This window comes from Bubalus bubalis, chromosome 15 (assembly GCF_019923935.1).
Source record: "Bubalus bubalis isolate 160015118507 breed Murrah chromosome 15, NDDB_SH_1, whole genome shotgun sequence".
In the NCBI taxonomy this organism is placed as follows: domain Eukaryota; kingdom Metazoa; phylum Chordata; class Mammalia; order Artiodactyla; family Bovidae; genus Bubalus; species Bubalus bubalis.
The window spans coordinates 60,947,555-61,069,060 of NC_059171.1; the positions used below are offsets into that span (position 1 = coordinate 60,947,555).

Below are 121,506 nucleotides of genomic sequence, written 5' to 3' on the forward strand. Positions count from 1 at the left end.
AAATCCTAAGTGTGCATGAATACACACACACACACACACATATATATATATACATACATATATGGACATAGGAACACACGCATATAGACACATATATATCTATATATCCCACAATGACCTAGACATTTTAAGTGAAAGCGTAGTTTTCAAGTAATTTTTTTTGAAAGCTCAATTTTCTGATTCACTTTTCATGTACAGATAAATCTATGTTTCATGTCTCTCTTTTTCTACCCTCAAATTTATTTTTCCCGAATGTGTCTCTTAGAAAGTCTTTTTACCAGGGAAGGACGTTGTAAACTTTTGAGTCCCATCTCATCCCCACGGGGTCATTGTTACAACGCTGAGGAACCAGGAAGACAAAGCTTTCTGTTGAAGCTGTGAAGTTTGCCTCTTTCCAGGACTTGGTGTTTTCCACCTTCTGGTGGTGAAGCCAGTGGCCTGAGCAGAAAAGAAGACTTGACCAAGTAGCATCTTATTTGTAAGAACATTTGTAGCATGGAAACACATGAAAATGAAGGGATTTTTTTTTTAAGCCTTTGGAAATCTTTGCACAACAAACACCCCCGTATGTAAATAGAACTGTCACTAGCTGTTTGTCCAACAGCGAGGCCTCCAGATGAACCAGGGCTGTGCGCTGACAGGGACAGCTGACTCATTAGCAGAGAGCAGTGAAAGGTAATTAACCCTGGGAAAAGTACAGCTGCCGTGCGGGCTGTTCCTTTCTGTAGGATCTGATTAGAAATTAGTGTTAAACCACTGACTCTTTTTTTTTTTTTTTTAAAGACTGTCATTGATAATTCACTTTCACTCTCAGGTGTGTGCCCAGAAAAGGTTCTCAAATGTACTTGTGGACAAAGGAACTCAAATCTAAGAAGCATTTTCTGATCACAGTAGACACCTGTTTTTCTTGTTGAGGGGAGTTCTTTCAAATGAATATTGTTGGACTGCTGACGATTGGTTAGTGCCTTGGTCCATTCTCTCATAGTCAGTATGTAAATTACTTGAAAAGATTGTTTCATACAGTTAATAAGCTGTAGATAATTACTGTTTAATTAAGTTTCTCTTTTTCTTTCCATTTTCCCTCTGATGACACTTCTTGTCCATAGCAATGGAAAGTCTCCAGTTCAGAGCCAGTGGATGTTAGGGAAGGTGAGTAAAGATTATTTAGAAATAAATTTCCCCCTCCAGAGAGAAGTACCCCTAACTTTCCAAAGGCCTCCAAAAACTTGAAAATTTAAGGTATTTGTTTTTTGAGGGCAACTAAAGATGCCTGATTTTGTTAATGTTGGTCTCTTCCTGGTCATTTGAGTTACAATTATGTATTTTTTTGAGAATTGTGTACACCAGGCCTTCTTGGTTGATGATGTCACTTGTCTCATATGAGGAGCATTAATACTTAAACACAATCAGGATTTACATACGTAGCTGAAGAATGTAGTGGCAGCATTATCACCCTGCCTCCACAAACTGTCTTTTTTTTTAGAATAAATGGGGAAAAAAAATCTTTAACATCTGAAAGAACTTAAGTCAGAGGAAAAAAAATATAACAAAAGATAAGACGAATAGAAAACAAATGGAAACATGGCACGTTGAACCCAAATATTAACAGTGATATTAAATGCCTATGTCTTAATTCCTGAAACCTGTGAATACATTATCTTACATACAAAAGGAGTGTGAATAAATTAAGAGTCTGGAGATGGGAGAGTTGCTTGGATTATCCAGGTGGGCTCAACTTATCCCAGGGACCGTAAGAGAAAGGCAGGTGGATGAGTCATGGAGAAGTGACCCGAGAAGGACCCACAATTGGAAGAGGGAAGAAGGAGCCATGGGCCATGGAATGCAGTGGCCTCGAGACACTAAGAATGGCCACTGAAAAAACAACGATCTCAGACCTACAATACAAGGAACTGGGGTATGCCCCCAGTCAGTCCTCGTGAATTCCCCATACAGCCTCTGGAAAGGAGCACAGCCTGACTTGATCTTAGCCTGGTGCAACTGTCCCAGACTTCACACCTCCAGAGCTGTAAGGTAATGTATTTGTGTGAAGCCATGAAGTTTGTGGACTTTTTACAGCAACAACAGAAAACTAATATGGAGGATAAGTCAACCGATAGATGGGACCTATTTTACAGCTGACAGTATAAATCCTCTAAAGAATTTCTTGTGTTTGAATGAAGAGAAGAAAGATTTATTGAGCACCCAAGACTGAGAACTCAGTTTTAGGAAATGGAATTTGTAAATCATGATGATGGTTATCATGAATTCTGAGATTTCCATTTTTGCATTGCAGCACCCCTCCTCACACCAAGAATGTTCTCCACGTGGTATTTTTGTAAGCATAATGCCTATATCATCAGAGGTACAGATGAATACCAGCTTTACTGGGATAGTTAGTATGTTTGTGTTTCACTGAGCTTGAGCAAGAGGAATAGAATGTCCATGGGAAAGACGAGGTCCATGATGCAGAGAGAAAACTGATCTGACTATTACAGGGTTCATGGGGCCTGGCACCTAGATTCCCAGGGCTGTCATGCAGAAGCTGGTGTTAGCATGGAAGGTTTTCTTCATTGTGAAATGGTGACAACTCCCCGTAGGCATGGGATGATGACAGGAAAAGAGTGCACTGTGGTGCTCGTGAGAGTGCCTTTCTCAGGGAAAGAGTTCAGTCAAGGTGTTATTTAGTCGCTGAGTTGTGTCTGACTCTTGCGACTTCATGGACTGTATAGCCCGCCGGGCTCCTCTGTCCATGGAATTTTCCAGGCAAGAATACTGGAGTGAATAGCCATTTCCTTCTCCATGGGATCTTCTTGACCCAGAAAATGTCATACCATTTTACTTTCATGGTAAAAGTAATGGGTTAGTTTTGTCTTTCCCTGTGGTTCCATTTTTATCTCCAGTACAAAGCTCATCCATTTGAAGGACATGGACATATGCTGTTTAAAATAAAATGTAAGTGTGTCTTTAAGTCAGGACAGTGGACATACTGACAAATTCTGAGTAAGAAAAGTGAGGTACAGAAACTGGAAACTGGATATAGTTTAAATGAGTTGAAGATCTTTCTAAATGGTTTTCTTGCCAAATTTGGAAAAATAAGACTAATATGTCCATGTTACCTTTGGCTTTTATTCCCGTGAAAGGACTGATTTAAATCACGTACTGTTAGTTTTCATGTAAATCAGATAAAAGTAGACGTTGGGGAAGAAACTGACTGTGAAATCTATTACGCTCTATGCTTGCTCTCCTTTGGTTTTGGGAGCTGACTTTTATACATAAGGAAAGAGGACATTGAAGACAAAATTGTAAATTCTTAACTGGCATAGCAATCAGACAAAATCTATAAGCTCCAGATGTTGTCCTGGGATGTTATGTATTGAATACAATTAATAGGATAGTATCTCAGGCATCCAAGGAATATTATTTTAGGCTTATTTTAATTCAATTCAGTAGTAACTGAATTCAATTCAATTCAGTATTGAGTACCCAATCTGGCCACATTGTGTTTCAGTGAAAGGTCAACATGACACATCCCCTCAAGTCCATAAGCTTTACTGGCACCGGGAGGATAAAGTGACCTTGACTCTGTGATGTCAGGGAGCTCAAGGAATCAGGTTGGAGGTGCCATCAAAATAGGACTGGCACTTACAACCATGCCATTCAGTCGCTTCACCATGGCATGGGTGATACTGCTTCTCACCAGACACATTTTGCAGCTCTGATACCAATGGGAAGAGTTCCTTTGAGAGTAGCAAATAAAATAAACACATCCTAAACATTTCATTTTAGCTCTTTACCCTGACCAGCTAGTCTCCTTTGACACTTGTCTAGCTATACAAAACTGTGGCTTAAATACATTGCTTAACCAAGCCAAGTACAACTTTGACTGTGGTTTTTCATTTGGTCTTTGGGGACATTTATTTATTTTAGCCAAAGTCTCTGAATCTCCGAAGATGCGTTCTTCATGATTCATCATTTCTGGAAGCATTTCCAGGCTGGTCTCAGCCCGTGCTCCCATTGCTTGTTCTGCCTCCTCCCTTATCATATTTCCACATCCTATTGGAATCCTCAGTTTGCTGATTTGTACCATGAGGATAAGAGCTGTGCTTTCTGTATCTTTAAATGCCCAAGACTGGCATGGAGTTTCCTAGATCAGTTCTCAATAAATGTGTATTGAACCAATAATAAGTAAAGTGTTTAGCAGAAAGGGACTTATGTTAACAAAATCTGCATTAAATTAACTGTAATGAGGACAAAATCCAAAAACCCTTCTGCAAAAATCCAATGCCCACTGGCCTCAACATTTGAGAATCAAGTCATTTCTTTGACAGTTTCATTAGTTTCTCCCATTCCATATTGCCTGGTCAGACAATAAAGATAAATGATTCTATTCTTTTATCTTAATCCAATTGTACAGAATATGGTGAGGATTTTAATGCAAAACAAACAGTTCCTGCTGGGTGAAACAGCACACTTTTTGGAAAAAATTCTAAGAAAACCTCTTAGAAACGGACAAGGAAAATATAAAATGTCTTAGGATATCAAGCATATTGTGTAACAATCTATATAATAAAACAGCTTAAATAGAGAAAATTCCCTTTACATAATAAAAAGCCTCCTTTTTGAATCAACAAGTGCTCTTTGAACTTTATTAAAAATGTTTTGACATTATAGGGTTGTTTAGTATAGATTTACTCAAAATAGCACATTTAGTTGCAACACAAGCCTTGAAGTTAAGTGGTTAGTTTAATAAAACAGAGTTTCCATAGTTACCACAGGAGAACAGAAGATAACTTTTATTTCTTTGGAAGCCAGAAAGGGGCTTTAGAGAAAAGATTAAGCAAACAGACCCAGGCAGGTTCATTATGCAGGGCTTTGCACCTGATTGGCTTGTTTAAAAGTAGAAACTTGATATTACAGGAAATTAAAATTTTCCCCCTAAAATCTATAGCAGCACACTAAGAACTATGCACATTCCATATCCCTGGGCATTCCCAACTAGCATCTGAGTCAGAGAGAAAGCTGGTTTAATGAGATCAATTTTTGCTCACAGTGTTTTGTTAAGAACCATTTCATAAACAAGTGGTTAAAAACCCATGCAGGAGACAGCACAGCCCTGCTCTCCGTCTCAGGTCTAACTTGGTTATTCCTGATCACCATTCTGTCGGAAGGCCTGATGGAAGGAAACCAAAGTCCTCCTCATGCCGGTTCGCTGAGATGCGCTCTGAGTGCTAGAGATGGCTACTGTCGCCGTGCCCTCTGCTGTGTGAACCCAAGGAGCTCTTCACCGTTGACTGTTGAGAAGCCGAGTGACGTGGTTCCCACTGTCTCACCTTCAGCCTGTGAGCCTTTAAGGCGGCAGTGATTAACAGGACTTTCCCAAAGTTTCTATGTAGTTACAAGGACAGTTTCAATCTTCTGTCATTTTTTTGCATTAGCTCTGATTATGCTTTTACCAGAAAAATGCATTTGTTTTAAAGGTAACAATACCGACTAGGAGAATAGCTTATGTTTCATCTATATTTATCAGCACTCACTGTACATTTGTGTCTTCATTACCAGGAAATATTAAGGGACATTGTGCCATCGATTCCTGTTTACAGTTTATTATGCAGAGATAGGAAACACTTAGCATGTAAAATGAATGTAGAAATTATTCCTGGATAGAAACATGGACATTTCCCACTCGTTGGCTCTTTCTCCTCCATCACCGGATCAGAGTGTAATTGTCAGTAATCAGGCCTGCTTGCTGCTGATAAAACCACTCTGAATGCTAGCGGCCTTCTTTGTGTGATGACTCAATTATTCCAGAAGTGCCTCATCAAATCTACCCCATCAGCTGGGCTAATAAATAAGGAGAAGAAACTGGCCCCCCAAAGCAAATTATAAATCCATTTGCATTAACCATTTCGCTGGTCCATGATCTAGGCAGAAATAAGCATGGCAGCTTGTGTTAAGCTTATTTGAATATGTTTATAATGTTTACAGCATGCAACTTTTTTTTTTCCCACAAGGTGTTGGAATTATCAGTCATGAATGGCATCTGAATGCATTTATGTTAATTGCAGCAAGGCTTTAAGGATCTTTGAGGGCTATTTTGTGACTTAAATCAGGTGGAAGTTAAAACCTCTTGCAGGGAGAAGTATGGGTCTCGCACGAGTTATTGGCATTGCCTCAGAGTTTCAGAAGAAGGGGCTTGTGCTTTATTTTTACAGGTGGTAGAAGGACACATATGAATAATAAAATGCCTGCTAGTACAAGTACAATGACTTCATATTGATCACAGTGGAAACCAGAAGTTATTCTGATGTTCTGTATGACTGCAGCAATTTGCAGAGCAAAAAAAAACAAAAAAAAAACAAAAACAAAAAACATTTTCTAGAGAAGATCAGAGTTGCCATAGCATTCTTTGTACTTCAGATTCCTTGAAAGACTCCATAAGGCAGAGAGCTCAAAAAGCCAGGCAAACCAGTAAAAATCAATTAAGTCCATCAATGGAAATTTTGTACATTGACAAATCATGTTTATGTTCTTCTTGTAAAATAACAAACTCTACTGCATAAGTTTTGTTTGTAGTTGAACTTCAGTGATCACTGGGGAAGCAAAAAAATTCAGAATGTATCATGAAGAGCAGTTTGGTTGCTGATATCAAATAATTAGTCTTGCTGAATATGCTGTGATTTAAAACCTAAGGCATTCCCCCTATGAGGAAGCAATGCCACTGCCCCATTTTGCAGTGGGGGCTGTTTCAGTTTTGATGAAGTTCTTTCTACTCCTACTGTGACAAGTAGAGCTTATAGCCAATAAACAGTATTTTTATTTGCCTAAAACAACTTAAAAGGAACCTGCTGCTGCTGCTGCTAAGTCACTTCAGTCGTGTGAAGTGTGACCCCATAGACGGCAGCCCACCAGGCTCCCCCGTCCCTGGGATTCTCCAGGCAAGAACACTGGATTGGGTTGTCATTTCCTTCTCCAATGCATAAAAGTGAAAAGTGAAAGTGAAGTCGCTCAGTCGTGTCCGACTCCTAGCGACCCCATGGACTGCAGCCTAGCAGGCTCCTCCGTCCATGGGATTTTCCAGGCAAGAGTACTGGAGTGGGGTGCCATCGCCTTCTCTGAAAAGGAACCCACTACTTCTCTTCATTTGCTCCTGTCTATGAAGCAAGTCCTCCTTGTATCAATCTGGAAGGCTAAGAAGAAGGAAGCCGTGTTTGACAGCATAAATATAATGTGATAGTAGGCCAACGTCATTTTTGTACATCAGTTGCTAAATATATACTCTCTTGCTATGATGAGAAATCTCATTGATGAAAAAATTCAAAATAAGAGGTTTAAATTTTCATTAGAAATTTAATGATGAAACATGGCAAGTGGAAAGCTGAAGGATTCGATCGTCTGTCCAAATTTATACGAAATTTGACTCTCACTTAAATTATCATGGTGATTAATATAAAAATAAACCTAGAGAGGTGGGATGGGAGGTGGGAGGGAAGCCCCAGAGGGAGGGGATATATGTGTACATATGGCTGATTCACTTCATTGTACACAGAAACTAACACATTTTAAAGCAATTATACTCCAATTAAAAAATAAATATAACAAATAAAACTAGACAGAAGTGACTTAGACAGAACTATAAAGGACTTGCTTTCCCATTAAAAAAAAAAAAAAAAAAAGAGCAAGGAAAAATCTCCCCCTTTCACCATTCCAACTAATGAACAATTGGTGAAGATCCCAAAGTTAGTGACTGAGAGGTTAAAAGTGTTGGGAGGTTGGGAGACAGGGCCTCATGGGTCAGCAGTGCTGAGGTTGTATGTGTGTGTTAGTCGCTCAGTCGTGTCCAACTCTTTGTGACCCCATGGACTGTAACCCACCAGACTCCTCTGTCCATGGAATTCTCCAGGCAAGAATACTGAGTGGGTTGCCATTCCCTTCTCCAGAGGATCTTCCCGACCCAGGGCTCGAACCTGGGTCTCCCACATTACAGGCAGATTCTTCACCTTCTGAGCCAGCAGAGAAGCCCAGTGCTGAGGTTACCATGCTGAATTCTCCCATTTCATTTTACTTGGCAGGAAACTAGACCTGAGGGTGATGTTTGGAGTTTGAATTAACACCCAACTTCTGAGAGGAGGCTGCCGGGCATTGCATCGGACCAGTCCCACTGGTAAGTGAACTCCAAACGTAGCAGTTGTCTCACAGGGCTTCCAGCACTATGACATTTCATATTCGATTTCCTTGCCTTTTCATCAAAGTTTTCACTTTGAGTTTAGTCTGGAGGATTTTTTTTTAATATAGAATTTGTTTCTGAATCATAAGTAAATCTATGGTTCTCTGCTTTAAGGACACAATTGACAGTTGCCTCTTATCACTTTAGGTCACCTCACCACCACCACCACCAATAAAATATAATCTGATATATCTTTAAAAAAGTAACATCTCAGATTCATTACATCATGTCATCAGGTTTAAAAACTGTCTTTCATATACATACTGCTGCTGCTGCTGCTGCTAAGTCACTTCAGTCGTGTCCAACTCTGTGCGACCCCATAGACGGCAGCCCACCAGGCTCCCCTGTCCCTGGGATTCTCCAGGCAAGAACACTGGATTGGGTTGCCATTTCCTTCTCCAGTGCATGAAAGTGAAAAGTGAAAGTGAAGTCACTCAGTCATGTCTGACTCCTAGAGACCCTATGGACTGCAGCCCACCAGGCTCCTCCGTCCATGGGATTTTCCAGGCAAGAGTACTGGAGTGGGGTGTCATTGCCTTCTCCGCATATACATATTACCATCTGTAAAATAGCTGGTGGGACACTGCTGAACAGCATAGGGAGCTCAGCTCGGTGCTCTGTGATGACCTAGGGGGTGGGGTGGGGGCAGGAGGGAAGCTCAAGAGGGAAGGGGTGTATGTATACTTATGGCTGATTCACTTAGTTGTTATATAGCAGAAACCAGCACAACATTGTAAAGCAATTATGCTCCAATTAAAAATAAAAAACACTAATACTGTAGTGCATATTTGAAAGTTGCTAAAAAATAAAAAAGAACTGTCCTTTTCTGAAGCAAATACTTATCCTTGAAGTGTCTGTAAATTTAGCACTCCATCCATGATTATTGGCATAAAGCAGAGCACACAAATGGGGTCTTCTGTGATGACTCCATTTAGCAAGTGAAGCCACGTCTTAATTATAGCACACGCCGAAAGACCGTGCAGCCCACTAGGCTCCCAGCACCTTGGTTTGTCATGTAGTTTCACCTTCTAAGATTTCGGTTTCATGAAAAGATGAACTTCAATGGAAAAGTGTCCGTCCTGGTAGGCAGGGGAGAGAACTAACTCAGTTACAAGTTGGAGGAGCTTGGTCAAGATTCCAAATCTTAGGTTAATTGTCTTCCAAAATGTGTATCTCCTAAGAATATTTTAGTAAGTCCTTAAATTTTACAGCATGGTTTAAGATCAGCAAAGAGATTAAAAGTATGGCAATTATTGCCATTTGCAGCATCATGAACGGACCTAGGGATTGTCATACTGAGTGAAGTCAGTCAGTCAGAGAAAGGAAAATATCGTGTGACATCCCTTATAGGTGGAATCTAAAAAGAAATGATACAAATGAACTTATTTACAAAACAGACTCATAGACTTAGAAAAAGAACCTATGATTGCCAAGGGGAAGGATGAGGGGAAGGGATAGTTGGGAGTTTGGGGTGGACATGTACACACTGCTATATTTAAAATGGATAACCAACAAGGTCCTGCTGTACAGCACAGGGAACTCCGCTCCATGTTATGTAGTAGCCTGGATGGAAGGGGAGTTCGGAGGAGAATGGATACATGTGTATGTATGACTGAGTCCCTTTGCTATCTACCTGCAAATATCACAACATTGTTAATCAGCTATACTCCAGTACGAAATAAAAAGTTAAGAAAGTGTATGGCGACTATCGAAAATGGGTTTTTAAAGGTCCCTCTTTGATACAGTAATAGGATACATGCAGGGAGTGAAGGGAACCCATTGCAGCGGGAGATTCCTCTTGGTATCAGCCAGTGTGTTTCCACAAGGCCGTGGGCGGAGCTGTGAACGATGGATGCTTGGAACAGCGAGCCTCTGCAGCTCCTCTTTCCCACCCGTATTCCGGTGCACTTGGACTTCCCAGGCCTTTTGTGTCACATCACATTTCTGAACTTATATTTTGCCGGCATCCTCTGTGCAGGGCTCCACGTGGATCTCAGCTGTGCTGCCTTTGCTCTGCTCCCTGGGGAGGGGAGAGACAGCAGATGGGGTTAGGGCAGAGGGCTGACGCATCTGACAGCAAACGGCCGGGTTGTTGCGGGGAAGCCGCAAGCGTCAGGAAGCTCCTTTTCCCCTGAGAACCAACTAACCACTGAAGAAAGTTGAAAATGAGCCCTCTGAGAAATGCTATTAAAAGTAGTAAAAAATCACGATTGTGCAGATGAGGTGCTGCTGTGTGCTTATTCGGATGCTAATGAGTTTGACATTAGGGAACTCGGAGGGTTTAGAGCTACTCCCTTCTGTGATTCGGTTCTTTATTGGCAATCTTTGAGAAAATAAATGGAAAATGTATTGCTAATAAACACACACCACGATTGGGTGTAGACAAAAAGCCATTACTTTCAGGGTTTAGAAAAGCGCTCTGCCCACCAGTGTTTTCCAGATCTTTTGTCTTAGGTTAGAGTGTGACAAACAAAGGGGACAGGCAGGTGGACCGACCGAGGGCGAGGGAGGGTAAGCCAAACACAGTTGTAGAGAAAGCTGGGTTTTGTTTTTGCTTTTTTGTAGTTGCAGTCAAGCAAACTAAGAACTCCCGAGTCCTATGGGACTTTTCAGTCCTTCCATCCTGTGTCTTGAGACTTTTGCTGTGTGAGACATCCTGTCTTGAGACATCTGTGTCTTAAGACATCTGCTCTGTCTTAAGGGTTTTATCCCCGTTTTTCACCAGGATCTACAGTTACTGATTTGAGTTGAAGAAGCATCTGCTTAATGTCTGGTCAGAACTTTCAAGTGACGCAGAAATCCATGGTTAAAAAGCCGGACCCTCCAACTTACTGCAAGGGGTAAACACGGACCCTAGAAATCATCTGCCAGGAAGGTTGGTGACTTGTGTTCTAGAATGCCAGAATGGATGGACAAACCGCAGCAAGTGTGTGTTAAGATAGGTACTATATATATATATAGTGTTCATGTCAGTAGCCACTCACTGTCAGGCTGAGTGTGTTAACACTGAATTTCGGAGTTTTCTTTCAAGGGCCAAACAGCCTGAAGACAGATTCAGTTCCATCCCTGGGACCAGGTAAAGGAGATGCAGGCTTGTGTGTTATGTCTGGAAGCAAGGAAACCACACGCAGATTGTTCCCATGGAAAGCAGGATGAAACGTTGGCAAAAAGTGCTAGTAGTCTTTCGGGACACCTCATTCAAGAGCGGCCTAAATCCACACGCCTTGGGATCTTGTCTCTCGTGACTTCTTGAGGATAGCACATGCCAAACCTTGACTGATCTTTTTCTTCTGGTGGTTAAAAATAAAACTGAGAATAATGACATTGAGAAGCCCTATTATACAATTTTCCTAAGTAAAGGGCAGGCATTTTATCTATATCTATATCTATGTGCATGCTTAGTCGCTCAGTCGTGTCCAGCTCTTCGTGACCCCATGGACTGCAGCCTGTCAGGCTCCTCTGTCCATGGGGATTCTCCAGACAAGAATATTGGAGTGGGTTGCCATGCCCTTCTTTATCTATATCTTATCTATATATCTAGTTTGGTAAGAAAAACAAAAATTGATTTGGCTTACCTTAATAAAGGTAAAGGGGGTAAAGAATCTGCCTGCAATACAGGGGACCTGGGTTCGATCCCTGGGTCAGAAAGATCCCCTGGAGAAGGGACTGGCAACCTACTCCAGTGTTCTTGCCTGGAGAATCCATGGACAGAGGAGCCTGGTGGGCTACAGTCCATGGGGTCACAAAGAGTCAGACATGACTGAGCAACTAACACAGACAGCCAGGATAAAAGTAAACATCTTTTCCCCATTGATATACTATTAAATAGTATGACATTTTCATTCTGTTTATAGCATAGTCCATCAGAATTATAGGTAATTGTTTACTGTTCACATCACTGGTTATTTTCGCTTTTCTGTTTTTTTGTCCACCTTACATACCTTCTCTCTTTTATTTTTTATCTTAATAGAATGAATTGCAGGATTTCTCAGTAAAACAAACACAGGTATTCATTCATTCTGACGGAGGGGGGCTCACTGAGTCAGCGTACAAGTTACCTGGAGAAAGAGGTAAGGCAACATTTTTATTAAAAAGCAGAATATGTTGAAATAAAATGGATCCGATTGAAGCATTTTATAAAGATTCTCCCCTATGACATTGCTTTATCTCTGTAGATTTACTTTCACAAAAATATATTGTTAAGGCCCAATTTAGGATTGTGATTTTTTTGTCAGAAACGTGATCACTTTACTGTTTTAAAATATTAAACAGGTGAAGTTCTCTGAGCCTACAAGTCCTTTTGCATATTGATTAGTATGTGTTATTTGTTTGCACATGTTTGCCCTTAGAGAGAGACTCAGCATTAAAATTGTTTTAAAATTCCAATTTGAATTCATTTGTATTAGAAATTAGTTTATTTAAGGATCAGGAGTAAATAAGTGAGATTTTTAAAAGCATGTTTTTAAAAGCATTGTAGCTGATTTCTGCAGTTAATTCCTACAAACAGTGAAAAGTAAGGAACTGGGACATCCTTGGGAAAAATCTGTTTAAAATGGCTTACCCCTCTATGAAGAAGCTTGTTTTCTAACATTTATGCATTTTTCAACACATGCATCTCAAAATACCAGCAAGAAAAAAAATTTTTAGACGGTTTCAGGGTGTTAACTTTCACTGAGTTCTCTTTAATCAGAGCATATTAAAAATATTTTTAAGTCTATGAAAACACAAAGCTGGTGATTGCCCCCTTAGGTCACAAAACTGTGACTCGGAGGCCGCGGTACAGAGACTAATAGAAATCCTTGGCACCCGGCGTCCACCTAAGGGAATGATAGAACTATTTGCTGGAGTCGTTTGGCAAAAGGACACAGACATATGGCTTTGGTTCATGGTCACATTGCCAGTTGTGCAAAGTTAGAGGGTTAGTCGGTACAGAGGAGCGGCAGCAACTCAGACATCAAAAGTGAGACTCCAAACACAGCAGCCTCCTCTTAAAGCCACCCAAGCTTTCACAGGCCTGAGGTTTCTTCCATTTGACTCTAGAAATTCCCTTTCAAAGGCAGCTTTTCTGTGAGGGTGTGCATGCCCTCAGCCTCAGGAAGAGCTCTCCCCAGACAGCTGTCCTTGGTCTGAGAGAAGGCTGAACCTGCTTCCCCATCAGGGGTGAAATGACATGAGATGGGTCACCAATGTGCAGGATGCCATCGTTCGGTTCATCAGCTTTTTATGCAGAATACAAAGCAGTACAGATAGAGCTGGACAGGAACAGAGATTTGAAATCAGGGATCCTGTGCCCTAAATAAAAGATTTGGAAATTTTTTCATTTCATTTAGGAGAAAGGATTCAAAAAAGTTTCAGAAAATTAATAATATGTCATCAAGGATGCTGTCAAACTTCCTGATTTTATTCATTTAGATGTTTTTAAGTTTGCTTTCTTTTTTAAAAAACAAATTATTATTATGTTTGGCTGCACCGCATGGCATATGGAACTTTCCTGACCAGGGGCTGAACGTTCGCCCACAGCATTGGAGGCATGGAGTCTTAACCACAGGACCACCAGGGAAGTCCTTACATTTATTTTCTGAATTACTCTCCCTGAGAAATAAGTAAATGTATGAAAAGAGAACCAGGAAAATAAAAGGAGGATAAGAACAGAGGAAAAATATACTTGATCATTCAATCTTGGTTTCCTTCTCAACGAGTCAACTGTGCTTTTAGGATCATAGCTCATTTCCCCCATCTTTTCCTTGTACAACAGGGAAGCGTCTTCTGCTGCCATTTTCCGTCGATTCAAAGCTCTGTTGAAAACAAAATGATGCCAGAATCATCAAAAGGAAGGGCACTCAGTGTAGGGTTCTTTGTTCTTCGATCTGGCCAAGTTCTGTCCCAAGGTACAGACATCATTTAGCTGTTCCATTTTCTGAGGTTAGCCTTTTCCAACTTCCTCAGTTTCTTTTTGTCATTAAAAAAAAGCTGACTTTTGTAAAGGAAGCATCCACTGAGGATGGGGAGCTCCTGGTGGGGAGGACCCCCGGACCTCCTCTCGGCAGGCACGGAACTAACTTCCTCTCGCCATCACTGTGAGCTTCTCAGGAATGGAAGAGTCACATGACACAACAGACAGCCTGCATTGTCGGTTTACAACTCCCAGGGGAGGAACACTATGAAATCTTTAAAGTGGGACTTATTGTAAGTCAAATGTAGTGAAAGACTTCTCAAATTAAAAGTAGCTACTGGTGTGAAATTATATGTAACTAGACAGGGCTTCCCTGGTGGCTTAGATGGTAAAAAATCTGCATGCCATGCAGAAGACCTAGGTTTGATCCCTTGGTCGGGAAGATCCCCTGGAGGAGGGCATGGCAACCCGTTCCAGCATTCTTGCCTGGAGAATGCCATGGACAGAGGAGCCTGAGGGGCTATAGTCCATGGGGTCACAAAGAGTTGGACACGATTATGCGACTAACACTTTCACTTTCAGACAAGATTACAATTAATTGTATAAAGATTTTGAGAGTGTCCTCAAAATGTTATGATCACCATGGCTTTTCTACTAATATTAAGAAATTCGAGACTACTTATAAATCTATATCAAGGATGACAGTGGATAGAATTCTGTTGAAAGGAGAAATAAAACTTAAAGATTACCAAGAGATTTGTTTTACCCAAATCTTAAGAAGTGATTAAATGTTTACTTGGAGGTTGTTTTTGTGGACAAACAATTTTGTTTAACCATTGATCAAAATAGAGTTTTAAGTGAAAAATAAAATCAAAGGGAACTAAATCTCCTCACATACCAGTCATCTGCATGTGTGATGGAAGCAAAACTGAGTTTATCAATCTGGTGTCCTGCTTCTTGAATCTCTCCCTTCCACAAATCAGCAATTCCAGGGGTCCCTGGTGGCTCAGATGGTAAAGACTCTGCCTGCAATGCAGGAGACCCAGATTCGATTCCTGGGTCAGGAAGCTCCTCTGGAGGAGGGCATGGCAACCCACTCCAGTATTCTTGTCTGGAGAATCCCATGGACAGAGGAGCCTGGTGGGCTACAGTCCATGAGGTTGCAAAGAGTTGGACACAACTGAACCCCAAAGAAGGCACCTAGTTGGTGCCATGGAGTGATGCAGAAGGAAGATCCTCTGATAGCCCCTGATGTATCTAAGTGTCAGGAGGAGAAGGTGGTCAAGTTCATGTCACTAGGGGCACCTGCACATAGCTTTGTAAATCCCTTGAAGATGTTACATGAGTTTTCCAAATTCAAGTAAATAATAAAAATGTATTTTATAGTCATCTTTCTTCTTCACCGCCTCTTTGCTTATCTCCATTGTTGGTTGGCATAGCCTTCCTCTAAGTTTGCTTCTTTGCCTCCTTTATTTTATAAGTTTCTTTCCCTCTTGCCATTTATCCTTGTATTAATTAATCTCCCCCAGAGAATTGGGGGAGAAGCTCCTTAAATTATTTTTTCATGACTTCATTATGAAATAGATACCAAGCAGGAACCCCTTTTTTTCCCTTCAACATAAATATTATATGTAACATATCCATAGTTACAGGTTAATAGAACTTTTCCCGTAGCTTCATGAAAAGTAAGAGTGGCAAAATTTGCCCTTACTGTTTTATCTCGATTGAATAGATTGATATAGCCAGGAGGAAATGGTAAGAGTCTCAGAAAATGTCTTATTCCCATCCATAAACAATGGGATGCAGATAAAGGCCCTAAGAAATGGGAAGAAGGACAGCTGTTTGGAAAATCAAAGCTCTGTTTTGAGGAAAGAAATGCTTCATTAAGTTTTACAAAGTCAATTGCAGGCTTGTCCATAGCATTTGGGGTGTAGGCAGTAAGGCTGATCAAGCCTCCTTTTCCAAGAGAAAAAAAAAATAATGTTCTCCATAAGAAGTGGAGTTTTTAGGATGCAGCCCATGTGGGTTACGGTGGTGGCTGCTTCTGTAACCAGGAGAACTTGACCGGGTAGCTGGTCCCTTCCCCCATGCACACCCCTCATGTCTGAGCACCAGCAATGAGGTAGGACCTCCTTCCCATGAAGGAACCATCCCTGGAATGTGGTGCCCACTGAATCCAAGGTTCCATTTTACAAAAATTAAGTCTACCCATCAGCAGTTTATTGAAGTCCATGAACATAATCCATAGGAAGAATGCTTAGAGGTTTCTGCTCCCAGGTGTAAGGTTTTTGTGAACAAAGGCTTTTTTCCAAGCTGAGGTCTCCCAGGAGATCAAGCTTTCTCATGAATGTTAAAACTTCTTGCCCCAAAAGAAAGGCCCAAGGTGTCTTATATCCTTATCCCCAAGTTGTTGCAAGACGTAACTAAACCCAGGACTTAGGAACTGTCCTTCAGGTGTGAAAGGAGGGAGAGCTGAAATGCGTGAATTGTATGTGGGGGCCTTGATCCCTCCCATGCCCATCACTTGGCCCACATGTTATGTTGAATGCTGAGCTTCGTGGATGCGTTACCAGTTCTTACAAAGCTTGGATGGGATGTATGTGCTCCAGTATGACGCTATTGTCCAGCCAGAGGACAATAGCATCAGAAAATGCCGTCCTGAGGCTGGCACTCCAGGCACCCTCAAACCAGGGTCCATGAATATTTATTTATGCCTCGCTTCCCGGGACTGTGACAGGGAGGCGGCTGCTCAGGGGGAAGGCAGAGCCGTCAGGTGCTCAGACAGCTGGATTGCGAAAGAGCATCCGTCTCGAAGCTGTTAGAGAGAAGGTTAAAGCAGGTTTCTGAAACTTTTCTGTGCGCTGCTGGCACTCCTCTTCACACAGCGTTGCAGTTTTCGTAAAGAAATCCGTGGAGTCCAGCCTTCACTTGTGTTTGAGTGGAGGATGTTCAGAGTGGTTGGAAGCTAAGAGCGCCTATGTGCAGGATAACCTTAAGACTCACGTTGAGGAGATTCTCACCACCCACCCCTCCACCCCCCGCCCCGCGCCCCCCCATGAGCAGCAGAAGCAAAATGGGTGGTTGTCACCATTTTAACCCTTAAGCTGCTGATCTCCCTTATTATAATCAAGCGACTCAATTAGCAGGCAGGGAGAGGGGTTCGCACGAGTCGATCCACTTTATATGCAGCAGGGACACTCACAGAGGAGGATTTCACAACACAGGGCTCACCATCCTGTGTAAACCAAGCCACTGTAATCCCAGACAGCGTCACATCTGTCATAAATCCGCGTGGTTTTAAAAGAAGGGACATCTACAGGAGAAAAAAAAAAAAAACCTCTGTTTTCTTGTCTTCTCTTATCATGTAGTTTTAAAATAGTCGTAACAATAGACTGTTTTTATGTAGGCGAAAGCCATGGCTGCTTGAAAAAGCAGCGGACACTTTTTGTTGGCTAATTTGCAAAACAGTTCAGTGATTGGTGTGGTGTTTATTATAAAATGATGACAAAAGGGTGCTGGTGGTTTTAATAGTTTTAGCTTACGAGGGCTGTCGTTAATTTTGTCTGTAGTGTTGCAGGTGAAAAAATGCACAATGGATAAATAGTCTATATTGGTTTAACTGAACATAATATATAGTGTGTTCTGGAGTTGTTTGTCTCAATAGACTATAGTAATCAAAAGTAATGAACCTATTATGTGCAGGACCTTGGAGAGCATCGAATGGCAGTAAAAGTGTGGCACATAAAAGGTTTATTAAAGGAAATTAAAGTCCATCATTGCCACACCTGCTCCCCTATTATAAGTCTATGGCAGGTCAGCGCTTTCCATCACAACTCAGCCTCGGAGAGCAGAGATGCGTCTCCCATCCTCATTGCAGGCACACCGCATCCCTGCCTGTGTCAGGATTTAAGGATGGTAGCCATGGAGAGCACCTTCTGCCTGCCTCTGATTTCCAACCAGCGAAACAACTTCTTTCTATTTCAGAATTCTTCTGGTAAAGTGCAAATGTAATTAAACTGAGATGCTTAACAGATCCTAGTGAAATGGTTGGAGGTAGTCAGGTCAGAATCTATCTCCATGTGGACTAAAATAGCAGACTTTTTAAGTCTTGGCATCCATTTGATAATTCACTTGGTTATATTTAAGATCATTAGTAATGATGGTTTAGGGAATTGATGCTGACGGAAACAACACTCAAAGTTTTCTCTCCTTATAGATGTGGATGATTATAACTCACCTCTATTCTGGAATTACCAGAGTAAATGTCATCATCATTTCCAGTGGTATTTTACAATAGGGGCATTTTGAGGTTTTGTGTTACATTGGTTTTTTACACTGGGAATTTTTTTTTCTAACTTAGAAACAGGCCCGTATCTGAAGCTGGTCATGCATGTGTGTTCAGTTGTGTCCAACTCTGTGTGATCCTATGGGCTGTAGCCTGCCAGTCTCCTCTGTCCATAGGATTTTTCAGGCAAGAAATACTGGAGTGGGTGGCCATTCCCTCCTCCAGGGGATCTGCCTGACCTAGGGGTAGAACCCACATCTCTTGTGTCTCCTGCATTGGCAGGCGGGTTCTTTAAAAAAAAGGCCTGTATCCATAGGCCTGTATCTAGAAATACAAGGGAATCTGGTTGAGTAACAGTCTGGAACATTTGGGTTTGGTATCTGAGGTTTTGTCTCTTTCACAACCACTGTTAGTCAGACCATTCTTCTTTCCATCTTCATGATGCTGAAAGTGTCTGAGTCGCTAGTGAACACTTGCAGACAAGAACATCTGCCTTCTTGTCCATTTCCTCTGGTTTCAGCATCTACAGAAGTATTTCCAGAGCTTGCGGGCTGTAAGAGCAGTCACGGTTCTGTCTCCGCAGAGTCAGATGCTGTTCAGGAATGGGAAGGCTCCTCCGCTCTTCATAATGACCTAAAGAACTTCTAGTGGCCTGTGTTTGTATTTTAGTCAATGTCAAAGGAATGACCCAGGACTTTGTGTTCACATTACAGATGGATGCAGAGGCTGAAGATAAAGCGCTTCGTACCCGTGCAAAAGGAACCAAGGGTGAGTTAGCATGCAGATTCCGTGACCCTGTGCCCAGCACACCATGAAATGTGGGCATCCCATGCTTGGTCCCTGATGGGTAGTCAGGAGGATCACAACTTCCTTAGGGTTCCCGTTTTTAAATCAAGCCAGGACGCTGCATCATGGCACTCTGAGGCTAAAGAATATGAACCAGGAATTGAAGGACCCGGAAAAGGCCAAATAATGTAGGATGCTAATGTTTATGAAATGCAACCATGAGTAGATTTAAACATCCTGCAAAACAGTGTAAGGGTCAGCAAGGGAAGAAGGCTTTGTGGAGACCTCAAATTATCGACGTGACCTTTAACATTCAAGGGAAAAGTCCAAACCGTTCATTTATTGCCAAAGTGGGTTTTGATTTTTATGTTATCTGGTTTAGTGGCTCCCAATCTAAACTTCACGCGAATAAAATGACGATGTTTGGTTTTAGACTGTCCCCGCCAGGGATTCCGGCAGCTCTGCAAAGTCATGTCTGAAAGGTTTAACTTGCCGGTTACCCTCTCTTTTTGTAACCAACAGATGGTAATGTAATATTGAAATATAAACAGGCCCTTGATGATCGAAACATCTGGAAAACAGGATTGACTGGCAATAATACCCCTTAAGGAAAATAACTTTTATTATAATTAGCTATATTTGTGTGACCCTCTATTCTAAATGGAAGGTTCGGCCTGGCCTCTGGAGGGAGCCAGATAGCTGTTCCTGGCCTGAGCCACCTCAGGTTGGCCTTCTGATGGAGGAAGGGTTGGGCTGGGGAGTGATCACACAGTCGTTTGGAAGCATTTTGAGATTTACAGTTGAAAGCATCTAATCAAATTCGATGCTTTTGTTAGCTGTGTTTATGTTGTGTAGTCAAGGTACATAATCCCCATTTCAGTGAATTATGGAATCACCCATTTTTTAAAATTCCAGGATGATTTTTTTCTTTCGGTTAAAATAGAACCCTGACTATCATTAGGCATGATAACCAAAATGCTGAATCATGCATTTGCATTTGGTCCAAAATATGGACATTTTCTGTACCCAAACTGAAGTTGTGCAATATTCTTTCCTAGGTTTAGTTAAAGTTACTTTAAAAGTAATTGCATCATGTATCCTATTATTTGGAGCAGCTTCCCTGATGGCTCAGTGGAAAAGAATCTGCCTGTAAGGCAGGACATACAGGTTTGATCCCTGGCTCAGGAAGATCTCCTGTAGAGGGAAATGGCAACCCACTCCAGTATTCTTGCCTGGGAAATCCCATGGACAGAGGAGCCTGGTGGGCTACAGTCCCTAATATTTGGAATGCAATTTTGGAAACATCAAAGTTTTAGGCAGCAAAGTTCTCCATGGAATAAGAGTTTAGTGATAATATCCTAGCACTATTTAGGATAGGCTCACGTCTGCCATAAATATCAGTATTCTAGGAACTGTATTTGGATTGTTCGAATCTCTTATTCTGGCTTCTGAAAGCACACGACTCTCTCCTACTTCAAATGCATTTTAATTTGCCATTCTTTTTGGACTTTGAATCCTTTTGGCACATACATAAGCACTCTTAAACAGAGCCAAAATGTTGTTGGAGAAATGAAACAACTGTTTCTCATGTAGCGTGAGTCATCTTTAAAACCACCTGTTGTCTCTCTCAATATGCTGCTTATTCTGTGGTAGGCAGGTATTTATAAACATGAACTTCTTTAGTTCCCATCATTTCTTTTTTTTTCTCTAACTGCTTTCTTTTGCAAATTTATTTATTTTTTAATTGAAGGATAATTGCTTTACATAATTTTGTTGTTTTCTGTCAAACATCAACATGAATCAGCCATAGGTGTACATATATCTCCTCCTCTTTCACCTTCCTCCCATCTGCCTCCCTGTCCCACCCCTCAAGGTTGATACAGAGCCCCTGTTTGAGTTCCCTGAGACATACAGCATTCCCATTGGCTATCTGTTTTACATTTGGTAATGTAAGTTTCCATGTTACTCTCTCCATACATCTTACCGTCTCCTCCCCTCTCCGCATGTCCATAAGTCTTTGGAAAAATCAAAGCTCTTCTTTCTATAAGTGTCTTATTTTTAATTGGAGGTTGAAATTAACATGACTCAAACTTCTCCTCTTTCTCCAGGAATAAAATTTATGGAACAGAATCTTAGGACATTTATTAATAAAATGTTGTCCATTTTATTTAAATGCTTGTTTAATATAAATAAAATGCAAACAAGATTCTTTTGAAAATTTTCATAGAGACAACAAAATTGATTTAAAAAGTAGTTCAGGGACTTCCCTCGCAGTCCAATGGTTAAGACTTCACCTTCTAATGCAGAGGTGTGGGTTCAATACATGGTCGGGGAGCTAAGATCTCACATACCTTGCAGCCAAAAAACCAAACATAAAGCAGAAACAATAGTGTAACAAATCCAATAGACTTTAAAAAATGGTCCACATTAAAAAAAAAAAACCTTAAAATAAAAAGTAATTTGTCCTCTGTGCTCCTGTACGTTTTCGGTGAGATTTTAGAGACAGGTATTTGGAAGTTGATCCATGACTGCAAAGTCCCAGGGTCACTGGAGGCCTGATCCAGAACTATCTGTTCTGGGCCCTGGTCACCTGTCTTCTTGTGTCCAAAGAACCAGAACCGGAAAGATGAATCAGCACAAAGGGAAACTGTTGGGTCTGCACTAACTAGGGCTTCCCAAGTGGTGCTAGAACACACCTACCAATGCAGGAGATGTAGGAGACTTGGGTTTTTGATCCCTGGGTCGGAGGAGGGCCTGGTAACCCACTCCAATATTCCTGTCTAGAGAATCCCATGCACAGAGGAACCTGGTGAGCTATAGTCCATGAGGTTGAAAAGAGTCAGACAATACTACAGTGACTTAGCACGCATGTAATGCACTAACCATGCCCTGGCCGTTATCCCAAGGAGGTGAAAGGTTGCTCTCATGCAGTTTACAAAATTATGCACTGATTTTCCTTTTCTGTCTTTCTTTTTGTCAGTAGCACCAATGGATTCTCTAATCCAGGAGCTCAGGTAAGAGTTGCCCTACTTTACTTTTTCTAAGATTGATTGGCTTTAATTATTAGAATGTTTTGTACTTTTCAAGCCTCAGATCCTCATTTGACGGTGAGCACTAAGCCAGTGGGCCTATCTTGTGTGCCTCCGTCTCTGCACCAGAGACAAAGAAGGGGAGAAGCTACGGACTGTCCATCTAAAGCAATCCAAGCTAATATTCTGATAACAAGACACCGTTTTTCTGTAACGTGAGCAGTTTCCCACTTTCTCCTCACAGGGTGTGCTGCCTCTGTGTGCACACCCCGCATGTGGTTTGTTTTCCCGCTGATGGAAACAGAGAACTGAGGTCATCTGAGAACCCGACTGAGGAATAAGCCCAGTTCAGAATGCTGCATGGTTCTCCTTAATAATCAGATAATTGTTTTTTAGATTCCACATGTAAATGATATCACATGATATGTCTTTGTCAGGCTTGTTTTACTTAGTTTGATAATCCCTGGGTCCACCAGTGTTGCTACAAGTATATTACTTCATTCCTTTTAAAGGCTGAGGAATATTCCTTTGTACATATGTACCACATCTTCTTTACCCATTCATCTGTTGATGAACACTTAGGTTGCTTCCATGTCTTGGCTAATACAAATGAACTTATTTACAAAACAGAAGTAGACTCACAGACATAGCAAACAAAGTTATCCTTACAAAAAGGAAGAGGAGGATAAATTAGGAGTTTGGGATTAACATAGACACATTATTATATATAAAATCAATAAATAAGATCCTACTGTATAGCACAGGGAGCTATACTCAATATTTTATAATAACCTCTAATGGAAAAGAATATGAAAAATAAATTATATATAATATATATGTAGCTGAATCACCGTGCTGTGTACCAAAAATTAACACAACCTTGTGAATCAACATACTTCAATTTAAAAAATTTTTAAAAATTACCAGATAATCATGTGAATTTTTGACTGTAGGTATTTGAATGTGACATGGAAATCGGGGTGAATCTAAGCACTTCAGACTGAGAGACTGTGATATGGGCCTCAGGCAATGCTCTGGAAATTCCAGTTGACTAGTTTTTGCAGAGTAAACTCCAATACATAGGTTTTCTTTCATGGGGTCTTTGCAAGGTCTGGCTTTGTTTTGTTTTGAAGTGCATATTTAAAAAGAAACGCATGTTGCTGATACGTTTTCTGTCCTGGTGCTATTTTTTAACAAGATTTGTCAAGCAAGAGGAACCCCTTATCTCTTCTCTAGGTGTGCAAACCCAGAAAGTCCCAAACTCAGGGTCTAATCCATCTTTCTGGAAGCAGCGATAGTATGCATGTTCCTAGGGGGAAGTGTGTGAAAACTGGAGTACGGGCAACAGTGTCTGGACCTGCACTGGTGTGTGAACCTGTAACAGTGTCTGGTACACCTGGAAATTTACAGTGTGTGCATTGACAGTTTACATCGTCATTTTTCCAGGCAGCTGTGCCCTGTGGCTCCCTAAAGGAGTACCTTCGGTCCATTCATCAATTGAATGGGACGAGATCTGTCAGAATTGGGTACAAGCCTTCATGCTGGTGCTTTTCTCTGTGGAAATGTATTTGTAGGAAAGCCATGGCCCCTTCTTCATGGATGTTGTCATTGAGAATTTTACATTTTAAACTGCTTTTATAAGAGTAGAGCCCAGAATACACCCACACATAGGGACAGGATTAAATGGCTGAAGTATCTGGCTCCCTTAAATTCTTGCTTTTGCATCTCTTCTTGTTGACAATTCCTGTTTGTTTGGAGATGACGTCTCTGAGGAGTAGAGGAGAGAAGTGGACAATGCTCAAGGATTCAGGGGTCTGTGATACGTGCCCTCCCAGGGGGGATTCTTGGGGGTCTCACTGCTGAAGAACTAAGTGTGTTTTCCAGTAGGGTTCTTTGTAGGGAGTTAAACTACTCAGAGGCAGGGAAGGCCTTCTGAGTAATGTGTCTTGAAGAATAATGTGAAAAACAAAGGAAAATTTTGGAGAAATGAATATATTTTGTGTTTGACCTAAATTCATAGAGAAAAAAAGAGGACTTTAGCAGAGAGAAACAGCTTTGTGAGAGAAGCAGCATTGTTTAAATAACCTCATTGGAAAAGACCCTGATGCTGGGAAACACTGAAGGCAGGAGAGGGGGACAACAGAGGATGAGATGGTTGGATGGCATCACTGACTTGATGGATGTGAGTTGGAGCAAGCTCTGGGAGTTGGTGATAGACAGGGAAGCCTGGTGTGCTGCAGTCCATGGGGTCACAAAGAGTTGGACACAACTGAGTGACTGAACTGAACTTAACTAATGGAGAAATAGAGATTACTATCTAAGTGATAATTAAATATGTTAATATTTATTAACATCAATAATTACAGTCAAACTAATATTTATTGAGAGCCAGAGAGTCCTGAGTGTCCTGGAGCAGTTTATTTCATCAATTCTCCAAGAACCTTACAAGGTAGAAACTATTATTTTTCCAGTTTTTGGATGAAGAAAGAGAAAATAAATAGTTTACATAAATAGCCTAAGATTAAACAACTAGTAAGGAATTCAGACTTCTAACTCAGGCCAGCTCCTCACCCTGGCTGCGTGCTCTCTCCTGCGCAGTTAATGCTGATTATCCAGCATATGAATCAAAAAGAAAGTCTGCCATCCATGTCCTCAGAATCTGGATTGTTACAATTTTGTAGTGTAACCCTTATGGTTTATTTTTCAAAGCCTGTTGGTGTTCAGTTGCTCAGTTGTGTCCACCTCTTTGTGATCCCATGGACTGTAGCTTGCCAGGATCCTCTGTCCATGGGATTTTCCAGGCAGGAATATTGGAGTGGGTTGTCATTCCCTTCTCCAGGGGATCTTCTCGACCCAGGGATCAAACTTGCATTTCAAAGCCTAGTTTTCTGAAATTCAAAAAAGAATACACTTCAATTAAAAATAACATTTCCTAGTCTCCTAATTTTCTAAATAAATGTTTGTTAGATATTCAATTTTACCTAACTTGTCATTAAATTAATCAATTCAGAAAGCTTGTGATAATTGCTGGAAAATTCATAAGCAAAATGAATTCACCTATTTTTTTCTTTACTGAGAATGATTTTATAAAAATTACTGATTATTGTTAATTTGATAATTACTTATTTTCAACAGCCTGATCATGCTCAGGCTAAATAGGTCTCAAGCTGTTTCTTAAATGGCTCAAGTTGATCCAGGTATGAACCCTAATTGCCGTTCTATATAAACCTTGAAAAAAAGTCCGATTTGTATGGAAAATTATAGTCTTGGTCTCTTTTTAATTTTGTCCAACTTTATCCATTTGCTACAGTTTTTCCTCTGACTGATTCTGTAGCTTTGCTCTAGTCCAGAACCCAGAATTTGTTGCTCCTGAATTCTGAGTATCTAAGGAAATGTGGCTGATTTTCCCCAGTGTAAAACTTGTGGCTCTTTTACAGAGAACCTTGGCAACTTTATTTAGTTCTTTCTTTTAGAATGTATTGAACATGTTATTGCTTCTACAGCTACTACTTACAAAAACACTAATACAAATGAAGCTGATTTAAATATACTGCATATTGTTCCTGACACTAATAAAAATTGATACTGACATTCTCATCTTCTTATGATCCTCTATGTCAGCTACTATCCTCACCATTAAAAAAGCAATTTATAACCCCAGACCCACCTTTAATCATGTGTCTTATTAGCATTTCCAGCTTTTCCTCCAGCACAATTCAGGTTACATGTGGTGCTGAGGGGGCTCTCATGCGTCCGTCTAAATCATGACCGTTGGATTTTCTGTGCTCTTTTCTTTTATTACTGTTATCCTTAATCTGATCCTCCTGCAATTGCATCTGCTAATATTGGTAATTGTGTTGTGCGTCGGTAAAGTGTTTTACACCAGTCCAGCCCCTCTCCTCTCATTAGGAAAATATATTCCAGCCTCTGAAATGGCTTTTCGATGTGACTCTTTAGAGGCACAAGTGAATTCAAGGCTCTTAATTATATTAGAGGTAAATCCCACTGTCCTTTCATGGTCTTATTGCTGCCTCCTAGTTAGCTGAAGTTTTGTAATAAAATTTTAATTTAGTTGTCTCTTTACTTTGTTCGGTCACTAAATCATGTCTGACTCTTTGTGACCCCATGGACTGCAGCAAGTCAGGCATCCCTGTCCTTCACAATCTCCTGGAGTTTGCTCAAATACATGTCCATTGAGTGATGCTATCCAACCATCTCATCCTCTGCCACCTCCTTCTCCTTTTGTCTTCAATCTTTCCCAGCATCAGGGTCTTTTCTAATGAGTTGGCTCTTAACATCAGGTGGCCAAAGGATTGGAGCTTCACCTTCAGCACCATTCCTTCCAATGAATATTCAGTGTTGATTTCAAGTGACATTGTCTAGGTTTAATGGACAAGCTGGGTTGGGGGAAGTTAGTGCTTTATTCCCGCAAGGGTCTTTGACTGAAAGAGACTGGACCAGAGTCAGAACTGTGGGCCTGTCTGTGGTCCAGAGTGTACTCCATTTCTCACTGGACACAGTGTAGTCACTGTATTGCCCCGATACTGCAGACCCTAGCATTCCTTTGTTCCCCCAATAGTCTTTACTTTTTAGAGCAGTTTTAGAGTCACAGCAAAACTGAGCAGAAGGTGCAGAACTCCACACAGACCCCCCACAGCCTCCCCCACCGTCAGCACCCCTACCGGGTGGTATCTTTGTTACAGCTGATGAACCTGCACTGCCATGTTGAGATTCCATCTTAGGATCCACATTTGGGGGAATAATTACTTACACCTCACCAATGGATGAATAAATCAAGGTGGACTGTATCAGACCTACAAACCAAGCCCAGCGCGTTTTCTTGATTCACAGCACTCTCTGCTGATTAGAGATCACTGTCCTTCCTTCCGGATTTTTGTATTCCATGAATGGGTTATGTGATTTTAAGTCTGTGTTAAAATACCTGGAGTACGTACAAATTTCTGTTCATTCTAGTTGTTTTCCTTTCAAAACGCTGTCTCCCAGGCGATGAACTGGCGTGGGCCTTGTCCTTCCAAGATGGATTTTACAGATCATGAGGTGTGTGTTGTTTTTGCCGTTGGCCTGAGGTCAAGGACGGGTCTTTAGAACGGGGCCAACACAGCAGGCGGAACTGAGAGACTGAAGAGCAGTGCTCTCCCGTTTGCATCTATAAGGTGACGGCTGCGTGGGGTGGGTGCTCCCCAGCTTAGCTATGTATGTTCTACTTTCCAGCATAAAGCCTGAATTTTGGGAAAAACAGCATGGGGCTTATACATAATTATTCCAAGTAAAGTTTCTCAGAAAAAAATAAGAACAAGCAAACATGCTTTCTTTTCTCTACCTTTTCTTTCCATGTTCCAATATTATCACAAGGATATGGGTGGTACAGGTCAGCCAATGGTTCTAGGACATATGGCGCTAACATCTCCAGAAACCAGACCTTTTCTAAAACTGTGATGCAGGCCACCCTTGTGGGCCACACATGAAGATGCACCCACCGAGGCTTTCGGCTTGCAGAACTCAACCACACAGATCACTGTTTATCCACTCAGCTCTTCTTTCTCTGGTGCTTGCTCGCTTCAGTTGTGTCTGACTGTACGACCCCATGGACTGTAGCCCGCCAGGCTCCTCTGTCCATGGGATTCTCCAGGCAAGAATACTGGAGTAGGTTGCCATTTCCTTCTCCAGGAGATCTCAACCCAGGGAGTGAATCTGCATCTCTTGCCTCTCCTGCCTTGGCAGGCAGTTTCTTTACCACTAGCGCCACCTGGATACACAAACCTTTTTACACAGCACAATTTGCTACTCTTGATTGAGGAAAGAATATTTCCTTCCGTGGTGTTTGTTCAGCACTTACTCTGCACCAGTGTTGCCCCAGTTAGCACATTGGTATAATAAACCAGGGGATTATATGATAACATCCCTGTGGGTGACATTGTAGAGGGAGAGGTCCCCTCCTACTCGGGGACCAGGTGTCACCCAGAGCCTACCTGCTCGGAGCACCCCTGGGTGCTTATAGAAGTGCAGGTTCCCAGGCTAACTCCAGACTGAGTGAACCTGCATTCTTATGAGGTCTCTGAGGGCATGGCAACCACTCCAGTATGCTTGCCTGGGAAATCCCATGGACAGAGGAGCCTGCGGGCCACAGTCTGTTGGGTTGCAAGGAGTGAGACACGATTGAGTGACTAACACTTTCACTTTTCACAGGCATCTACAATGTATTCTCAGAGGATTTGGTTATGTCTCAGACAAAATCCAGAGTCTCTTTCAGCTTCCATGGATCACGTGACTGCCTTGTCACCTTGATGTGTAGGTAGCCAATGCACTGAGGTTCCTCTCAACCTGCCCAGGCACATCAGAGTTCAGATGCAGTCACTGTCTTCTCACCCAGTTGTTCTGTGGAGCATCTCTAACCCAATGTAGAAGTATTTCATTCCATCTCTTATTTCTCCTTCATCTTCTGAGAAGGAAGGATTGACTTGAATCACTGGCAGGTTCTTCATCTCTGCTGTTATCTCTCAAGCAAGCTATTAATGCACCCACTGGAAGTCTCCTCTCAATTATAGTATGTGTTTGTAAACAAGAGTTCTGACTCTTTGTTGTGTTTTTCCCGCTGGAAGTGTGAACCCAGATAAACGTGTCCCACCTGCTGACATGTCAACTCCCTACCCCTAAAGCGTGTGTGTGCTTTAGTTGCAGTGTTTCCTCTCTGTGTGCGACTTCCTGGAACTCTTAACGCAGACGGGGACTTTGTCAGGGGAGTGTGTTGGGGAGAAACTGGGTGAACCGCCACCCTGGATCCAGGGGACCTAGTGGTGGGTCAGACCCTCTGTGGGACCTCGGAGCCAAGTTCAAATGTCACATCCCTCTGCCTCCTTGACTAAGGCTGCTCCATGCAGCATTTTCAGTCTCAGCCTCTGGGTCCCGCGAACTGTCCCCCACCTCCAAGCAGAGCTAAACTGGCCTCCAGCTTTATGCAGACGTGCCTTCTGACTTGTCTTCGCCTTTGAAGCTCTCTGCTGCCTTTTCACTTCGTTTTTTCCCTTGTGTGATCATTCTCCTTGTTTATTTCATCCTCCTTGAAACAGAAAGTGCTTTTTTCGTATCACATCCACTTTCAAATGTTCTTCTTCCAGTCTCATCACCAGACTGTTTTCTGCAGGAAACCCCAAGCCTAAAACTCCTTCTTATTTTATTTTATTTTATGTTATATCGTTCTCTTTCCATCTCAGTTCTATTACATCTGTTCCTGGCAGCATTCTCTCCTTTATCTTTTCCCCTGCGGGATTTGTAGGCACTCTTTAAGGCTAATGACTAATGTCATCTCCACCGTGAGTTGTCCCCGTGACCTCCCAGGCTGACTAATACTTTCTTCCATTGTGTCCCCAAAGCACTTCTTTTCCTGTCTGTTTTAAAGCACTTATTACTTTGAATTATAGCTATTTTATTATTCATTCATCCATCTGTCCACCCATCCAGAAGAAAGCAGATCCCCTGCCTTCAAGTTTAGAATTTAGCTGGTGAGACATCAAAAAAAGAGCAAACTATTGAACAAAACTTTAATGAATCATACATAATTCTTTTTGATATACTGTTAACTTTTTGGAAACAAGAAATCTATTTTATTTACTATTGTATCTTTAGTACATGATCTCACTTGAGGTGTTTTTTTTTCCTTATTGTCTACCAATGTTCATTTAGAGAATAAGTAATGCAATTAGTGGTAGGTGGTACAGTGGTAAAGAATCCACCTGCCATTGCAGAAGACACAGGAGACGGGAGTTCAATCCCTGGGTCAGGAAGACCTGGAGACCTGGCAGAGAGATTATTGGCAACTCAGTCCAGTATTCTAGCCTGGGAAATCCCATGGACAGAGAAGCCTGGTAGGCTATAGTCCATGAGGTTGCAAAGAGTCAGACATGACTGAGCAAGCACCTTTACGTTGATGTAATTAGTGACTCATATGAAGGAATTTTTATTTAATATGTTGATTCTCTTTTATATAGTGCCTATAACCTCTCTGCTTTCAAATTCTCCAATTCTTTCCCTACTTCTGTCCCTTCAAAGTCAAGGCTATTTAAAAGGGTTGAGACCCCATAGTAATAAAATATTAAAAAGTGCCAAAAAAGTAACAAAAATAAATAAAATCAAGACTGTTTAGTTGGCAAAGCTTCCACCAGCCCCTTGACTACAAACCAGGCCACTCTCACTGTAATAGTCATTTCTCATTTATTTTCTCCCATCAATACATGTTTTCCTCTACAGTCTATTTCATCCAACATAAAAACAAGGTGCTCTTAATTCTATTACTTTCGCCCTTCGTTTCCTTTGGTCATTTTCAGTCAGGAAGAGAAATCATAGCCAGAATATAAGTGCCTACTGCCTGTTTCTGAGATGCTTTTGTAAGGAGTCTGCTAGTGAGTGTGTGGACAGGAGGCCTGGGGTCCCAGGGCAGCAGGTGGAACCGCTGCTACTGGATGCATGGACTCTTGCAGGAAGGTGAGCACTGGAGCGTCTGATTCGTGAAGGTGCTCATGTGGTCCCCACCTGAGGTCAGGGGTATGCCTCCACTCCATGGCATGCTGCTCATGGGGCAGGATGTTCTCCAGGCCAGGACAGCCACACTTGTAGGGAAACGATCTCATATGCCCGGGGTGACCATGGAGTCAGCTCTGCTCTTCCTGGTACCCCGTGAAAGCTGAGGGAGTTCAAACCCCCTCAGCCCTCTGAGGGCCTGTGTCCTTGAAGGTAGAGGCAGACACAGAGCCCATCGTCTGTCTTGGGGTCAGGGGCTCCAAGTTCCTTGCAGGAAGGAAGAACTGGCAGGCCCACTCACCTTCCTGACCTCCCCTGCCTCTCTGATTCTATCTTAGCTCTTAGCTCTGGTTCTCCCTCAGCTCCCCAGTCTCTAAACGCTGGAGCCCCACCCCAGGTGTGTCCCTGACCCTCTTTGCTGGTGACTTCTTGGTGAACTCTTCCAGGCTTTCAATCCACTTGCATGTCAAATCTGCTCTTTCCTGAACTTCAGACTCACTCTGATGGGAAGTGACTTGTGGACTTGCAGGCTCAATCTTTAGCTGAGAGCTTCTAAATCAGGGACAGCCTCTAAAAACAAGTTATTTCAGATTCAGTGGAATACTTGGCTGCCAAAGCACTGCACAGATTTGTGTGTGCATATATATACTTGCACATACACATATATAGTGAGATGACACATACATTTACATACACCCATTTTTAATAATACATTGGAGGAGATGATCCCTGCTAATTCAGCACTCACTTGATTATTTTAATGCTTGATCCTCCTTTTAAATATTTCTCCTGCACGGCAGCAAGTTCTGTGAAATGATTCATGATATGTTTTGGTGAAGTGGAGAAGGATAAATGTAAGCCATCCAAATGTCAGACAACTCTTGTTCATACCGATGGCCTTGTGTGTATCTGTAAGTTTCTAGTTTTTTTTTTAGTTCAGGGAACTAAGAAAGGAAACTAGATTTATGGACCAAATATCTGCATTCAGGTAAATGTCAAGAAATAAAATCGGCATTTACGATGATAGTCATAAAAGAGCCACATGCTCTAAAAGTGTCTTTTGTCACAGTCATGTTAAAAGCCAGACATCACTGTGTTAGTTGAGGGAATTGTGTTGCTGTGTTTGTGTGTGTCCCTGGTCTGTTTTGTTTCCATCAGTGGGTGAGCCTCTCCCTCCTGGTGGTCGCTCTTGGTGTCTATTTCTGCTGGTCTTTGACATTGTGCCCTCGGCACACCCACACACAAATGCACACACACATGGACACATACACAGTGCACACACACAGGTACACACACACACATATGGGAACATACACAGCGCACACACACAGGTGCACACGCACACACACATGGGCACATACACAGTGCTCACACACACAGGTACACACACATATGGGCACATACACAGCACACACACACAGGTGCACACGCACACACACATGGGCACATACACAGTGCACACACACAGGTACACACACATGGGCACATACACAGCACACACACACAGGTGCACACGCACACACACATGGGCACATACACAGTGCACACAGGTACACACGTGCACACACATGGTCACATACACAGTGCACAAACACACAGGTACACATGCTCACACACATGGGCACATACACAGTGCACACACACACACAGGTGCACACGCACACACACATGGGCACACACACAGGTGCACACTCAGGCATGGGTACACACAGTTTCCTCCCAGCCTCCCTTTCCTGATGTTTCCACCTCACATTCTCTCCCTCTCTCCCCCTTTCCTTCTCTTCACATTACCTTTTCTTCTTTTGCAAGTGTCTACTTTCAATGTTCTACTAGACCCACCCCTCTTGAACCTGAGAAAATCATTCTTTTGAACACTGAGAAATATCTATAGTAGAAACCACACCAGGAATAACCAGGGAAAGAAATCAGCAAATAATGAAAAAGGGCAACATTGATAAAATCCATTCTAGATGACAAAAATGATGTGACTCTCCTTCTTACTACACAATAATCAAATATAAAGACTGCCTGACAGAAGTATGTGTATATAAATGTCATCTGAAGAAGCGAATTCATTATATTTTAAAGAGCATGAAGCCACTATGTTAGTTGCTAATATGCCAAATATGGTTATGATTATCTTTTGAATGTAAAAACATTGCATTCTTTTTTAATATTTTTATTTTTTAATTAATTAACTAATTTGTCTGTACCAGGTCTTAGTTGTGGCACATGGGATCTTTGCTCTTCACTGCAGTGTGGGGGATTTTTAGTTCCAGCCTGTAAAGTCTTAGTTTTGATATGTGGGATCTAGTTCCCTGACCAGGAATTAAACCTGGGCCCCCTGCATTGGGAGAGTGGAGTCTTAGCCACTCGACCACCAGGGAAGCACCCAAAACATTTCATTCTTAAATCAAATTTTTAAACAAATTAAGCCTTACTCTCTGTCATTCTCAATATTCAGAGCCATTCAGAGCCTGCTCTTTAGAAAGAGTTCAAGTCTGCATATCTTGGGATAAGAAAAAGTCAGTAAATGTTCACAGGAGAGAACAGAGGACACCTGTGTTCTAGTCATTCAGTACTAAAATAGGTGGTACTTTATGCTTCCTGATCTTCATTTAAAGCCACCAAATGTAGGGTTTACTTGTATGGTCCTGATGTGTTTCCGGGAGTGACGGCCCCATGATCACAAAGAGGCTGCAAACCCATCCCTAGCTCATGGTTTTACTTTGTGAATAAATAAAGTAGGATTTACTGACTCACCTGCTCCTGTTAACCCCACCCACCACCATCTCTCTTTTGGCTTTCCTCGGTGGAGAGGGCAACTAGGAGCAAAAGCCCATGTGGATCAACGACCTGTTGTTCCAAGGAGAATGGGCAGCCACATCATCTGAACAGTCACTGGGTAGGTTTTGATGCCTCTCCTGGGGAAAGGCAATTCCTGCTTGCATGAAGTCATCTTCATACACTTACATCTAGATGGACTTCAGCTTCAGGCCACATTTATAAAGTGTGATACCAAGACCCAGGCTCATAGATGCATTGGTGCTGGTGCATGCATGCTCAAGTCATGTCCGACTGTTTGCAACCCACGGACTGTAGCCCTCCAGGCTCCTCTGTCCATGGAATTTTCCATGGAGTGAAAATACTGGAGTGGGTTGCCATTTTCTCCTCCAGGGCATCTTCCCGACCCAGGGATCAAACCCTTGTCTCCTGCATCTCCTGCATTGACAGGCGGGTTCTTTACCACTGCGCCACCTGGGATGTCTATAGATGTACAGGAGATAAGAAATGAACAAGAAGCACTCTGTTCCCTTTAAGACAGTTCCAGGTTACTGGGAGAGACAACGGCAATTAGGAAGTTAAGTTTTACAGTCATGGAAACTTCCAGACCCCCATGGTGGCACAAAAGGAGTGTGTTCTGACAGTGTTGCCAGAATGATATCATTGGGAAGAGTGTGTCCACCAGCATGGTGGGGCGAGGGGAGCAGGAGGGTTCAGAGAGTCTTCTTAGCTTCTTCCACTGTTACTCAGGATTCAGAGTAAGTTTTTATTATTGTTGTTGTTGTTATCATTATTATTATTACAGTGTGGCTTTTAATGGCTTGACCATTTTATGAAAAAACTGTTGTGGACATTATGCAAGTAATTGATCATTCATAAAACTTAATCCCAATTAAATAAGGAAAAAACATCTATTAGCTCTGGCCTTATGGGAAAACAACTCTCACTCTTATAAACCTGATATTATCAAATAACCTTGCCGATGGAATCAGTGTTCCATGACAGCAAACCAACCATCGATAAATAGCAACGACATGGCTGCTGAATTGATGACATGAGTCACAGGAGAAGCTTAAATTATAGGTTTTCTGTGGGTGCTGTGCTTCACACAGCTCTGTGCTTCACACAGCGTGGGCACGCATGTCCACCATGTGGCTGAGCAAGCTGGGCGTGGACTCGGGGATTGTCCTCCATGAAAGAAAAGTGACCCCCAGGCTCATCTGTGTAAAAGTAAACTTGTGTTTGCGGTAGCCTGTGACTTGGAATCAGGAGGCCCATTTCAAGTGAACACAGACTTAACTTTCCCACAGGCGCCTGTCTCCTGATTCTGTAGAAGCTGGTCGAGTAGCCGGGCGAGACTTGCTGCCAAAGTCTCGCCATTCCTCCCGGGTGCTCAGCTGTGGGGGCTGCTCCCAGCGTTGGTCCCTCTCGTTGCCTACATACCCCTCCATCCACGTCCTCCTTCTTGCCTAGCATCCCTGCTTGCCTAGATGGCTTACCTGGTAACCTTCATCCCTAAGGGACCTGAGCCCTGGTCACCACGACCTTCAAGTTCTCTGGCTGCTGCCCAGCTGATTGGCTGTCAAGTCTGGCCAGAAAGAACTAGGAGAGGCCAAGAGGGTCACTAAATGTGTTCTTCTCTGTTCCCCAAATTTAATGACAGCCTTGCTGTTCCCGACAGCCAGGATCCATACTCCTGCCAGGACGGCAATCCTCTCCTGCCTGCTGGACTCCCCGCCCAAGAAATCCACATGACTGAGAGGCAGGCAGAGCTGGAACTTTGATCGGACTCTCAGGTGTCCCCCAGTGGAAGCCCTCTTTTAAGGGACCAGGATCTTCAGACCCTCAGAGGATAGATTTAGGGGGAGTAATGTACAGATCCTTCAAGTTAGTCATTAGGAATCATAGTAAACTGAGTCATTCCTAACGCCACCTGTTTGTTAGTTCTTGGGCCCAAATATCCAAACCATGGAGGGCAGGACACTATAACGGTCATCATGTGTGCATACTGGCCCCAAAGAAGGCACGCCCTCTCAGCAGGGTAGCACCTTCAAGCCAGCATCTCAGCTTTGCCTTTGAGAGGTTATTCTGCCACTCCATCAGGCCAGGATATGCTATAAGTCATACCAGTGGTATATCCAGTTATTTTCTTTGTCTTCCTAGCTGGGTCTCTTAGAGATGCATGAGAATGCTTGTTGGCAGAATGTTCAGATAGCAGTGCTGTCTGAAGCGCTGAAGATGGGCCAGGCGAATCCATACTCAAGTACATGTGTGTGTTAGCCGCTCAGTTGTGTCCTATTCTTTGTGACCCCAGAGACTGTAGCCCGCCAGGCTCCTCTATCCATGGGATTCTCCCAGGCAGGAATACTGGAGTGGGTTGCCGTTTCCTTCTTCAGGGGATCTTCTGGACCTAGGGCTCAAACCCATGTCTCCTGCACTGGCAGGAGGACTCTCTACTGCTGAGCCAGTGGGGGGATGCCAACAGTCCTGGTTCCCCTCGCTGATGGAAAGTATGTATCTGCCACATCAGTGACTGCAAAACACTCATAGTTGCATCTATGTTAATCTGTAAAGCAAATATCCTTTATTTTGGTCTAACAGTTGCAATTAGAACTATTATTTGAGTTTGTGGTTGCCCACTGTTAACCCCGAGGATCAGTATTACTAAGAGTCTGCACTTTAACTTTTTATTTTATTTTGGAATATAGCCGATTAACAGTGTTGTGATAGTTTCAGGTGCATGGCAGAGCGGCTCAGCTATACATCCACATGGATCCATTCTCCCCCAAACTCCCCTCTCACCCAGACTGCCGCGTGACACTGAGCAGACTTCCCTGTGTTGTACAGCAGGTCTTTGTTGGTTATGCATGTTAAATACAACAGTGTGTGCATGCCCATCCCAAACTCCCTAACTCTCCCTTCCCCCCATCCTTTCCCCTAGGCAGCCACAAGTTTCTTCTTGAAGTCTTGTGAGTCCCTTTCTGTTTTGTGGATAAGCTATTTTGATTCACTTCTTTTTAGATCCCATGGATAAAGGATGTCATATGCTATTTCTCTAACTTCCTTCACTCACACTGTTAAATTTAATGAAGAGAAAGAACATAGGGCCCACCAGCCGTGCATCCTCTAAGTTTTAAGTGACACTAACCACTGTCATTTCTTCTAGAACATGATGTTTGGGGGTTACTATTTTGATGCTGGGACGGAGAAGTTTTAGAGGATTCCACTTACAGTTCCCACTTCACTTGCCAAGAAGCCAGTTATGTTTTTGTGTTTACCTGGAGAGGAAAGAGCCTGAGTGCCTCTTCAATTGCATGTCAGTTTTTCTGCCATGTTTTTGCCCACTTTTAAGTTATTTGTCATTTTCCTGTTTATTTGAAAGAATTCTTTGTCTTGGCCTTTTATTGTTTTGAAGAGTGTAATATATCTACAGAAGATGTACTTATCATGATAAGAGGAGAGCTCAATGAATTTTCACGACCTAAACAAGTTTGTGTAAATAGATTAAAAACCAGAATATTGACAGGAAGTTCTCCTTATTGGCTGGTATCTCTTGATGAATAAAGGTTCTTAAGTTTAAGAGGTTCTAATTTACCAGTGTTTTCCTTTAAATCATTATGTTTTGTAAACTGCTTAGGAAGTTTTTGCCAAGGTCATGAAAGAACTTTCTCACTTTTTTTTTTCTGGAAGTTTTATTGCTTCATAGTACATGGTTTAAACCCATAACCTGTCATGAATAGTTTGTTGTATGCACCATCAATTAGAGTCAAGACTTTTTTTTTCAGATAAATATTCAGTTGACCCAGTGCCAGCCACTGAAGAGACAACTCTTTCCCCAGTGACACCTTTGCCATAAATTGCCTGTATTTGTGTGAGTCTATTTCTGGATCCAGTAGACAGGCTGTATACTCTGTTCTTTTCCTCTATTTGTTTATGTTTGCACCAGAAATACCTGTCTCAGGTACTAAAGGTTTATGATTAACTCTGACATCCAGGTCTGTAAGTGTTTCAACTTCCTCACTGTTCTTCTTCAAGACCATTTTTGCTGTTCTTGGTTCTTTTCATTTCCATCCAAATTTTAGAGTTAACTTGTCAATTGCTAAAAAAAAAAAATATATATATATATATATATATATATTCTTCTTGGGATTTTGTTTGGGGTTGCATTAAAATTAGTAGGGAAAATTTGAGAAGAATTGAAATCTCTCAGTACTGAATCTTTTATTCCATGAACATTTTCTATTTCTTCCTTTATGAAGATTGTCTTTAATTTTCACAAAATGTTATTTGCTTTGTATAGGTTTTACATGTCTTGTATTAATTTATTCCTCAGTGTTTCATACTTCCATGCATCATAAATGGTTTTATTTTAATTTTTTCTCATTTTTTATCACTGGTTTATAGAAGTTCAAATCATTTTAAACAGTGACTTCATTAAATTTGCTTCCTTATTTTAATACTTTATCTGTAGGGTCTTTGGGGGTTTCCTCAAATAATATCATGTCTCTGAAAATATAGTATAAGTTTTTTCTTTTTCAAACATCATACCTGCATTTTTTTTCCTGCCAGTCATTTTTCAAATTCATTCTTCTGGGTCCCTTCCTATGAGTCTGTGCTTTTCTTTCTAACCAGAAGAAAACAACAGAAATACCCAATATGAATTTTCTCTGGAAATATTGGAGCACGTAAATAATTTCTTGGACTCAGGGATTTATAACTTCCATTTGTTTTCCTGTTCTATTCTTTTGGTGGGATGTACTCAAAATATAGCTATTGTTGAACCTACATTTTAAAATTAATTTTTATAGGAGAATAATTGATGTACCATACTGTGTTAGTTTCAGGTATATAGCAAAGTGAGTTGGTTATATATATATACATATATCCACTCTTTTTTAGATTCTATTCCCATATATGTGGGAAATAGATGTCCCAATATATGTCTGTGCTGAGTCACTTAAGTCATGTCCAACTCTTTGCGACCCTAAGGACTGTAGCCCGCCAAGCTCCTCTGTCCATGGAGATTCTCCAGGCAAGAATGCTGGAGTGGGGTTCCATGCTCTCCTCCAGGGGATCTTCCCAATCCAGGGATCAAACCTGCGTCTCTTACATAGGCATTGGCAGGCAGGATTCTTTACCACTAGTGCCACCTGGGAAGCCCATTCCCATATATGAACCTGTGTTTTTAAATGTGTTACATATCTCCTGTTAACTTGCATTGAGGATTTATTACTGTGTAAAATAAGCTGGAAAATTATTCTAGAAACCAGTGTTCATTGCACAGATTTGAGGGACTCACAGTTTCCTAAACCTGAAAGGTCAGTGAATTTGACGTCAAACAGACCTCCAACAATGAATCTATCATCAGTGTTATCTGATTGCTATTGTCCTCCATCATTTTTGAATAAAATTTCAGCTATATGTTGTCATCAAAGGGAGCACCATTTCAAGTTAGAATTCAGGTTACCAAATGGAAGCATTTTCTGAAAATGTAACCAAATTTTTCAGGTAAAAATACAGATCTTCTAAAGATATTTTAATAAAATCAAAACCACAGATATGAAATATGGCATTGAAAGGCAGTCGGTGCATCGGTAACGCTCCCTGGAGGACTCTGCATGTTTAAAGCAACAGTTTGATTGAATAGAACAATAAATGCAGGGCTGAGTGTATTTTTTCTCTTTCTTTCTCATCTACTAGAAAAATATAGATAATAGAGCTCATTTATTTCCTTAACATTTCAGAGCTCCGCAGATGGGAAAACACAACCCAGTGGAAATGATTTCTGGCAACCTTGAGAAGATATGTTAGCATTTTGTGGCATTTCTTTCAGTGGCATGTAAAGCCTGGCTTTCCCTCACTGCAGTGCCACAGTGAAGTGTCACACTAAAGCCAAAACAGTGTGCCCTCGGGGAAAACGAGGGAGGGGGCCCATTCTCCATGCACACACAAAGGGCAATATTTATTATAAAGGCTTTCATTTCAGCTCCAAATGCTGCCTGGGCCACAGCTACTTTGCAGTGGAGAAATGCACAGAATGTGAGATTTAAAGCAAATGTTGTATATAAATCTAATGTAATTTATGTAAATACAAATACGATGTCAAAAAGTAGAACACATTTACAGACACAGAAGCTTGCGTCAGTCTGTGCAGGGCACCCGGTGGGGGAGAGTTTGGAGTTGCTGGGTGGAGCCTTCAGCCGAGTTTTGGTGGAGTCCAAGGCACAGAGAGTCAGAACCGGGGGTCAGAACCGCCTTGCCCTGACCTGCTTTTGTCACCAGCAGCACGAATAGCACCTTCTTTGCCCACAACATGTGATATGGGAATTGTTATCCCTCTTCGTTGGATGAGGAATTTAGCATCCCAGAAGATTCAATTACTCGTTGCAGATGACACAGCTAATATTATATAAGGAGCTTCATGCACTGTTAATATCAAATGCATTAATTTATTTGAAACTATATTTGTATTTTTTAATAGAACCATAATATCCTTTTCATCCTTCCACAAGTTATTGTTTGGACCCAAATGCTGAACTTGATCTTTATTATTATTAATGTCTCCTCATTATGTTCATTCCACTGCTCTGCACTATGGACATTGTGGGGGGACCCTGTGTCTTAACCACATTTTGCAGCATTTTTCTTTGCTTTGACTGAGTGTCATCTCCTCATTTAATGAGACCTGAATCATTGGGATCAGCCCTGTGGCAGGTGGCTTCCTTCGGTTAGAGTGGTGACTGGTTTAACAGGGCCTGCTTCACCTAGTTGTCAAAGGCAGATGGAAATTACCCAGGTTCCTTGTTCTGATTTGGCGACACACAGGGAGAACATGAACTTTGGGGACCAGCAGGCCAGATTCAAATATCAGCCCCACAAGTTACAGGTCATGTGATTTTGAGAAGTTCCTTGTCTTCCTAAATAAACTCGGATAAAAACATTAACAAGATAAGAATATTAACAGGGCTGCCCTGGTGGCTCAGTGGTAAAGAATCTGCCTGCCAACGCAGGAGACATGGGTCTGATCCTTGATGTAAGATGATCCCACATGCCGTGGAGCAATGACGCTCATGTGTGGCAACTACTGAGCCTGTGCTCTAGAGACCATGCACTGCCCGTGTGCCCTAGAGCCCGTGCCCTGCAACAAGAGAAGCCACAGCAACGAGGAGCCTGCACACTGCAAGTCGAGAGTAGACCCCCCTTGCTGCAACTGGAGTAAAGCCCATGTAGTAGTGAAGACCCAGCATGGTCAAAAATAAATAAATAAAATTATATTAAAAAAAAAGAAAATGAGAACAAATTATGTAGCTCCAGGAGATAATTTATTTTCAAAAATATATACTGACAAGGCAAAATCTGTAAGAATCCCACCGGAACTAGATGTTCCACTTCATCCATCACCTCAACCATCAGAAAGTAATGGTATTTGTTGGACTGGCCAAGGCCTCCAGCCAGGTGTCTGTGACCAGTGTTTGTCCTGGTGCTGATGAAGCTTTGTTTGAATAAACCTTCCCAGCCTCTTTTCCAAAGCCCATGCTCTGCTTACATTGGTGTTTAGAGTCCACTTTCCTTCCCCATTTTAGTATCTGAATGTCATTTGCTGGAAGCCTCTTTCATCTTCCATAAATCTTCTTGGTTCTGGATAGTGGTTAAGTGGTCTTACTTGTGTGTTTTGTGAGCATCTTGATGGAAACTCTCTTGGTTTAGGAGACTTGGTTTAGGGGGCTTCTTGAACCCTCTTCACATTCCTGGGAGCTTTCTTCTCTTGTCCCTCCCCTTTCACAGGTTGTCCTCCTGGCCAGAGAAGGCATGGGCCCCGGGAGGTCTGCTTATCTGTCTGCGTTTGCTCCCGTGACATAGGACACATGTGTTATGGACTGTGCTGCTTGACTGGCCAGGCTCGGGCCATGCAGTCTCCTCCTGAAGGCCCCTGTCTGCTCTCCTGCTCATTTGCTTAGATTCTATTCTACCCCATTGTCTGTACATGGTCACTTTAAATTTGGACTCATCAGAGAAATGTTGCCAAAGCACATTAGTTTGTCTCAGAAACTTGCTCTTCTCTTCCACATCAGGATAATCTTCAATTCTCAATTTTTAATCTTTTTTTTTCTGAGGGATTTCTATCCCTCTTGAATTATCCCTCCTTCTAGAATCTTTTATTTCCCAGAAAGAATAGCACTTATTTTCTTCTGAAATTTTAAAGGCTACCCTTCTAAATTCAAGAATTCATGTGTATGTGCCTGTGCTCAGTCATGTCGCACTCTTTGTGATGCCATGGACTGTAGCTCTCCAGGTTTCTCTGTCCATGGAACTCTCCAGGCAAGAATACTGGAGCGGGTTGCCATTCCCTTCTCCAGGGGATCTTCCCAACCCAGGGATAGAATCTGAGTCTCTTGAGTTTCCTGCCTAGGCAGACGGGTTCTTTACCACTGCACCACCTGTGAAGCCCAAGAATTCATGTATGATGATGATCAGATAATTTTCACAAACAGGCCACCATGGGTATTTCTCCGTATTGATGTTTTTAAGAGAACAGTTTAAGGCCTTGTCTTAATATTACTGAATATTCGACCTTCTTTTAGAGATGGAATGAATAACATCTCATTACTCTGTGACTAGGGTTCTCTCCTCTGGATCTTTTCATCTTAAGCCCTCGCATTTTTCTCCAAAGAGCATTTAATAAATATATGTCAGAGACTCAGTGTTGGCTGAACCCTCTGGTCTTCCTAGATCTCACCAAGAGAATGTTTGCTTTAACTTTAGCACAGAGTGAGCTGCACTGACGCCAAGCGAGCTATATGTAGGAAATGTGTTTTCAAAGGGCCATCCTCAGGAGGACTTCCAAATAAAACGCTATGAGAGTAGGAGTAAGGATAAACTGTGGTCCATTTTTGTGAAATCCAGTCTCCTTTCTCCTCCTTTTATTTGTTTGTTCTGTGTGCCAAATGGGTGAGACTCAAACGGCAGAGTGCCATGAGCATCCTTCCACTTTTTTCTGTGCCTGGAGATGGGCTGATCAAATGTTCACAGCCTACCCACCGCCCCCCCCCCCACACACACTTAATGCCCCATCTTTCAAGTCAAAGCCCAGGATATGGCATCTCAAGTTTGACATGCAACTGTGGCGGAGATAAGCAGTTTCAGTAGCAAACAACTATCCAAAAAACCTTGTGATTTATCCATACTGGACACATTTCTCGTAGCTGGTGGTATATTTTTCACATTAGCTCTTTCTTGGGATTAACAAACCAGTGCAAATCTTGTTTCATCCGTCCCTGGGTATTTAGTCTAGTGCCAGGCAAAGCTCAGATTAACATATGCTTACTCAGGATTAAGGATGATTTTTTTTTTAACTCTTCTGATCAGCAGTAAAATAGAATCTACACAGTTCAATGGATTCAACTCCCCGGCTGTTTTTGTCAGTGCCGACAACTAATCCCAAACTGGGCTACAACTTCCTTTGGGTTTACTTGGTGATGGTCAAGGGTCAGGGAGCTGTGAACTCTTTTGCCGTGTTCTTAACCTGTGTCTGTTACTGCAGTGCTGCACACGATTGCACCACGGCCAAGAAGAGAAGAGCCGGGGAGCAGGCTTTGGGGGTCCCGGTGAACAAGAGAAAGTCCCTGCTCATGAAGCCCCGACACTACAGCCCCAGCGTGGACTGCGAGGAGGGACGTGCAGACCAGGCGGAGGCAGAGGGGCAGGACGGCCGCCTAGAGACCAACCATCACCCCAGCACAGGTAGCACGGGGCCTGGCCCCAGCTTTACTTCACTTCCTCCCCAGTACACAGACCCAGGCCCACCTTAGGGGGAACATGCCGCATGTCCAACGTGGGATCAAAACCAGACACTGGTTTCCCTCAGCATCTGCTAGCAAGGACCGGCTTTCCTCTGTTACAGCAGGGAGGTCAAACACAAGCCACAGAGCATCCTTGCCCCTGGGCCGTTTGCAGGAGCACAAGCTTGGACTGTGCCTCTTTCTGCAGAAGGTAAAAGCTGCTCAGCCTTGCAATTGAAAAAGACCTTGACTCAGCAATGGGGCGGATGTCCAATCCCTAAAAGAGAAAACCTCAAAATGAGCTTTACAACATTTCCAAATGACATATGAGATGCAGTCTCCATTTTGAAATTTTACTTTGTTAATTTTTTACTGACGTTTATAATTGATTCACAATATTATGTTTTGGGTGTACAGCATAGTGTTCAGTATTTTTTCTGTATACCATAAACAGTTATAATTCCCTGTGCTGTGTGATACACCCTGTTGCTTATCTATTTTACACATAGTAGTTTGCATCTCTTAATCCCCCATCCCAAATTTTATTTTGAAATTTTTAGGATGTGCTTCTCCCCAGTTCACGGTCACACCCACTAGACCCGGTTCTCACGGTACCTCCAGGAGCTAGACCATCACAGACCACTTTGTGCATGAGGCTGACATTGAAGGACATGCCAAGTATCTCAAAAGTTTGTTTTTAAAAATACATGGAGATCTAAACCTTGACTTAATTAGAAAGTGAAATTAAATGTACGTATCTGCTATTAGACCTAAGTATGGGCTTCCCTGGTAGTTCAGGCAGTCAAGAATCTGCCTGCAATGTGAGAGACCCGGGTTTGATCTCTGAGTTGGGAAGATACTCTGGAGAAGGATATGCCAAACTACTCCAGTTTTCCTTTCTGGAGAATTCCATGGACAAAGGAGCCTGGCAGGCTACAGTACGTGGGTTGCAAAGAGTTGGACACAACTGAGCGAGTAACACTTTTCACTTTCATGTGCTATTACATACACATCTTTTTTAATGTGTTTTTAGGTAATCAAAATATACCAAATAAATTGTCGTTTGGAAAGAAATATACTTTATACAAGCCTAAGGCAATGAGATTCTTAGGTCATAAAAAGCTATTGCATATAAAATGGTAGTAATTGCAATAGGAGTTAACAGAAAAAGTGTCAAAGTGTATTGACTGAGTGGATGCAAATCTTGGAGCACAATCATCGGTCTCCAGTAATCTCCACTTGCAAGTAGTGTGAGATTCTGTAGTTAAAACAATTGTATTCTTATTTATTAGCGTTGGAGTAAATTTCCTGGCTTTTCTGTATTTAACATACGTCTTCAAGCCTCATGGCTCATCTGTAAATTATCATCCTTGACTTTTTTGTTTGTTTGTTTCCTTGGGCTGGTCAGTTTCTTGTTGATTCCTGAAAATTGCAGGTTGAATCTAGTGTCAGGGAAAATCCTTGATTTAGTATGGTTAGACTTGAGGTATAAGGAGATGCAAGAGACACGGGTTTGATCGCTGGGTAAGAAAGATCCCCTGGAGTAGGAAATGGCAACCCACTCCAGTATTCTTGCCTGGGAAATCCCATGGACAGAGGAACCTGGCGGGCTACAGTCCATGGGGTCACAAAGAGTCGGACATGACTGAGCACAGCATATACACACACAATAATTAATACCATTGACATTAATTTACCAAGTATTCAAGAAAATGGGCATCTTTTACACCAACACATTTTGTAGGTGCCATGAAGACCAGGTCTGTACCTGCCCACTGGCTTCCCACCTTCTGTTGTCGCTGAATGATCATTGTAGGTGCTTGATATTGATCAGGAAAATATACTGTCAAATGTTCTCAGTTAAATATTCACTTATAAGCACTGATGGACATCTCTCTGCAGCTTCAGAAAGGTTCACTCTTTTTATATTCAATTTTAGAACCACCACTACTAATAATGAATATGCTAAACTTACACTGTGGTGGCCATTACTTTTGATTCTTACTATATCTTGAACACATAAATCATATCACTTAACCCACCCAACAGTGACATGACTGTGTAATTGTGACCACAGGTGTGCAGATGAGACCACTGAGGACAAACGAGTTAATGCTGAAGGTGATGCAGCTTGTAGCTGTTGGAAAGAAGATAATTAAGAGACAGTCAAAGGACAAGCAAGATTCTGATCTCTCAGCTAACCATGCTCCATAATCCAGTCCTCATGCTCTTAGTATCTTTAGAAGGCAGATTGGGCAAAGTTCCCCCCATGTCAAGTCACGAAGTCACATGTCCAGAAATGACCAGTCCCAGGTGCTCCCTTCCCTGGCTGAGAGAGGAAAACTCTAAGTGGTCTTTAGCCTGCTAAGCAAGTCCCCCAAAGAGAAAGAGAGCTGGGTTTTCATCCAAGCCCAGCCTAAGGGCTTTTATCTACCATCCAGGTGCCCCAAGGTATTCACCTGACCAGGTGTGTGCCTGACTGTGTCTTCAGTGGGCAGTTTAGGTGATGAGAGAGGATACAAGCTCATGAAAGCTAAGGTCATGAACTTGAGTCCCTTTAATGGCAAAATTGTGCCTCGTGCACCTTCTGCCAGTTATCTTTCCAAGAGCTGCCCGTGGGCAATAAGAATCATAGAAGAAGGACTTGCCTGGTGGTCCAGTGACAAAGATTCTGAGCTCCCAATGCAGGGGGCCTGGGTGTAATCCCTGGTCAGGGAACTAGATCCCACATGCTGCAACTAAAGATCCTGTATGCTGCGACAAAAGCCCAGTGCCACAGAAGAAACATTTTTAGGAAAAGAGCGATAGATAGAAGAGAATTTAGACAAAACAATGCAGATGCACCGTTTCCACTGGGGCAAACGGAAGGTGAGCTCAAAGCACCATCAGGAGGCAGGTTGAGCTCACACATTCCCAGTGCAGATGAAGGAAAGAAGTAGGGTGAACCACTGTCTGGAGTCCTTCCCAGGCTGTGAGCACTAGCTCGTGGATCTGAGAAACTCCTCACACTCGTGGGAGCTCTGAGGGCTGGGGTGACATTTTGAATGTATTATCTCTCAAGAAACAGCAAGTAAGGGATAAGCCACTCCCACTTAAAAACTCTGAGAGACGAATTCATTTCTTAGGGCTTTTATTCTCAGCAAAACTGACATAACTCAGGAGGCCTGGAAAACTAATTTGCCTGTAAAAATCATTTAGCTAGAAACAGAACTAAAATCCGAAACTTAGTTATACTAAAGGAATCAAACTCAAAACGTGTTGTGACATTCGGAGGCTTGCTTTCTTTTAATATTTATTTTTATTTTTGGCTGCATGGGGTCTTAGTTGCAGCGCACACTTTCTCTAGTTGCAGAGCACAGGCTTAGTTGCCCCACAGCATGTGGGATCTTAGTTCCCCAACGTGGACTTGAACCTGTGTCCTCTGCATTGGAAGGCAGATTCTTAACCACTGGACCACCAGGAGGATTTCTTTTGTTTAAACCGTTTTGATGCAGAACAGCTGACATGCATGGGTGATCACTGCTCTGTACATTCAGGATTACCAGACCCCTCAGAGAAGAGACTTTGATGTAAAGTAAATCAACAAATGTGAGCTTTTACATATCAGGGCCCCCCCCCAAAGAACAGTTTATTTATTTTTTGCTCTACGAGGAAAGTGTTGCCCCTCTCCAAGCCCAGGAGTGCACCAGAGGAATTTTCCCTCACGTGTTGTGAGATGCACTGTGTTAGTTTTTGCTCTGTTGTTGTGTTTGTTTTTTGTATTTTTATTTATACATTAGGTTGTGTTGTTTTTCATCACCAGTTAGCTGACAGGTGTATTTTAGTATTTGCCTATAATTCAGTCTTGAAAGTATCCAGATTTGGGCAAACAGTAGGCACCTGGCTTCAGAGTTGACTCTTAGCCCCCCACTGGCTGGCCATGTGAACTGGGCAAGCCCTTAGCTCTCTAGAACCCTGGTTTCCCTTTGGTAGAAGAGATTCAAAAGTACCTTTCTTGGAGTTATAGTGAAGATTAAATGAAATAAGTAACTGGACACTATATCAAGGACATACCAGTTTATTGTCAGGATATCTTATTATTGGCTTGTTGGTCACTGGGATATCGGATCATCGTTTTTTAGAAAAATTTTGACTGTGCTGAGTCTTTGTTGTGGCTCAAGGGCTTTCTTAGTTGCAGCACGAGGGGACTTCTCTGGTTGCAGAGCACAGGTTCTAGAGCCCGTGGGCTCCACAGTTGGCAGCACCGGGCTCAGTAGCTGCAGTGCACAAGCTTCATTGCTCCGAGTCATGTGGGATCTTAGTTCCCCAACCAGGGATCGAACCTGGGTCCTCTACATTGAAAGGTGGATTCTCAACCACTGGACTACCAGGGGAGCACCTTATCATTGCTTTAAAGATGAGGACCCAGGACTCCAAGGACAGTGGCCTGCCTGAGATCGCACAGGTCATGACCCCCAGTCTCTGGACTTCAAACCTGGGGAGGAGTCTCCCTCCACACTGTGCACGTGAGGAGGGGGACTCCTCACGTCCCCCAGGCAGCTGGTGATCATAGCGTGTGTGATGTAGACAATGGCAACCAGGGCTGAGTCCTCTTCAGATGCAAGACTGGGCCCTTCCATGGCCAGCAGGTCACTACTCACTCTGAATGAAGACAGGCCCCACCTTGTCCAGATGGAGGCTCCTATGTCTCCTCTGCCATCGCTTGTTCTGCTGCAGCGTCAGGAAAGGGACAGTGTCCATCCTTTATGGATGACCCGTAGGGTGTCACCTGCTCTCCCATGAGGCTGAGGAGCCATCGCAGTTGACACAGACACATGCCAGGCCCAGACTCAAATGAGGTCCCCAACACAGGTCTCTTGGGTTATTTCAGGGGCAGAAGCACAAAATAGATGACTGAGCCACCCCGGAAAATAAAATTGCATGAGCATAGAGCATATAGGGAGCCTGGGCACCCCATCACAGATCTGTCAGGCTCGAAGTGAACTCAGGGTCTCTCTGTGACAGCGACAGCAGCGGGTGGGCGCGGGGCAGGTTGGTTGGCAGGTTTGCTGAGCATGCCTGGAAGCCCCCGGACACCGCTCGCCGGCACCTCTCCCGGCAGGGCTCCTCTCTTTCTGAAGAATAATTAATAAATATTTTCTTTTAGCATATAACCAACAGTTGAACCAAACAATTATGGAAACTGGAAGTGACCCAAAACGCTCGCATTGGCAGCGGCTCGGTGACACGCATTGTCGGGCGCACGTGCACGGCTGTCACCCCGCCTCTCCGACGATCTGCACTTAATAGGAATATTTTAAACTATGTAGCTAAGCAACAGAGGTAATTGTTGCTTTCCAGAGCTTTTGTTAGCACTCTCACACAGCCCAAATATGCATAATTAGGTATAATGTCTATAAATCATTATTGTACACATGTGGGTACTTAAGTGGAGTTGAGAGAATAGTTCAATGAATTGAGCATATTCACGGAAAACGCTTTTTATTTGTTTTCTGTAGTTCATAATACTCTAAAATTATCATAACCCTTTACACTTTCTCTTAATAGCCAGCCGTGATATTGAGAAAAACTTCATTTGCATTTTAGACTATGTTTAATACATTATTTAAACCTGGAGTTCCTCTGATATGAATTCAGGAGAGGATAGACCATCCTCTCAAATATTATGGGCTGGGTTTTGCCAGCCTCTTTTCTAGGAAGTAAAATGTTAAATTTTTCAGTTTATGTTGAATAGATCCCAACAAAGGACTGCACCCTATAATCAGTGGTATTTAAAGGGGCTAGTGTTGTGACTCAATTCTTCTCTTCATCCAAAAATGCTTTTAGTTACTATGGCAATATTTACTTGATCCTGGCAGTCCAGTGTTGATTTAGGGAGATAATTACCAGAAAGGAAGATGATGGAGATGTATTTTTGAGTGTCCTTGTCAGAGACAATGTTTATAAAAAATTAAATGGGACCCAAAAAAAGGCATATTGTCTTCTGCACAGACACCCTCTCCCGCAGCCCTTCCGCGGGACGTCTGTGCTTTTCTTTCCTCCCGAGATGTGCATTAACGCAGAATGCCCTGCACTTGGTGTCTTTAACAGTCTTTAAGGAGGCTTATTATTTTGTCTTCCCATCCCCCACTCTGCCTGTAGAGACACAGCAATGGTCCTGCTTTATTTTTTTTGTCTTTATGAATGCCAGGGACCACTGCTGGGTTGTCTGGTGTATTTCATAGGCTGGCAAGCGCTGAGCTCCCTGGGCAACCCCTCCCCAGGTGCCAGGCTGGGGCTGGGGCACCCACGGACCTGCACCTCAGCTAGTGTGTTTGCACGGGGACAGTGTATATAAATAAACACACAGTCTGTCACCCCGACTAGGCCACTGCCAAGAGGGAAGGGGGCGACACCGATGGCTGCTCTGCATGTGGATACAACAAGGACACACGGGTATGGGCGCCTGTCCTCAGTCCCAGGCCTTCTTGACCATCAGGACGGGGAACAACTAGCTGACATTCAGCATCCTCTAACTATCCCTACCTCTCTTTTCACATAAGTGTACATGGGTACCAGGCCAGAAACTGTGCTCCTGGTCAAGGCATTATTCTGTCTTACTCTTTTTCCATTTACTTGTGTTTCCTTTGGTGTGGAATTTTCATGTTACAAGTATGAAAGTGATCAGGGCTTCTTTTAGTTACCATCTCTGTGTAGATGAGTTGTGTATTTTAGCTAACACTCCATAAAATCTGAAAGTTTGTTTGGGACACTACAGAAGTAGAGAAAATTGACTGAATAAGCTTTGAAAATATATTGCCAGCGAGCAGAGAAAACCAATGAATACTTCCTTTAAAATGTGTAATAGGACATATATTTGATTTTCTTCCAGTTGGCTGAGACTTGCAAATATAAGACGTACAGTAATGTGAATTTCACATTCAGAACTCTGATGGTTGAGCATTTATTTCAGTAACTAAACACACTTAGCTCTGACATGTTGAAAATTCAAATAGCTCATTTCTTTAAAAGTAATTCTTAAGAACATTAAGGTCTGAATTTTACTTTGTTTTGTCGAGAGTGTATATTTTTCTACCCAATGTTTATAAAACTGATGGAGTCCACATATTCACATATTGCATCTATTATATATGTATGTGTGTGTGCTAAGTCACTTCAGTCGCGTCTGACCCCTTGCAACCCTATGGACTGTAGACTTCCAGGTTCCTCTGTCCATGGAATTCTCCAGGCAGGAATACTGGAGTGGGTTGCCATGCCCTCCTCCAGGGAATTTTCTTGACCCAGGGTTCGAACCTGTGTCTCCTGCACTGCAGGCGGATTCTTTACCGCTGAGCCACCAGGGAAGCCCATTGTATATGTATCTATTTATTTATTGGTCATTGTAATTTCCTTAAAATATTTTTATTCTTGTTTTTCAAATAATGGCTTTCTTTTTCCCCTTGAAGAAATCATGATAAAACCCATGGATGAGAAGTTTCATTCAACCGCACAAGAAAACTCAGATGGGAAGGAAGACAGATATGGCTGTTATCAGGAACTCATGGTCAAATCTCTAATGCACTTGGGGACACTGGAAAAAAGTGCATCTGCTCAGACCATAAGTGAAAACTTAAACGACAGTGGCATCCAGTCTCTAAAAGCAGAGGGGGACGAAGTGGACGAGTGCTTTATGGTTCCTTCCGACGATGGAAAAGATAAGACCGACATCTCCCAGCTGCGGTTCTCACCCTCCTCCGACAGCGACAGTAACTCTGAAAGTGCGGAGAATGGTTGGGACAGTGGCTCCAGCTTCTCAGAAGAAGCCAAACCTCCGAGGGTCCCAAAGTATGTTTTAGTGGATGATAGGAAAGACCTACTGGAAGTTCCCGAAATAAAAACTGAAGGCAACAAGTTTATCTCCTGCAAAAATGTGTGTGATTCAGAAACAGAAAGGAAAGACCCTCAGAACACTCCGTTGGACCCATCCGATGGCCCAGCCCAGCCCTCCTTCCCAAGGAGTGAGGACCGCGGTCACGGCCGTGGGTGTCCGGCCGCGGGGACGGAGGAGGCCACTGCCCTGGAGAAAGCCAAGGGGAACCTGAGTCTGCTGGAGCAGGCGATTGCCCTGCAGGCTGAGCGAGGCTGCGTCTTCCACAACACCTACAAAGAGCTGGACCGCTTTCTGCTGGAGCATCTCTCCGGGGAGAGGAGGCAAACCAAAGTCATCGACATGGGTGGAAGACAAGTCTTTCCCAATAAACGTAAGACCCAGTTTTGCTTTTATTTCATTTAACATTGCTTTAGAGTTGGGGGTGGAGAACGAGTGAGATTTGATTGCTTCTGCCAGATAGCTTTTTGACAGTTTAACACAGTTTAAAAATCCAATTTGTACTATAAAATTACCAAATTTTTCTCCTATTCTCTAGCTTGTTCTCAGATCAAGCTTGGTTGGTTTTACTTGGTTTTCACACACAAGAAAAATTATTGACTGTATTTCTCTTAATATGACTTTTTAAAAAATATATGGTACTTTTTTAAAAAAGTGGTATGTTGGATACGTTAGAAGTACATTAGTACTTACTGAATTTTAACTGTTCCTTCCCACCCTCTTTCTGGGATCATCTCACTAGCTTGGAGTTTCATCAACGTCAGGCTACTTGCAAAGCCAGGCAAGATGTTCTCATCATTCTTGGGAGGAGACTGGGAGCTAATTCCTTTATAAGCCTATGCTTTAAACAAGCTTTCTGACTCTGGGTCTGGAAACATCTGGACCAAACTTGAAAGAGAAAGTCAATGTGCTTGGAGGAGACCTTAAAATCGATCCTCAGACTTTGGGAAGTTGCATCTCCCATGAAGATGTACCCCACCACCACCAAGTCCTGCACTGTGTGGGCCTGGTGATGAGTCCTTCAGTTAAGTGGGGTGTCCCAAGGGGTGGTCCTTAAGGGCAACCTACTCCAGAGTCCTGGATCCTCCTCCAGGGGATCTTCCCTACGCAGGGATCAAGCCTGTGTCTTCTGCATCTCCTGCATTGTAGGTGGAGTCTTCGTCACTTTACCACCTGGGAAGCCCTAAGTCATACATATACATATATCTATTCTTTTTCAGATTCTTTTCCCATGTAGGTCATCATAGAATATTCAGTATAATTCCCTGTGCTATACAGTAGGTCCTTGTTAGTTATCTATTTTACATGTAGTAGTGTGTATACATCATTCCCCAATTCCTAATTTATCTCTCCCACCCCACGCTTCCCCACTGGTAACCTTAAGTTCATTTTCTATGTCTGTGAGTCTGTTTCATGGATAGGTACCATTATTTTAGATTCCACATATAAGCAACATCATATGATGTTTGTCTTTCTCTGTCTGACTTACTTCACTTAGTATGATACTCTCTGGGTCCATCCATGTTGCTGCAAATGGTATTATTTTATTTTATTTTTTTTTATGGCTGAGTAATAGTCCATTGTATGTGTGTACTACCTCTTCTTTATCCATTCTTCTGTCAGTGGACATTTAGGTTCATCCATGTCTTGGCCATTGTGAATAGTGCAGCGATGAACACTAGGGTGTATATGTCCTTTTGAACCAAACCACATTTTCCTCCAGATATGTGCCCAGGTGTGGGGTGGCTGGATCATATGGTAAGTCTATTTTTAGTTTTCTGAGGAACCTCCTTGCTGTGCTCAATAGTGGTTGTACCAGTTTACATTCCCACCAGTGGCGCAGGAGGGTTCCTTTTCCCCATACCCTCTCTAGCATTTTTTGTTTATAGACGTTTTAATGATGGTCATTCTGACTGGCATGAAGGGGTACCTCACTGTAGTTTTGATTTGCATGTCTCTAATAATTAGCAATGTTGAGCATCTTTTCATGTGCATATCTTGCTTTTTTAAAGCAAGTTCCTGAGGTGACTCTTGGACACCATAAAATCTGAGAATCACAGAATTAGGGGAGGAATATCCTAGAGAAGGTCAAGTTTGGGGACTTACAGGGTTGATGAGAATAATGTGCTATCTGGCTAGATGTTTTGATCACTGAAATTTATCGAGAAATCAGGTGGGTATTTTAAATCCATTTTAGTACTCACCTGCAATCTTGTCTAATACTGTGTTGCAGCTCATTTCTGAGGAAAAAAAGAATAAAATAATGTCATTTGGTGAGGGATAAGACAAGTAGTTCTTTGGGTACATACTGTAAGGGCTGAATATTAAGGACCAGCATGTAGTCTGGGGCAGGATGCTGTATAAGCAGCCCTGAGCACTCCATTCACACTCAGCTTGGAAACTTACCTGTGTGTGTGTGCATGTGTATGTGTTTTAATGAGCAACAAAATCAGAAAAAAAGATGAGATTTACTTCCTATTCCCAAACCCCATCATTTCCAAAGCACTCTATTTCCTCCTTCTAAGACACACAGTTTTCCCATTTTAGCATCTCTGTAAAATTAGAAGGGTGTGCCATTATTCAGTTTTCAATTGTTTTTCCTTTCTCACTGGCACACAGGATAATATTTCCTCTTGCAACTGATGGCATCTTCAGCCACTGATATCTCGACTTCGGAGACACTTTGTTTGTTCCACAGTTTAAAACACATGATAATACTTTGGTCTCTTCTATAGAACTTTCAAAACGTTTTTTGTTTACAAAAATTAGCAAGGCAATAGAATGTGAGTTAGGGAATACAGGTCATGGTGGAGCCTTAGAGAATCGCTGATGGGACTAGATGAATCCACGGTGTAGCCTGTGTGTGTGTGTGTGTGTGTGTGTGTGTGTGTGTGTAGGGGGTGAGGTCATGCCTTGGGATGTCAAGTCCCTGCAGGGAACTTCATTCCAGACAGGAAGAAACAGGCAGAACAGTGAAGCCGACTGCAGGGGCTTCAGGCTTCTCTCAGAGAATGTCCAGGTTCATACTCTTCCTCTCATCCCTGGTGTGGGATCATAAGAGGAGCTGTTTTTTTTTTTTTTTTTCTCTTGAGAGTATATTCCATGCATCTAAGTTAACATCAGGTTTCCCAGGCATCTCAGTGGTAAAGAATCCACGTGCCAAAACAAGAGATGCGGGTTCAATCCCTAAGTCAGGAAGGTCCCCTGGAGGAGGAAATGGCTACCCACTCCAGTATTCTTGCCTGAGAAATCCCATGGACAGAGGAGCCTGGTGGGCTACAGTCCATAGGGTCCCAAACAGTTGGACACAACTGAGTGATTAAACAACGACAAGTTAGCACTAATTTCCCATGCGCCTCGGGCATGGGACTTTGCTCTCCAGGAATACTAGGATTTTAAAGTATCATTTCACCCAGGTCTTAAGTTACCAGGTTTGGCTGTCCTGCTGCCACCAGCCACAGGGAGATTTTGGGTCGCAGGGTAAGTAGAGTCACCGTATAATTTATTCTGCGGCCTGTGACATTTTCAGGGTGAAGGGGAGCCATGGGAACAAGCCCACGAGTCCATCAGGATGTCAGGTCACCAGAGTACAAGGTCATTTTCATTAAGCAGCATCCAGGAAAGAAAATGAAGAAAGAAAAGCCAGGCCAGAGAGCCCTTCCACCCCCAGAGCTGCTGCTGTGCTTGGTTCAGGCACGGGGCTGGCCCTAGAGAGCACTGTGGGCATATTTGTTCCCACGAAGAGGGGCTGGCAGACACAGCCCCCACCTGGGCAGGGGCCAGCCTCCCTTATCTCCCACACCCCCTCTGGCTTCCGGCAGGCAGATAGCGTGGCCAGACCTCTCACTCTGGTTTGGAAATGCAGCCTCACCTGGCCAAGATCCGAGGGAGGGAGGCCATCAGAATTCAGGTTGCTTCTTCTTTCCAATGCGTTCGCTTAGGGTGTTAGCACCCCCCATCCTGATTTCATGTTAATCAAACGTCGAGGGTTTTGACTAGCTTTTTGCAGACATTCTGTACCCAAACGAACTTGAAATTTGGCAGCATTTTCAGACTCAGTGAAAAATAGCCCCACAAAATCATGCAACATGTCAGAACTCTTCATACGTCCCTTTGTCTCTCACAGAAAACAGTGTAGTCTCCACATCCTGGCATTAAATCCTGTCTCCGAAAACACACACAGTGGCTATTCCAGTGTCCCTTCCCACCAACTGCATCCTTTCCCTGCCGATCCCTGGCCCCCCACCCCAGGCAGCACTTCTAACTCCAAGGGTCCTTGGCTCTTCCCACTTTGTTAAAACTAGCACCCCCTCCCCGCCACCCCCAATAATTGCATTACACACAACCTGCTGTGCCCATCTGCCCAGGACCGTTTACCCTCTGAAAATTGGGGTGGCATGGTCACACTGAGGCACGTCTGCGCTCCACAATATTCATCGGGCAGCGCTGCCTGGTGCTCTGTGCCACCTCTGGAGCCGGAGCATATGGCCCTCTGCGTCCTAGCAGCTGAGACCGTGCCCGCACCCCTCGCCCATGGCTTCCCTGCGGCAGGACCTCGTGGACTGTTGACTTTCACTCTCAGCACTGTGCGTTCCCCGATTCCTGACGATGGAGTTCTGCTGATCCGCAGTCTCTGCACCATGCTGGTCCTTTCTATGAGGCCCTCTCTGCCCATTCTGGTCCTGGTTCTCTAGAAGCCCCAGTGTGAGGAATGTGAGGGGCAGACCTGTCCTAAGCTGACATTGTCACTTCACTCACTAGTTAAGAGTGCAATTTCACCTCTGAGAATGCATTTCGCTTTTAAGCTTATCTACCCTCAGTCATGAGTATAAACATATTCATGTTAGTCCTCACTTATTTTATGTATTGATGTAATCCTTGATCTAACCCTCAGGCTTCCCCGGTTGTTAAGGGGTAAAGAACTCACCTCTAATGAAGGAGATGCAGGAGACACAGGTCCAATCCCTGGGTCGGGAAGATCCCCTGGAGAAGGAAATGGCAACCCACTCCAGTATTGTTGCCTGGAGAATCCCATGGACAGAGGAGCCTGGTGGGCTACAGTTTATGGGATCGCAAAGAGTCGGACATGATGGCACACACATGCACACACAGACACACATACTCACACATATTGTCTAACCCCCAGCCTCAGGTGTGCTGCGAAATGAGGACCCTGAGCTGTCTTCCACCCACGCCCTCTAGGCCGCCTGACTGTGTGCGTTACTAGGTGTCCCTTTCCTCTACAGCTGCGCATATGGTCTACCCCCGCCCCCCACCATGTTCTGACAGCGCCCTGTGAACCACTCCAGGCCGCTCCACTCTCTGTGCTCCCACACTTTGCAGGTCTCCCCCAAGGATGCGTCCTTGCCAGGCCTCTGTCTTCAGTTTCTGCACCAGGAGTGAAACCATAGCCCCTTCTCCTCCTTGGCTGCTGCAAGTTGATCCAGGGCTGTCGACCACGGGGGTCTGGGCCTCCCAGGCCCCTACGGCCCTGTCCACCGGCCGGGACTGGCAAGAGGTGGCCTCTTGTCAGGTCAGAATCCCAATGTGGCTGGAACCCAGAGCCCTGGGGCCACTGCACCTGCCACCAGGACCCGTTGGGCTGGCCAGGCAGTCCCTCCTCAAATAGGACAGCTTCTTCATCGTGTGATGGCTGAGCCTGGCTTTTCTAGATTCCCTCAATAAGAGACAAATGGGTTTAAATAAATTCCTTCTCTTGCTTTTCTGGAGCCTACTCATCCTCTGGTGTAGGGCTGACTTTTCACAACTATGATCTGACATGACAGCTTGAAACCATCACCGTGTTTTGACACACCCTTACCCTGTCTCAGCCTCTGCTTAAGACACCAAGAAAATCAGAGAGAAAGCACTTTTTCTGCTCCCGTGGGTCTTAGTGGAGGGTCTTATTCAGGGTGATTTGAGGCGAGTGTTTATTATGTGGAGGCTGAGCAGCGTGAGAAGGCCGCCCCCACAAGGGCCGCTCTCTGCAGGGAGGGCGAGGACTGACCAGCTGTCTTTCTGTTTAATTCCTCCGTAGACTCACCGAGGCCTGAGAAGAGGGAGACCAAGTGCCCTATCCCTGGGTGCGACGGCACAGGGCACGTGACGGGACTATACCCCCACCACCGCAGCCTTTCGGGGTGCCCCCACAAAGTGCGGGTCCCCCTGGAGAGTGAGTGCCGCCTGGCCCTGGAAGAAGTCCATGGGATCGCCCACTTTCTCCTCCAGTTTGGGATTAGACATGGAAACACTAAGTTTTTTCTCTGTGTCAAGACAATTTCTATCTAGCCAGGTGTTTTAAACTACAGCATATTCATAAAAAATTGGGGTGCAGTGAGGCCAACAGATCAAGAGATGACTGACGTTGAAAACGTAACTTGCTTCTCACAGTTCCCAAGAGGAGGGGGCTCCTCAGGCCAGGCGGGGCCTCCAGGGAAGCACCAGGGCCAGCAGGGAAGGTGGGAAGTTGAGGAGAGCAGGGAAGAATCGTTGGCAAGAGCCTTCGCTGAAGTAAGCCGGTCTCAGATCAACCAGTTGGAATTTTTCCTGGGAGCTCTGGAGCTTGGGGGCTGTCTGTGGTTGTCTGGGACCTGGTGCTGGGGGTTAGAACAGGTGGAGAGCGCCCTGGAGTGAGAATCAGATGGGGGAGGATGTCAGACGTGGACTCCAATTGTCTGGTTTGCATTTGAAAAGTGTTTACAACTTCTGGGAATTAGAGAGCCCGAGGTGGGGCCATCTCCCCAGAGTGAGCAAGACTCCAGTGTCAAGGCCTCAGAATATACAGGAGATAAAAGGCCTGAGTGATGCTCTGTGTGCCCTGTGGTCCTTTCTCACCTGAGATTCCAGAGCATCACCTGTGTCCCCTGCCTCCTTGGCAGCAGGGACACCTGGCATCTGAGGCGTCACCCAGGACATTCCTGCAGAGTGAAGGCCTGTTGGTCCCTCCACCCATGTCCCCCCATGAGCCCCAAAACTGGAGGGAGAGGGGAGGGAGGAGCTGCTCCTAAGCTTTGAAATACCTGCAGGCTCCATCCTCTATTTTGGAGCCTCTTATTGAAACACCTCTTAGGCCACACAACCTGCCCTCATGGGCATGTCTCAGTGCCAGCCGCCCCAAAGACATTTAATACTGGACATCCGCATAGGCTTCTGGTCTTCAACCCGAAGTTGTATGGGAAGGGAGCAAGCTGGATTGTAACTAAATTCATTTGGATGCGAAGTTGAGATGTCAGTATCTTGGCATGTGATGTACTGGTAGTAAATTGCTCTTTTCTTTTCTGTGCTATTTTGTGCTTAGTTCTTGCCATGCATGAAAATGTGCTCAAGTGCCCCACCCCGGGATGCACGGGACGAGGGCATGTGAACAGCAACCGCAACACGCACAGGAGGTAATACGAATGAGACTCCAGGGACTTAACCTGTGTTATCACTATTGCTGGATCACTGTCAACTGTGTTAGCACTTGACATAGATAAGAAATATTCTCAATGTGTGGAGAGTAAAAAATAAAATGCCTCATTATTTCCCTAGAAATCTTCATAGAGCAGCCAACAAAAAATGTCATATTTGAACACCAGGGGTAGATACTCATATAGGGACACACACAGAGTATGACCTCTGCTCTGAACCTCCCCAGAGCTGTTTGATATTGGAAAGAGTGGCTTAGGGGTTCTCTTGAACCCCATCCAATGTGCATTAAAGCAGTCACCATAAAACTTCAGATTACTAAAGGTAAACATCATTTCATTTGATTGAGAGTTATTCCACAGAGATCGCAACTAACTTAAAACACATATGTGCATTTATGTATTGCATACATGTAAATATTTTGGTAAAATGCTTATTGTTTTACATATATTATGTATAGATTATGTAATCATGAAATACTATTTGATGCATATGCATATTGCCAGAAAACTTATATTCTGTACTCTCCATTTAAACTAAGATGTAAAATTAAGTTCCTAACGTTTTGCCTATAGGCCCTAAGCTATTATATCATGAAATTAGCTATAATTGGACAATTGCCGTTGGATGAGTGCATTCTGTTAATACTTAAAATATCACCAAGTTTCCAAATAATTCAGTTATATCTCCTTTACATAATATTTTGATTTTTAAATGAGTTTGTTTTCTATCACCTCTGAGATGAGATTTGGGGACAAATGTTGACACAGTAGTTTGCAAAGCCCTCTGGGATCTTTTAGGATGATAATGGTGCTAAGAGAACTATTAATATTATGACAACAACATTTGGTGCACGCCAAGGATGAGTGAGGTAGGTGCCCAGACAAATTACATTCTCTTTTTGACTCAGATCTGCCCACTTTTTTTTTTTTAACAGTCTTTCTGGTTGTCCAATTGCTGCAGCTGAAAAACTGGCAATGTCCCAGGACAAAAGTCAGCTTGATTCTCCCAAAACCGGACAGTGTCCTGAGCAGGGTCACAGGTATGACAGTCCCCTATGCTCCCTGTGTTCGGAGATCCTACACTGAGGGTCCCTCGCCCCCCACATGTCAGCACCATGGGCTACCTTCATTTCAGTGCTCAGCAGCCACTGTCCACTTGAAAGGCCGGCCCAGTTCATCATCATGTCACTGAAATGAACTGCTAGACCCTCCAGAAGTTCAACTTAAAATTAATCTGTGTGCAGAGTTATGTAATGTGGATGAATCAAAAAGATATGAAATATATGATAACATGGGCTTCCCTGATAGCTCAGTTGGTAAAGAATCTGCCTGCAATGCAGGAGACCCCAGTTCGATTCCAGGGTTGGGAAGATCTGCTGGAGAAGGGATAGGCTACCCACTCCAGTATTCTTGGGTTCCCCTGGTAAAGAATCTACCTGCAATTCGGAAGACCTGGGTTTGATCCCTGGGTTGGGAGGATCCTCTGGAGAAGGGAAAGGCTACCCACTCCAGTATTGTTGCCTGGAGAATGCCGTGGACTGTATATCCATGGGGTCACAAAGAGTCGGACATGACCGAGTGACTTTCACTTTCACTTCATATGATAGCATGTATTAATCAAAGTTCTGTGTCACTCAATGCAAGCCCTCCCATGAGTCAGGCATGCACCACCTTATGGTTGACGTAACCACTTCCCTGGTGGCTCAGACAGCAAAACGTCTGCCTGTAATGCAGGAGGCCCGGGTTCGATTCCTGGGTCGGGAAGATCCCCTGGAGAAGGAAATGGCAATGCACTCCAGCACTCTTGCCTGGAAAACCCCATGGACGAAGGAGCCTGATAGGCTACGGTCCATGGGGTCGCAAAGAGTCAGACACGACTGAACGATTTCATTTCCATCTCATAAATCTCATCACTCAAAATATGTGATGCTGTATATTCATCCTTCTTTTTCAGATATGCATATAGTTTCTTTAAAACAGAAATTCATTCCAAACTGGTAACTTGTAATAAAATACCTCCTGTTGGTCCTGGGTCCTCTACATTCTCAAGCACTTTGGAGGGCTTTACATACACCTAAATAATGACAGAGGACCAGACAGTGTGAAATGATGCACTTATTAACACAAAAATCACACATGCAGGAAAAAAACGATTTCAGGATTACAACAGATAACCAGATCTTCATTGTTGTTACTGAGACACTGAGCTGAGAAAAAGTTATTAGGAACATTTTTAAGATATGGTATCCCTTAATATTTGCTTCTGTAGATTTAATTAAAAGGGCCAATTGGCATGACTTTGCCAAGAATCAAGATTACATGAGTGAAAAAGATAAGTCAAGCAAAGATCATGATGAATTACTGAGTAGCTATCAATTAAAAATCTTATAACAAGAGTTTTTGTCAGTATTACTGTATTTCTAGTTTCTCCCTTAGTAAGTTTTTTGTTTTTTTTTTTGGCTATGCTGGGTCTTTGTTGCCTCCAGGGCTTTCTCTAGTTGTGGCAAGCAGGAGCTGCTCTCCAGTTTCAGTGGCTTCTCTTATTACAGGGGCTTCTCTGGTGGATCAGATGGTAATGAATCTACCTACAATACAGGAGACCCATGTTCCATCCCTCGGTTGGGAAGATCCCCTGGAGAAGGGAATAGCAAACCATTCCAGTATTCTTGCCTGGGAAATCCTATGGACAGAGGAGCCTGGTGGGCTACAGTCCATGGGGTCGCACAGAGTCAGACATGACTGAATGACTAACATTTTAACTTTCTTTCACTCTTGTTGCAGAGCACAGACTCTAGGCCTGAGGGCTTTAGTAGTTGTGGTAAAAGGGCTAAGTTGCTCTATGGCATGTGGGATCTTCCCTAACCAGGGGTCGAACCTGTTTTCCCTGTATTGGGAGTTGGATTCTTAAGCCCTCAACCACCAGGGAAGTTCCCTAAGGAGGTTATTTATCAAACGCAGAAATAGCATTATTTCATTTTGCCCATTACTTAAAAGAGACGTATTATTTTAGGCTAGAACACTGCTGCAATATTAGGGCTATAAATCTAGTTATTTATGCCATAACAAGATCAACTAATCACTTAAATATTTTGATGTAGCACTCAAAAGGTTTTTACCTAATCCAAGAAATATCACAGAAACTTTGACATTCTGATGAGCAAAGTATGTTTTGGTGGGAAAAATAAGAAAAATAATAAATTTTGATACTACTAAACTGTGAAAGGTATATTTGTGTTCTTTAGCCTTAGACCACAGCAACACAACATTTGTGTTTTCCTTGGTTGACATTGGTGCTACATAGACATGATGCCCTGGTTTAATCCAGACAGTAATTCTAAAGGAATATTTAAGTCATATTTAGCTTGGATTAAGATAACTCTATTGAAAAATGTGACAGCTATTATAGTAATTTCAATTCATATTGAAGCAATGGCAATTTAATAGATAAAATATTGAAATACTACCTAACACAGCAAAAGCATTTAATCTGAACTTGGGGGATAAAAAGTAAAAAGGCTCAGAAGTTCCTGGTTCAGAAATCTAGTCTCTGGTGCTGACACGGACCCTGTTGGATGTCAGGGTCCTGCTGGCTCTGCCGAACAGAATATGATGACATTTCCTCACTAGCGACGGCCATGACTTTCACTGCTACTCTGATGAACAGTGGGATGCATGCACCTTATCAGTGCCCTGGTGGTAGTAACATGACCCTTTTCTCTAAGTAGATCAGAGTGCAAATAGACATCACATACTTGCTCCTTAAGCATCTTTATTAATGAGTGGAGGATGATGCTCCCTCTTTTACTGATGAGAGACTCAGACAAGCCATGTACAACTGCCCCCCACACCCCCCGACTCGGCCACCCAGGGCCCAAAGCACCTCCCTGTCCCTCCACCCTGTCTGGCTGTGACCACAGCGCTTTTCCCCAGTGCGTGTCTCTGTAGCATCCACGGGTGTGACATATCCAACCTGCTTTAAATTCTGACTCTGGGACGCTCACTGAGAGTGTCCTCCTATTTCTCTCAAGCTCTGTGCCTCTCTCTTCAGGACGAGCTTGGTGAAGCAAATTGAATTCAACTTCCGATCACAAGCCATCACGTCGCCCAGAGCCACGGTGTCAAAAGAGCAAGAGAAGTTTGGAAAAATACCCTTCGATTACGCCAGTTTTGATGCCCAGGTTTTTGGTAAATGCCCCCTTGTACAAACAGGTCGGAAAACACCACCATTTCCTGAATGTAAGCTTGAATTCCAGTACTTATCCCCCAAAATGTATCTTGTGTATGTGTGTGTGATGGGAGGGGATGCATTTAAATAAGTAATATATTATTTATTGGTAATATTTAGCAATATTTAATAGGTAATATACTATTTCTGGGAGGAGAGAAAATATATAGTGAAATAAAATAAGAATAACAATAATAAGTTAATCAGTACTATTGATGTTACATGATGTTACACTGAATATGGTGAATAGTTTGTGTTTTAATTATTCTACAAATATGGTGCCATTGTTGAATCTAAATACAGTAATTCTGACAAAATATTTAATTCTCATTCAGCCAAGATTGGGTTTAGTACACTGAAAACTGCAATAGCTATTATAATACAGTAATTTTAATTCATATTAAAATTATGAAAATCTAATAGGTAAAATAGCGAAATACTACTTAAAGTATTACTTGCATTAGCAAAAGCTTTCAGGCTTAAGGTGGGAGAAAAAGTGAAAGGCCTAGGAGGAAACTCACAATTCAAAAATCAAGATTTTACTAGGAAAAAAAAAGTGTGGCTATGGAGATGTTCACCCACAGATTTAAGAATTAATGCAGAAATGTGTTCATTTTCTAACAATGACACATTTGTATGGACAGTCATAATGCAAAGGCACTTGTAACACATAAAAGTTGATGTTTTTACTAATAGTTTTCTCCAGTTGTTTAGAGTCCTTGAATATTCTAATGAGTAGGTGAGATTTTTCACCTGGGGATAAATCCAGGAATGATTTCTACAAAGGGAAATAATCCCCCAGTTGGAGCCTTCCATAGACCATGAATTTTTCACAGCGTTGTGCAGGTCCCTGGGCTCCCTTTGATCTGACACATAGTTACCTAGATGTGGTGCTCTTAGGAACACAGAATGTTTCTCCCTTCTGTCATATGAATCACCAAATTTTTCAAAGAACTTGAATGCGGTATAAAACCCAACAGTGGCTAAACAGACTAGGGAGGAGTGTGTCCATCAACTAGAATATATTGTACTCTAAAAGATTGTTTTACCTGTTCTTACTAAAAATAAAGTATAACCAACATAGGTAACCAATGACAACCTATTAGATTCAAGGGGAAAATTATACACACAAATACACACACAGTGTTTTGTATCTATATGCAGATAGTTTTATTTTATATGTATATAAAATAGACACACATACATATATATTTAATTCAGGTGAAACTAGTTAATAAGAGCCTTCTAAATATTCATATAATATGGATACTGGTTTAAAAAGTAGAATTTTCAGTGACATTTTTATAACTACAGGAATAACATTTGGTAATGCTTTAAACTATATTTTATGAAAAATAATGATCAAACATTTAAAATAAACACTACATACAGTAAAACAGCCAAATGCCTTTATAGCCCACATTAAATTTTGGATGTGCCTCCCGGTCCCTGAATGATGTTTGCAAACACCCAGAGTAAAGAGAAACATCTTTAATTCTCTCAGGGACACCCTCGTACCCATAGCAGAAGCATAAGGGAGGACTCGGCCTTGATAACTCAGTGCTTTTCTGTTCACCTTGAGAACTTGGGCTCAGTCCATCCCCTACTCGCTGCCCTGCACCTGAACACAAAAATGAAGTAAAAAAAAAAAAAAAGCTTCATCATCTCCTCAGGTCCACCAAGTTGGAGGAAGAGAAACTGCTACTGATTTAAGCACAAAACAAACCTGCATAACAAATAGCAAAGCATGCAATTCTGAATCTAAGTATAAATTGTTGGTGTGAGAACAAATATGAAGCAGTCCATTTCCTCCACAGGGATCGCTGATTCTCGTACCTACACTGTTTGCGGATGTTGTGGCCTTAAGCCTCTCTAGTCCCTGATAAGTTTCACTAGCATAGACTTGAATCTACCATTTTTACCACCTGTGCTGCCAGAGCACGTGCCCAGTAACCTGAGTTAGAGTTTTTCTCATAAAACGTATAATACAAAAAATATTAAGAGAATAGGCCTTCCTTCTCAGCAGTCACCTTGTTTGATCTATGAACTCCAGTGAAAACCAATCTGAATAACATTCATTTAAGGTACACAGAGAGAATGGATTGTGTTTCTGTGTATTCTTCACGTATTTTAATGCAAGAAGTTGTCTTTCAAACAAGTCTATTTAATGAGTAAATCCATGTTTGTGCAATTGCTAATCAAATCTCTCTTCAACAGCGAAGCATTTTTCCAGTCCAGGGAAATTTCCCCCCCGGCTGCCGAGTGCAGGCGCCCACACACAGAGCCCAGGCCGTGCCAGCTCCTACGGCTCCGGCCAGCGCAGTGAAGACACCCACATCGCAGCAGCTGCGGCCATCCTGAACCTGTCCACCCGCTGCCGGGAAGCCGCTGACATCCTCGCCAACAGACAGCAGGGTCTGCACGCCAAGGTAGGCAGGCCAAGAGCCCGGAGGGGGGCCAGCGGCTCGCCGTGAGGATAGGCTGCCTCCACAATCCTGGCCATGCTCACCACCCCCGTGGCCTGGCCCCCTTTGTCTTGGGAAGGGGCGAGCCTGGTGGATTTAAGGAGCAGGGAGACCATGGCTCATTTGCTGGTTGTGCAGGGAAGCTGGGTGGGGGGTGTGGAGACTGGCTGGGGAGCCCAGTGGATTCCAAACCTCTTTTTGTGTTGGGATCCTGGCCACAGCGGCATGAACACAAACAGCACTAGAATCTGTCTGAACAGCAGAAACTGTTCGCTGTCTGAGAATCAAAGATGGTAGGATGTGTTTAATGAAACCGCCACTTGTAAAACATGGCAAAATTCATGACATCTCATTACTGTGTGTGGAACCATCATAGAGCATAAAATGGTCTGAGATGCTGTAGTTTTCTCAAAGGACATCATAAAACCTAGGTCCATTAAGTCAACAAGAGAAGGATCAAGGGCTCTTGAGAGCTCAGGGCCCAAATTCAAATCCAGAACCAAATTCTAGGAAGTTTCTGAAGGTCCCCATCTTTCTGGAGCTCACAAAATTAATCACCTTTCTCTAATAACCTCTCCTCTCCAACTAACAAGGAGAAGTAGACATCTGTGTTTAGGATGTCTTGATGAAAATAAAAACCAAAGATCCTTTGTGTGTTGGCTTTTGAGGAGGGAATCGTGATGTTTCAGAGTAACAGTGGCCATCAGATGGGGGTGCCAGAACTGGCTGCAGGCAGCTAGAGCCAGCAACTTCTGTCTACATGGAAGGCTGTTAAAAGAAATTGTTTTCCTACCTAGCTGGGAGAAGCTAGCTGACAGAGCGTGCCCAGGCTGGTTTGGAGAAGAGTGAAAGTGTTAGTCACTCAGTTGTGTCCAACTCTTTGCAACCCCATGGACTGTAACCTGCCAGGCTCCTCTGTCCATGGGATTCTTCAGGCAAGACTACTGGAGTGGGTAGCCATTCCTTTCTCCAGGGAATCTTCCAGACTTAGGGATCAAACCTGGGTCTCCTGCATTGCAGGCAGATTCTTTATCATCTGAGCCACCAAAGAAGTGGTGATTAGAGAAGAGAGTTCCCCTTGCTCTGGGTGGAAGATGCCCCGGTTAAACTCTAACCCAAACTCAGTGAGCACAGGCATTCGCTCCCCTTTCCCTTTAAGCTCAGCCCATCCCGGTGCAGTCAGCTGCTCACCTATGTGCGTGCCAGGCCTTCAGGAGAGCAGGGCGCACAGTGGCATGGCGCATTTGACAGAAGAATCAGAATTAGCTTCTGGACAGGTCTGAGCCAAGTAAACCCCAGGAAGAGTTGGTGGCCAAAAACCACTCAAAAACCGTTTTAAACAAATGAGTTCCTTAAACAAAGAAAAACACGTTGCCTCAAAAATATAAAGAAAACTCCAATTTCCCCAGAAATCACAGTCAGAGATTATTTACATAAATGAATGATTTTGGGTCCTTTAGAATGTAACTTTGGTTGTTCTTAAATTCATTTTTAAAAACCTGAATACATTTCTCCTTTTTAAAGGGATATTCTAATGTGCAGCTCGTTGGATTGATGCTAAACTGTCTTCCTTCTTATTTGCTTTATTGTCAGTTTAGGCTGTCCTGTAAGAATAAGGGGCTTCCCTGGTGACTCAGCGGTAAAAAATCCACCTGTAAGGCATGAGACATGCGTTTGATCCCTAAGTCAGGAAGATCTCCTGGAGGAGGGCATAGCAACCCACTCCAGTAATCTTGCCTGTAGAATCCCATGGACAGAGGAGCCTGGGGGGCTACAGTCCATGGGGTCTTAAAGAGTCAGACATGACTATAGCGACTGAGCACACACGCACAAAGAAAAGTGCCAGTGTTATAATGGCTAACGCTACTTAAATTTGCTTGAGTGAATGGTTGTAGGGTGAAGGCTCTACGTGGATAGATACAGTTTGGCTCCTTCGCGTTTCTGCCTTTTACCTTTGTATTCTCCACGTTCTATCAATTGCTGAAGTCAAGCAGTGAATCCAACAAAGATGACAGGAACCCCCCAAATGTCCGAGCCCCAAAACTGTCAACCACACCTTAACTGCAGAAGCCCCGCCACAGATGAGACCATAAGAGTCGAAGGGCCAGAAAGTGCGGCAGTCGGTTTTTAGAGAATCTGTGATGCTGGCAGTTTTCAAAACCTTTTTCCCATGAACATTTCTCGTTGGACATCGTGGGTGGTAAACGGGATCAGTGTGGCCCCCTACACGGTCACCTTGTGTCACCCTCCTCCACGCCTGCATTTGCACACGACTGTAATGATTTGCCGAGTTCTATCCTGGTTGGATTCTATTTTCTGACCTTAAAAGAGAACCTCATACATTCCTGAAACCACAAAAAGTAATTATTGTAGCAAAAAAAAAAAAAGAGAGAGAGAGAAAAAGCCAAAGTAATTAACCCCGAAATATGGGCTCCAATCCAGCAGTGCCCTGTGCCGGCCGTTTCTGTTGTCCGCAATGCCCTCTGCTCTGTGCCCTTTGTTTCATGTAGGATTAAGTGTAAACAATCTCACTCCGCAATGAATACTAGCCTGATTCTCTCTCCACCAGGATGCAGGGCTTCCTTCATGGTGCATGTTTGGTGTGTTTGTTTTTGCTGATTAGAATTCAGAGACCTCTTGAGTTCCTAGTTAGGAAAACAGGATATAGAAATACATGGCTTTCCCCCATTCTCAACTTCTGGAGCTGAGCATAGAAGCACTGTTGATGGACTAGAGAGATTCTGGCAGGAGGATTCAGCTGTCCCAACTGGAGAGTCTGTAGGTGCTGGGCTGCCCAACAGAGTAGAGTCCCTCAGAGACCCTGCCTTCAAGGATCTTATGGTTAAAGAAGGACGAAAAAAGTTGTCACTGCAGGAGGAGAGCAAGGTCTTCAGAGGGGCCTTTCCTGAGGTCCAGGGGAGGTGTGGGTGACTCTATAGGGAATTTGACCAGAACTTTGACAAAGGATTTATTTTCTTCTGCCTCTATCTGGTCCTTTCCTTCCCCCAGTGAGTTTCTCAGAAGTTGTTTAAAGAGCCCGAGAGGAGAACAAGTTACGAATCTTGCATGTGGGCATGACTTTGTTAAAATCAAGGCAAAGGACACTGACCTAAAGACTGGCTTCATACCCACTCATCAGGGCTAATACAAGTTCTTTCAAGCTATGTGCAAAGTCATAACTCACCCCAAGTTTGGCAGGATAACTGAATTCGTGATATGCAAAATCCCTACTCATGTGTAAGATAAGACAGCAGAGGCAAGCCTCAAGGGAGGCAAGAGAACCTCTTCCAAAAACAATGAAGAATGTTATGAACATTCTGAAGTGTTCTCCTTTCCGAGTTTCTCAGCCTGAGTGTCTGCCTACCCCACACACCTCCTTCACCTCCCAGCCCTGGGTGGAGGTGCAAACGCTCTCAGTTGCTGCCTGAGCTCACATTCACTGCATCCTAAAAGTAGATCTTAGAAAGAACTGCTCCTGTTAAAATCCAATCCAGCACTTACACAGCATATCCACACTGCCTAAATCACCTGTGGGTGTTTTAAGTATCTTTTTGAGAAATCAAGTCAGAGAAAAATTAGTAATAGCAATACCAAGTGGAGATCATTGTGGTTACAGACACTTTTGTTTGAAGCATGAGCCATAGTGTGATACTGGAACTGTCCTTGGTCCTGAGATTTGTAGCCTGTGCTTCATTTCCATGTGGAATTCCTGTGAATTTGCAAAACATAGATGGACCACAGCTTCAGACATTCCTCCTTGAGTCTGGAGATGGTGCTCCTGAGATAAGCACAGGGCTGAGGACAACCAGGCAGCAGGAGGAGTGAGCAGCGGGGGTTTGCGGGGTCCACGCCATCCTCCTTCCTCCCCACCTTCCTCCTCCTCCTCCTCCCTCATCAGCAGAGGTAGGAACAGGCACACAGTCTATCTTTATCCCAATCCCTGCTGCTTGCCAAGTGTTCTGTTGTTTGTTTTGGTGTTTTCCCCACCTGTTTAGACAAAGTGGCATATGCACAGTGTGCCTTAAAAGAAAACAAAAAATTGACACTTGCTTGAAATGTTTAAAGTTCAAAGTCTGTTTTGTGCTTGAACAAGGCCGAGAAACAACATGCTATCACATCTCCACTCCTGCTGCCTTCTCTCAGAAATAACCCGGTGGCTCTGGGGATGGTTAGAATCCAAAATCAGCCTTTTTCAGTAACTTTAATGTGAAGTCAGATGCTGCTGCACAACGTGAGTGAACTGCTCTGAGGGACTGTAGTCAGGATCTCAGAGAACCAGCACTGTGTATGGGGAAACCACCTCTTTGCTTCCATGTAGAACGGCATAGGGAGATCTCTTAGAGTCCAAAAACCCAATCAAATTATGATTATTATCAGTTGTGTTGTTTACCGAATACCTACTATGTGTCAGGCACTATAAATGAGCCCTCTGCACATAACGTGCCGTGTGCTTAGTCACTCAGTCATGTCTGACTCTGTGCGACCCCATGGATTGTAGACTGCCAGGCTCCTCTGTCCATGGAATTCTCCAGGCAAGAATACTGGAGTGGGTTGCCATGCCCTTCTCCAAGGGATCTTCCCAACCCAAGGATCGAACCCAGGTCTCCCACATTGCAGGTGGATTCTTTACTGTCTGAGCCACCAGGGAAGTCCAGGAATACTTGAATGGCATCTCATTTTGCAGGTGAAGAAAGTAGTGCCGAGATATTAAATAATTGCTCCTAAATGGCACAGCTACAACTGTTGGAGATAAAACTTGAATTCATGCCTAACTTTTGATCTCCTTGATGAATTTATCATTCCCTGGTGTACAAACTACTGGTCTACCAAGAGTTTTCACTATGACGTTAAGTGTCAGACAAAGATTTAGGGGAAAAGATTATAAATTTAGCTTCCCTGGTGGCTCAGGTGGTAAAGGATCTGCCTGCAATGCAGGAGACCTGGGTTCAATCCCTGGGTCAGGAAGATCTCCTGGAGGAGGGAATGGCAACCCACTCCAGTATTCTTGCCTGGGCAATCCCATGGGCAGAGGCACCTGGTGAGCTACAGTCCATGAGATTATAGAGATTCAGACATGACTGAGCGACTAAACAACACTTGAATTTTATACCTTCTCTCAGTCACTTACTTCTCTTCTGAATTCCATCACAGGATTTCTATTAGTATATCTCATGAATCATACTCTTAATAGTATTAATATTAATATTCAATTGCTATTTAGTAAGAATAAGATGTTTTCAGTTCATTTATTTTATTCGTTTATGCATTTAATTTTTTGAGGTATGTGTGATCTTAGTTCCCTGATGAGGGACCAAACCCATACCCCCGGTAGAAGAAGCACAGAGTCTTAACCGCTGGACCTTAGGGAAGTCCCAGTTTGTTTATTGTTAGTACCTGGTTACCCTTTTTTGAGGATAAGCAAGAGGATTTTATTTTTTTATATTAATTTGATTTTTAATTTAATTTTTATTTTATATTATAGTTGATTTACAGTGTTCTTTAGTTCATGGTATACAGCAACCTGATTCAATTGTACATACACATATATCCATTCTTTTTCAGGTTCTTTTCCCATATAGGTCATTACAGATTATTGAGTAGAGTGCCCTGTGCTATAAATAACTTGGGGTTAACATATACACACTTGTCCTCTGAAACATATTTTCAAAGTAGGCAGGGTATCGTTAACAAGGACTTTCTGTATAGCACAGTGAACTGTATTCAGTACCCTGCCTACTTTGAAAACATGTTTCAGAGGACTTCCAATATGAAGAACATGTTTCTGCAGAAAAAAACCCCTGAATCAGGAACAGAAAAGCCTTAGTGGCGAGATGGAGCAGAACCCCGTCCGCAGACCCCGTCCTCTTGCACTCGCCTTAGCGCTGTCACAAAACGAGGAGGTGGTTAACCTCTCCTTATTAACAACGGAAAATATGCCAGATAAGGAAAACAAGGCTATCTTATTCTACCAACGCCTTGGAAGTTAATGCTTTTCATAATCAGAACATTTAAGTAAAATTACAGTTTTGTTTTTTTATTTACTTTGTCACCATCTTTGAATGTAAGATAATTTTTTTATTTTTGAAACAATGTACTATTATAATTTTCCTGGGAAATACTTGAGGAAAAGAGCCCTAAGCCTATCCTGGCAAGAATTTCTGTGTTTTCCCTTTTGTTCTTCAGAAAATGATTTTCTTCCCATTTTCCCTAGTTGTAAGTGTAGCCAAAATTCCAGGTTGTCTCCTGCTTTCAGTGACATAAGTCTTTTCCCTGTTGAAACAAAGTCCTTGAAATTACCATTTTACTGATCACATAATGTGCCAGTTAATAGGTACAGTGTAATATTGTCGCTCTGTTGGCAGACATCTGAGTCACTACTGATTTTATAGTACAGATAAGGCTTATAATAGATAATCACCTCAACTTTCAGCTGAGTAATAATTTATAATTGTATAATTTATATATAAGTTATATAAACTAAAATAATAATTTGTAGTCAATTTCACTAAAAATGTCCTATATGCATCAAATAAGCTTCTTGAAGGCAGCGACACTAGATTTTTCCATTTTCTTTTGCCCTAAATATAGTGGCTTGAAAATGTTATGTGCTTTCTCAATCCTTTTGAAAATCAGCACCTCACAGGAAATATCTCTAACTAAGAAGTGGCTGAATTACATGCTCATTGATGTTGCTCCGAAGTTGGAGAGTATATGAGCAGTGTTAGACCAGGCTCAAGAAGTTTAAAATTCAAATAATTCAAATAAGATCTAAGCCCTTTGAGAAATGAGCATCTTAGGAGTCAGGCTGGGGGTCCCTGTCTGGGTAGGGCTGTCCTCTCCCCCTCCTACGGCCTCTCCCACCACCACCACCCCCTCCTCACTGCCCTGCCATGTGGAGTTTCAAGCACAGAGAGAAATGATGTCTATTGATACTGCTCTGAATGAAATCCATGCAGTAAACGTGTGATCCACCCATCCATGGGCAGAAAGGGGCCCTTCTCTGGTGCTATGTGTAATTGTCGAGTGCATCTGTGAGCTCACTTAAAGCCCATCTGTACCCGCATGGCCGCCTGCTACCCCCCTCCCCTTCCCCAGCACAGTCAGGTGCTCAGAGCAGCCGGCTGGGGCACGGGGCACAGAAAACCACCTCTTTCAAACATTAGGAATGATTTTTTTTTTTCGATCAACCCATAATTACTCAAGATGTAGAACCACCACAACTCAGAATCTCTGGGGTTTTTTTTTTTTTTCTCATTTACTCATTGGAACTTTTTTTTTTTTTTTTTAGTTTCCTGTAGAAACTAAAATATATATTAGTGTTGTCTTGGAATAGTTGGTATTTTTTTTTTTTTTCAGCAAGCTCGAATCTGCACTATTTATGGGTTTTGCACTATAAAACGCTGCAGCCCAGTCACGTGGCTCCTTTTTCCTAAGCCATCTGTCACAGAGGTCTGGAATTTTATGTGAATGTTGGTTGTGCAGTCTTAACCCAAGTTTTTTATTTTTTTGTGAAAAAAATGTCAGCAACTACAATATTTAGCATTTTACTTTACATTGGCCATTAAACTTGATTGCTATAGCTCTGTTTCATTGCTATAGTTACATATCAGCGTTGAAGCCAAAAGTTGTTTTGATGTGCTTGTGGCAGACTGCATTGTATCGTGGAGAGAGTGTGCAGCACAGATATGGTTAATATCTTGGATTTTTGTAACTAAGGTTTATTAATGCTGGTATAAAAATGTATTTGATATTATACAGATGGCATAAGATGTGGTGGTTACTAAGTTATTATCCTGGATAAGCTCTACTGTGAAATTCAGGGCTTAAAACTATCACAGGAGATTAAACTATTTACTAAAAAGGACAGAAAGACAGGACGAAAGCATCTTAGTACAAATACATTAGAAGTGTATTTACCTCCCATAGATTTCGTAAAGCATCTTTACCTGAGAGATTGAGAACAAAAACTTTGCAGGTAAAACAAGCAGACAGAAGAGATGCTTTTATTTTTTAATTCAGCAACAGTACAGTGGACCTCATCTCAGTGGGAACGTAGGGGAGGGGATAAAGGCAGAGTGTAACTGTGGGGTTAAAATAAACCCCTGGGAAGTAGCTGTTAGGGATCTTAGGAACATATTCAGGGAAGTCTCCTGCTTTTCCAGACAAAAGAAACAGAGAAGAGACATTGTCTAGAAGTTAATTGTGAATTGACGGACGGCAATGAGAACCCCGGGAAGGTATTCCTTTGACCCACTTAGGAGGGTAAAAAGCTCGCTCTCCGAGAGTCCTGGGAGTTACTGTCTGGCAGCGTTCACGATTCAGGACAGCGCACACCATCCTCGGGCACGTGACTTGCAGAAGGGCCAGGATGCATGGGGACCTTGTTGGCACTTGAACCTTAAAAACAAAACGAAGCTTAGCCAAGGTCTCCCGAGGAGAAATGTCGTGAGGCAGAATTAAAGTCTCATACTGAGTATCTGGAAAATAATCACCTTTATTCTGAAGTTTTCAATGTAGAACTTAACCTCCTGCCCCCACCCTGGTAATGCTGCCAGCTGCCACCTCACGTCCCCGAGGGGGAACTAGGCGTGCGCTGCCCACCTCCCCCAGCCCACCCCCCATGAGTTAACCAAGCTTTTCTGGTTCAAGTCACTCAGGGTAAAATGTCACTGTCACAGTAATCTAATATGGTTCTAATATTTCCCAATAAAAATTCTCTCCCAGCTGGTTGTTTTTTGCATGTTTTTCATGTTGGGAGGGGGATAGTGTGTCTCTTTATTAACTCCAGTGTTAATGCTTTAAAGGATGAATTGGGAGTGATAATTCTGCAAACTAGAAAGGAAGATTTAAAGCTAAACTTAAAAAAAAAAAAGATAAAATACATTTAGCCAGTACATTTAGTATTTGGACCATCTTACTTATATTTAGGCTTACATTGCTTAAACCCAGAAACACGAAACTCCCTAATGGGGCTTCTCTGAGAAGTCTGCCTAAGAATTGAACATTAACCAAAGCGAATCAGAAAGCGAGATTTAAAATCAGATATACTTCCATAAAAGCTTGCATTTAAAATGATCCCTTAAAAGCCCCACATGGCCAGGCTACCACTGCAAACTGCTTACATGGTTTTTTTTTGTTTCCTGTTATACACAGGGGGCCGAGATAGAAGTGGATGAGAATGGCACATTGGACTTAAGCATGAAAAAAGCTCGAATCCTGGACAAAGCTGCACCCCTAACTTCCACTAACCCTTCTGTTCCAACCGCTTCCTCTTCCCCGTTCAAAACCAGCAGCCTTCTGGTCAACGCTGCCTTCTACCAGGCCCTGTGTGACCACGAGGGCTGGGACACACCCATCAACTATAGCAAAGCCCACGGGAAGACAGAGGAGGAGAAAGAGGTACTGTTCCAGTGTCAATCAATAAGTTGGAGACAGAGTGAGATCGGAGAGCGTGGTCCACTTATTCCTCCTGCACCATTTCTCACCATCCTATTTAGATAACACGTAATTCTGTAGCTGGTTTTTGATTTTGGTAAAGCGATGATTTTAAATTTCAAGAGATATTTACAAATGAATTCAACATTTCCCATCCCTTGCCTAAAACGAGATGTCATTAGAGTCTGTCATATCACCGTTAAGGGTTGAGTTATATGCACTGAGAGGTGGTGTCATCTATCCTAGGACACGGCAGCCTGTGAGCCATGAGCCCATGCGTCTCTGCACCAGAGGCTGGAACACGAGAGCAAATCTGTACAGGGATGCTTCTTGTCAAATTCCCTTCCGTGGTTTCATGGAGGGATGGTGTGAGCACCCCTCCATGCAGAGCTGTAGTCCAGGGACTGATCCTGGCTATCGGGTGTCCAAGCTGTGGCAACCCCAGAGTTGTGAGCTGGGTTATCTCTGGAGGTGGAGTCACCCTGGAAGTCAGATGTTGCGCAGGAAGCCATCAGCTTCCTCTCATGGCTGGAGCCCCCTGGGGTGGGTCTGATGAGCCCTGACTCAGTGTCATTCCAAAGAGTTCACGGCTACACCCTCCACTGGTTAGACTCTGGGTCACTGCACATGTGACCCCAGCCTTCCTGCAAGTGATTTTGTCTGTCCTAGGGAAGTGCTTGGTGCTTGCCAGCTGACACGTTTGAAGAACTGAAGTAGACATTTGGAAGTAAGCATCATCCCCCTTTTTCAGATTTGTGAAGCTCAGAGACTTTGGAGGGAGGCTAATTTGATTTTAACATATACTTTATTTTTTATTGAGGTATAGTTGGTTTACAATATCATATAAGTTTCAAGAGTACAGCACAGTGCTTCAGATACATATACATACACATATATATATACATATATATGGGCTTCCCTGGTGGCTCAGATGATAAAGAATCTACCTGCAATGCAGGAGACTGGGGTTTGATCCCTGGGTCGGGAAGATCCCCTGGAGGAGGAAATGGCAACCCACTCCAGTATTCTTGCTTGGGAAATCCCATGGATAGAGGAGCCTGGCGGGTTACAGTCCATGGGGTCACAAAGAGTCGGACATGACTGAGCGACTAACACTACTCACTCTGCGTATATATGTGTATGTGTGTGTGTATTCTTTTTCAGATTCTTTTCCCTTACAGATTATTACATAATACTGAGTATAGTTCCCTGTGTGACTTTAGCATCTTCCTTAACATCTCTGGGCATGAGTCAGTGTCAATGGCAGTGATCAAAAAATTGGAGTGTTTTCTGTTCCCCTTCTGTCCTTCCCTTCCACCCTCCCCCCACACACACTTTCACTGGCATCCCCATGTCCAGTAAGACTGGCCCTGAGGATGTAGGACACCCATCTGGTAGGAGAACCAACCTGTAGCCAAGCTCCTGGATGAGTGAGCAGTCGAGCAGGCATGCAGAATAGCTGGAGGGGGGTGGCCTGGAGGAGCCTCCAGGACCCAAGGCAGGTCTGCGTCTCCGTCACCACCAGCCACACCTTCCCAGGAGGGCAGGGATCTCCTACAGCAGCAGGTTCCAGTTAGATTATGCCATGTGGGGCTTAGTCACTGTCCTTTCTTTGGCTTTTAAAAGTTCACCCAAGTATTTAGGGATGGTTTGAGTTAATCTATCATAACACTACTTTAGAAAAATTTTATTAAATCACACACATTCAACTTTAATGTAAAACAGACCCTGCAAAGTGTAAGAAGCTGGTTTGCCTCAGGTGGTGATTGAGAATTGGTGAACATGTGTCTCTGTCCTCCTCCGCATTCCCTAGTCAGCTTGTGCAAATTCCCAAGGTTACACCTTGTTTTGTCATTGCCGTAAAATCCAGAAATGTGCCTACATTCACACCTGCCATCACTCCACACTGGGGTCTGAGGTGGAGATGAGGTGGTGGGGGTGGATCCTTTGGAAGCACAGCCCAGATGAGAGCAAGGATGGTGATTCTTCTGAGTCAGGGACACCCCCAGTCCAGAAGACCCCCTCTATTGCCAACCAGTCTCCTGCCTAAACCACTCCCAAATGAGGGCACCTAATCCTTGGGGGCAGGAGGAGAAGGGGACGACAGAGGATGAGGTGGCTGGATGGCATCACTGACTCGATGGACGTGAGTCTGAGTGAACTCCAGGAGTTGGTGATGGACAGGGAGGCCTGGCGTGCTGCCATTCATGGGGTCGCAAAGAGTCGGACACGACTGAGTGACTGAACTGAACTGAACTGAATCCCAGCTATGAGACCTGGAGGTGGGGTCCAGTCAAAAATGTGTGGCACGGAGGATGGTCCCTTACAGAGTGGCCGCTAGTGCATCCTTGTTCTGGGGCGAGTCCGCTGGGATGAAACCCCCATGTTGGAGAGGCTTGGTGCCATGTGCTGGGGGCTTGGACTTTCTCTTCCTCATCCTTGCAACCCCACTGTATACCAGCCATGGTCACTGTTCACCCCAAGTCTCCTTTCTGCTTGCACAGGGTCAGACATCCAGTCCAGTCCCCGCCAGTAACAAAGCAAAGTGGGTTCTTGCTCCCTTTCAGGGTCTTTGTGTCATTTCCCACAGGTTCTGATGGCTCAGTGGTAAAGAACCTGCCTGCCAATGCAAGAGATGCAAGAAATGTGGGTTTGATCCCTGGGTCAGGAAGATCTCTTGGAGGAGGAAATGGCGACCCTCTCCAGTATTCTTGTCTGGAAAATCCCTGGGAATGGACAGAGGAGCCTGGCAGGCTATAGCCTATGGGGTTGCAAGAGTTGGACATGACTTAGCTGTAAACCACCACCATAATGTCTGCAGCAATGTCTGCAGGGTACTCCTTATATTCTGGGCACTCCTGCCACTTAGGGGTTGAGTAGGTCCCTTGGGGACCTCCTTGGCTATGTGTACTTCTTATCACTTAGCAGAAAGTGAAGTCTCATAACAAATATTCTCTCCTTAGAAACATGTGAGGAGTCATCTGGGCAGCTTTGTGGATTCAGCTGGGGTCCATTCCTATCTAACGCTGATGGAGCTGACATCCCAGCACAGTCATGGGGAAGATGGATCCTTTCGATTAGACGTCTGCTCTTTTCAGAGCAGCTTACTTCCTTCAGGTCTGCTAGTGCAGGCTCACTGCTACAACTTGCAACCTAAGTATCTGACCTCTGGTCTTCCCAGGTGGAGCTAGTGGCAAAGAACCCACCTGCCAATGCAGGAGACATAAGAGACATGGGTGCGATCCCTGGGTTGGGACGATCCCCTGGAGAAGGAAATGGCAACCCACTCCAGTATTCTTGCCTGTAGAATCCCATGGACAGAGGAGCCTGGCCAGCTACAGTCCCTGGGGTCGCAAAGAGTCAGACATGACTGAAGTGACTTAGCACACAGCACACATCTGATATCTGGGATTGACAAGCTACTGGAAGTTCAATGTTATAACAAGAACAAAGACGGCTTTGGAGATCCTGAGTTCCTGGAGTCCTAGAGCTTGCTCTAGGTTTGAGTTGACAAGGTAGTTTTTAAGCTCAGTGCCTATTGTCTGGGTCTGAGCGTGGGTGGTTCACTGCTGGGCGCTATCCCTGCGGGACACACACAAAATCACCGTAAGCCCTGGGACGGTTCCTGACCCCTGCTCTTTGTTCCTGAGTCCATGCCAAGGTGATTTACGTGTGTGAAAGAAAGAGAGTATTTTTCACATTCTGTTCTGACCCAGAATGAGAAATGTGATGCTCAATAGTTATTATTTTGTAGAAATCGATGGTAGTCAATGTCCTCGTTGTGAAGGTAGCAGAAGGTGGCCACACTGAGTCAGAATAAGGATGATGGCTCTTTCTGTACAGTGTCTCATTCTCCTGACTAATCTGAAGAGCAGGATTATTACCAAAGTTTCTAGAGAAGGAAATTGAAGCCAGATGGAGTGAACTTGCTGTTCTTTGGTCATATAGAAATTAAGTAATGGGCCTGGGTGGCAGGACCAGGTGCCATCTCAGGATGGTGGGACCAGAGTTCTGAGCCTGGGTGCAGAACATGGCCAGTGACCATGCAAACCAGGGACGGATAGTCCTGGCTGTGCTTCCTGGGAGCTCTGCCGAGATGCTGCTCAGGGTCCCAGGGTGCTCTGTGAACCTGGGCTGCTCTCAACTCCACATACTCCACACACCCTCACACCCCACACCCACACAGCCCCAGACCCCACATGCCCCCACACAGTCCACACAACCCTACACCCCACACCCCATACATACTCCACACACACCTACAACCACAGCCCACACCCTCCATACCCCCTCACACACCCTCACACCCCACACCCACACAACCCCATACCCCACATACCCCCTCACACCCCACACACCCTCACACCCCATACACCCCCACACCCCCCTTACACCCCATACCCTCATACCCCACACCCCATACACTCCATACACCCTCCACACACCCCACACCCACACCCCACACACTCCACACACCTACAACCACAGCCCACACACTCCATACTCCCTCACACATGCTTACACCCTACACCCACACAGTCCCATATCCCACATACCCCCTCACACCCCTACACCCTGCACCCCACACCCCATACACACTCCACACACACCTATAACCACAGCCCACATACTCCACACCCCTCACACCCCATACACCCCCATACCCCATACTCCACATACCCCACACACTCCACGCACCCCACACCCCTACACCCCACACACCCCACACACCTACATCCCACACAGTCCACACAACCTCATACCCCACACCCACACAGCCCCATACCCCACATAACCCCTCACACCCCTACACCCTGCACCCCACACCCCATACACACTCCACACACACCTATAACCACAGCCCACATACTCCACACCCCCTCACACCCCACACTCACACAGCCCCATACCCCACATACCCCCTCACACCCCACACACCCCCACACCCCTACGCCTCACACACCCCACACACCTACATCCCACACACTCCACACCCCACACCCACACAGCCGCATACCCCACATACCCCCACACACCCCACACCCACACCCCACACACTCCCACACCCCACACCCCCATACTCCACACACCCTCACGCCCACACTCCATACCCTCCCACACCCCATACCCCACATACCCCACACACTCCACACACCCCACACCCTACACCCCACACACTCCACACACCCTCATACCCATACCCACACAGCCCCATACCCCACATACCCCCACATACCTTCCACACACCCCACACCCACACCCCACACACTCCACACACCCTCCACACACCCACACCCCCATACTCCACACACCCTCACACCCCACACCCCACACACCCCCACACCCCATACCCCACACACTCCACACGCCCACACCCCTACACCCCACACACTCCACACACCCTCATACCCCACACACTCCACACACCCCACACCCCTACACCCCACACACTCCACACACTCCACAAACCCTCATACCCCACATACCCCCACACACCCCACACTCCCCACACCCTCACACCACACACCCCCTATACCCCACACCCCCCATACCTCCCCACCCCCCACCCCACACAACACTCACGCCTGTACTCATGACCAGAAACTGGGTGATTATTTCTAATTCATTGTTATCTTGTTCATATGCACAACAGTTGCTTAATTTTGGTGGTAATTTTCAGAAAATATTGTCTGTCTCTCTCAGTGAAATGGCCTGTCCAGATGCCCCCTAAAAAAAAAATCCTGAATCTGGAAAAAACTCAAACTATCTCGAAAGGAAAGTGCTGAGAAATAACTAGAGCTGTCAGTTTTGTTCAACTGTCAGTTCTCCAAAGACTTCAGATGTTAAAAGTGCCAGATGCTATTATCTGTTATTCATGCTCTCATTATGTTCTGCTTTTTACTAAAATCAATATAAACTCCTATTGTACATTAAAGGAATTTCATCGCACCCATGCACTCTCTAAACACACATATATGTATGCCACATTTTCTCTTATGTATCGCCAATATAAATTATTATTTTCAAAAGGATGCTATAAATTTTGAAAAAAAAATCTGACAAATGATGTTGACATATTTTTTATGGTATGCAATTTAGGAGTTTATATGATATACAATGCTTCAGTAACAAAATTAAACATTCTTATAATGAGGGTCACCTGTATTTTAATACATATGCTCTCTGCAAGTTTCTAGAAGTAGAACGCTGAGCCAAAAGAAAAAAAAAAGGAGGAAGGGAGAGACAATTATTTCATAATGCGATTGCATATCCAAGAGTCCATAATTTTTTAAGGAAGTTACAAAATATTTAAAAGGTCATATCCAATAAAATTATTCTGTTGAAACAGCACCACATTTTACTGTGCTAAGTTAAATACCATATATTCTGCAAGAATTAATTTTGAATGTATTTGAGTCAAGTAAGTTAAGCTTTCATAGATGATTATTTCTTTCAGAATCTCTTATTCCCTTGTCTTCTACGGTGTGCAGATTCAACAAACAACAGCTGATAACCTTTATATGTTCATCTGTAAATGTACATGCCTTCTTAGAGATACTTTGCTAAGTTCTATCACAAAGAAAATAATAAAATAGCTCTTTTCTGCTTTATGCCATTTTTGTGAAAAATCTAACATCTGAACAGAAAAACAAAGTCTGTTTTTTGTCTTTCTTGTGAAGTCAGGATCAGTACTAAACTGAAAAGAAGGCCATGAAAATTAGTAATGATCCAACATTGCTTTTGGATCAATTAATAGCAATTCCATCCAGTGAGTAAAAGCATTACAAAATAACAACTTAGCAGAAGAGGTCATTGGATATACATTTGTAAAAGGCCAAGACGTTTTGTAAATTATAGTGGAAAACACTACCCAACGCTGAATCCAGGCACCTCCAAATGAAATGGATAATAGTGTATCTGGGGGCTTCCCTGGTGGCTCAGTGGTAAAGAATCCACCTGCCAATGCAGGAGATACGGGTTCGATCCCTGGTCCAGGAGGATCCCACGTACCTCGGAGCAACTAAGCTCGTGCGATACAACTACTGAGCCTGTGCTCTGGAGCCCAGGAGCTGCAACTCCTGAAGCACCTGTGCTCCACAAGCTTCTCTCCATGAGAGAAGCCACTGCAATGGGAAGTCCACGCACCGCAACTAGAGAGTAGCCCCTGCTCGCCACAACTAGAGAAAAGCCCAGGCAGTAATGAAGACCCAGCCCAGCAAATAAATAGCAAATAATATTTTTTAAAAAATAGTGTATCCAGTTTAAGGTCTTATAATTAGGAATTGCTTTGCTCTAGTCACATTGTGAAATGTGAAAGCATAAGCATCATTCACTTGTTTTCTATATATTTCACAGAAGCAGCATTAAAATAACCTTTCTCCTTGTACCTTAATAGACAGCGATCATCAAGCACCCATTTCTCTTTGTTTTTTAGCGGTATATGATTTTCTGCTACTAGTTTCAAACATTTATCAATAATTCAAAATGGAATACTCAGTATTTAATATGAAAAAAGAAATTAGACCAAACCAGGTTTTACTAATTTGCTCTGAAGATCCTGTTCCTTGAGGTCATTCATGCATGTTTTCACCACTGTGTGGTCTTGTGTAAAATAATCGATTGAACTGTTGTCCAGGTAATTAATTAAGGAGATTACATTTGCCTTTATAACTGAGATCAAGGCTTAGAATTTTTCTTAGGTTGGGAAAATCCACGGATTTTGTTTTCCATTGATTATGAGTGTCAACTCAGAATGATTAAAATTGTATTTACCCTTGCAATGTCATGTCCATGCAATTTAAATGAGATTTGCCTTCAATAACTCAAAATTGTTTTCTCATCTTAAATGGATCAATACTTTTGAGATTTAGGAGACAGTTTTTTTTTAATAGTTCAGTTCAGTTCAGTTCAGTCACTCAGTCGTGTCCGACTCTTTGCGACCCCATGAATCACAGCATGCCAGGCCTCCCTGTTTATCACCAAGTCCCGGAGTTCACCCAGACTCACGTCCATCGAGTCAGTGATGCCATCCAGCCATCTCATCCTCTATTGTCCCCTTCTTCTCCTGCCCCCAATCCCTCCCAGCATCAGAGTCTTTTCCAATGAGTCAACTCTTCGTATGAGGTGGCCAAAGTACTGGAGTTTCAGCTTTAGCATCATTCCTTCCAAAGAAATCCCAGGGCTGATCTCCTTCAGAATGGACTGGTTGGATCTCCTTGCAGTCCAAGGGACTCTCAAGAGTCTTCTCCAACACCACAGTTCAAAAGCATCAATTCTTCGGGGCTCAGCTTTCTTCACAGTCCAACTCTCACATCCATACATGACCACTGGAAAAACCATAGCCTTGACTAGACAGACCTTTGTTGGCAAAGTAGTTAACCTGATTTTAATATTAAATCCAGAAAGTATTACATTTACTGAATATAAGCTTAACGATAAAAGTAAACTAATTATGTGTTTGAGTGAAACCATCATGAGTTGCTTGACAATAATATATCAGATGGTAAATAAGTGATGTGAAAGGGTCAATGAGATTTCCTTATGAAATCAGGATCAATACTAAGCTTAAAAGAAGACCATGAAAATTAATGATAATCCAACAAGATAGTCCATCCAGAGAGTAAAAACATGAGAAAAAACCAACTTAGCAAAAGAGGTAAAGGAAAACAGGAAGTGATTGATGTCAGACTAAAAACAGGTGTCCAGAAAAATCAAGCTAAACGCTGCCGAGACATTGTGGACTCAGCCACTGTGCATTTAAGCAAATAGTTTAAATTTTATTTGCATATCAGGAAGGACATTCTAATAAGCTAAATTTATTTCTCAATTCTCTATTTAAAAATTAGTGATTCATTTTTTGCAGAATTTCTTTTGTTTTACCAGTGCCTACTGTGTACATGGCAACCCACTTCAGTATTCTTGCCTGGAGAATCCCAAGGACAGAGGAGCCCTGTGGGCTACATTATGTGGGGTCACAAAGAGTCAGACATGACTGAAGCGACTTAACACACTCACACACTATGTACATAAAGAACTATTTCCATGTTCTCCAGGAAATGTTTATTATACTGTAAAGCTCGAAATATATTGAAGTTAATATAGTAAAATATTAACTTAGTTACATGGCTCAAGAAATTCCTCTGTAGTTTTATCTGCCAACATGTGAACTTTTAAAAATTGTGTCTGTGAGTTATAATTTCTCATTCTTTACCAAGGATAAAGGTCCATGGCAGTCCGGGTGTACCCTTATTATTTTATTTATTTTGTGTACAAATCCGGTGAGGGGATGTCATCTAAGTCTTTAAGCCAGAACTCAGATTTGACCCCGATGACTTCAAATACAATTGTTTTTCCAGGGTTTCCTAACACCTTGTGTGCTTCTGTATTTTTTTTTTTTTTTTCCAGAAAGACCCAGTGAGCTCTCTAGAAAATTTAGAGGAAAAGAAGTTCTCTGGAGAGGCCTCCATACCAAGCCCTAAACCCAAGCTCCACACCAGAGATCTCAAGAAAGAACTCATCACGTGAGTGACCTGTGGTTCTAGAATGGAGACTCCTGATCAAAGCCTTGAGTAATAACACCTTGGCTTATGGAGTTGACTTGGCACTGTTTTAGGGCAATTTCGACTGACCGATAGTTAAATATGCTGTGTGTACCTAGATCTTTACTCAGAACTAAGAGGATAATGAAAAAAAGGTGCATAACTTGATCTTGTGCTAAGGGAATTAAAAGTCAAATTGAAAGACAAAATATGCAAAACAATTAGAAATGTTTATGTTCTGATCAGAGATCTTAATCGGACATTCCCTGACCTCAGAGGAGCCAAGTTAGGGCTAGAGGTAGTCTGTGTGAGTGTTAGTCACTCAGCTGTATCTGACATTTTGTGACCCCAAGGACTGTAGCCCATCAGGCTCCTCTGTCCATGGAATTCTCCAGGCCAGAATACTGGAGTGGGTTGCCATTCCTGTCTTCAGGGGATCTTCCCAACTCAGGGATCGAATCTAGGTCTCCCACAATGCAGGCAGATTCTTTACCGTCCAAGCCACCAGGGAAGCCCAGAAACTTTTAAAACTTCCTGCAGAATGTTATTTGGGAAGGGAGTTCATGGGTTTTGTTACATTCTCAAGGAGTTCTGTGACTCAGGAGAGTTGAAAGACCCAGGCAGGTAATACTGGTCAAGCTGCAGTGGGTTGTTCATCAGGAAGGGTTGCGTGGACCAGAAGGCCCTACGCTGAGCCCCAGGACCAGGCAGCCTGAAGAGAGACAGAGTCAGAAGGCAGGGGCAGGACAAGGGTCCTGAGAAGATGGCCTGGTTCAAGTTTTCCATAAACAGACCACAGGATGTTTGAGCAGAAACATGAGCTAGTGCTGGGCTATTTGGGGAAGAGCAGTGTGCAAAGTTCTTCTGAGGCCGTATGCATGTGGGGGACCGTCTGGGGTCAGAAAGATCTTCTAAAATGTTAACTAGAGATGCAAACGTGAGGTGTGGCCTGGGAGATGGTGCTCCTGGGGAAGACATATAGAAGGAAGGGGACAGAGTGCTCATCCCAGAATTTGAGAGCACGCATCCTGCTGGGACCTGAGAGGGTCAGAGACACCCACAAAGAATACAGACCTGGGGACAAGGAGGAAAATGATGGTCATGGGAGCTGAGAGCTCAGAAAATTCCCACTTGGGCCTTTGGTGGTTTCAAATGCCATAGGAAGTTCAGCCAAGTCAAAGCAGAAAAGGCAGAATGTCCAAGCATTGGGTTCCCTTACAAGAATAGTGTTTCCTGATGCCTGAGCGTCCCTGATCACTGTACCCCCTGGGAGGTGACCTGGGCAGCCAGGTACTTACGTCCTCATGGCCTGCTAGTCAAGTTTCTAAAATTTTTGTATGGATTTTGTTTCTGCAATATTATCTCAAAGATCCTCAAAAAGGGCCAATGTTTATCCTTTGAAGGCAGATTTTGGAAATTTCCATAGTTGTTTCAAACTAAATGTAGTGTGAAAAACTGATGATTAACCTGCATCACCATGTTGGAGAGAAAAATGAAGTGCAATTATGTTGTCATGGGCCCTTCTCATTGGTGCAAAGAGAAAGGGCTCCAAAAATGTGGTGAACGATTTTCAGAATGTAGTCATGAATTCCTAGGACAAGAACTCCTTAGAGGCCTTGTGGTTTTCCTCTTTTTTCAGGACAGGTGAGCACTGGGGTGGGTACCACACACTCCCACGAACCTGTGTCACACACAGGTTCTGTAAACAACTCACCCAGTCCTTATCATGCTTTATGTTTCTAACCGGTAAATGTGCCTTAATTGCTTACCAGAAACTGTTTGACTAGAGTAGATTTTTCAATGCTATGGGATCAACATAAATTCATTTAGATTTTGAGCGCCACTTACTGAGGGAACTAGCTGGTTTCCTTTCTCTAAACTGTGACGCTTTCCTTTGCAAATCTTCCCAGAACATATCACCCAACTGGCACATGTTACTGTGTAAGATTTCTCATCGAAGATCTGTAAATTAACCCAGCCATCAGAGCCCAACGCATCAGTTTTTCCTACTATGTCATTCCTTCAGCCTTTGCTTTATTGCTTGACCTCTTTAAAGCACAAAGCTTCAACAAAATAATTAGCCACTATTTAAACGCATGCTTTATCATTATACTTCCTAAATGCACACTTTATCATTATACTTTCTAAGTAATTTATCACTGTCTGGCTTAAAAATCATTGGCACTTTTTTGCCTCTCCTGGCAGTATTAATAAGGATGATTAAAAAAAAAAAGAAATAAAATTTAAAGTGAAATAAAATAAACGCAATGCTGTTTTGGCACACCAGGTGGCGATGTATTTCCAAAGTGGGAATTCCCAGGCTGTTAGAAGCCATCCCTCACGCTCTGAATATTCCAGCGGCATAATGATCAGAAAAGACTGTTTCTCTGTTGAGCGGGCGACTGGCACTTGCGGGATAACTCAGCTCAGATGTGAATTATTGTTCTCTTTTTTTTGTTTGCATATATTTGTAGTTTTTAATTTTCCTTCCTGATGTTTTAAGAAGGTGGTGGGCAGAGAGCTGGCTGGTTTAGCTCAGATCAAGCTCTGAAAATTAGGCATCTCTCGAGAGATGGAGGTGTTCTACTCTTATGGTTTCTTTAGACTACCTGAGAATGATTGGAAAGTAGCTTACAGGAAAAATATACTGAGAAGGTGACATTTCAGAAATCTTGAATGTCATAAGACTATCCCCAGATACTCCTCTAAAGGGACAGAGTCTGATTCCACACATGGGTAAACCTCTCCATAAGGCAGGGTGCCTAGAACATCAGAAGGCATGACTGACATAGCTGATGCTTCCTCTGATTATTGGCACCGTCATAAAGGCCACTGAGTGGGCGGGGGTTAATCTGCTCACCCCCAGCAACATTTTAGTAGTGTCAGAGAAAAATAAATGGCTGAGAAACCAAGGTATACCTGTTAACTATGGGAGTAAACCTGTTCAGAACAACTATCCTCTTTCATTATTTTTAAACCACACATAAGATACACAGAATGTGACCATCTTCTCAGATGAATGAAGTGCCTGGGACAGACTCTGGGCAGGTGGGTGGGAGAGACTACTGCTTAGGTTGTTGATTCGTGAGTGTCTTTGGTGAGTTCAAACCTTAGGATGAAACTGATCACAAGCTTTATTAACTAGACCTCTTAACTATTTCTGTACTGTCAGCAGCTTTCCCATCTGAAATGTCAATTTATGTGTCAGCCATAGGTAGTATTTTCAAAGATCTTTTTCAGGTGATTTCTAACATGTTTATGAAGCTACTACATTATCTTTCTCTTTAAAAATTTACAAAACTTTCTGAAATCTATGATGTAGTTGGTACCAGTAATCCTAAGAGCCACTATCATGATAAAGCATGGGTTTATAATAATTATTTTTTAACTCGTGTTTTCAAAGAAATAGAACAGCATTGACTGTTGACTCTCACCCATCACCAGAAAACATGTTTTAGCATCACTTTCTGGCATCATTCTGAATCAGAGAACTGATACAAGGCTGGAAACTCATAATTTAGGACCATAAGTTTCTTCTTGAGCTTTTCAGGTGGCTCAGTGGTAAAGAACCCACCTGCCAATGTAGGAAACATGTGTTTGACGCCTGGGTTGGGAAGATCCCCTGGAGGAGGAAATGGCAACTCAGTCCAGTATTCTTGCCTGGAGAATTCCATGGATAGAGGAGTCTGGTGGGCTACAGTCCATGGGGTCGCAAAAAGTGGAACATGACTGAGCAGCTAAGCCCATACAAATTTCTTCTTAGCGAGTTTGCGGGTCCTTATACAGCTACATCCTTAGTTCCTTATTTACTTTAGCTTCTGCACATCTCACATGTGTTGCTGCTGCTGCTGCTGCTAAGTCGCTTCAGTCATGTCCAACTCTGTGCGACCCCATAGAAGGCAGCCCACCAGGCTCCCCCATCCCTGGGATTCTCTAGGCAAGAACACTGGAGTGGGTTGCCATTTCCTTCTCCAATGCATGAAAGTGAAAAGTGAAAGTGAAGTCGCTCAGTCGTGTCTGACTCCTAGTGACCCCATGGACTACAGCCTACCAGGCTCCTCCGTCCATGGGATTTTCCAGGCAAGAGTACTGGAGTGGGTTGCCATTGCCTTTAACTTGTCTTAAAAGAGAAGCTACCACATTCTTAACCAGTCAGGCAGAGCCAATGCCCCCATGAATGCACCTAATCCCGATTCTGTGTTTTTATTGACCCAGCTGTCCGACACCAGGATGCGATGGGAGTGGCCACGTCACGGGCAACTATGCATCTCACCGCAGGTAGCTCACCGTCTGCTGAGTCAGGCTCCATCATCCCATCCTCTTCAAGGACTTGTCCTCAGCCCTTCTAGAAAGACATTCTCTCCATTGGAAATTGGAGGCTGAGTTAGTTGGGTGTTTGGCTCATTTTGTTTCTCAGAAATAAAGCTAACTTAAATCTTCAGTCTTTCTACTTATGTTGTAAAGAAATTATACTTTTACGATCAAAAATGATTTTCTGATCCTGTGGTGCAGGCTACAACCCAGAAGCTAGGGTTCACCTCAGGCTGTGGTCCCATTTAGCTTTACACAAAACCTAGGTAGGAAGGACAGCAGTGACCGGGCTGACCCTTCACGCTGTGGGGACTTCCTCCCCCGGGCCGGCGGCTGGTGCAGGAGTAAAGAGACAGCGGAGCAGACAGTGAGAGCTCGGCCCTTCCACTCTCCTGCGTCACTGTGTGGTTCGCTGTCCCTCTGGCTGTGGCTTTAACCCTGAGCACCATCCCTCAGGATTCAGACAGAGGGTTCTCTGGGTCGGTCATCACTAGGGTCTGCGTGTCCCTGGGTAAAGCCCCTGGCTTGGTAAATAGCAAACCACAGTCTACAAGAAGTAGTCCAGGTGTCCAAAGCCTGATCCAGCTAACCCGGGTTCAGACCTGGTTCTTTTTCCCAGACACCTGTCCATGGGTTGAACGTGGGTTTGTTCAGAATCTGAGGCTGCCCCCCGGGTCAGGCCTGCATGTGGCAGCGTGTCTCTATTTTTGCCTCTCTCCTCCCTCTTCAGTGTTTCTGGATGTCCCCTGGCGGATAAGACCCTGAAATCCCTCATGGCAGCCAACTCTCAGGAGCTCAAGTAAGTGTGGACCCAGCCTCTGCACCTGTGTCTGGCCAGGGTGGTCCTAACCAGGGGCAGATGGCACCTCAGTAAACCACAGCCACGTACCCTCTTACCGAAAGTACACAACTAAAATCAAGTCCCTGAAATTTAGTTTAGTTCATTTACTGGCCTTGGAAATGTACTGGCCTTGAGCAAAAGATGAGAACCTTGCATGATGTTGACAGGTGCCCAGTGGTAAGTTGTGGGTCAAATCTCAGGTTATTCCAAAATAAGGTTAAAAAGAAGAAAAGAAGAGTGCAGGATAACAACAGATACAGTTTCTCCCAAGCATTGGGAAGTAGTTACATATCAGCATTTCCTTTTTTTATTATTATTTTTTAATATAAATTTATTTATTTTAATTGGAGGCTAATTACTTTACAATATTGTATTGGTTTTGCCATACATCAGCATGAATGGATTCTTAGCCAAAACCAGTTGTATTTAAGCAAAAAGAACCCCCCAAAATTGGCTCATCCTGTTTTTGAATACCTGGCTCTGTGCTGTATTGTGGGACCCACTCTTCTGCCATGCCAACAGGGCCCCAGCTCTGCTTTCATTTTTCCAGGTGTCCTACCCCAGGCTGCGACGGTTCAGGGCATGTGACTGGAAACTATGCCTCCCACCGCAGGTAGGACAGACCCCTGCCCCCAAGATGGAGATCAAAGGGGCAGCAGCATACCATGAGATCACACACTTCTCTCTTGCTTTTTGTTGGGTCCCTGCTTCAGCCTGTCCGGCTGCCCTCGTGCTAGGAAAGGTGGTGTCAAGGTGACTCCTACCAAGGAAGAAAAAGAAGACCCTGAACTCAAGTAAGTGACCCGGCTTCAGGGCAGAAGCCTAACGAGGGTCAGCGGGCAGGACTTGGGATCCAGGTTGGGAGGTGGCTGGGGACCCAGCATCACGAGTGCTGGAACAGCACAGACAGAGCGGTCAGGGGCTGGAGGAAACCTCCACTTCCCCACCTGTGCTCGCTCGGTTCTCAGATGCTGCAGAAGGAGTAGGGGGTTTCTTTTTTCAGTTTGTTTCAAAAGGAAGCCTCCTGGGGATGTGCCCTGGTGTCATCAACATGGTTGTACCTCCCCTGGAACTTCCATTCTGCCTAAGACACAATTTTATCTAAATTGAATTCCCTCCTCTGAGAAATATGCCTCAAGCCTTGGGTGATGGGCTTCCCAGGTAGCCCTAGTGGTAAAGAACCCATCTGCCAATGCAGGAGACTTAAGAGATGTGAGTTCCATCCCTGGGTCAGAAAGATCCCCAGGAGGAGAGCATGGCAATGCACTCCAGTATTCTCACCTGAGAATCCCATGGGCAGAGGGGCCTGGTGGGCTACAGTCCATAGGGTCAGGAAGAATCGGACACGACTGACGGGAGTTGGCACAATGACTTGATAAAGTGGGATGACAGCTCTCTTCTCCAGATAATGCATGACAGTTGCTTAGCTCAGAGCCTGGGGACCATTGTCACTGCCGGGACCCATTGTCTCCCTGGTTGAAGGTAGACAGCATCTACCAGACATCTGGTAAACCCTGTCATCTCCCTTAGTTGATTCCTGTGTGATTTGAACTCACCATCACCTCCTCGATTTGGTCACAGCGCCTCACCTGGGTTATCTCATCTCCCCCAGCAGCTAATGACTGTGTTATGTTTCTCTAGATGCCCTGTGATTGGGTGTGACGGCCAAGGTCACATATCAGGTAAATACACGTCCCACCGCACGGCGTCTGGATGTCCCCTGGCTGCCAAGAGACAGAAGGAGAACCCGATCAATGGGGCACCCCTCTCCTGGAAGCTGAACAAACAGGAACTTCCCCACTGCCCCCTGCCAGGCTGCAATGGGCTGGGCCACGTCAACAATGTGTTCGTCACCCACAGGAGGTGAGCTTTGCTGTCTGTCATGTGGTTGCTATGATTGATTGTCATTTGCTGGGTTGGGGGGAAAGACCCCCCAAGGTCAGAAATGTTCGAGCAATGAGCACCTTAGATTTCAAGCAATAAGTCTTGCCAGAGAGATATTAGACCAGTTTGAAAGATGGAAAATGTTCTTTTCTCTATTTCTGAAATTCACTGCTCGACTTTCAGGTACTTTCAAAACTGTGCTTGTGTCTTTTGTCCTCAAATGTTGCTCATGCCACTGTTTTTCGGATGGTTCTCTCTTTCAAGGGTTTGTTTTACTTCTGGGTGGTGACCCAGAAGGTGGTGACCCAACGAGTCTCTGATGTCGTATGGTTGTGAAGCTTCATTTTACTCATTGGTGTCATTCCCTTCTGCTCACGAACTGGCTCCATTTCAGACCAAATGGTAGATAGTTTGCAGCTGGGAAGCTATGACTCGTCCCAGCAGCCAGAAAGAAAAGGACACAGCCACTGATAAGTACACAGAGGACGAGAGAGGTTCAGAAAAGCCTTTCTAGCTTCCCAAGTACTCAGCTCCTTCTCCACTCAGTGGCATGCGCTTCACCCCGGCCCGTGGCCAGGAACACTGATCCTAGCCCAGGTGTCATCCTCATTCCACCTCAAGGAGAGGACCTGGAGGGTTCCTGCATGCTTCTCCGGGCACTGGACCCTTCCCGTCGTGGGGCTATGGTTCACGATGCAGATTTAAGATCTGATGAAGCACGAGGGAGTCCTGGCGCTCTGCTCATGGGCAGGATGCAAACACAGCAAAGCTGATTCCATTCCCAGGTGCGTGTCTGTATGTCGGGAAATGAGGTTCTCTTCTCTGAGAGTCACACCTGCTTGTAGAGGAATCTGGACTCTTTATCCTTTAACATTTATTTATTATTTACTGATTTATTTGGCTGTGCTGGGTCTTAGTTGCAACATACAGGATCTTTAGTGGTGGCCTTTGGGATCTAGTTCCCTGACCAGGGATTGTACCTGGGCCCTCTGTATTGGGAGTGTGGAGTCTTAGCCACTGGACCACCAGGGAAGTGCCCCTGAACTCTTCCAGTGGTTGCTTTTCTGATGGTTCTCAGATGTCTGAGCACGTTCACAGCAGCACACACTGTTTTCTGCTGGGTCTGCACTGCCATCTCCTATTTAGGAAGGACAGTCACAAATCAGGTGAGCCCAGTGGCACACGGGCTCCACAGCGGCCATGCTTCCTTATCACAGAGACCGTAATATCCATGTTGACATCAATAATGAAACTTCAATGCTGGACAGTGGCGAGCACATCCCTCAGTTAGAATTCTCTGTAAACACCTGGATAGTCTTACATGATGACACCAAGGCCTGATGAGGGTGCAGGGACCCTCAGGGCTGTGGATGGAGGAGGAGGAGCTGAAAGAACTCTGTCGGGAAGCTGATGTATCAGGTGTAATGGGGCAGGTGAGCAAGGGTGCCCTGTCATCCAGCTGCCGGCTCAGACCCAGAGACACCACTGAACCTGGAGGCGGAGACAGACGTGTCCGAGGAGGTCTGCTCCCCTGACTCCAGGCCGGGGCCCACGCGCCCCCTACCCACCCCCCACCACGGTCCCCGAAGCACAGGAAACAGCAGTGGTTCCCCATGTGGGGCTGCTGATCCGTGTGGGCCTGAAGGCCCTCGAGGACTGGAGCAGGTACTGAGTGACACAGCACCAAGGGACACGTGTGTTGTGATTTTGTTTCCACCAAGTGAAAAAACATGTAGCAAAATCCCATTTTTAAAGAGTCAGGTAATTACTCCTCTATAGTTGGAGTCAGTGGCCGTCTCTGGGGGCCAGGAGACAGCTCTTGCTAAGGGGCTGGTGAGGCTTGAAAGCGTGTTCTGTGTTTGCAGGTAAACGCATGGTAAACCCCTCAAGGCTGTTCTTTCAACTGCAGATATGCATTGTGTGTATCTATGTACAGGCTGTTTATTTTGTAATGTGAAAAAGCAAATTAGGAGCTCAAAAAGTATAGGCTGCAATATTAATGCAGAGATATTATTTTATAGGAGAGAAACAATTAAGAGTTTAGACAAATGAATAATTCAGATTGCACTGCTTTTCAGTCTTGCTACTCAGAGAGCCTGAACGTCACCTGGGGAAATTCTCTTTGAGGTGGAATGCTTTTCTTTTATGCTTATGGGATTTCATACAAGTAATATAATAGAATGCCTAGCTTATTGCCTGGCACATAATAAGTGTTTGACACAGACTATTTCCTTTCCCTTTTGAACAGTTGTATTAATGTATGTGCATATATGCAATAATTCATTACAGTAGGGATGACTTGTGCTGGGATCACACTACTGGCCTACGATACACCTTTATCTGTCCTGTTCTTGCCTCTAACATCCTGACGTGGTTCGGTTGTCTTTCCCATCTCTGCCAAAGGCCAGCTGCCATCCAGGTTGCTCTGTCCTGGCAGAGAGCCTGTTCCAAATAAGTTCCTCACACTGTTTATTCCTTTAAACCCTCACAAACCCCATGAGCTACAGGCGCTGTGGTTGCCTCCGTTGACAGACAAATTGTTGTGTAGGGAAGTTCAAGAATTGCCCCGTGCACAGCTCACAGCATCAGGACACAAAGCCCCTCTCGTGAGCTAGGTACCAGCCCACCCCTGGTGTTTCCTGGCTCCTTCCAACCACCAGGCAAACACTCCTGCAGATTCCTCTTGGGCATCCTCTAAGGCACGGTCTGTAACTTTTCCCATTTGAGATTCAGCAAAACGAGAACAATTATGAAGGACAGTTACCTGTGCATGACGTCAGTGTTGTGTTTGTTGTTTTTGTTTCATCACTAAGTCATGTCTGACTCTTTGCAACCCCACGGACTGCCACATGCCAGACTTCCTTGTCCTTCACTATCTCCCGGAGTTTGCTCAAACTCATGTCCGTTGAGTCAGCGATGCCATCCAACTGTTTCATTCTTTGCCGCCCACTTCTCCTCCTGCCATCAATCTTTCCCAGCATCAGGATTACATGATAAGTACTTTACAACCTTGCTTTGCGTCTTCATGTTACAAACCTCCACTTTGAAAGAATGGCAACTGAGGTGACAAATGGTGTTGTATTAAATACACAAACACACACACACGCTCATGGATGTTCGAAGCTGAAAACCAGAAGTCCTGGGACTAAATATAACTCATTTATTACTAGATATAACTGTCATTTTATTGAAGATTATAAATACACAGGGACGTCCCTCACACAAATGTGTCACCTGCAATTTCATTATAACAGAGCAGACAAAGATATAGTTTAAAATTGCCTTCCTGTACTTTCATAGCACTGTGAATTTGGTCCAAGCCATATAAAGCACATCTTTCCTGCCTTTACAAAGCATTGCCCAGACCCTGAAGGTGACGCCCGGCCAACCTCCCCTTTCCCTGAGCAGCAAGAACTGAGCCTTATGGAGGACCTGGCCTCCTCAAAAGAAAAAGGAACTTTAAAAATATTTTTAAGCCCCAGTTTTCTTAAATTTAGGATTTGTTTCATATCCTTGGAGATACAAAATACCCAGTGGCATTTTTAAAAATTTTTCTTGGCCCGGCCACAAGCATGTGGGATCTTAGTTCCTCCACCAGGATGTAGCCTGTGCCCCTGTGTTGCAGGCTCGGACTCTTAACCCCTGGCCCACCACGGAAGCCCCCAGTGGCATCTTTAGGCCGGAGTCTTGCATCTGTCGTGAACTCTACTCGATGTCAGTCCCGTGGCTGTGGGGCTTCACTGACCATCCACACAACCGCTCCTCTCACCCCGTGTTGTCTGGATAACCCAGACCCTCAAGGGAAGAGTCAGAGAACTCTCTGGAGGCGTTAACATCCATCTTGTTCCCAGCCTCCCGCAGGTCACTTTTAAAGTCCCATTTACCAACTAGACAGTAATCCTGTTTGTGACCCTTTTCTCAGAACACAATAGGTGACATAAAAGAAGACAGACTGGCAAAAACTTCCCAGAAAAAGAAAGAAAGATAATGCAGCGTATAGAGGCCACTCTTTTTTTTTTTCACATCTTCTTTCTTTTTTTTATTGGAAGATAATTGCTTTATAATATTGTGCCAGTTGAGGCCACTGTTTATATGAGCAGTTTCCAAAACAGAATATCATGGTCACAGTTCAGTTTCTGCTTTTCCATTATTTTATTTCCCTGTGTAAAATATTTCATAATTTATCACGTCTCGGAAAACCACACAGCCTTCCTTTTACATGTAGTAAAATACATATCTAGTATTAGTTCATATCATCTTAATATAGAATAATTTTAAATTCTTCAAAAAATGCATGCACTCTACAAGCGTTTACTAAGGGTTTTGCTTCAGAAATATCCTCTTTCATTCTACCAAATGTCCTAATCTTTGGATGGAAAATGATTGTTTCATGAATAATTAGTAACCAAATTTCCATGGGAAAAAATATTTTCAATGGTTGATTATTATAATTTTTAAATTTTATTTCAAAGTTGTTGATCCAAAAATATAACAAATGACAAAAAATTAATGGCTGCTTAGAACAAAAAATCATCTCATCACGTCCAACAGAAAACATGTTTTGTTCAATGTTGTCATTATCATTTTGGTGCAATTTAAATAAAACAGATGAAAGAAGCAGGCCTGAATGGAACAGCTTTGTAGGAAAGATATATAAACAGTCTATAGGACAGTGTACTGCGAGCAATGAGGGCACCTAAATGTGCCTGCAGCCCCTCCTTTTATTTTCCTGTCGGGTACCTGGCCCAGCAGTAAAGAACCTGCCTGCCAATGCAGAGGACGTGGGTTCGATCCCTGGGTTGGGAAGATCTCCTGGAGAAGCGAACGGCTACCCACTCCCGTATTCTGGCCTGGAGAATTCCACAGACTGTATAGTCCATGGGGTCTCAAAGAGTTAAACATGGACTGAGCGACTTTCACTGCTTTTGTTTTAGGAGATATTGTTACTCTCTGCACAGAGACTGCAGACTATAATGTAATGAGTAGGCAGGCAAAGACTTAAAGAGTATGTAGTGAATACAAAATTTTAATTTTTCTAAGAAATAATATGGGTTTCACCCACTGGTGTAATTTTCACTTTCACAGCTTGTCTGGATGTCCTCTCAATGCACAAGCCATCAAGAAGGGCAAGGTCTCTGAAGAACTAATGACCATCAAGGTCAAAGCATCTGGAGGTAGGACAGGGTGGGGCCACGACCCCCAAGGTTTGGCCCCCCGAGGGGCCTACATCCAAACCCTGCTCCATGCTGGAAGTGCTATTTGAATGGGCAAGAAAGACGCTTCCCTGAAATTTGAACTAAGCTATAACTTTCTCTAAAAAACAATGTCTTGGTTTTTTCCTTATTTTTTAATAAGGATCTCCAACAAAGAAAATCGGGCAATGATGCTGGATGAATTAGGGTACACTGGTTGAACTTTTGTCCTTCAATCTTAAAATGACAGTTTTTGTATGAGCCTGCATGTGTGTGTGTTCCTGGTATGAGCCCTCTTTCAAATTTCAAGGTCTGGGCACCCATGTTTGAATCCTTCCTTACCTTTTATCCTATACCCAGAATGATATTTTTATGGTGAATCCAGATGGTTTAATTCAGCATCTATGTCTCTATTTCCCTGCATGCTTTCCCAGGGTCGACCCCCGACACAGTGGCTAAGCCATCCTCCCTACTGGAGTCTTCTCATGTCCCTCTGATTGCCAAGTACTTTTCTTGAGTTCTCATCAGCGTTTTCTCAGGCTTGCGTTCTTCTCTTACAAGATCATCCTAACGCATCTGGGGAACAGAGGCGAAGTCATTACTTGGCTTTATCGATTTTAGTCAACGGCATCTTTGGAACTCAGTTCTACACAAGTCTGAAAGCATTGCTCCATCTTTTAAATCCATGCGTGACTCTTAGAAACAGTGGCTTGTTTCCAGGCTGTGCTTCCATGCACAATATGCCTTGTGCACCTCGCACATCCTCCTGTTGTAGGTGTGTAACATTTGCCCCAGGGGTGGCCCTAGGAGTAGAGTTGCTCGGCCGTGGAGCCTGCGAGGCCCAGCTTCAGTAGGTGATACACCGTTGTTCCAGAGCAGTGACCCAGGAGGGTCCCAGAGGCTGTACCTCTTCACATAAGCGGTCGATTCCCACCCAGCCTGCTTCCAGGCATTGATCTTACTAAATCTAAATGCTGGTGATCACATTTATCCTGCTGAATTGTCATCTTCTGGTTTAGAGTCATCATTCTGGACTGTTGAGATGACTTTAAATCCTGCTTCTGGCATCTGAATATCAGCCACTATTCCTAACTTTTAAAATCTTTAAAATGCACTCATATTCCTCCTATAAAAGAATGACGGGAAGATAACCCTGTTCATTGAGAACCTGTTGTCTGTTCAGCACTTTATGTTTTTTTGTGTTAATTCTCACAGCATTTTATTGAAGCACGAGGAGGTGAAGTGACTCAACTTCAAGAACAAGGGTCAGACAGTGTTCAGACTCCAAAGCCACACTGCCCCCACACCACATTTGCTTCTGATTAAAGTCCATGAAGAAGTCAAGCTATGGGTCCCTGGGCTCGAACCCACCTGCCAGGACCCCCTCTGCCTCTAATAGTGGCTCCCTACGTTTGGTCACTAATCAGCACAGTCCAGGTGCTCCTGTCCTGGTAGCATTGTGCACAAGAGGATTCACAGGCCTTGGATCTCAGGTCAGCCCTGCCCCTTCCCTTGGCCCCAGCCAGCTGATGTGGTCATGTCAGTGGTCAGTGAGCCTCCTTTAGGCCCTGTGAGGCTCTGGCCTTCTTCGCGGGAGGGGTGATGACACCTGCCCCACAGGGTCCAGCCAAGTTCCAATGAGACCTTACTTGTGAACCCATCTGGCAGCAGACCTGGAACACAGCAGAGCTACACTGAATGCTGGGGCATTTCTTACCAAGGGAGTCCATCCTGCAACACTTTGAACCCACTTTCTTAGAATCTTGGACATGGATTTGGGTAAAAATTCAACATTTCAAGTTAAAGTCTCACTTTCATTTGCCAAGTCGTGTCTGACTCTTTGCAACCCCGTGGACTGCAGCACACCAGGCTTCCCTGTCCCCCACCATCTCCAGAGTTTGCCCAAGTTCATGTCCATTGTATTGGTGATGCCATCCAACCATCTCATCCTCTGTCGCCCTCTTCTTTTGCCTTCAATCTTTCCCAGCATCAGGGTCTTTTCCAATGAGTTGGCTCTTCGCATCAGGTGGCCCAAGTATTGAAGCTTCAGCTTCAACATCAGTCCTTCCAATGAGTATTCAGGGTTGACTTCCTTTAAGATTGACTGGTTTGATCTCCTTGCAGTCCAAGGGACTCTCAAGAGTCTTTTCTAGCACCACAGTTCAAAAGCATCAATTCTTTGGCACTCTGCCTTCTTTACGGTCCAGCTCTCACTTAGCAAACCACACATTAAACATAGATGGATTCACATTTGTCAGTCTTCTTTTTTCACTTTGAAATGAAACAATCTGACTTTTTACAGGTATAGAGAGTGATGAAGAAATTAGGCATTTGGATGAAGAAATAAAGGAACTCAACGAGTCCAACCTTAAAATTGAAGCCGATATGATGAAACTCCAGACACAGGTAAAAAGAAATAAAGAGGGAAGGGGATAAGGATGGGACAAGACCCACTTGGTGCCCTGTCCTTCCGAAATCTGCTTCCACGTTCCCAAGTTCTCTCCCTTTCAGATCACGTCCATGGAGAGCAACTTAAAGACCATCGAGGAGGAGAACAAGCTGATAGAACAGAACAATGAGAGCCTGCTGAAGGAGCTGGCGGGGCTCAGCCAGGCCCTCATCTCCAGCCTTGCGGACATCCAGCTCCCACAGATGGTCAGTCTGAGGCCACGGCTCTCTCCCCATGCCCCCAGGCTCCCTCCCAGGGCTAGAGCAGAGGGGTGGCTCGGGCTGGTCACTCGGTCCTTCCACTCGTGTGCAGTTTCCACATGTCCAGGGGCTGTTCAGTTTGAGCCATCAGGTCAGGGAGAGGAGGTGCCCCAGCACACAGAGAGCAGGAGGTGAACAAACCTGACTGTGGATCCCATCATCACCTAGAAGGACAGAGAAAGGGGGAAAAGAGCCTGCCTCTGACTCTCAGAAGGGGAATGTGGACAAAGGGGTTGGAGGATGAAAGAGGACAATTCCCACCAGACAGCTGTCCCCCCACCCCCACATCCCTTCTGTCCCAGCTCAGGGCGGTCTGGGGAAGCTTCTGGCACGAGCAGGGCCTCCCCTCCCCTGCCTGGCCTGCACCCCCTTCCACAGACGAAGTCTCTGTGCTGAGCTCATGCACACAGGAGCTGAGGCTGAGACCCCTCCTCGGGAGAAGGGGTGCAGAAGGGGTGCAGCTGGGAGGGGCCTGACCCAGGAGCCAGACCTCCACCCTATGTGGCTCCAAGCTTTTCCCAAAGTATAGACAGTCGGTCGGCCTTCCCAGATGGCACTAGTGGTAAAGAACCCGCCTGCCAATGCAGGAGACGTAAGAGACGTGGGTTCAACCCCTGGGTTGGGAAGATCCCCTGGAGTAGGGAATGGCAGTCCATTCCACTATTCTTGCCTGGAGAATCCCATGAACAAAGGAGCCTGGTGGGCTACAGTCCATGGGGTCTCAAAGAGTGGGACACAACGGAAAGGGACTTGGCACACACACACAGATAAGTGGTCACACTCACCCCGCTAGCTGAGTGAAGAGCCAGCCCACCACACACTCACCCCTGACTCTCCCTGAACTCCGACCACCACACGGGTCCCCTCACCCCTCCCCAGGCTCCAGGGTCAGAATACCACACCCCGTAGACCTGCTTCCCCTTTCCCAGCAGCCCAGGTCACGTGACTGGAGCCCCATGTTCTGTCCTCCTTCAGGGGCCCATCAGCGAGCAGAATTTCGAGGCGTATGTCAACACGCTCACAGACATGTACAGCAACCTGGAGCGGGACTACTCGCCGGAGTGCAAAGCTCTGCTGGAGAGCATCAAGCAGGCGGTCAAGGGCATCCACGTGTAGACCGCAGTGCCCCAGCCCTGGGGAGCCCTGCCAGCCTCACAGACGCACCTGGAGGGGCTCCAGGCCACCCGGGCAGGCAGTGGCCATATTGCATTTACGATTGCAACATTGCACTAATTTTTCCCCCCCCAGCTGACGTGAAAAGGAAAGAAAAACTATGATAGACTCTTTGGATGAAAAAGCAATGCAGTCAAATATTAGATCTTATTTATTTTCATATGTTTTCCTTTTATTCCTTCATTGCACTCTTTTGGGTTTTTTTTTGTACAGTATATGTAAAATAAATGTGACATTTTTATATTTTATTTATTTCTAATCAAAGAGTTTTTTATCTTTTAACTGCATTTTGAAGTCTGCCATATTTTTACAAGTGTGTTTATTAATTTATTTTCCAATAGAATTTAAATATTAGAAATGCTATTCTCAAATCACATATCTGGCTGGGTTTAAAGGAGAAGACAAAAAAAATATGAAGGAAAATCCTTGTCTAAGGACTGCACTGTGGACCAGTTTAATTGTTATTGCACACTCTACCCCCCACCCCCAACCCCTTCACGAGCTTTGTGTTTTCGAACGGGCTTGGGTAAAATGCGTGGAGGGACACAGATAAAAGGCGCTCACTCACAGGATGTGTGCCCTACAGAAGCACAGTTGACTGAAAACCAGCCTGTTTCAAATTTGTTAGCAATAATTAAATAGAGCAATCAGCAAAGTATTCCACTTGGCTGTCCGGTTTCAGTTCATATGAATTATTTATTTGAAATTACTTCAAGAAACAAGCTTTTTAGCGATGCAGGTTTGTCTATTTGTTTTTCAGGTTATACCAGATAGTTGGCGGCTCTTACCCCAGACGAGAAATAAGACTTGATGTAACTGGCCAGGCTTTCCTGCCACTTGTTGGTACAATACGCAAGGGACACTATTGTAGATTTGTACTTAGCAAATGTAAACGCACCCAAATGGAAAACTGTGTAGATACCATATCCCCTGAAATAGCATTTATCTTACTGGGTTGACTGGAAAGGAATGGAAAATACAGTCACACAAGCACCAATGATACCCGGATCTGAGTCATTGCTTTAAACACTGGCAACATTGTCTCAGCCCCCTGAGGCAAACAGACAGCTTTCGATTTGACGAAAGTCTTTCTGCAGACAGAGGAGTGCTGCAGAGTACACACACTCACACCCACAGGCACACAGACACGCTCACCGACACGAGATTGAGCCCTCGATCTCGCGTTTCTGGATGGATCAGAGGTTAGTAGTTGCTATAGGAAAGGCAATGTCTATTTCAGGGATTGTAAAGTAGTTAAGCATTGTTTCAAAAGTTTTTTTATATTTATTTTTTTTAAGAGAAAGGTATAGACAACCAGCTAAACTGCCTTTTTGCTGTGCACACACCCCGGGTGTGCGACGTGCCTCCGTGTAAATGGGCTTGATTTCTGTGCTGTAACAAAGTGTTTATTTTTCTTAGCAACATGGATGTGTATGTGGACTGGATGCCATGGCGCTCGCGGGCTTGCTGTTTCCCACCGTTGTCACTGATGCTGCACCAGCAGAAGCGCCATGCGCGGTACTTCCCCCCACCGTGACACTAGTCATTGTTCTGTATTAAGTGGGGCTTATCTTTGGTTTGGCGTCCATTGAAATCCTTGACTCTTAGTCTAGTGAAAATGAAATGTCTGTTCTTAGGTAGGAGCGGTGGGTATTTAAAAATCAACTTTAAGAAAAAAGAGCTAACGCGTGTGCTGTCTATTATAAACAGGACACCAAACGAAATTTTCTATCAAAGTTATGTATTTACAAACATTTTGCTATACAGTCCTCGATAGATGCATACAAATGAGTTCACTTATTACAAAGACAAAGGTTTAATTTGCTAAATATTTTAACGAGTTTGTTATATATTTTATTTAATTTAAAAGAAATCTTACCAACCTATGTATTTATTACCATAATTTACTGCGATTCAGGTGCGTTGATTTGTGTTCGCGTAGTTTGAACAGGATGGTTTTGTGAAGGATGTTTGTTTTTATTTGCCTCCTTTGTACTTGGTCTGTTTTGTAACGTGCACTGAATTTTTGTTTCTTTCCATGATGTTAATGATCGATACTATAAATTGGGTCTTTTGTAAACAAACAAACAAAAAAGGCAATGATGTATGCATTTTTTTAATTTGAAGTAGTTTGTATACCATTTCTTCAAACAATTAATATTTCTTACATCAAAGCAACCAATTGTGTTCAGTGCTGTACATTTGGTGTATGGTAGGAAATAAAAATGGAAAAGAGTTTCACTGTGGTCTTTCTCGAGCTGCTATATCGAGATGCTTGTGGCCAGCCCATAATAAACACTATCCCCCCGCCCCAGGAGCTCAGTGTGGGGGAAGAGGGCACCCTGAACCTCTGAGTCGCTCTGATTCTTTGGGGTCCACCAGCCAGTCTGCTTGGATTGTTTTCTCACCCCAAGTGGAGAAGACTTTTTGCCAACTGCTACGCCATCCCCGCCTGAGTTCCAGTAAATGCACATACAGAAGGGGGGCTGCCTCCAATGTCAGGAAACCTTTGCTGGAAATTCACCCACATCTGGTGAGCAGTAAGAGAGAGGCCCCAGCCTCCTCATGCTTTGAGGAATATCTCTGTGTATTCCTACAAGCCAGCTGAACTCAGATTAAAGGAAAATAGTTAATTCTTCACAGTACCTCTTTGTCTTACGTGTTTTTCCTATCTTATTCCAAACAGCTTAATTTAATTTTACAGTTTCTTGCTCACTTTTACACATATCTAGGTTGGTTGCCATTTATACTCAATATAGTTTTTTTAAAAAGAAAGAAACCATGTCATCCTTGTGTTAAAGCAAACTGGACTGAAGGGGAGTCTGGGTCCCCAGAGAAAAGACCAATACCTGAATAGACCTTTGCATCATAGGGGTTGGCACACAGCAGTTAAATATATATTTAGCTTGGTATTTTTATATACAGTTTTAAAAATTTTCTTATTTATTTATTTGGCTGCATCAGGTCTTAGTCGGAGCAAGTGGGGGACTTCACTGCATCACTCGGGTTCTGTCGTTGCGGCCTCTGGACTCGATAGTTGCGGCTCCCAGACTCCAGGTGTGCTGGCTCAGTAGTTGTGGTGATTAGGCTTAGTTGTTCCGAGGCATGTGGGATCTTTCCGGTCCGGGCATTGAACACGTGTCCCCTGCATTGAGAAGCTGATTCTTTACCCACTGGACCATCAGGGAAGTCCCTGTAGCTCGCTTGAAATCACCAGTTGATGTATCTACGACACACATGTGATCCCTCCTATAAAAGGATCACAAGCCACAAATCTGCTCCATGGTTCTTAGCCCACCCCTTGCAGAGCACAGGCATCTTGCCCTCTGTGGAGTTTTACATCCACAAGCTGCATACACATCCCAGTCAGTCGATGTGGCAGAAGAGGAGAAACAAGACAGGATGGCGAGTCAGAGACGTTCAGACAACAGGTGTTTTATCAGAAGATGTGTGTGCCAGGCCCGCTCCCAGGGAGTTCAGCCTCGCGGGGGACAAGGCAGTGGGTGACAGGGACACAGCCTCCTGTGGATGCAGTGAGCAGGGTACCACCCTGACTCTGATTCCCTGGAAAGAAGTGCTGGTTACAGACGAGCTGGCAGTTGGAAGAAAGGCATTGCAGGCAGTGTGGAGAAGCATCTACAGAAGATGACAATGAGACGGTCATCCACCAAGCAGGTATTTGAAATATCTAAAAATTAGTGAGAAGTGAGGCCATAAGAAGCAAGAAGCCCAGGTAAGTGGGAGAGGGGGCCATTTTATAAACATCTGTGCTAAAGAATTATAATTTCCACATACAGACTCCAGAATACCAAAGAAAGATCTAAAACCAAAGAAGGATCAAATCTCCATGAAAGACAATTTGTTCCATCCATTCAAACAATTACACCAGGCTCCTCTGTCCATGGAATTCTCCAGGCAAGAATACTGGAGTGGGTTGCCATTTCCTTCTCCAGGGAATCTTCCCAGCCCATGAATTGAACCCCGGTCTCCTGCACTGCAGGCAGATTCTTTACCATCTGAGCCACCAGGGAAGTCCTACAATTTCTTACCTGAAGGCAACACAATTGTGTTCAGGGCTGTAACTCTGATATTTGGTAGGAAATAAAAACTGATGATGAGTTTTGCTGTGGTTGTTTTCAAGTGAAAACCTTGTCACCAGCCTGTGAAAAGTCCTGGAGCCTTTAGGCAGAGAAGTAAAATTCTTCTACTGTAACTACATTCTGAGCAAAAAGAAGAGGGTAAATGAGTCTTTGATTTGGCTCCCTAGAAAATGTTTTAAAACTGACATCATGATACTTAAATATTCTACTAATCTTCTTAAAACTGTGTTTTCTACGTCTCTTTCCACCCATCACATCCATTTTATTGTGGTCTGGGAGCAGTACCTTGCTATTTCCTGTCATGATTGAGCAGCTGATTACAACACAAGCAGATTTAATTGGTTAATCACTGGTGACAGTGTCAGACCCCATCACTGATGCCCATATAGTCATGTCCTGAAATCCTCAAGCACATTTATGGAGTAAACATCCCAAGGCCCAAAGACACTGATGAGGAAACTGTTGCTCAGGAAAGTGGATAAGTTGTCCAAGACCAGAAAACCAGGAAAGGGTACAGTCAGATTGGACCACTTTCCACTGTTTTTAATATCTCGGCCAAGGGGCTCTATCTACTCACATGTTGGCTGTTGTCTCAACTGGAAAAAAGAAAACAAGAATTAGTCAAGATTATGACATCTGTTGGTATTCACTCATTTCTTTCAGGTCTAAAACTAAGAATAGGATTTTAGGGTCAGCTCTAATAAATACTGCCATGTGCTTTTCCAAAGTTGAATGTTTAAAAAAAAAAGATTTGTTGGGCCCAGGCACATGTGTGTTAAGTTGCTTCAGTCGTATCCGACTCTTCGCAATCCTATGGACTGCAGCAAGCCAGGCTCCTCTATCCATGCGATTCTCCAGGTAAGAACACTGCAGTGGGTGCCATTTCCTTCTCCATGGGATCGCTCCAACCCAGGATCAAACTGGTATCTCTTATGTCTCCTGCATTGGCAGGGGGATTCTTTACCTCTAGCACCACCTGGGAAGCCCAGATATGTGGACTATCCCTAAATCCTGATGGGACAACAGCGCCCCCTGGTGTCCTGAGGTCCTGAGTTCATCCTCATAGCTTCCTAGACACAATGCATGGAAAGGTTTCCGTCAGCATTGCAGGACTTGGAGAGTCAATAATTTGCCTCACATGCCAGAGAGAACTCCAGGGTCAGGATTCAACCCAGTTCTGACCCCCAGAGAAGCCCCTGTCCCTCCTGTAGGCCAACCCCCGACTTCCCAGCCGACGTCCCAACAGCCTGAGGGCAGAAGGGGTCAATGTCACCACCAATCTGGATAAAGTTGTTCAAAGAAGCATCATTTTTGCATTTCAGCCACACCCCTGTGATGTGTTTTCCTTGTACAGACCCATCATGCAAATCTGACACCCTAATCATTAACTTGACAAATTGGGATTGAAAATCTTCATATGGATTTTAAGTAAGTAAGTAAAGTCACTCAGTCATCTCCGACTCTTTGCGACCCCATGGACTGTAGCCTACCAAGTTCCTCCGTCCATGGGATTTTCCAGGCAAGAATACTGGAGTGGGTTGCCATTTCCTTCTCCATATGGATTATAATTGCCCCCAAATAAGGAAAATATAAATGACTTATATTTGCTGTTGTTTTTAAGGCAGAACAACATAATTATTGAGTTGGGTTCAAAGCTGTCTTGTGTAGGAGTGACAGCTTCACATTGGCCTCCAATGAGTAAAGGACACTTTGTGCCGACCTTTACCAGTGATTAAATATGTAGAAACATAAAGAGAAGATATTTCCCTGCTCTAAGAAACATCTGCTGTTTCAGAGTTTTCCGCTCAAATTTGTATTATCATATATAAATGCAGCTATTTTCCTTCTGTGACCGATTACCTTATTCTGTCTGGCATGAAATCCAGGACTGAGTGTACGAGGAGATAGTTTAGATGTTTGGAAGGAAGAATGGCACTTTGGGGACAGACATTAACAGAGCTTGTGAAGGATCAAACATCTATCCATTGGAAATCGCTGTGAACATTTCTCACCAAGACTAGCATCCTTGAATTTCAGAAATAAGGCCAGAGGGGACTTCCCTGCTGGTTTTGTGATTGGGAATCCACTTGCCAATTCAAGGGACACATGTTCAATCCCTCATCTGGGAAGATCCCACATGCCAGGGGCAACTCCACCCATTTGCCACATCTATGGGGCCCATGCACCCTAAAGCCCATTCTCCACAATGGGAAGCCCCTACAATGAGGAGCCCACGAACCACAGCTATAGAGTAGCCACTGCTCACCTCAACCAAAGAAAGCTACAAGCAACAACAAAGACCCAGGGCAACCAAGAAAATAAATAAACAAATAACACCTTCGGACCAGAGAGGAAGAAGCTTCCACATTCTGCTGGCCATGCCATGCTCTGATACACCCAGACCACCAGTGTCTCCCTGACTCCAGGAAATCCTTGTCCAGGAAGAAAGTCTTTTAGCATCTTCAGTATTTGTCAGCAGCTTCTCAACTATACACATATCACATTGGGAAGGACTTGCCATGCTCTCGGTGGAAACACTCCTTCTCAGAACAACTGATAGCCCAGAATGACCGTTCATGCTTGAAGATGCCCTCTGTCTCCTCCGATTCACCGGGAGCATCTCTTCCAAGCCCACAAAGGCCCTGTGAAGCAACATAAATAAATGAAAATAAATATTTTAACGAAAAAAATTAATGAAGAGTGAATGCAAATTCCTTATGGAGAACATGTGTGCATGCTAAGTCGATTCAGTCGTGTCTGACTCTGTGCAACACCATGGACTGTAGCCCACTACAGCATGCATGCACACACACGTGTCTCTTTTAATATTTATTCAGTGCTGAACATTCAGCAGGGGTTTCCCAGGGGTTTTGCATACGTGATTTAACTCTGACTACAATTCTGAGAGCTGCGAATGATTGCAATCATTGCATACTCTAAAGAGGAGTCACCCAGGGGCTGAGTCACGGGAGCTCAGCTGAGACCCACTGTCCATGGGCCCCTTCCCAGCCTGGAGACTGTGCTTATCCACACTGCCCTCACCCACCTGGCCCTCTTGTCCCCCTCCTGTTCCCTGTGCGGGAGCAGCCGGCTCAGTGCCAGCTAGTGCCGTGGGGTGACACATGCTGCACATAACAGCTTGAATAAAATACAGTTTTAAAATTAGTTTTCATTTTGTTACACTTATTTTTTTAATGTAACCGCTAGAAAATGTGAAGTCTGCGTGTCGCTCTCATTGCATATCTCCTGGACGTCATCATCAGACCATTTCCTCTGTGAGGAGCCAGAAGACTGTTCAAGCAGAAAAACCATGAGTGTGTTTCTGCAGCTGAGAAGTTTCAGGGCTTTTTTCCTCCCTTTTCTGTTTTTTTGAGGGAGAAATTGCCAAATTATGAAAACATCCGAGACCTATTATAAATTTTATGTGTTCAGGCAAGAAAGCAAAGCAGCTAATCACACCATTAAATCTATAAATGCATTGAATGTGTTCACACAACCTGAAAATTTACTCATTTCAGCTTTTTTTTTTCCTTAACAATTACCAATCTACACAACCAAATTCTGTTTTAAAAGATTACTATAGACCTTGAAATAATTTTTTGAGTACATATGTGCCTACAAGGCTGAACTGGAAGCTTAGGGAACCAGTCTGAAATTAGAGAACCAAAAAAATATCCAGTGGACTTCTTTTCCTTAAGCAACAGTGACAATTTGTGGGGGAGGAATTTGAATTTATTTTTAAAATTTTTATCTTTAATTGGAGGATAATTGCTTTATACAGTTGTGTTGGTTAATGCCATACATCAATGTGAAACAGCCATAATATATACCTCCCCTCCCTCTGGAACCTCCCTCCCATCTCACCCCTCTAGGTTGTCACAGAGAACAGCATTGAGTTCCCTGTGTTAGACAGCAACTCCCCATTAGCTACTCTACATACAGTAATGTATATGTTTTAGCGAGACTCTCTGACTTTGCCCCTCCCTCTTCATGCCCCTCTATGTCTGCAAGTCTGTTCAGTGTGTCTGTGTCTCTTTTCCTTCCCTACAAAGAGGTTCATCAGTACCATTATCTAGATTCCATATATCTGCATTATTATATATATTTGTTTCTCTCTTTCTGACTTAACAGAACTCTGTATAACAGGCTCTAGGTTCATCCACTTCACTAGAACTGACTTAAAGTCATTCATTTTTCTAGCTGAGTAATATTCCATTGTATATATGTACCATATCTTCTTTATCCATTTTTAGTCAATGGACATATAGGTTGCTTCCTTGTCCTGGCCATTGTAAATAGTGCTGCAATGAACACTGAGGTACATGTGTTTTTTTCAATTATTGTTATCTCAGGGTATATACCCAAGAGTGGGGTTGCTGGGTCATATGGTAGTTCTGTTGCAGCAAGGCAGACCTCTTCCAGGGCCCAAAACTGGGCTCTTGTCTAACACTCAGAAATGAATTGTCCGAGGAGACACATGTGCTGACAAAGCAAGAGATTTTATTGGGAAAGGGCACCCGGGTGGAGAGCAGCAGGGTAAGGGAACCCAGGAGAACTTCTCTGCCGCTGGCTCGCAGTCTCGGGTTTTATGGTGATGGGATTAGTTTCCGGGTGGTCTTTGGCCAATCATTCTAACTCTTTCCTGGTGGTGCACGCATCGCTCAACCAAGATGGATGCTAGCGAGAGGGATTCTGGGAAGTGGATGGACACACGATGTCTCCTTTAGACTTTTCCCGAGCTCTTCCGGTTGGTAGTGGCTTATTCCTTATCCGGATCTCCTGTCATAAAACAACTTATGCAAATGGTTACTATGGTGCCTGGCCAGGGTGGGCGGTTTCAATCACTGTGCTTCCCCTAACAGTTCTATTGCTAGTTTTTAAAAGAAATCTCCACACTGTTCTCCATAACAGCTGTATCAATTTACATTCCCACCAACAGTGCAGGAGCGTTCCCTTTTCTCTACACCCTCTACAGCATTTACTGTTTGCAGATTTTTTGATGATGGCCATTATAACCAGTGTGAGATGATAACTCTTGGTGGTTTGATTTGCATTTCAAATCTGAGTTCATTGTTTCCACTGCAGGAGGACCTCTGATCCTGAAGGGAAGGTGAAGGTGGCTCTTCTTGGCTTAGGTAACTCTTTCTGAGCAAGGGCCTGATTGGGTAAGGTGTGGGGTGTAATCGCTTACAGTGGCCCCCAGTTAGGAGAGGAGAGCTGTGGAGGGAGTATTGGAGAGTAAACGGAACCTAAAGTTGACCAATCCAATGTCCATATAAGTGGATTTGGGAGAAGTTCCTGAAACCAACAAGGTAGTTATTTGCAGCTTCATCTTCTGGATGGCAGTGCCTGGATTAGTAAAGCCATGTGCACAGAGACACTGTAGTAGGAAGGCCCTGGTGATTCTTATGACAAAAGTGGAGGGTGGGGTCTGCTCTCTAGGGTAAATTTAGACTTCCTTGTGGATTAAAGGAGCCCTCAGGCGCTGGAGCTGCTAGAATCTGCTTCAGGGAAGGTGTGGGGACCAGGTGGCCAGAGTCAGCGAGAGTTCCTGGGTGTGGGGATACGGCACATTCTCAGAACACGGCAGGAGCACACCGGTGACAATGGCTTCAACCCGAACACCGTGAACTGGGCGGATCAGAAAGCACACCGCTTCCTCGCCCTTGGTACACGAGAGCCCAGAGTACTGTGAAACTGATGAGCAGAGAGCTGAGGCAGAACCTGTGGGAGGGGCGCCTAATGAAAACCAGAGCCACCGAATGCTGGACCTGTGTGACTTCAGGATATGTCCCTCCATGAGGCAGGCCACTGTGTTTTTATTTTACCAAAGGCTCCCCAAAGTTAAACACCTTGTCCACGATCACCCAGCTGGCGAGTAGAACGGTTAGAATTTACACTCAGGTCTGTCTGACTCTGAACACCATGGTTCTCCCACCTCATTACGCTGAACCTGATCCATGATTGAGAAAAATCTCAGATCTGGATGGGGGGTGAAGTACATGGTGGGGACGGGCGTGGGCAGATGCCAGGGCTCTTGCAAAGCTGAGCAGATGGTGAGGCTCTGAGCAAAGGCGACCATGCAGGAAACTGGGAGGAGACCAAGTTCAAGGAAACATTTCAGAGAGTAGAATGAAGATCAAATACATTCCAAAGGGTTTCCAGAGACTTGCACACCCAAGGAATGGATTAGGTACTCACTCCCAGCTTCCCAGATACCTTCCAAGTTAATGCTGAAGCCTCCGTGTCTGAGTGTCAGGTGTTTGTCACTGTGATACCTTTGAAGCACAGAAACTAGTAAGAAATGAAAAATCTCACCTTTATTTCTAGGCCCATGTTCAATCCAAATATCTAGAGCTTTTTTCCAGAGCCACAAAAAAATCACTGTTATCTCAATGACTTATAATTATTTTCAGTTCAGTTCAGTTGCTCAGTCGTGTCCGACTCTGCCACCCCATGAATCGCAGCACGCCTGTCCATTACCAACTCCCAGAGTTCACCCAAACTCATATCCATCGAGTTGGTGATGCCATCCAACCATCTCATCCTCTGTTGTCCCTTTCTCCTCCTGCCCCCAATCCCTCCCAGCATCAGGGTCTTTTCCAATGAGTCAACTCTTTGCATGAGGTGGCCAAAGTATTGGGGTTTCAGCTTTAGCATCAGTCCTTCCAATGAACACCCAGGACTGATCTCCTTTAGGATGGACTGGTTGGATCTCCTTGCAGTCCAAGGGACTCTCAAGAGTCTTCTCCAACACCACAGTTCAAAAGCATCAATTCTTCGGCGCTCAGCTTTCTTTATAGTCCACATCCATACCTGACCACTGGAAAAAACCATAGCCTTGACTAGACAGACCTTTGTTAGCAAAGTAATGTCTCTGCTTTTTAATATGCTATCTAGGTTGGTCATAACTTTCCTTCCAAGGAGTAAGTGTCTTTTAATTTCGTGGCTGCAATTAGCATCTGCAGTAGTTTTGGAGCCCCAAAAAATAAAGTCTAACACTGTTTCCACCGTTTCCTCATCTATTTCCCATGAAGTGATGGGACCAGATGCCATGTCACTGTGTTAGATTTGGATCATCTGAACGTAACAGTAAAACTCTAGTACAAGTGACGGTGCATGTGTGCTCAGTCACGTCTGTCTCTTTGCAACCCCATGGACTGTAGGCCACCAGGCTCCTCTGTCCATGGGAGTCTCCAGGCAAGGGTACTGGAGTGGGTTGCCATTTCCTCCTCTGGCGATCTTTCTGACCCGTGGATTGAACCCCTGTCTGCTGTGTCTCCTGCATTGGCAGGTGGGTTCTTTACCACTGAGCCACCTGGGAATCCCAGTTCAAAGGATAGAAAGGGCTTTTCTGTCCTGCTTTCTCTCTTTTTTCAAGAAGGTGGATGGCAGACAATTCAATGCGGCTCTAGTTTCATCAATCTTTATGAGCTATCATCCTATCATTAGGTTGCATCTTCAGGGTCATCACAAGAGCCAGGATGGCTACTAGCACCCCAGCCATCTCACCTGCATTCTAGACTAACAGAAGAATGACAAGAATGACAAAAGAGCAAAAACTGAGCCACAAATCTTAACATATCCCTTTAACTGTCCATCCTACATACCACGTATAACACTTGTACTTTACTTTCATTGACCAGAATTAGTCACATGGACTTAACTAATGCTAGAGGAAGTTTTTTATTTTGTATAATAACATATGTAGCCAAGGGACTTCCCTGGTGGCTCAGCAGTAAAGAAAACACCAGTAATGCAGGAGAGGCAGGTTTGATCCCTGGGTCAGGAAGATCCCCTGGAAAAATGAATGGCTACCCACTCCAGTATTCTTGCCTGGAGAATCCCATGGACAGAAGCTATAGTCCACGGGGTCACAAAGAGTTGAAAGTGACTGAGCATGCACGCGTATGTAGCCAAGAGTTGGAATTTGAGTTCTGTCACTCTTCTGGAAAAGAAGAGAATGGATGTTGAGGTAGATAGCTCTCATTTTCTACCTCGGAGCCCACTTAATGTAGAAACATCACCTGTGACTCATTTACCCAGGGCAGAATTGGGTGCAAGAATTCTTCAAATAATAGCATTCCTCTGACCACAATTTTAAAAATCATTATTTTGAAAATACTTTGAATTTATTGATTTTTATAATTATGGTAAGTCTTTTTTCTTCCTGAAAAACGGACATTTGAAATTATTAGACACTCTTTAAAAGGACTGCATATGTCCAAAGTTTATATGCATTTATGGATATGACTAAATCTGAGGGGGCTAAGAAGTCCAATTCCTAAAAGACTCCAATCCTGAAATGCCCACAGACAGCCCAGTGGCAGGACAGTCACCCTCTCCTCTCCACCCTGAAAAATCCTACTTAATAGGCAAATCAGTGGTTTTTTTTTTTCACCCAAAACTTGTAAAATTATTATTCATAAAAGTAAAAACTGTAGGTGAAATATTTGGTATAGAGCTAAAAACATCTGCATCTGTATGAATAATTTTTTTTTAACTTTGCATCTAGGGGTTTTGGCACTAAGTAGGCAGAGCCTGAAAAATATTACTGCCTGACTCACGTTCGATAATGTTACACAGATTTGAGAAACAAATTGGCCAAGACACAGTTTTTCAGAACCGCTCTGCAATAATGGAATGCTAATTTCTCCACTGCAATTACACTTGGATCTGGCCCCACACAATGAGTGAATCAACTTTTCAATAGCCTTTTTTAGCCTGTTCCTGTGGCTGAATTACACACATTTCCCACGATGCGCTCGGTTCCAAAACCATTTCCTATCATCACGCGCATCTTCTTCCTGAATGTCCCCACAGGATTCTGAGGCTGTTTCTGTACTTGATCCATGCAGCACCTGACTTGTTACTCTTTAGGAGAAGGCTGGTTTATAGGACCTACAGTGGGGGTGGCTTGGGGTGGGGGTGGGCCTCACTGAAATGGAGAGGGGTTTACATGGATCTCACGGACCATGACAACTTTCAACAACTCGTTTTAATTTGTTTTTCTTCTATCTCTTCTGTAGTCATGATACTCTTCCAGTCAAACCTACACAATATTCTATTTGAAGATAGTCCAATTTATTCTCTGATTGAATTTGGTCAAAAGCTCTGCTTAGTCGATTTATAATCAATTCACCTGCAGCCTCTATTTTGTAGACCTGGAAAATTTTCTCATTTTGATAATGTCCTTTGTGTGTGTGTATCAGTCCCTCAGTTGTGTCCAGCTCTTTGTGACCCCACGGTTTGTAACCTGGCAGGCTCCTGGGTCCATGGGATTCTCCAAGCAAGAATACTGGAGTGAATTGCCATACCCTCCTCCAGGGCACGTTCCTGATCCAGGGATTGAACCCAGGTCTCCTGCGTTGCAGGAAGATTCTTCACCATGTGAGCCACCAGGGAAGTCTTTTAATAGTCCCTAAAATATTTTAAGGCTTTTTCTAAAAATGCTGGTAGTAGGGACATCCCTGGAGTTCCAGTGGTTGGGACACTGCACTTCCATTGCTGAGATGGCTTAGCACCGCAGAGCTGGTCCATGCTGAAGCCAAGGGGATGGGCCTTTGGGACCCACCACCAACCTCCAAAGAGTCCTGAGACCCTGCAGCCCATGGAGGGTGTGGCCAGGCCCAGGGGGCTCCCTTCAGTGGGGAGCACACATTTCCCAGAAGCTGGGGAGGGAGTGTCAGTGCTTTGGCCTGAGTGCACCCCCAGCCCTTCATTTCCAAGCAGTAATAGTTGAGCTGGGACTTGAAGGATGAACAGAATCACAGAGAGGAGATGGGAGATGGATACCTGTACAAAGGAGCCAGCAGGAGACAAGGCAGAGACACATGAAGTGCAGGATGGAGCCCAGGATGGGGGGGCCTATATTGATTGACTAGCGCAGAGGTGATACAGGGGCATCACCTGGGACAGGTACATAAACCTCTCAGGGCGAGCAAGGCTTGGGATGCAGAGGTAGTGGGGTCCACAGGGTGCAGTCACAACACGTGGACAACTCTCGGGAAGTGAGGTATGAGCAGCTAATGGTATTTAACCTGTAAGCTGTGTTTTAGTTAACTGTCTTTCACAAGGTAAAATAGTTTGAGGCAGCATTATTTACAAATATTATAAACATCCTCAAGTTCTAGCTTCTGTGTTGTTTGGATATTAGAGGAAATTGTGATTTAATTCAAGTCTCTGCCCCATAATCTACAGGTTTTCCAGCACCTTCTCCAAACCCATTAGGATCTAAGAGGGTCTGTGCTCTTCTGAGGACCTCTCACTGTAAGAATTCCTGCCTCCACAATCCAGTCACCACCCGCCCCCCACCAAGCCCTTGCAGCTGCTGGCCCTGGTCCTTATGGCTCCTTCCAACTGTGAACACAGGCCATGACTCAGAGAATTTGCTGAGCTTACCTGAGGTCACAGCTTTGATGCAAATCAAAGCCAGGTCCTCCTGCCCCCAGGCCTGTCCATTCCATCTTCACAGTAAAGACTCAAGGGTAGGAGGTGGCTGGGCGATGGGGAGTGGAGAGGGAGATTCTCTTGGTACTCAGTAGAGATTTTACTGAGCTTCAGTGTTTAATATATCTGTATTTTAATTTTATTGCCATATAGTTGATTTACAATGTTGTGTTAGTTTCTGCTGTATAGCAAAGTGAATCAGTTATACATATACATACATCTTGTACATATTCTTTTCCACTATGGTTTATCACAAGATAATGACTAGTGCCCTGTGTTATACAGTTGGACCTTGTTGTTTCTCCATCCTAAATATACGAGTTTGCATCTGCTAACCCAACTCTCCCAATCCACCCTGCCCTCTCCTCCCCTTCCCTTAGGCAACCACAAGTCTGTTCTCTGCGTTTGTAAGTCCATTTCTAACATATCTTATAAAAAAGATAGTATAATGTATAAAATATGCTCATTACTAAGTCTAGTTACTATAAAAGAATCTTGGGCAAAATCCTTTCACTGATTCACATTGTATGTCTTTTTAAAATATATATGAAACTTCATATATCTTTATGAGTTGAGCTAGCAACAGTCGGGTAAGGAATATAATGTTGTAAATGCTTACAATTTCATTACTAATTCATAAACTATTCATTTCATTTAAAAAGTCAGAGTAATAAACGGATACGATTTCGACTACATAATCTAGAGTAATAGATGCATTCTCTTCTGGCTCCATGGAAAAGCTAGGAGAAATACAAAGCATGTGTTTAATATGCACTGGAAATAGCTCAGCTTTATTATATTTCATGAAGGACACAGGAACAAAGTCTGCGGCACGTTTATTTTGTCTGACCTCTAGTGGAAACAACAGCAATGCTGTTTGTTGTTATTTAATATTAGGCTGTATTTTTTCTTGCAAATTATTCTTCATTGACACACAAATACATTAGCAAGTCAACACAGACAAAATTGCACTGAAAATTAGGAAATACAAAGAAATATTGAAAAGAGATTTTGTGAAATGTTAATCTTTAAATGAACACATCATCAGTGACCATTTCCTGGTAGCAACTTCCTTCTCACCTTCTCCCAGTATTTCTCCAATAATTTTCCTACCATATATATACACATACATTTTTATTAAAATGATATCATTGAAGAGATGAGTGGGGAATCATATTAGTTAAAGCTATTCTGATAAGCTACTCTGAATGGAAAAAAAAAACAAAAACCTGTAATTTTATCCAGAAAACATTACTATCAGTACTTGTGTGCTTCCTGCTGTTCTCAGAAAACATGCCAGTTGGAGGTGAATCTTGTTTGTAATTACAGACGCCAGTCTCCTTCATCAGAGCAGAATGAAGGGGCCGTGAGTTAAAGGAGGAGACCTGCAGTGCAGAGGAACATTTTAAACTGCATTTCCTGAAACAGTGAGAACCAGCTAGAAGCAAAGAGACACCCGGAGCAGGAAAACGAGTGTCCAGGGGCGATGCCTGAGGGCACAGATTCCAGGACCCTCGTGCCCTGGGCTCAGCTGTGCCTCCGCAGGGAGGAGGGGGCGGGCTGCCTTTTCCTAATTCACCCTCTTCCAGGGGCTACTGAGTCTGTTGTTCACTCAAGAGAAGTTGACATCTTCACCTCGGCATCAGAGCGAGCATGTGTAGAGAGGACAGAGCAGTGAGGACCCTGAGGTTTATGAGAAGAAGGGAGAAGTCCACCCGAAAGGTGAGGATGCAGGAGAATCACCAGGCAGAAGGCAGGACCCCAGAATGAGGGCAGCAGATGGCTAAGCAGGAAGCATGTGATGAACAGTATTGAGGGGTGCAATTCGTGATAATTGCTGATATTGCTGATAATGGAAACCCAGGGCTTCTCCATGGCTCCCTGGGCAAAGAATCCACCTATAATGCAGGAGCTGAGGGTTCGATCCCCGGATGAGAAAGTTCCCTTGGAGGAGGAAATGGCAATCCACTCTAATATTTTTGCCTGGGAAATCCTATGGACAGAGGAGCCTGGCAGACTACAGTCCATGGGATTGCAAAGAGTCAGATATGACTGAGTGGGAACATGGAATGGAAACCCATCCTCTCCAGAAGGCCACCTGCAGTCCAGTGGGAACTTGATAAAGAACTGGCTCTGCAAGATGAAGGGGGATGGATCATAGGGGAGGGTGGGGGCAAAGTGTCCTGGTTTTTTCTCAGGGAAAAGTCTTGAACATGATTATAGGCCCATAGGAAGGAGCTGATTGGAGGCACAGATACTATCTATAAAGAAACGTTCTTAGGGACTTCCCTCACAGTACGGTGGTTAAGACTTCGCCTTGGATGTAGGAGGTGCAGGTTTGATCCCTGGTCAGGGAATTAAGATCCCATATGCCCTGTGGCCAAAAAACCAAAACATAAGACAGAAGCAATACTGTAACAAATTCAGTAAAGACTTTTAAAATGGTCCATATCCCCCCCAAAATTTTTTTTAAGAAATGTGTTTAAATGACAGTTCTGAAATAATTTTTAAATCTCTTTCATCTTCTTTCAACTCTGTATCTTACATTCCCCACAATCACCCTCATAATATTACTTTCCTATACCAATGAAGCTTCTGATCTATTCCTTTGTGTTTATGACCATCACTAATATAATTTCTGGTTAACAGCATCTCATTGGGATAATTTTATGCTATTGGAAATATTATTTGAAACTTACAGATATTTCGGGCAACCTAGATTCTCTCTTTTTGAATAAAACCTGTAGAAGCCACACAGATTTTTCAAATTCATTGTTCTTGTCAAAAGTATTGTTTAGGTCATCCTGTGAGCTTTGGAAAATCTCTCTGTGAAAAATTTCTGCTTAAAATCACTCCCTTGGCCACATAAAAAGAAGGGTTCAATTTCAAGACATTCTAACAGAAGAGCATTAAAGCTAAACACTGAAATCTGCTCAGAACCAGCCTTCTCACTGCTAGGTATTGACCCAGGAGAAGTGAAAGCATATGCCTATGAAAATTTTTGTACATGAGTGTTCCAAACCAGAAACAACCCATATGTCCAGCAACAGGTGAGTGGATGAACAAATTGTGGCCTATTCATGTAATAGAACACTCCTCAGCCATAAAAGGGAGTGAGGTGCTGATACTTGAAACGATACAGAGAGTGAAAGAAGCCAGACCAAAAAAAAAAAAAGGACAAATTTCATTTATACAAAATTCCAGAACATGAAAACTACTCTAGTTCCAGAAAGTAGATCATTGGTGTCAAGGATAAAATGCACTGGACAATGAAAGTTATGATTGCATTCAGCTTATTGAAATAGGGAAAGTGTTGTTTGGGTTGATTTCTATAAGAATATGGAGTCCCTAGGGGCTCAGATGGTAAAGAATCTGCCTGCAATGCAGGAGATCCAGGTTTGATCCCTGGATTGGGAAGATCCTCTGGAGAAGGAAATGGCTACCCACTCCAGTACTTTTGCCTAGAGAATTCCAAGGACAGAGGCTCCTGCCAGGCTATAAGAATACAGTTTTGTTTTGTTTTGTTTTGTTTTAAACTTTACAATATTGTATTAGTTTTGCCAAATATAAGAACATTGAGAGTACCAAAAGTTACACTTCCTTCATTTCTGGAACTTTTACAAATATTTGACTTATATAGGTGAAATCAGAGCATAGTTCCTTTAAGGGATTTATAATCTAATTTAGTAATATCATCAGAAGAAAGGGAAATATTACATACTCACCAGTGAGAGATAAAGGCTTTTCTGAGTCACAGACATAGAAACCTATGAGAAAGCTTCTAGCTTTGGTGCAGAATTTCAGACATGGGTCAGAGGTAAACACAGGATTAAGAAACTCACTGCTCAAACCAAAGAGCAATTCTCTTCCCCAAAGTGTTCAGTTCAGTTCAGTTCAGTCACTCAGTTGTGTCCGACTCTTTGCAACCCCATGAATCGCAGCACGCCAGGCATCCCTGTCCATCACCAACTCCCGGAGTTCACTCAGACTCACGTCCATCGAGTCAGTGATGCCATCCAGCCATCTCATCCTCTGTTGTCCCCTTCTCCTCCTGCCCCTAATCCCTCCCAGCATCAGGGTCTTTTCCAATGAGTCAACTCTTCGCATCAGGTGGAGAAAGTACTGGAGTTTCAGCTTCAGCATCATTCCTTCCAAAGAAATCCCAGGGCTGATCTCCTTCAGAATGGACTGGTTGGATCTCCTTGCAGTCCAAGGGACTCTCAGGAGTCTTCTCCAACAACCACAGTTTAAAAGCATCAATTCTTTGGCGCTCAGCCTTCTTCAAAGTCCAACTCTCACATCCATACATGACCACAGGAAAAACCATAACCTTGACTAGACAGACCTTTGTTGGCAAAGTAATGTCTCTGCTTTTGAATATGCTGTCTAGGTTGGTCATAACTTTCCTTCCAAGGAGTAAGTGTCTTTTAATTTCATGGCTGCAGTCACCATCTGCAGTGATTTTGGAGCCCAGAAAAATAAAGTCTGACACTGTTTCCGCTGTTTCCCCATCTATTTCCCGTGAAGTGATGGGACCGGATGCCATGATCTTCGTTTTCTGAATGTTGAGCTTTAAGCCAACTTTTTCACTCTCCACTTTCACTTTCATCAAGAGGCTTTTTAGTTCCTCTTCACTTTCTGCCATAAGGGTGGTGTCATCTGCATATCTGAGGTTATTGATATTTCTCCCACCAATCTTGATTCCAGCTTATGTTTCTTCCAGTCCAGCATTTCTCATGATGTACTCTGCATATAAGTTAAATAAGCAGGGTGAAAATATACAGCCTTGACGTACTCCTTTTCCTATTTGGAACCAGTCTGTTATTCCATGTCCAGTTCTAACTGTTGCTTCCTGACCTGCATACAGATTTCTCAAGAGGCAGGTCAGGTGGTCTGGTATTCCCATCTCTTTAAGAATGTTCCACAGTTTATTGTGATCCACACAAAGGCTTTGGCATAGTCAGTAAAGCAGAAATAGATGTTTTTCTGGAACTCTCTTGCTTTTTCCATGATCCAGCAGAGGTTGGCAATTTGATCTCTGGTTCCTCTGCCTTTTCTAAAACCAGCTTGAACATCAGGAAGTTCACGGTTCACATATTGCTGAAGCCTGGCTTGGAGAATTTTGAACATTACTTTACTAGCATGTGAGATGAGTGCAATTGTGTGGTAGTTTGAACATTCTTTGGCATTGCCTTTCTTTGGGATTGGAATGAAAACTGACCTTTTCCAGTCCTGTGGCCACTGCTGAGTTTTCCAAATTTGCTGGCATATTGAGTGTAGCACTTTCACAGCATCATCTTTCAGGATTTGAAATAGCTCAACTGGAATTCCATCACCTTCACTAGCTTTGTTCGTAGTGATGCTTTCTAAGGCCCCCTTGACTTCACATTCCAGGATGTCTGGCTCTAGGTCAGTGATCACACCATCGTGATTATCTGGGTCATGAAGATCTTTTTTGTACAGTTCTTCTGTGTATTCTTGCCATCTCTTCTTAATATCTTCTGCTTCTGTTAGGTCCATACCATTTCTGTCCTTTATCGAGCCCATCTTTGCATGAAATGTTCCCTTGGTATCTCAGATTTTCTTGAAGAGATCTCTAGTCTTTCCCATTCTGTTGTTTTCCTCTATTTCTTTGCCTTGATCGCTGAGGAAGGCTTTCTTGTCTTTCCTTGCTATTCTTTGGAACTCTGCATTCAGATGCTTATATCTTTCCTTTTCTCCTTTGCTTTTCGCTTCTCTTCTTTTCACAGCTATTTGTAAGGCCTCCCCAGACAGCCATTTTGCTTTTTTGCATTTCTTTTCCATGGGGATGGTCTTGATCCCTGTCTCCTGTACAATGTCACGAACCTCATTCCATAGTTCATCAGGCACTCTGTCTATCAAATCTAGTCCCTTAAATCTATTTCTCACTTCCACTGTATAATCATAAGGGATTTGATTTAGGTCATACCTGAATGGTCTAGTGGTTTTCCCTACTTTCTTCAATTTAAGTCTGAATTTGGTAATAAGGAGTTCATGGTCTGAGCCACAGTCAGCTCCCCGAAGTGTATGAATCCTTAATTGATTTGAGCTCCAGACAGACAAAGCAAACAAACAGGAGAGACTATTAAATCAGGTTCTTTATCCTCTTTCATCCAAAAGACACATGATCTCTACAAACCATCAATGCATTTAGATTAGCAAATGGATGGACCATAAAAACAAAAGATGCACCAGAATCCAACGAGGGCATGGGGAGCAGCAGAACCAGGTACTTAGGGCCCCACCAGGGTTGACTGAGTTCTGGTGAGTCAAGGCACAGGACCAGAAGTGGGTCCCTTGGCTGGGGACAGTCTCTGGATGGACGGTCAGAACAGAGGCCTCAGTGAAAAGAAAATAGAAAAGGCTCTCTTATTCCTAATTTAATTGATTGTATAAGTAAAACAGTGCTCCTGGAGTAGGAAATAGCAAGCCACTCCACTATTCTTGCCTGGGAAATTCCATAGACTGGCGGACTACAGTCCCTGGGGTCATAAAAGAGTCAGGCATGACTGAACAATAACGATGTAAACAGTGCTTGGCACATTGAGTACTAATATTTTATTACTTTTAT

The 121,506-nt window shown here is 43.7% G+C and overlaps 1 protein-coding gene across 3 annotated transcripts; it reads left to right on the forward strand.

Annotated features, from left to right (window-relative positions):
* Window positions 1–11,060: 11,060 nt before the first annotated feature.
* On the forward strand, window positions 11,061–102,434 carry LOC102412826 (suppression of tumorigenicity 18 protein). Of its 3 annotated transcripts, XR_006544995.2 has the most exons (23): window positions 11,061–11,099; window positions 12,195–12,294; window positions 19,116–19,170; window positions 22,169–22,202; window positions 43,078–43,277; window positions 50,761–51,555; window positions 57,220–57,354; window positions 58,480–58,570; window positions 59,527–59,631; window positions 62,640–62,827; window positions 65,034–65,245; window positions 74,435–74,680; window positions 84,122–84,237; window positions 88,471–88,533; window positions 89,297–89,365; window positions 89,958–90,020; window positions 90,121–90,201; window positions 91,049–91,270; window positions 96,377–96,465; window positions 98,786–98,889; window positions 98,995–99,138; window positions 100,168–101,567; window positions 101,785–102,434. XR_006544995.2 is itself a non-coding variant. In XM_025265422.3 (22 exons), the coding sequence occupies exons 3-22, from the start codon at window positions 19,116–19,118 to the stop codon at window positions 100,306–100,308; spliced, it is 3,153 nt and encodes a 1,050-aa protein (XP_025121207.1). In that variant the 5' UTR covers window positions 11,061–11,099; window positions 12,195–12,294; the 3' UTR covers window positions 100,309–102,434. The 3 variants fall into 3 exon arrangements, 2 of the variants coding, with proteins under 2 accessions (XP_025121207.1, XP_025121208.1); XM_025265422.3 differs by having other exon boundaries at window positions 100,168–102,434; XM_025265423.3 differs by having other exon boundaries at window positions 22,172–22,202; window positions 100,168–102,434.
* Window positions 102,435–121,506: the final 19,072 nt, after the last annotated feature.

Excerpts from the sequence above, each read along its gene's own strand:
- LOC102412826 (XM_025265422.3), top strand. The coding sequence starts at position 19,116 with ATGGATGCAGAGGCTGAAGATAAAGCGCTTCGTACCCGTGCAAAAGGA. Across the intron at positions 19,171-22,168 it reads CCGTGCAAAAGGAACCAAGG|TAGCACCAATGGATTCTCTA; the intron begins GTGAGTTAGCAT and ends TCTTTTTGTCAG. Across the intron at positions 96,466-98,785 it reads CAAGGTCAAAGCATCTGGAG|GTATAGAGAGTGATGAAGAA; the intron begins GTAGGACAGGGT and ends GACTTTTTACAG.